The sequence below is a fragment of the Corvus moneduloides genome, chromosome 2 (genome assembly GCF_009650955.1).
Source record: "Corvus moneduloides isolate bCorMon1 chromosome 2, bCorMon1.pri, whole genome shotgun sequence".
Lineage (NCBI taxonomy): Eukaryota > Metazoa > Chordata > Aves > Passeriformes > Corvidae > Corvus > Corvus moneduloides.
The window spans coordinates 58,888,440-59,032,618 of record NC_045477.1 but is presented as its reverse complement, the minus strand read 5'-3'; the positions used below and the strand labels follow the sequence as shown (position 1 = coordinate 59,032,618).

At 40.3% G+C, this 144,179-nt stretch overlaps 1 protein-coding gene across 2 annotated transcripts; it reads right to left on the bottom strand.

Moving 5' to 3' along the window:
* Positions 1-77,942: 77,942 nt before the first annotated feature.
* LOC116439823 lies at positions 77,943-113,995 on the bottom strand. Of its 2 annotated transcripts, XR_004238290.1 has the most exons (7): positions 113,879-113,995; positions 113,667-113,775; positions 112,795-112,872; positions 110,700-110,829; positions 79,680-79,746; positions 79,448-79,577; positions 77,943-78,575 (listed from the first exon to the last, which is right to left on the bottom strand). XR_004238290.1 is itself a non-coding variant. In XM_032099859.1 (6 exons), exons 1-6 carry the CDS (start codon positions 113,299-113,301, stop codon positions 78,480-78,482), a joined length of 657 nt encoding a protein of 218 aa, XP_031955750.1. In that variant the 5' UTR covers positions 113,302-113,643; the 3' UTR covers positions 77,943-78,479. The 2 variants fall into 2 exon arrangements, 1 of the variants encoding a protein (XP_031955750.1); XM_032099859.1 differs by lacking the exons at positions 113,667-113,775; positions 113,879-113,995 and adding an exon at positions 113,146-113,643.
* Positions 113,996-144,179: the final 30,184 nt, after the last annotated feature.

The following is a 144,179-nucleotide window of genomic DNA, read 5'->3' as shown; positions in this document are numbered from 1 at the left end:
AATCCAGGTAAAAGAAGAACCAAGTGACTTCTGGGGAATCCTGGGGATACCACAACCCAGGTCCAGGACTATGCACCATACAGCTGCACCATTGCACTGACCCACCTGTCATTTGTCCCAGCCCACTTCATTGCTGCCATGAAGCAGGGAAGCTATGCAACTCATAAAAATTCATATATCTGTGATTTAATAGTCTCCATGCTGTCATTTGGTCTATAAATGTGCCAGGGTTCATTGGAAAAATGTGTGTAGCAGTGCAAAAGGGCTACAAACTACTGGTTAAAGCCACACGTGTATAAAATCCCACTGCAGAAACATCCAAGAGTTCCAAGAAATCAAAAGAAAGGGTGGATATAATTAGAAATTTATATAACATTAACAAGTGGTATTCAGTCATATTCTGCAAACTGAGAAGTATCAGTGTGAGTGACCGAGACACGGACCCAGACCGGCAGGGGATCTGAATCGTTTATTCAAAGGAATGAGCTGGTTTTATACACCTTTCCAAGGCACAGTATTTCCTTACATGGTGATCCTCACTACGTGACCTATGCCATGTTGCCACATCAGCAGCACACTTTCTCAATGTCCTTCTATGGGATGATCACTCACTGTTCGCCTGTCTATCAGCTCCCGGCAGGCTCCTCTCCGTAGGGCTCTGCCGTGTGACACCTCCTCCCCCCAGGGTCCAGTGGAGACAAGCCTCTCTGTGCCACCATGTGCTCCTTTGTGCTGCCATGTGCTCCTTTGTGGTGCCATATGCCTCTGCAGGTGCATCCCACAGCCTGCAACCCAATTCTATCTTATGTCTCCCCACATATCATGAAAAAGGAGAAATCTACTGTCCTGTCAAATCATGAACAATGTATTATTCAGGTCCCAAATACAGGAGCCTAAGATCCTTGACCACAGTGGCCACCATTAGTTAAGGAGTTTAACAGTGATGGGAAAAAGAGGAAAGGAGCAGCAATTAAAATAATAAGATTCTCTAGAAATGTAATAAGATTCCATAGGAGCTGTCCCGGAAACATCTCTCATTTAACAATGATAATCAATAATTAAATGAATTATTCCTTATTTTGAAATGGCCATTTCAGGGACATACTCATCTCTTAAATGCCACTGTATGGTTTAAAAACAATGGTAATTTTTTTTTTTTAAGGAACAGCTGGGTGATTTTCACCCATCTTACAAAGAGAAATCAGAAAGGCTGTTGCAGGAGTCCCAATGAACTACAGCTTTATGCTACTAAACAACAGAAATCCACTAGTACATAGAAAAATACTTAATCAGATGATTCTGCATTTGATCATCCCAGATATATGCCACCTCCACAGAAACAGATGTCTGCATGACAAAGTGTTGAAATAAATCAGTGTAGACCAGAGCTACAATTCCTATGGAGGATGAATTTCTCTCAGAAGTTCAAGCCATCCTCCAGCTTGCAACATTCGTTGTCCTCAATTTCTAGGAAAATATTTGGGATTGCTAGAAAGAGATGGATTTCAGTAGGATTCAGTAGAATTCAGCTAAAGCTGTTACAAACGAGATCTGGGATGCAGACTGAGCACAGGCTGTGTCGTCACTCCCAAGTTGTTAGTTTGTCCCTCCAATTGGTTTTGTAGCTTTCCAACCAAGGCTTTCCAAGGAGCCTATGAAGGGCATTAGCACTAAGCAGTGGGATGGGAAGCAGTCACTGTCAGCTGGCCTCGGGGGCCCGGCTTCCTTCCACCAGTAGTGTTGCCATATAGGCCAAGAGTCCATATTTTTGGTGAATTTTCTACATATCTCGCTTTGACTCAACCACCAAGGAAGTTGTTGAGTCACCGTCACCATCAATGATCTTGGAGGTCTATTTCAACCTAAATGATTCTATGATTCTATGTTTACCCTCTTCATTTTCAATGCCTACAAGAAACAGTGTATATTGAGCTCACTTTGCCTAGCTGTACCTGCAAAGCTGTACTGACCCTCTCTAGATCTTCTAGACACCCAAATTACATTTTCTGCACGCAAGATGCTCACATGGTTGCTCTAAGGCTGATGGGTACCTCCCCATGGACACTTCCACAAATGTCTTAGCACAGACACTTACAATGCCAGCATGCTGACTGCCAGCTTCCAAAAGATGATTCCTTACAGATTTGCCTGAGGAAAGCAGGAAACAAAGCTGTCCAGACAACCAGCAAGGCTCAGCAGAAGGGCATCTCTTGCTGTACTCCTGGGTGGCCCAGCAGTTACATTCACAGTCTACCCCCACTGCATGCTAGAGAATTGCAAAGACACATCCCAAATCTGGCAGTCAGTTCCCCACGGTGGGCAAGTTGGACCAATCTGTCAAATGACTGATATGCATCTATTAAATTGTCTTTTGTAATTCCCAGTAACACAGACTAACAAGATAACGCTTTGAATAATGCATCTCAGGATAACAAAACTATGCACCACAGATGCCTCACTGTCTTGCAGTCATATGTCATTCTTCTGTCCTACTGCCTTTGACAAATTGAGTGGTATGATAGTTATATGGGTCTTTTGTTTCCTCATCTGCCTCTTCTCAAACCCAAGACTGAAAATTAACATGGCTTTCAATCAATTTTGCAAGTTATTAAATCTCTTTGCACCTACAGCAGGCACATGCCAAAAAGCGGTGGATTCACCAAACCTAGCTCTTCTACTGAGAGACTTGGTACACCTGTGGTATGTTCCAGGATCCTTTTCAGTATAATCTTGACATCTGATCTTTGATGTAATTAGCACAATCCCAAATTTTCACAAGGGATTCTCTGTTCTTGTCAAAATCTTTACCATAACAACCTTTGAATTACAATACAGCAGTAAGTGTACTACAGCATTCAGCAGAGGAAAAGGTACAGTAGGAACAACTCTAAATGAAATTAATTAGAATGGTTAATGTTCGTGAAGCATTTTGAAGATGGAAAGAGCTATAGTAGTGCTAAATTATAATCATTAGCATGCCAGATTCTGAAGGTCTTACTCATTTATTACCCATTTGTTACACAGACTAAACTTATATTCACTTCAGCTGAAGATTTATCTGAATGAGAAATACAGATTTCAAAATTCATAAAATAATAATAGTAAATATGGATTAATAAACCTGTAAAAAGTCTGTGTTCATAGCCCCTGGTACTCAAGTCTGCTTAGGAAAGACTCACTTGGAAATGTCCTGGGGCTAAATAGATCCATTGTTCATTTAGTTTGAAAAAAATTATATAAGCAAAAATAAATATAATAAATATAACTGTTTATAATAAAACAGTGTTCTACATTGGATTAAATAGGAGCGCTGTACTGGGGAAAGGGAAAGGGAAAGGAAAAGGGAAAGGGAAAGGGAAAGGGAAAAGGAAAGGGAAAGGGAAAAATTCAAATGACCCATTGAGATGTCCAAGACGATCCAGGGAGCTAAAGACCAGTCAGCCTGGCCTCAATTCTTGTTAAGGTGATAGACCAAATAATCCCAGAAACCATTTCCAAAAAATATCAAGGTGATTTGAAGTAATCAGCATGGATTTTTGAAGGGTAATTCATGTCTGACAAACCTGGTAGCCTTGTGCAAAGAAATGGTCCATCTGGTGCCTGAGTGGAGAGCAAAAGTAGACCTTAGCAAGGCATTTAACAGACTTTCATAATATCATCATTGGCAAACTGATAATGCATAGGGAAGATAAATGGACAGGGAGGCAGACTGAAAACTGGCTGATCCTTCCCCTCTGCTCAGCATTGATGAGACACATCTGGATTTCTGGATCCAGTCCTGGGTTCCCCACAACAGAAAAGACGTGGACATACTGGAGAGAGACCAGAAAAGAGTTGCAAATGTGACTAAGGGCCTGGACCATCTCTAATATAACGAGAGACTGAGAGAGATGGGACAGTTCAACCTGGAGAAAAGAAGGCTCTGGAGGAATCTTACCAACGTCTGTAAGTACCTGAAGGGCAGATGTAGAGAAAACAAAGCCAGGCTTTTCTCAGGGGTGCCCTGTAGCAGGACCAATGGCAATGGGGACAAACTGAGATACAGGAAAATCCATCAGAACACAAGAAGACAATTTTATTTTGTGAGGATGGTCAAATACTGGTGTTCAGAGAGGTTTTGAAGTCTCCATTTTCAGAAAAGGAAGAAGAACAAGTGGGAAGGAAATGCCCTTTACAGTTAGCTGTGATATGGTATAAGAATTCAAACATTTGAGTTTAGAAAAATGAAATTCTTTGTGAAAGATTACCAACCTGACAGCCATGGAAGGTGTGAATGTACCTGCATCTCATTCCCCAAGAATAGTCATTTACTAACCCTCTTTTAATTCCCTTGTGTCTCCTTATTTTCATCAGTGCTTCAGACTATTCTGGCCAAAAGATTGTGACAGAATCAAAGATCAGCAGTAATGTACATCACATATTGTCTCCCAACACCCTCATTCAGTGGTGAAGAAAGTTCTTTTATGGGTGAGATGAGTTAATCTATGTTGATTCAGTATTTCTTTTCACTGCAAAAGTAGCATCCATACCTGGTAGTTATTTGAAAATGATTTACTTAAGAAAAAAATTTTGGTATACTTTAGTAATGCAACTTATTCCTAGTGAAGCTAACAAAATGTCTTTTTAAAGGTAATCAGGGAGACTTTAATTCACATCTTATAAACCTCATTTTTTTGCTTATGGTATGGTTTCTCCAAATAGCACATATCTCACCCAAAATTTATTTGGTGATCAGCCACCCATAGGAAGCACACATTAAGTTCTGAGTTGCAATAATGTCCAACTTTTCCAGCTCTTGCTGGAGAACTCAGCAGCTCCTCCAGTACTCCAAGAGTTTGTCAAGCAGTAAACAGAAGCAGCAGCTGTCCAGGATGCTAGGAGAAGAAAACAAATTTGAAATAAGGTACTTTTTTGTTCTTGTTTAAAGCCATGCTATTAGAGAAGATGCATGTGACAGGAATGGGGGTGCCTGTGAGAAGAAGCTACATGCAGACTTCCAACAGAGACTTTAAAGTACTGGTTAGCAGTATCAATGTATTTTGGCTGCATGCAAGTCCTTGCATACTATCATAGTGCCAGGAAAGTACACGGCACCTCTGAGTCATATAAAAGTTCTGGTTCCTGCACATAATCTGCATTTCGGCAGAAAGTAATAACTCATAGAGTGGAGAAGAGCAGATAATAGTTCCCCCTCTAGTATCACATGACAACTTGAGATGATTTTAACTCTGTTGTTGCTCTGTACATATATATAGAGCAAAAGTGTCTTGTAAGCACATTGCAATCCCAAATTCCTGTAGAATTGTATAACTTCAGCACAGCATGCTTCTTGTGAGTCCTGATAGGACAAATAAGTGCTTTGATCACATAGGTATCCACATTAAATGTGACCATTTAAATTACTCTGTCTCATATAAGTGCTTACGTGAGACTGGCGAAGTCCCTACACAGCTGAAGGAGAGACACCACCTCCTAACTTCGACTTTTGTCTCCTGCCTCCTCATTGTGCAGCAAGCTTGAGATCCTACAGTGGGATTTATCTCACATAATTTTAGCAATCCAAATCTTTAGCTTTTGGCTAAGCTAGTCTCCAAGCTCCTTCTACATTCAATGCTGAGATGGGTATTTCCAGTTAAATGTCAGTGTTCTTAGACAGATATTTTGGGGTGGGGTTGCTTGCTTTGCCTCAAGGGATCCTTAACAATACATTATAGCAGTGGCCCATGTGAGCAGCTCACAAGAGATGCCTGTAATCTATATTATAGACATAAAGTGACACAGAAGAACTTAAAAACATGGCAATCACCAAGCAGTGTGAAAATTGATTTGCAACCCTCAAAGCTGCAGCACACTTCTAACTACCTTCAGCAACAAGGAAGAATCATCAGTAATGGAATTAGATGTCTATTTTATTCTAATACACTATTAAAGCGCTCGGAGGTTTAAACCTTCTGAAAATTAAGGTAGTGTTGAGTTCAGTGGTATAATACAGATGAGGGTTCAAAGATATTTCAAAGATGATTAGCAACTTCTCTTATCTGTTTCTGACTCTCAGTACTTTATTAAATTAAGGAGGAAGTTTCATTTAAAAGAGGAAGACTAGCCCATCAGAGGGTCTGATCCATGCTAATTTACTGAGGGCAAAACTTGGCAATTTGTAACATTTGTGAAATATTATTAAAATAGTTTGTTGGGAAATGTTAAACTTTTCCAATAAGCTAAACTAGCAAAAAGGGACCAAAAATACACACACTGATATATCTTCCTTTAATAATTTAATATAAAAAGAGAATACAATGAAATGAACTGTCAAGTATAAAAATCCTTTTAGTATTCTCTTTTCATGTTCAAAATCTTTGTTGTGTTTGAGCATCCATAATTGCTTTGCGTCAAGTTCCCTAAGACATTTCCATCTGTCTTTCAGCAAACTTGAAAATGTTTTTTGTACTTTTGGCTTTAGTGAAAATCATATGCTTGTTTCAGCCAGCAAGGTTACTTCTGGTGATTGTTTATCCTCTGCCATTCTGTTGTGATCACTGGAGTCATCTTTCATTTTGCCATGATACATGTATATCACTGTTTGCACCATCATACACAGCTCATAACTTGGGATAATCCAGAAGGGCATTGCATCCATCATTCCTTCTGTTTAGTCATTGAAATAACTTTACTCAGAATCAAAAGCTGAATGAAACAGCTGAGCCCAGCAAACAGAGCAGCTAACATGGGAGTTTCTGGAGGGTTAGCTGCAAACCCTGTGCTCAGAGGTAGAGCAGTTGCAGAAGGTGAGTTGGGAGAGGATTTGCATGCATGTGTGTGTGTGTCTGCATTATCTATTCAAGTTTTGTCCTTTGGGAAAGCTGTAGGGACAGTCTCTCAATCTCCTATCAGGCCGTACTGATCAGCTTGACAGAGTTTCTGTGAGACCCATCTGGCCATGACTAGCAGGTCTTTGATCAGAATCAGTGCTTGAAATCATCAAATAGCTAATCCCTCCCAGATTACTGAGGGAATGAGACTCTGCAGCAAGAATTTATATATAAATCATTTGCCTGGCGGGCTTTGGAACCAAGCAGATGAAGGAAGAACGAAAAGAAAGACAGTGACTTCACATACGGGAGGGTTATTTGGAAAAAACACGTCTGGAAAGCATCACTGTTGAAGATTCAAGGCAGCAGGGACCCCTCACTAAGGAACAAGCTATATGACAAATCAGGGTTTATAGAACAAGAGACAAGGGTACCATTTTATATACCTGCTCAGAATACTCATGTCTGAGCCACTGACACAGCCCTCTGCAAGTGAACTTGAAGGTTTATGGATTAATTTTCTAGCCAATATAGTACAAGCTGGGGCACAAGCCACCAGCAGCTCCTACCATCATATCACATTTCAGAACAGCATCAAGAGCTCCTTAAAACCTGCCTGTCCTATATTAAGGAAAAAAGCCGAGAAGTTGACATCTTGATGTGAGTGATATATATCAGAGATCTGTCAGTACAAAAACTACCTTGGAATTTCTAAAAAAAATACTGACAATTTCATAACTCAAAAAATAGTGTCATGGAACAATAAATTTGATTTCATCTTGGCAGATAAAAGGGCACTGATCTAAGAACTAAAAACAAAGATTTTTTAGGAGCAAGTCATCATGACTTAATTACATTCATTATGTGCAGACTGCAAAAAGAGCTCAAATCAGTAATAAATATGGTTGGTGATTTAAAAGAGACAGGATCATAAAGCTGAAAACAACTATAGGCTGATAGAACTGGAAGAAGGTATGAATAATTTCAGAGAACTGATTAAATATTTTATTTGATGGTCAAAACACCATCCCACAGCTGAAAAATTAGGTGACATTAGTTATAAAAAACCTGGATTTTAGCAAAGAGAATAAAAGCAACTCCAAAAGCTAAAATATACTTATGTATAATATATATACATAATATATCTCTGTGTGTGTGCATCAGCAGGGAGGGTTGGGGTGAGGGGAGTTAAAAAAAGGGCAACATGACAGAAATGTATATAAATTTAGGAGCTAGAAAGTTTGGGAAACTGATTAAGGAAACAAGAAAGAATAAAGTAAAAAGCAAGGGATGATGCAGCTGTATGTAATAAAATATCCAAACATAAGGAATTCTGCCAGAGGTGCTGGTTTTTTCCTAAATTAATAAAGTAGGGCTGTCAGTAATAATGCAGAAAAGTGTTCAAAAATATTCTGGTTTTTATTTGGAAAAAAGACTATATATTCAGATTACATGAAGATGATGAGTACATTAACAAGAAATTTTCAGAGGTTTTCTTTATGTTCAAAGGACCATGACAAAGAACAATACAATCTTTGTTATTTTTGCTTAGAAATAAAGAGGGGTTTGAATGAGATTTAATCCAAGTTACCTGGATCTATATTTCGATCTATATTTAGAAATGTTATAAACAAGTCATTTGTTAGCCAGAGGGGTCCAGAAGAAGTGTTAGGCTGGGAGTCTACATTTTTTAAGGAAGTCACTTTAAACTCCTAAAGTAGCTTCAAACTCCTAAAGCACTGAACAGATTTACTTCTTCATCTTGAAATGCCGATGCTTTCTTCAGTAGAATGCCTGCTATTTGTTAGGCACTTCACAAAGTCTCATATAAATTCTTTCTGAGCATCTGATGAGATGTTGTGTTTCTGGCAAGACAGGATGTCAGTGCCTGCTGCTTTTGAAGGCAGATTTTTTGTGGAAGGTTGTATATAAATACATATTAAGGAAGAATGTTTTAACATAACATTTGAGACATAAATATTCATTTCCTGCTGCAAACTATAGATGAACAAGGTATAATAATTCCTTCTGATTCTTGAGCACTTATTTTTGGAATGTTTGCTACTTCTTCCATCTGTTGCTTCTTGATCCCATGTTTTCTGTACAAAGTAAAATATCTCACCATGGACTTCCTAGATTTCAGGAAGGAAGACATGCGATGGTGAAGCTGACCAGAACAGCAGCTACTGCTCTTCTGTTTCCTATATACGAATGATGCTGAGAATATGATATTTCAATGGTAGTTCCCACTACCAGCCTGAAATTCTTCCTGAATGCCTACAGTTTATAAAAGCCAACAAGCAAAGGCCATCACTGGACAAGAACCAATTCCCTTAAGGATTTATTTGTGCAGGGTGGGCAATGTAACAGGACTCTCACCTGAAGTGTTGCACGTGGATGACACTGTGGTACTGATGGTGCCAGGCAAGCCCAAGCTGAGGCCATACGATCTGACAAAAGGCTGAGCTCTATGCACAAGCACAAGTCACTGCATCCATTTGAGGTAATATCAAGGTCCCTGTTCACGGCAGCTGGCAGGAAAATGGTATTTTCTGTGGGAGTATTTTATGTCTCACATCAAACCCACATGGGTATTTTCGTTTCTCATCTAATTTAAATAATCAAAATTGAAACCTTTTCCTCCTATTTTTAGTATTTAAAACACAGACAAAAATGTGTTTTCTCACACACAAGCAGAGGAAGAAAATATTTGCCTCCAAACTTTCCATCTAAAAGAAAAACTGCAGAAGCATTTACATGTTAATAAAAGCAACTCCTTCTACTGGTTATTATCCTCCTTTCTCACTCATGCATATTACAGTGATCCAAGCAGAGAATGAGCAGGCTTTCAGACCTTCCTTAGCATGCAAATGAAGCATTGGCTTATGCATCACCCCTTGCATCTGAAAGCAACTTGTGTGTTGCTGCATAACATCGTTCAGAAATTTGGGGGATCTTCCTTTATTCCTTCAGTCCAGCCAGGCAACATTTTCCATGTCTGATGTGTAGAACTAAACCTATTCCAAACAGCAATAAAACTGAGATAGAATAGCAGGTGAAGATAAGGAAGGAAATTAAAATTGATGGGGTTTTTATGGACACGTTTCAGAAAGGAGGAATTGCAGCATTTCCCTCCAGCTGTACACTCAAAATCAGATATGAAGGACTATCTGATTACTTCCTAAAGTGTTGCCTGGGAGGATTAAGCACAGGCCATGGAGCAGATCCTCTGCATAGGCAAATCACTGTATGCTTTTACACCAGCTGAAAGACTGGTCCTTCTGCATCCCATCTGCCAAATACACAGAGATGCAGAACGAGTGACTGCAGTCCTCCAGAGCAGGTACATCCCCTTTCTACCAGTGTTTTTTTATGCACCCACTGGATTTCAGTACTCAGTTTAGCTCTTTTCCAACTTCATTTCATAGAGAACAGAAGATGGTTTTTGGCAGTGACACTTAGCTGAACTCCGCTTTGTGTGCAGTTAGATTCACTTCTAGCGCTTCTGAATGTCGTTACCCGCACTGTTGCTTTTGTCCCAAACTCTCTTTTTGTTGGTTGGTTTTGTATTGAAATCACAGCTAAGCCATTCAGCATGGTATTTTCTCTACAGAGTGAAAAGTGTGTGAAAGCAGTTGAAGGTCACATGTATTATAACAAAACAAAAGAGAGAAATAATAGGGCATCCATTCTGAAGTCCTTAGACGTCCAACATATTATTGCCCTGGTGATTTCAGTGTGGATAAGAAGAGCTGCAAAGGGAAGGAGGCATCTTAATCCAGCTGCTCCTTTCAGCGTACACAATGGGAGGGATGCAGGGGTCTTGTTCCCCAGCCTCTTCCTGCCACTCGGTGTCATGTGCCTGGAGTGGTCTCTAGAGACTACACCTCTGTGCCAGGGTACCACAGAGGAAAATGTTCAGTTTGTGGGTGTCTGCAGTAGCACCCCTGAACTCCTCAGCTCATTTGCTCCCCAGGCCGAGCTCTGGGCACTGCAGTCCCCCAGGTCCCATTTCAGTTATGCAAATATTCCTACATGGGACCTGTGACCAGATACATATTAGCTGGCTGACCAAGGAGATTTCTCTAGTAAAGGTACAGCTTGTTCCTCCATCCCAAAAAATGAGGTGTCTGGGAATATAGTATAAAACAGAAGAAAAAGAGAGTAGGGATGTATTTCATTGCAGTTCCTTCCTCTCTCCAGGTCCCCAACATCTGAGTCAGGAAGAACCAACCTGCATTATTTGAAGTGTGATTAATTTATATCTGTGCGGCTCTTGCCAGCCTGCCAGTGTACCCAAACCACTCTCTTTTAGCAGATATTAGCTCTTCTTTATTGTGTTTGTCCTTCAGTAGTATAGAACAAGGCCTAATGATTTTAAACTAAGAAAGTGTAGAATTTGGCTAGGTATAAGGAAAAAAGTTTTTACGATGCAGGTGGTGAGACACTGGAACAGGTTGACCAGAGAGGCGGTGGATGTCCCATCCCTGGAAACATTTAAAGTCAGGCTGGACAGGGCTCTGAGAGACCAGACTAGTTGAGGGATGACCCTGCTCATTAGAGCAGGGCCAGACTTGATGACCTCTAAGGAATTCCTTTCCAACCCAAACTATTCTATGATTCTATTATTCTGTTATTTGGAAACAGACATCTAACACCTTTGAAGGTGGGAGCAACACAGCTATTTAAACATTGTTTCTACACTTTTTTGTAATGATGGTGGTTTCTGTTCCACGCCAAGTCACTGGTCCTGGCATAGTCAAGCAAAGAACAGCCTGCTGAGGTCTTATTGTTCGGGCTGGTGGGTAGCCTATCCAAAGCAGCTGTGCACACTCCCTAGGCATCCCTAAAGACACTGGGGTTTCACAGCTCTAAGAGATAAGAAGTTCTCACTAAGTTCAGACACCCTGCTGCAGCATATCCCTACAGTTCCAAACAGAAGGGGAAGGGAAGGTTGAGTCCCCCTTTGCTCCAGCTGACACAGGGAGGGGGCAAAGCATTTGTCAGTCACAGTGGCTGTTTTAGGAGCAATAAGTTCCCAAAAAATCCCTTGCTTTCTGATTACTTGTCTGTTTCCATCTCTCATGGACACCGGTTTTGTCCTCTGCCTGAAGGTCTGAACACTTGGCAACAAAGCCCTAACTCAACACCCAAACAGTTGAGCACAGCCATTAGTCCCAGACTCCTTTTCCCCTAGGCCAGATGGTCCCTCAGATGAAGAATATTATTCCTTCAGAATATAAAACACAATGCAGAGCTGTGAGCTGCCTTGCAGACCAAAAGAATTAAAGCCACTTCCTCATCTATACAGCATCATATATATTACATTAGCACAGTACTATACCCAGGCTAATAAAACCAGTTCTGCATTGGAGATAATAAACCTGCTGGTTGGACTGCAGCCAGTCTCATATTGTAGCTAACCTAAAAGAAGTACCAAAGCTAACTAGTGACAGACCAGATTAAGCATTTGGGTGCTTAGCCTCTATTGAACTCTGTGCTGCAGGAGTTCCATTGCTCTCAACACCTGAGTTAGTGAGTTTAAAGCTTGCTCAGATATGTATTATCAGCTACTTGGGGGGAATATTAAGTGTGACCTGGTGCAAAGCAGGAGAGAAGATTCTCCTCCTTTTGCCTTCCAGAAGTGGAGTTATATATGAGAGCAATTGTCTAAGTATATACGGTCTTGTTGTCAGGGCTGTCTGGCAGAGTGACTTTGTTCTTCCACACAGGGCCCCAAATCATCAATCCTCGGTCCATACAACAAGGATATTTCAAACAGGGAGTGTCAATATTAATATCTCATTTCATTGTTTCTAATCAGCTGAAATTATGCAGTCAGAGCAAACTCTGCTCTCTATTATCCTGGTGCAATTCATTGATTTCCACAATGGCCAAGTGTAATTGTGTGCAGAATTTGGCTATTAATGTAATTTTAATAAAAGTTTCTTCATGTATATTTCATAAATCTATTATTTTGCAGTGAGAACTTTCTAATCAGCAAGAAGGTATCTCTAGGTACTCTTGCTCATTTGATAAGGTAGCAATAAGTAATAAATACTACTGCATTAGAAATGTAAGTGAAAGAGAAAATTGGAAGTTGCTTTAGGATGAAAGTAGATTAAATATAGTGCATTTGCTTAAGTATCTTTATAATGTAGCTTGGCTTTTCATCTTGATCTTTGGTTAAAATTACTTTCTCTGAATTTAACTTTTCGTACATGCTAGAACACCCCTGCACTATTGGAATAAACAAGACTGTTAAATTAAATGCATATTGTGCCAAAACCTTCCCTCAGCAATATATGTGCATAGAAATTTATAGCAGGATTTAAAATCAAAGCTGAAGGTCACCTCTTTTGTATCACAGGCCATTACATTTCTCCCCTGTAAGGAAATCCAGTAACTTTTACTCAAATTAGAACATTTCAGCTCCCTTGAGACCTTACTGTAATGTGCTTCAGACAGACATCAGCTGAAACAGAGCCACCACAAATGCCCACGGCCTTTGCAATGCCAGATAACAAAGAGGCACAGTGCTCTTTTATAGCAGGGAAAAAACAGTGTCCCTGATGCTCTGAGTCAGGATGAAGCCACCTTTGCTTCTGAATGTTTGAACCTGGCATAGTGGGCAAGGACCAAACCAGAGAGTTGTCTGTACCACATAGGAGCAGTGCCTAGTTCTGCCCTGGGGGAGAGTTTTCCTCATCTTGAAGACAAAAACCTATCTGCTTATTAACTCTGTCTTAGTGGAAACACCCAGCTTCTTCTACAGCCTCAGCAGAGAAGGAATGACTGGGGAATTTGTATGTGCTTTGTGGTATTTTTCTAGCTTGTTCTCCCCAAATGCTAGTAATCTGTGGAACTACTCTAGTAGTCCTGATTCCCTGTGTTTAGTCATAAATTTCCAGAATCTTATTTAAAACTCATTGCTACAAAGTAACATTTGGTATTTATGGAAGGCTTTTCTACCTTTGGCACTCAGATACAACGCTTCATTTAGTGTGGGTCAACAAATTGGAGCCCTTCTCTGTGTCTCCCACCTAGCTATTAGGACTCCTCTCCATAAAGAACTAACTAAATCCAGTGAAAAGTAAAGTCAAGTGACTGCCCCTCACCCACTTCTTCAGCAGATAGGAGAGGGTAAGTTCTGATCTTATCCCTATTAGATTTTCCACATTCTCCTGGAGATGAGGGCATCTTTTCATAGTACCTCTAACAATGCTGTACACAGAGGAATGATCACTCCACTATTTGTGCTCAGTTATCCCTTTTGCATATAGAAACCCGTCTTTTTTTACCCCACAGCAACCCCTTGCATCCAATGCTGATGACTTAGGCTCATGTACCCCTAATGTAATTTATTTTTCAGGAGTCAGTGTTTCATCTCACAGATTTTGCGTGCTTTCTGAAAGGCAGGAGTCTAAATCCAGATGTGAAAGAAGCAAGGAAAATGTCTTTGAGGACAGAAATCCTCAAAGGCTTTGAGACTGAATCTTTGACTGAAAGATTGCAATTACTTTCCTGGAGCTGCTGAGAACTGCAGGGATGACCTTGCTTAGTGTAATTTGGGATTTGAAAGAGGTTCCTTAGCTCAGAAGAGTTTGCATTCTCTTCAGCTGCTTATTGTTGCCAAAAGGCTACAAATAAGGGCTCAGGGAAAAAATTCTGTTTGAATACTCACAGTTGCAATGCTGAGACATTTAGGGCATTTGCGACCTAGGTACTTTACATCATCCATGTGATAGATATGCAGGACTCTTTTCAGGTATCATCTAGAAAAGCCTGTATTTTTGTTTCCTATGAAAATAGCAACAGTTTACCTTATCAAATTGTCATACAAATAGATCAATTAGGAAAACAGAACTTGCATGCTTAGAGAGTGAAGGATATGTGAGCATAAGAAAAACCTTGAAAAAGGGGCATTTGTACTGGATCTAGCGGCATGACTTATCACAATTAGTTCAGCAGAGTAGCATGTATCATATAAAATGCCATACTGATAGGAAAAAAATACTCAAATGTGTCATGTACCACATAAAAAGGGTGGAACCAAACTGTGAAGTGCTGTGAGATAAAATGTTCAAGGTGCAATACAAGATGAGCCAGAATAGAAAGAGATGACAGCAACCAGACAGCAGACCAAAATAAAATAAAAAAAAAAATGACACGCTGCCTTTGATCCTGTTTACAAGAGGGAAGCAGCCGCACAGTAAAGCTTTCATATTATCACAGAATCTGCAAGTGTAGGAGAGTTTGCTTCTGAGAGAGGGCTTGAACCTGGAAGTTTGCATGCAGTTCTGCCATTAACTTCAGCAAGAGCTCAGTGTGCAGGGCGCCAGGAAGATTAGAGTCAGGATAACTCCATAAGTGGCTTGAGGACAAGAAAGACATATGCAAAGAGAAATACCATTGATCAATATCACCCTGCACTGTCCTTCTTTACACTGTATTAGCTCACAAGCTTGGGAGCTAAAGTGCATTTTTAATGAAGCTTCAGTATTATATAAGGCTTTACCACCCTCCAGAAGTAGCTACATCTTTGGAAAAGGGTTTTAGGGTTGCTAGGGAGGCATCAGTCCAGGTGTCTGCAAGAGGCAGAGGAAGGGAAGCAGTAATCATGTATGTGGAAAGCAAGTTTTAGAGGGATCTGCACTCCTATTTGCTCCTTGAAAGAGAAACTCTTTTTCAAAAACTAAGTGGTATTAAACAACACATTATCTCTCAAAGTCTTTTACTAGTCAGAGGTTTTGCAGGACCTATATGGGGGCAGGGAAGGAGAAAGAAGGACAAACATTAAAATACACGTTTTCTGATATTTTGCAGCCTCTTCTGTAGCTGAGCTAGTGACCCACATTTTTGCTAGTGCTACTATAAAGGAGTAATTCTGTCCAACAAATCAAAAACAAAAAAAAGTAAGCATTGTACTGAAACCTGTGAACATTATATGTAAGAGTCATATGTAAAGGTAAACCTCATGCTCTGCTTAGTGCAAAGTAAAGAAAGTCTCAATGTAATGCCATGTCAGCCACCAGACCTTCATCGTTCAAGACAACGGCTGACTAACATGAAAGACTCCAGACAATAATGAAGACCAAAGGTCTAAAAATCACAGTCCAGCTGGAAAATGGGAAGAATTGGTTCCATTTACTCATGGGACTAAAAGGCCACCATTTTCAAACATGCAAAATTTGCTGCCAAAAAGGAAAGGGATTAATTGATCTTCCTGTTTAATATAGGCAAGACAAGAGGTTAAAAGTTTAAACTATTTCAAAGAAGCTTTAGACAAGACATTAGGAAAAACTTCTTAATGTTAAGGATTGGATGGTGTATAAGGATAATGTATAAGGATTGGATGGGGTAGTCTTACCACCAGATTTTTTAAAAGGGTTACATGAAAGGCAGAAATGTTTACTCAACAGCTATTCTGTTTTCAGACTGAGGGTGGCCAAAACGGCCTGTCTAAATCATTTGAGTCTAGATTTATGAGCCAAGCTGCTGACTCTGAAATGAATTGCAATATATTTATTTTAAAATCATACTGCAAAGTTAAGGAGAAAAACTTTAATTAAAATTGCGGGAGCAGCATGAGCAGGAAACATATTTGGAGATTTGGCGTATGTTAACTTCTCTAGTGCAGCCTTTGAGGGGCATATTAATGTTTATCAGCAGTAAATATTTCGGCCACTGTCTCTCTTCTGAATGTGGAAGACGCAGAAAATCTCTTTCTCCTTGAGGCATTTATGGGACACAGTTTCATTCCTGTTTCCTGGACAGATGGCCATGTGTTGACTCTCTAGATGAAGTAGTTCATTCTGCTGTATTCGTTGATTAGCTTTGAAAAACAGTTCTTTGGAGAGGGGGGAGAAATTGTTCTAAAGCTTTTTTTCTTTTTAGAGGGACTTACTGTTCCAAATTGCTTACAGCTTTTCTCTCCATATAATGATTATGGAGTTAAACATTACTGAGTCTGTATAAGTAGAATAATGACAACAACTAGAGCAAGGAATGAAAATGTTAAACTAACAAATAAAGTGTTCGATTACTGAAACAGATGAGAAGACAGAGGGCAAATTCTAATACCAAGACATAGCTGGCACAATGATTAGACCACAGGCAAAGCTTACTGAGTTTGGATTCAGAATGCTAAAGCATCAACAGTGGAATACACAGGACTCACAACACAGAAAAAGCACAAAAAATAACTGGAGGATATATATGAAAGCAGAAGGGAAAATGGTGCAAGTGAAAAATATTATGAGACAGAAAGTCCAAAAAGGACAAGTTTGCCTGAGGATGAGGAATTGAAATGAGAAGCAGCATTCCTGCAGTACTGTGTGGTTCTTTCTAAGGCAGGATCCCCCTCAACCCTCTCAACCAGCTCCTACTGACCCTAGTCCCTGAAGCACAAGCATGACAGCAGTGCTGTGATTCCTCAAATTGCCCAGCAAAATGAAACTCTCTGCAGCTACATTTCCTTCAGATAGGATGACAATTTGTGTGCAGCATGCATGTTGCTGATAGGGCTTTGAGACCACCCTCTGGCCTCACTTATGAGGAAGGAATCTGGGTATCCTACCCCTCTCTAAGGCATAGTCTCATACAGTCAGAGGAAAACCAGCTGCTGTTGATAATGACATGGCAAGGCTTATGCTGTGCAGGGTTGATTGATCTGAATTCAGGTGGTGATGGAGGGGAGCTTCATGGACTAAATCTTTCCATGACTATAAGTGATCGCCGCGTTGTGCTAGCAGCAATAAAGTGAAGTCCTTTCGTTTTATTTAGGTTAGAAAAAGCAAGGCAGAGAAGGACTGAAGGGCTTGAGTAGGAAGGCAAACCTTGTTAGTTTCTATTTATTTTTACCATCTAATATCTAATGCTTCATAGCTCCTGTGACATTTCAGACACACGCGACAATTGCACTAAAATCTAAGTCCACAGAAGTAGGCCAATTTACAGCAACTGAGGAGCTCATTCTTCTAGGGACTACTACTGAGACAAATCATTTTGATTTTTAGGCTTTCCTCCAGCAATCAATATTTTTATTGCTTTACTTGAGATAGAAAACAATGATATAATAACAAAAGTTGCCGGGTTTTGCTTTAGATTGTTTGTTTTACTTTTTACTGGCTTGTTTTGAGCACAGTGGGATAGCCTCTTTTCAAAGAAAATATGAAAAAGGGGTGAAAAAAAATTGTACTCTACTTTGAAGGAAAAGAAGGGAAAAGGCTTCAGTGCACTGCGAATAGGCTGAGGCTCATACTGACTGTTTATTCAGCTTTCAGAGGCTGCATTCTCATCCATGCTGCTGTTTACATGTAAGGACTTGTATTCCTGCATAGTCATATGCTGTTGCTCGGTTGTTTCATTTTGTTTTCTGTTTCTGCTCTTCATTCATCCCGTATCAGAATTTGTGTTTCAAATGGATTGCATTGAAATACCTATGTCTGTTACAGACTACGCTGCTTTCCATCACAAAATTCATATAAGCCATCCAACAGGAATAAAAAGCACAGTGGCAAGTTGACCAGAGTTAGCTACCCAAACTGCTCTGCCCATAAATATACGGCTTTGCACTTCTTATGTCACAAGTGGGTGAGGGGTAGCAGTCAGAGGATACTGTAGAATCATGATGCTCTGGCCTGGTGACCACAGCCCAATCTTAAACTTTTTTTTTGTGCTTTTTGTCACCATTTGTCATGATTTAACCTCAGCCAGCAATCAAGTCTCTCGCAGCTACTCACTCAATCCCCCACCAGCAGGATCAGAGAGAGAATGGGAAGCATAAAAGCCAAAAAACTCAATGGGTTGAGATAAAGACTATTTAATAGGGAAAGCAAGAGCTGCACACACAAGCAAAATAAAACAAGGATTTAATTCACTGCTCCCCATGGCAGGCAGGTGTTCAGCCATCTCCAGGAGAGCAGGGCCTCATCATGTGTAATGGGTACTTGGGAAGACAAACGCCATCTACTCCAAATGTTCTTCCCTTCCTTCTTCTTCTCCCCACTTTATATACTGAGCATGATTTTACATGGTCTGGAATATCCCCTTGGTCAGTTTGGGTCACCTGTCCTGGCTGTGTCGCCTCCTAGCCTCCCATGTGGTCCCAACTTCCTTGCCAGTCTGGCAGTCCAAAAGCAGAAAAGGCCTTGGCTGTGTGTAAGCCCTGCCCAGCAATAACAAAATCATCTCTGTATTATCAGCCCTGTGTTCAGCACAAATCCAAAGTACAGCCCCATACCAGCCACTGTGAAGAAAGTTAACTCTACTCCAGCTGAAACCAGCATATCAAACTAAAATTATTCTCTCCGTCAGACCTGTTCTTTGAGGAGATTTTCAACATATCCTCAAGGTGGGAAATACTTCTTTTTCTGAATAGTACTCATATTTCTAGCATCACAGGCATCAATACCTGTTTCTCAGCATTTGAGGGAAGATTTTGTTCATTTATCAATTCTACTATAGAATTCTTTGAAAGGGGACAGATCTTTGTGTTCAGAAGCATAGAAAAATCTTCCTAAGTATCGCTCCATTTGTTTTGCAATTTGTGGCAAGAAAAGACTAGCACAAAAGAATGGATTAGTTGCTGGCTGGAAGCTTCTCTGACATTTATAATGGTTAGCCAAACTAGCTTTACCTACATGTTCAACAAAACTGGTTTTTATTGTGCAGTTAAATAATTGTAAACATAATGAGTTGGATCTGTTGCTGGTGTTCTTCCTTATAATTTCACTTTACTAGTCCAATTTTTTTTAAAATGTGAAATCTGCAGACATTTCTGTAAATTTTGCAACGACTTTTAAAGTCTGGAATATGCCAACAAAGGAGTCCTAGAGTAAAGTTCCGAGGCAGAAGCATCTATACAGAATTACCAGAAAAAGAGTAAGGTAGCACAAGACAAATCACAATCAAAGAGAGTACAGAAAACCACAGTGCTGTCAATAAAATGCAGGGTTTGCCAATCTCAGTCCTGGTTCAAACTGCTTGTCTTACCCTGAGCATCTCTGTCCTCCATTTCCCTAATTATAAAATTATAAACTGCCAGGATTAGCTGTTGTGTACAGAAGGCCAGTAGTGTACTAAGTGTTTACACACTTTTCTGTTGAGAGAAAAAAAAAAAAAAAAGGAGTTCAATTGTATTTGTGAAGGACTGAAAAAAAAGAAGCATTACAAGTATTCTATTGGTTTGTACTTACTTCTTATGAAATATTTCATCTCCTAAGATATTGCTCTGACAGCCTTAGCCATTTACCAGTTTGATGCCTCTTTGCAAGGACTGTCCTATTGACACAGAATCATTTCTCCCCTCATAATAATATTTTCATGCCTCATGGCATTCCCACCTGTGGCTTTTTAGTAATTAATGATGTTACAATGCAAATTCTACTCAAGCTGCATATGTATTTTGTTCATTTGTTTCCTTATGGGAAATATTTTAATTTCCCCTGGCCTTTATGCAGCAGCTGCATGTCCTTCTGATTATTTCTTCTGTTGAAAAGCGGTCAAAATGTTGTTCAGGACAAAATTCAGTCCAGCTGTAAACATGTGAAAATCTTTTGGCCCAGAGTGTCGCAATCCACATGCTATCTAGTTTTATTAAAAGCTAGACAAATCATAGAATCCTTCAGACATAAAGTAGCAGAAAGAAAGACAGAGAAAAGATAATTTTGAGGCTACCGAAGCAGACAGCTGTAGTGGGGGTTTGGAAGATTGCATCAGCTCTAAGACATAGAAAATAAACTTTCCTGCTACACAATGCTGTCTGTTAAGAGCATACCTATAAATATCATCCCCTTCTTCTTTATGTCTACGAAGTAGATGAAAGAATTTGAAATAGAATTTTCTCATTAACATGCAATTTAATGTATTTTGAAAGGAATTTTAACATGTATATAGCAACTTGTCTATTATTTTAAACCTCTGTTTTGCTGCAGGCAAACATAAAGACAGCCGTGCAGCTGAAGCATAAGCCTGGGAGTGGGGTGGTATACTAAAATCTGTCATGGCCTTTACATTTATTTTACCTCAGTCTTATGAATCTTTCGAGAACTCATTTTAATCTTCTGTGAAATGGAAACAACAGCTCAAACACACATTGCAGGGGCTCAGGAAGGTCTATGTCTTCAAAGGTCTTTGATGATCTCTGCTACAAAACATTATAACACTCTGACTATTGCTTTTACACATACCTTCTCTTCAAGGAGATCTGAAGTTGTATGTTCATTACACCTTAATAGCCTGTATTATTTTTTCCTGTTGTAGCTGGAAGCAGTGTTTTAAATTAAGTTCAAAACACTGGGGAAAAAAGACATCGTCCTTGTTCTTCCTGAGTTGTCCACACTGCCTTTATCTGTTTTCTCAACTTCACAGTTTTCACATGTGAGGTTTCAGCTGAAGGGAAAAACACCTGAACAGTTTTTGAAAAATAGTGACCTATCATGGGCTGTCACCTGTTCTGCAGACATTTTGCATCTGAAAGATGTTTATGAAATGAAATCACTGTAGCTGGGAAACCTCAGGTATTAAATTTAACTGAATAGGGGGAGAGTAATTGGAAAATTCTTTCAAGTGGGCATTTTTTAATGAATAAACAAATATTTTGCAATATTGAAAATATATTATTTGAACCTATAGTTTTCTCCTAGAAAAAAAAATTACTGCCTTCAGATCCTGATTGTCTAATCAGTTTTAACCTTCATGCTCTGTTCTCCACTTGACTATGGTGCTACATTGTGATCACTCCTGGGCCGTGAAATAGAAATACTGTATCAAGATTCAGACCTATTCAGTTTTCACAGACAGCTAAGAGAGAGGGGCTCAACTATGGAGGTTCCAAAGGCAGTATGGGAGCTGGAATAGATTCAAAATTGAACAGGCGTATCCAAATATATAGTGCTTCATAGACTGGCAAATGCTTTGTTGCTTCTGCAGCCTAGGTTTACTAGACACACTCTGGAGACATTTACACACCTTTCCAGAAAGCTTCTGTGCTCTGTTTTCTGCTTACCCTTTGTTTTAGGGACTTGTTGCAGTCCTCCTTCCTGTATATTAAGGATCTGTAATTCTTTCCTTCTGGTGAGTAATGGCTTTTTTCTGCTTCTATATCCACTCCGAGCACCAAGATACTCCATTCTCCTTCCATGTCTGTGTTCACCTCCTCCATCTTCTCCAATTTCAGTGCCTCTATGTCTCTCTTCATTACTCTGCTTCCTTCCAGCAAACCATTGTGGCTTCTGCAATCCATATGGGGTTATTTGCCTCTAATTTCCACCTAGGTCTTAATCTCTTGTTATCCTTTTCCTCTCTATAAAGTTAGAAGAGTTTTGGTTGGGACACACCTTGCTTTAACACAAGAAGGTGCTTTTTCATAGACTTGCTTTATCATCTGGAGAGAACACCATGTTTGATAATAGTGGGTGGATTTATGCAGTAGATGCCAGGTGGAGGGTGTGCCCCTCATCATGTTTTCCAGTTGTCCGTCGTTGAAATCTATTGAGTTCTGCTCCATACAGCTTGCTCCTGAACTTTTGCAGTCAGTGGGATGCGACTCTCAAGGAATGTCATGACACCTCCAAACAGAAAAACAACGTTAGTCGGAAGGCCAGTCCTCACAAGCTCGGCCAGCTCTCCCACCTCTGTGAGTGCAGGAATAGTCGTGTTGCCCTACGGGCAGGCAATGATTAGGAGTGCCAAGCACCTCCGTAAAGTAAGTAAAGCTTGTGAAGAGCTCTGTGTGTAGCTGAGCTCTCCACAGCAATATTAATGAACACTGACCTTGCTTTGAAAAAACACAGTGTGTGTTTCTTCACTGCTTCTCTACAGTCTCTGCTGATTTCTAGAGTGTTCAGCATTCTTGGAAAATTCTGCCCTGCTGTGAGACCTAGAGGATTTAAACTTTAGTTTAGTAGCTCTAAACTCCAAAAAGTGTACTCAAACAGGCACACATGCACTTACAGACACAAAGGCTCACAATATAAAAGTTTTTATTCATTTTTCAGCAGAGGTCTGTCATCATGAATGATCACTAGCACTTTAGAGCACCACTTGCTTTGTGTATGGATACACAGGAAGAGTCTTTGGGACAGCAAGATCAATTAAATTAAAATAATACAATGACATTTTTTTCAAATTTTAACCTCTTTTTTAACTGAAATAAAACTTTAAGAAAAGCACTTCATTTCTGTGTCATCATTTCTCCCAGCTGTACAATGGGATGATAACAATGCTTTATTTCACTAGGATTCTGTGAAGAAAATTCATTATTCTTGTGAGAGCCTCTACTACTAGAGATAAAGGGTTGTGGAAAAGTCTCTCAAAAATTAGTTGTGTTTGGGCTTATCATTGGTCATGAGTAAAGTTAAATACATTCATAAGTGCTTTCTGTCTTTGGACCAAGTTCAAGATTTGTGCAATTATGCAAAAATACTGAGTTAGGAATTCTGAAATTGAAAATGTGATGTTCCAATTCAAGAAATCAATAATTTTGAGGTTAAGAAACAATGCCTACATTTTCTGAATCTTTCTGTCTCTGAGCATCAAAGTGGCATTTGCTGGCACAAAGGGAGAAAGCACATTCAAAAAACTCAGCCAATGGCATTTCCATGGTTCTGGGTAGACTTACTAGCTTATTGTAAGGAATTTTGTTAACACTAGAGTGAGGAATTCTGTTCAGTGCTCTACTGCTTCGTTTTGATACATACAGGCAAGGATACATCCTGCCCCAGGCTGCTTCAGAGATACAGAGCCCTTCAATGGATGTTGCAGTTAAAGGCTCAGCCTGACCTGCAGGGAAGTATACAGTTACTTCTTCCTCTGTTTTTTCCCCACATAAGTAGGGATGGTATCAAGGTTCTACAGCAATCTTCATCACACAGCTTTTCACAGGAAGAAGAACAAAAGGTAGAACAAAATGTACAGGTTGTCAAAGATGCTGTCACTTGGAACATAGTTCTCCTGAGCTGTATCTTAAAGGGGAGATAAAAGAAAAGAAACTAAAATATTTTATGTGTGTTTGAGATGAGCTCAACGCGATTGCTGTTTTTTCTCTGCTAAAACACATCACTGACTAAAGCAACATAAAGCTCAAAATGCTGTCTTTGAAAATAGTTAGACAAACACTACTTAGAGGCTTGGTTGTTTTGTTGTTTTTTAACTTTGCTTTAGCCTGTCAAACTCAAGAACTGTCTCTCTGCCATTTGCAGATTCTGCCTCTGCCCCCTTGCCATTTACAAGGGTTTAGACAGCTATTGCGAGTCCTTTCCCCCCTTAGTTCTTCTGCCATAAATATCAAGGTGTGAAGCAATGAACATACATAAATGCAGCTGCACCACAACGCAGTAATGCATGAGGACTGCATGGCTTACAGAAAAATAGAGCCAGACATCTTAAAAACTCATCAATACTATGTGTCTGTGCAGCTGATGGGCAAGTCAAGCCACAGTCACTGTTGCTCACTCCTGATTTCACCCAGACGGCATTTGATCTGTGGGCTGAAGTCTGACATTATAATAGATAGTCACAGTGCCTGAGAGGGGCATGGTGACCACCGCAGGAGACACTGCTGGTTACAAGCTGCTGCATCTGTGTTTTGTGTCTGCAGCTGACTCTGTGTTCTACTCCACACCAAGCTACTGCTACACAGTTAAGGATTGTATTTTTAAAACAGTAAGAGGCAAATTCACTTCAAAACATCGATTTCCTTTTTAATCACAAAGAGCAAGAGAGCAGGAATCCTCCAGGAGTTTGTACCCACACTCCACAGGCATGAAGCCATGCAGATAACAAGCAACCTGTTCACCTCCCTAACTGGAAATGTCTGGTCTGAGCTGGTTGTCTGGCATCTACCTGTAGTCAGCAAAGAATGAAAAACACTGAAGGGGCTGATTTATCCAGTGCTAAAGCAGATGTCTCAGAAAAGCAGCATGAATTGCCCTCTGGAGCTTATCTCCTCTTGCTAATTATACGGGTACCCCAGAAAACTGGCTTAGAGTAGATACTGGACTTCCAGGCAGCTTAAGTTAGATGAGCTGACTTCCAGTGCTGGTTGAAAGGAGACTACATCAGAATCCTCTCCATTCCTCCTATAGCAGGCTTTCTGCCTTCCAGAAACTTCAGGCAAAGCCCTGGCTTAATTTAAGTCCTTGGCAACTCTCTAACCAGACTAGGATTTTCCCCCTCATACCTACTTCTGATTCCTGCACTATTACAGCCTCACAAAACTACCAAGTGGGAATCGCTGCAGTAAAACCCTTGTCCAAATATTTCATTGTTTAAGGAGTCATGCATTTTTGAACAGTTCAAAAATTCTGTTTCAAAGCTTTCAGCAACCTTGCCTTTATTTTGTAAAATATTATCTTGCTTGCCATAAAATAATGCCTTGATTGTTAAAGTGGCTCTTTTTTCACTAGACAACATAAAAAATGGAGTGAGTATTCACCAAAAACCCAAAGACTATTTATAATTTTGAAACAGGCTGTGGCAGAAACGGAGCAGCTCTGGGTTAATTCTCAAATACCAAGTTTTAATCCAGTTAATCTACGGTTTACTGGAGAAATGTGTTGTGTAAGATCAACACGGAAACAGGGAAACAATGAAGAAAGGCAGCCTCAGACAAGATACCTCTCAACAAACACGTGGAAGATTTACAAATACAGGAGGGGGAGATGACTAAAGATTTCTCCATTAAAATACAACTCCTTCCGCAGAAGGGGGTAGGCTTTTCCCAGGCAGGTAATGGAGACAGAGGCTACAGCTCTAACTGCAGGCATTAGGGCTGACAATGAACAGGAAGCCTATTTAGTAGCTCTGTCAGCATTTGGCAGTGACCCAAGTAAGACAGGCAAATTGGCCTGTGTTGTTTTAAACCCCTCGTTCCTTTATCTTACCTGCCGTCTTTGCTGACTTGCTCACCCCCAGTGGGGACCAGGTTAGCCACCAGTCCTTTCCCACTCATGGCCCTTCTACACATCCTATACCTTTGCAAGTCAGTGGAAGTTGCACCAGAGCTGCAGGTGGGATGCACGTCTCCAGAGGGGCCTCCAGTGGGTACTTATCACTAGCATGCTGCAGCGCACTCCTCTGACCACCCAGATTTTGGCCAGCTCAAGGCATGAGCACAGTTTGCATTGATCCTCAATATGCTGTGCAGGGCACACCTCAGAGAAAAAGGGATGAGAGATTCAGCTGTCTACCAAGAAATTAATTGGAAATATATGGGAGTACATATAAATACATAAAATACATATTCCTGTCTATCTGGTAGTATCAGAAAATTTACCCAATATTTTATGAAGGGTAAATATCAACATTTCCTTCATTCTCAACACATACTTTGCCCACCAATTTCAACCTGCCTCTACCTTCCACCCCATTCATTATAATCAAATGCACTTCAAACAAAAATGAGTGAATGCTCAGAATAGCCTTGCCAAGGGCACAATAATATCAGTTCTATCTTGTTATGGCAGTAATGAAGTTACAAAAGGGTTGTCAGAAGCTATCAAGACAAGCTTGAGGATATCTGTGGTTTGAACCTCAGTCCATCTGTTGCCCAAGCCTATATGGCCAAAGTGCCCTTTATCCAGTAGAAAAGCCGCTACTCAGAATATGTGACCGGGACTTTGCTGAGCTTTGAGCACACACCAGTTGGAGGCATGCTTTACTGCACTATGCACAGCTAACCTGTGCATTCAAAAGTCACAAATTATCTCTACGTCAGTCTCCAAGGAATAACACTGTCCAAAAAAACCATGAAGTTTTAAGCAGTCTCATGAATGCTTGTTTCTTTTAATTAATTCTGTGTTTCTGAGACCATAGGGTGAGCTCGGGTCAAGTTGTCAAGGGTTTCTGAGGTACCGCAAGAACAATAAACCTGTTCTTTTTTTAAAATGAAATATGAGATATGCCCCCAGAATCTGGGACTTCTGGGGGGAAAAAAAAAAAACAAAAAAAAAAACCAACAAATACCGTGAGACTCCATTAAAAGCAGAAACTGACAACACTGTGACCCAGAAGTGACATGGAAAAGTCAGCACTATTTCTAGGTACAGTGAGACTCACATTGTTAACTTTTGAAATGCCTTCTAGAACAATATCAGACCAAATTAATTGCTGACATAAGTAATTTCACCAGAATAAGGTGAAAAGTCACCTGGATAAGGAATTTTACCAGGCTTGTCTAAGAAAAACTTTGCTACTGAATGTTTTTTCTCTGTACATTTGAGTGGAGCACAGACAATTTTCATATCAGCGTGGTATCTTTTCTGAAAAAAAAAGAAGGACATGACAGATTTTGGAAACAAAATTATTACTTGCAACTGTGACAGATACCATGGTGACACTTACAAGATTTTTTTCCTATTAAGCTTTAGCAAGTGCTAGTGCCACAATAAATAACCTTTCATACTTGGAGGCTTCAGAAGGAACAAATAAGGAATAGTACAAGTAATTCTAGAAGTTTAAAAAAGGATTTTATTACTTCAAACTTAAACCAATAATGCAGTAGAAAAAGAAAGTGGATGAACTATATGAAATTACTTACCAGGGTGTCCTCATTCCTAATCTATAATTTATATGCACATTTATTTTACATTTTTGTAAAAATAATTAGATGTATTTGGACTCCAAATGAAAAATATCAGATTATAGATAAGGCAGCACAGAAGCATCTAAGCTTAGATAACACTCCCAGTGAGATGCCTATGAAACTTTTTCGTACCCGGTAGTCAATAGGGGATTTTCCTCCCAATTTCCCGTTCTACTGAGGCTTCAATCCCTCTTCCCCTGAGAAATTTAGCTTCACATGGACGGAAACAAAGAATTTTGAAGGTGGAAAAACCTATGAAGTCAACTTAAATGCTTTCTGCATAGATGAAATGTGCATGAAGCTGAGTTTACAGAAGGATTTCATAATATCAAGGCTCACAGAGATCAAAAGTAATAATAAGGAGTCTCTCAGAGTCTGTGGTGGCATGAAAGAATCGTGCATTCGGGAGAAAATTTACATTTTGTTTGTTGACGTCTTGTAGAGTGAGCTATGCCAGAGGGATATAAATCAATGAAGATGCTGCTTTAGTGTTTGAGTCCATTATTAATATAGTCCAATATGTTTTTATCAGAATAAGTTTAAATAAAAGAGAGAGAAACATATTTAATTTTTTAAATTTTTTGAGACAAGTTCCATTCCCTACTGTACACATACATATATAATCTGAATGTTTTCCATTTTCAGCTGGTACTACTCAGTCACAGACATGTAAATAAGGTAAATTCTTACCAGTGAATACAAAGAAATCCTGTTAGGATGGCAACTGTATAACCAGAATCTATAATTATAACTAGAATTTCCCTACATAAAAACACAGATTCCTTGGGTATCTCCCTGGCAGTCCTTTAATCTCTCTTCTAAGAAGTCATTTCAGTCTAAGCACAGCATTCAAGATTGAGACAGAAAAACAATGAGAAACCATGTGCTTTTATGGTCCAGGAAAATATTCACTGTCTCAACAAGCTATAGCTCCACAGTGAGCTCCACAAGTTGGGATTCAAATAGAAAAGGAAGGCACAGTGAAAACATGCAAAAGGAAAAATATAAAATATTTCTGAGCTAACATGCTAGGTTGCTATATTTTTGGAGTATGCTGATATATGTACAGAAACAAATGTTTAAATCCTTTTGAAGTTAACTTTAGGATTCATGAAGCAACTACCAAAGTCAGCAGCTAAGATATCCTCAGCCTATAGTAAAGTTTACAGATAGAACAGAAGTAGAAAGAAAAAAGATAGATAAACCTGAAAATAGTGACTACTGAATGCTTGTATCCAACAGAGTAAAAAATGAGTTCATGTGATAAAGGAGTGTAAAGGTTTTCAGTTCAGAAAGGAGCACTTGGAGGATTTAAGTAAACAAGAGTTCAGTCCTAAAGGCAGAACTTTAATGGAAATCAAGAAGAACCTGACATGTATAAGGCTTACAAAAACAAGAATCTACTAGGAAAAGTTGGAAGAAAGTGTTAAAATCCACCATGTTTTCCAACTCCATTGTGATTTATATTCTCTAGACTAAGACATAAAGGAAAGAAGAAATATGGAGAATAAAACATCAAATGAAGTAAACAATTATAGGAGGTTTTTAAAAATATATTAAATCCATAAAAGATGGGAAAGTAAACTGACAAAAATATAGTCATTTAGTCTATAGCTATGTAGAACAAAAAAAAAACAGAGAAGTAATAGAGGAGGATTGATCAAAAAAAAATTTAAAATACCTTTACAAATACTTTAGGTGAGAGAAAGTGGCCCACAAATCCAGAAGGCTGAACACCACATGTAGAAATGCACAAGAACATATAGCTTTAAAAAGAAAAATAAATAATTATTAAAATGTATTCGAAGATTTCTGAGCACCACCGCATTATATGAAAGAGAGGTGGGAGTGCAGCAGGACTAAGACAATAAAAGGAAGGATCCAGACAAGGTAGCAGGGAAAAATAGGGTGATTTCCTACTCATATGTAGAAGAGGAATAGGCATGTGGAACACAAAACACTGTATTACCTGCACTCCCTCCTTTTGTTTAAAAGACATGGCTCTGTTAAATGTCAACAGAACTGTAGCAGTTTACAACAACAGAATTTTTCTCACTGTGTAGCAGTATGTTTGAAGGGTTCCCTTATGTTAAAGGAAAACACATTTTTCCCTCCTAGTCCATTGAAGAAACATTTCCAGCATAACCCATCTTTATAAAAATACCTCCATGGAAAGTGGAGTAACTTAGTCACCGCTGATGAAAAGAGATTCTCCCTTCAGGGGAATACCTGTTCATGCACGTGAAGGTGTTTCTCTTCTGCATCTCTTTTTAGGATTTTTAGGGTCAGACATAAGTGTATCACAGGTAGGCCACATCCTCAAGCCCTGTGCAGTAGCTTAGCTAACTCCAGAAGACCCTGTGAAGCACAAACTGTGCCAGATACATAAAGCAACGATCAGTTACAAAAAGATAGGGGACCATGGCTCTGATCAATATTTTTTTCCCTGGATTTTGCTTGGCAGAGACAAACTTGTATTTACCTGCTGGGTAAATAAGAGAAAAAATGTCCCATGAAAGTGGCATAAAACTTCCACAAAAATAACTCACTGGGTAAAAGTATTCCAAAATCGAATCTAATAACGCTGCATAGAAAAATCTATTCCACCAGTCTCAAATTCAAAGTATCATAAAGCTAGGGAACTGTGCAAGCAACATTAAACAAGACAAACAAAATGTAATCCAGAGCACTTGTAACAAAAGCACAGAATAAGGAATGGGAGAATAAAAGTGAGAAGGCAGCCTAATGCTTCCACAATTAATAGACTCTACTTAAAAAAAAAAAAAATCAATTCAGTGCAAAGTTAGAAAGATGTCAGAAAGGAGCAATTATTCATGGCTAATTACTTTTTAGGGGATGATGACAATGGGTTAGTTTTCTCTGGTATTGATGAAGAAAAACCTCTGGGGAAATCATTTGCAAACGTTACCAAGGATATGAATTATTCTCTGGTATGTATGAAGTACAAGAATATGAAAGAATGAGTAAAATACTAGTGTAGTGAAGGTCATCAAGACAACTCAGCTAATAGCATAAATTACCACTTTAGAGATTCAAACATGCCATCAATATGTCTAATAATGAATGATCTCCTGGAAGGGATGATTTGTTATGAACTGTTCAGATACTTACTAGAAAGAAGACTTTAGAAAAATTCGCTTCAAGAGAATATAGCAAAGGACAAAATTACAGAATTCAGCCTGTAGTTGTCCCTGTCAGTGAATTAATAAAAAACCAAAACCCCTTAACAGAGGACTGTATTGTACTGAGGTCCATTCTCTTCCTGCAATGTGGGGTGATGTAGCACATCCCCTTGTCTTACAGCCACTTCCCCATTCCTCTACAGAATATCTACCATAGTCTTCTTCATTTTATCTTCTCTCTCTTACTTGTGGGTTCATTATCAGCTTTCTCTTCAGCATATCTATTCACAGCCATCTTGCCTATGCTAGTCTCTCAGACAGACAGCAACAGCTTTATCTCCTGGAAAATTAGCTTGTCTCACAGTCCCTCTATCCCAGTGGGGTCTCCATCCTAATTTGCTCACAGTTGTTCACATCTCTGCTCCAAGGGCCCTATAACATTTGAAAATCTGATTACAGAGTCCATAGCACTCATTATAAACTCTCCTTCTCATCCCTCTCTCCTGCCTTTAAGCTGCCACATCACCACCCCTGCCATTTAGCCTGTCCATTACACTGCTTTTCACCCATTTCTGTGGAGCTGTCCCTTCATGTTCCCATTTGCTCCCATCTTGACTTTAGTAAGTAGGATAGACACACACACTGCTGGCACATTTACATGCAACCTTTGTAACAGCTGAGGGGCTTGACAGTAGCTGTGTTAGCTACCAGTTCCTCTTTAACTGCTTGCCTGATTGTGCAATTAGGCAGCAGTTCTTGGACTCCCAGTAGTGAACGTACATGAAACCTGCATGTGTTACGAGATATTACCAAATTGCCAGCTCTTCTACTAGAAGACAACAAGAAATTGGGTTCTTTCAACTTCAGCATGGAATTATTTAAAAACCACTAGGCTTTATAGCAATTGTGTAGATTTCTGCTATAAGACAGTGCCATTTTCATGTGTTTTGGTGTTCAGTGCTACTTAGCTCGCAGTAAGCAACTCCTTCAGACATGACTTGAATATGTCACCCACTGTTTTCAAAACTTCTTTGTTACAAGGGAGGTCTCATCCCTCCCATGTACGCAGAAAAGGAAGAATAGTTTGTGAGCAAAAACAGGCCATCAATAAAGCCAGAAAAAGTCTGAGCTACCTTTGAGATCTACCACTATGGCGAAGTCTGAGAGCAAGGAGGCTGCAACTGCCTGCCAGGCAGTGCAGGAAAAGGAAAGTGTTTCCCAAAGAGGTCACCTGCCTTAGCAGCTAATAAAATCTGTATAGCTAAACTGACATAAAAGTAGCATGGGGGGAACCAGACCTTTATACTAGAAATAGAATTGTGTTCAATCGTATACATTTCTTTTCACCTTAAATCATAGCCTCCTTAGGGCTAGGATGGGTGCAAAGGGCAGGAAAGTTTTAATGTAAATAATTCTGGTACAAACAATCAGATTCAAACACAGATGAGTGAAAAGGTTGATATTCAAGCATAATTTCAAAGGTGAAACCTGCTTTTCTGCAAGCAGGGATACAATACTGCATTTTCCTGTCTCTTGAATCTGGTCTGATCACTGGGCAAACAACTCTGCATGCCCAAAATGATGCAAAGAGGAACCAGGCTTGGAGAGCAGTCATTATCTGAATGCTTTTGAAGACATCTAGCATATATGATTGTAAATACACTGAGAACTAGTAGGAAGATAAATAATAAATCAGGCAGGAAGTACAGAACTGATCCTTTTTTTATGCAATTACAATTTTAAATAATCTCATTTGTACTTTTTTTTTCATTTCCTCTGAGCCATGGAACCATTAATCTCTAAAAATATTGTTTGTTCTCTTTTGATTAGCAGTCATTTAAAAGAAAGAAAAGAAGGAACGGAAGAGAGAGGAAGAGGAAGAGGAAGAGGAAGAGGGAGAGGGAGAGGGAGAGGAAGAGGAAGAGGAAGAGGAAGAGGAAGAGGAAGAGGAAGAGGAAGAGGAAGAAAGAGAAAAAGAGAAAGAAAGAAAGAAAGAGAAAGAGAAAGAAAGAGAAAGAGAAAGAGAAAGAGAAAGAGAAAGAGAAAGAGAAAGAGAAAGAGAGAAAGAGAAAGAGAAAGAGAGAAAGAAAGAGGAGGGAGAGAGACAAAAAGAAGGAAAAGAGAAAATCCTCCTTGTCTGCAGGGGCATGTGTTTGCAGAGATATTTGGACTTTATTAGGCATGTTCATTAGGTTCATTAGGTGAAAGTGTCACACTCCTAAAAAGAAAATGAATAGATTTTAGCATATCCAAACCATGTATTAAAATGGTATCACAAGTTATAAATTCTAAAGCATAATGTTTGACAGGAAGCTGTCATGGAAGCAATAGATTCATTATAAAAATTCCAGAAGTGCATACATCTCGTTGACTGTTTATCATTAACTGCATGGCATGCTGATAGGAAATGTCTAGCTATAATTTATATTTCTGATGACTCTCAAATCTATTACTCACCTCTCTCTAGTTTTATAGCTCCTCTGGACAGAATAGAAATTGAACAGGCAGAGTAAGTTTGGGAGGGGAATTTTCTGCTCTTGCTGTCCTCTATTTTCTCATCCCTCCAGCCTGATCTGTCCCTGACATGTGATCAGACCCATACTGCCCAAGTGTTTCTCAGAAAATGAGGTTTGAAAATAAAAAATAAAAGGGAAAGAGAGATATTTAACTACACCTCCATTTTAAGTCTTGCAGCAATCATACTCTAAAAAACACATTATGGGTAAAATCTTAAAGGTGCAGTCGGGTGTGGCATGAAGAAAAACTCTGTTAAGGATAACATGAGTTTGAAGACTATAAAGACCTGAAAAAGAGTCTCCAGGAAAACAAAGAAAATAAATTTGGGAAATGTTCAATAAACCAAATATTCATTTGTGCCAAGGTATGGGTCCAAGAAATCTGATTTTGTAAAGAAATCCTTATGTGTGCAGAAACACCTAACAGAATCAAAGCTAAGACTTGTAATTGAATCCATTTCAATTATCAACTAGAGTTAAAAATTCATATAATTTCGTACTGAGAATTATCTTTGTTTTTTAAAGTCCTGTAGCTGTTAGATCAATTACCTACCCATTAATTGCAAAATACTTCATTGAACTTACAAAAGGAAGCGTTTATTCTGTTCTCTTTAGAGCTAGTATACATGTTTGTACCGATGAGCTCTAGAATGCTATGCAGTTTCTCACTGCAGACTTTATTTCTTTTTTATTGACTACACCTATTGCATTTCTTCCTTTTACACCACAAACTTTAGAAGAGGACAGGCAGTAATAGCAGAGCTTAGAGGCATATTTTTCACGTGAATACCAAGTTCTCATGTAGCAAAACTTTGCTAGAGAAATCTGCATTCTCTGTTTCTTTCCCAGAGGGAGAAGGGGAAACAATTCTTCTTGCTTCAGACCCCCACATAATCTAATCTGACAATTAATCCCTGAAAGAAAACACAGAATTCTTGTTACAGGATCAACATTCAATAATGCATTTTTATTCAAGCAGAGGTTCATAATAGTCCATGTAAAAGCAAAGTACGATGAAAGCAGATCTCTACTGTAAAATGTGCCCCTTTTCTGTGAAGGTCTGTGTGAGTGCAGTTCTGCTTCTGTACAAGATTTTGAATATTTCTTTTAAGAAATGATGATTTATATAAATATCTCGTGGCAAGTCTAATCCAGATTTTACCTTGGAGACAATCAAACAAGTCTAGAACGGAAGCTCAAGCTCCTACACTCATTCATAGAAAATCTATCTATGAAAAAGATTGTCCCTTCTCTCTGCAATAAAATGATGTTTTCAAATCTAGCAAAAGATCTGATGTAGTCAAGGAAATTTTTTTTACAGAGTCACTAAGATCAGTCGCTTTTTTATACCTAATATTGTTATCCAAAGATTTTTTTTTTTTTTTGTAAGATAGCAAGTTATACTGAAAAACCTCTACCCATAACTAGAATTATAAGTTAAATTTTCACTGATACAGGTATCTTTACTGTAACCTGATGGATGGGAAGGAGGGTTCAGGTTTTTAAGCAAGACATGTTATACAACTGAAATGCCCAAATAATGAAGATGTAAACGTTAAATTACCATCTAACTGTCTACATCAAAGCTATTTTCTTTACAATATAAGAAGGGTTTAAGTGAATGTCAAATGTGAAAATAGATAGGCAATAAAATTATTATTCAAAAATTGTGTGATGGCAGCCTAAATCACATACCAAAGTTAAAAAGAAATTAATTATCAGGAGATGGTGTCCAGGTTGCCAGCACCACTATTAAAGGTTTGAAAGATGTGTTACACCTGGAGCTGAGACATATAAAAGTGATATGAGTATTTCCCTGTCTCCTGTAACTTATGGACATTTGAAAACAGCCTTATTATTTGTAGTCCCAGAATATGTTGACTATAAAATTTCTGCTGTTGTTTCCATCTCAGCTTACTTGAATACCAAAAAAGCCCACAGTTTAAGGCCCGCACACAGAAGATTATCATAAAGTCGTGTCATAAAATCATAGAATGGTTTGGGTTGGAAGGGACCTTGAAGATCATCTAGTTCCAATCCCCCTTCCATGAGCAAGGTCACCTTCACTAGACCAGGTTGCCCAGGGCCTCTTCCAACCTGGCATTGAACACTTTCAGGGATGAGGCATCCGCAGCTTCACTGAGCAACCTGTTCCAGTGCCTCACAGTGGAGAATTTCTTCGTAATACTTCATCTAAACCTACCTTGTCCTATGACTACATGTCCATGTAAAAAGTCCATTTCCAGCTCTTTTTCATCCCCCTTTAGGTACTGGAAGATGCTGTAAGGTCTCCCTGGAGCCTGTTCTTCTCCAGGCTGACCTCAACTCTCTCAGCCTGTCTTCATAGGAGAGGTATTCCAGTCCTCAGATCACCTTCGTGGTCTCCTCTGGGCTCACTCTAGTAGGTCCATGTCCTCCTTATGTTGGGGGCCCCAGAGATGGAAGCAACACTCCAGGTGGGGTCTCATGAACAAGAACAATCCCCTCCCTTGACCTGCTGGCCACGGTTCTTTCAATGTAGCCCAGGGTGTGTCTGCCTTTCTGGGCTGCCAGCACACATGGCTGGGTCATGTTGAATTTCTTATCCACCAATACCCCAAAGTCCCTCTCCTTGGGGCTGCTCTCAAGCCGTTCTCCACCCAGCCTGTACTTACCCCTGGGATTGCCCTGATCTAGGGGCAGGAACTTCCACTTGGCCTTGTAGAACTTCATAAAGTTCACAATGAATCCTGTCAAGGGGAATCCTTTCCTTCCAGTGTGTTGACTGCACCACACAGTGGTGTCATTGGTAAACTTGCTGAGGACACACTCAATCTCACTGTCCATGTCACCAACAAAGACGTTAAACATATATAAGAATGTAAAAGTAAAATGCAAAAGACTGTGCAAGAAATTGCAGCAGAACTTTACAGCATGAAACACAAATGCCTAATATGCACAAACATTTTATGCAGAAATCTAAAAGAGGACACTGGCCATGAAAAGAGAGAGTCTTTTTCCCATTAGAAAAAGACTTTAAATAAATTGAAGTGAGGAAGGATGAAAATGGAAAAGGTGCAGGAGAAACCCATCCAGGATGGGATGAAGAGGTCCATCCAGATGCATAAGGGACTTGTCATACCTGATAGGAAAAATGAATTGTCTTGTGTCATTAAGCGGGACCGAAACACATGGAATGAAAAAGATGCAGAGGAAAATGAAGATACTGCAATGTCCAGCATGGTGAGGAGTTTTGCTGCTGGCTGGAGCCGCACCTGCAGAGCTTCAGGTACAGAAAGAGATAGCAGTGCTTCAACCCAGCAGGTCTGATGGTCTAAGAACTTCTCTAGGTGTGGGTAGGATTGGGCAGAAGTTTTTTAAGTGAGGCACCTTTACCTTTATGGTTATTGCATCAGTCTGTCAATACCATACCCTAACCTCCAAGGGGTATCCCAGTCAGGTGAGACACTACCAGAAGCATTAACGTCCTTTTCAACACCCTCACTTGGTCCAAGAAAACTGGTGACTCAGATTTACTTTTGCTTCTCTCTGCCTTACTTATATACGTGTCTTGCCTATTTATTTCATACCACTTCAGAGGATAAGGGATTGGTCTTTCTCATAAAATATGTTTAAAAGTCTGATTTTTATTTTGATACAAAAAGAAAACAAGTTTTTTTCTCAACACTGACATTTTTCACAAAACAGTACGCAGGGAATTTTTGTCAGCCTGGAACCTCTGTGCTGAAGAGAAAAGTTCTGTTTATCAGTGCTGCTGGGAAAAAGAGAAGATGGCTTCAGGTGCAAGACAGAATTGGGTGTCATTCCTGGAGGCCTGGCTTGAGTTTCATCTTGGGTAATTGGACATTTTCTGAGGAGGTATTTTCTTCTTTTCATCAAAACAGATCCTATTACAATGATAGCCAGGCAAAAAAAAAAAAAAAAAAAGAAGAAGAAAAGAAAAAGAAAATCTGTCCTGGTGACTGCATTTTGCAGGACTAACCATTACAAATCACCACCATCCCTGTATCCGGGCTGCATATGAATACATGCCACCGAGCCCAGTGCAATGCCATTGTAAATTCACCCCCTCTGCAAAACATAGTTTTCCTCTCTAACCTTCAGGGAAATAGCAGAATTGCCAGACAATCAAAATACATGTTTTTGAAAAGGTCAAAGGATTCCAGCAAAATATTATATTTCATGTAGTGTACAAACCATGAAAATGTTGATATTTCATTACAGAGAAAAAAAATTGTAGCAAAAACAGAATCTGACTTTTTTTATATATATATTTGGGACAAAGAAGGTGGCAAAAATAGATATGGGCAGATGGCTACCATCATCTGAATATAGATTTTTGGTTTATAGTCATTTTGTCTTATGTAAAAGCCTTTCAACCACCTGAATCTTTAGTTATCTAGCAGAACTTACTCTGTTTCATGTCAGGGCTACCTCATAAAGCCAATACTCTAGGAAAAAATGCAGCTTGCTGTCTCTGACCCCATTCAAGCACAAATGAACCCAATTAACTTTTTTTTTCCCTTTTTTTTAAATCATCTCCTTCATATTGCTGGGGCACCAAGGCTACCAAGCTTCTTTATTCCCATATATATAGTTCTCACCATAGCAGTAATGCACTCTACAAGGCATAAAGCCTGTTAATCAGGAAAGCTTTCAGAGCCTCCTTAGTTCCAACAATTTTATTGCAGATAAGTAAGCAGCTGAAACTGCATAAGTTCAGGAGCTGCAGTAACTCAAATAGCCAGTCTGGAATAGAAGAAAATTGAATGCACTGTTCTCGGCAGCTTTGTCTCAATTGGGAGAATGGAATTATTCTTCAAGTATTACCCTGTGCCAGAAGAAAGCATTACTTAGAACTGACTATCGACTGTCTAATTGCAGCACTGAACCGAATAATTTGAAATGATAGCTATCTAAAGCCAAATTGTAAAGTGAATAGTGAACAAAGCAATAAATAATAGAATTACACATACTATATGTGATTGCTCATTGAATCAGATTGCCGGTCATAATAAAAGTCAAAAGTAACAATCAGCCTCATTACTTCACAAAAGAAGAAATGCCACTAACTATTTCTAACTCCTGTCATCAACATATACTGTGAAAACAACCTGGTAAATCTTTTTTGATCATACTGGACCTAACCTTAACCTTACTCCTTTCTTATTCCTAAGGGTGGGCTGTCTCATACTTTTGGGATGGTCTCATTACTATATGTAAACTGTGCATGTAATTCTTTGGTGTCTCACAATACAGGCTGTTTTCACTCAGAAAATGAGCTGCAAAGCACATCCAAAAGGAAGGAGTGAAGGTACTGGGAAAGAGGAGCATCACTGAGGATGGTCAGGGAAGGTGCTCTCAATTTGTTCGGGTAGATGAGACTGCATGTCTCCAGTGAGATTCTCCCCGGGGATTTGGGTGAGCTACAGATATTGGGCTGATATTTGTAATACATATATGTCTCTATATATATATATGTGTGTGTGTGTGTGTGTATACACATAAGGAACCCAAATACTGTCTCAGTTTGAGGGTCATCCTTCATTTGCATTAGGTTTGAAAATGCCCAATTCAAATGCAACACAAATAAACTAGAGATACAGTTCCCACTTTGCAGCATGTGCAAATGGAATGCAAGTTTATTTAAGTCTTTCCAGTACAGCAGCAGGGTTGTAAGAGGATAATTTTGCATTTTGCTGTCTGAGAGCTTTTTCTGTATAATTGTTAGTATGTGTGGCAACTGACATTCCAGGCACTGCAAGTCTATTCCTTTCCAGTGTTACAAGCAATGTCAGAGGAGCTTCATATGTACCTTTTTCTGTTCTCACTGCATTATTTATCAAATGAATATGAAATCAAAATGTTGATGCACAGAACAATATGTTAAATACTCCAATGTGCAATGCCAACTTAACCTTGTCGACCTTCCACCATGAGTCAAAGGTCAGTTTCCTACTGTTTTAACTAGTATTTACCAGTCTTCCTTGCCCTATTATAGCCTCCTTTTTTAAACTTTCCCATTTTTTTTCCTACACTTCATGTTCAGGCAAGAAAAAAAAGGAATATCCACATAAGCCCTTAGTGGTACATTTTATTTTATAGCAGATGACAACCCTACCCAAGAGATTTCAGAACATACACCCTTGCTCCCAATAAACCTAGAGGCAGGTTGAATCTATAATTTACTTGTAACCTTGCCTGAATACTGAGTTTTTAATGAAGTGCTTTCTCTAACTCCCTAATATTTACCTATTTATTTCTTGACATCTCATATCTACTGCTGATTAGGTTTCACATCCAGGTTACTTTCTGAGCAGGTCAGCACCAATTACCTGTCAGGACTTGGATATGCAGATTACAAAAACTTAATGGACAGCTTAACTAAATAAATCACATTCTCACTACACTAAGCATATCCTACAACCAGGTAGGATAAACCTATATGGTATAGGTTTAAAAATCCCAATCTTGAAGCACAAGTCCAGCAACACGGATTTCTCTAGTGGTTGTTGCTCAATTCCTCTTTCTCATCAGACCTTGCTTTACTGATTCCTTGTACCATCAGTATGGAAATTCATGAGGACTCACTTTTACAGCTCTTGGGGGGGGGAAATAGAAAAAGCAATCACTGACCCAAAGACCACATTGCAGATGGCACCTGCATTCAAAGCCCCACAAGAGGACAAGGAAAACATGGGAGAGAATTGATTGTCATTGTAGGCAATGATTTCAGATGATTTACCTTAACAATATTTGGTAGGTTGACTTGACTGGACACCAGGTGCCCGCCAAGCCACTCTATCACTGCCCCTTCCCTGCTGGACAGGGGAGAGAAAATAAGCTGGAAAACAACTCATAGGTCGAGATAAGGCAGTTTACTGAAGCAAAAGCAGAAGTTTGTGCATGCACAAGCAAAGAGAAAAACCAACAATTTAATTCTCTACTTCCCATCAGCAAGTGTTGTTCAGCCATTTCCCGGGAAGCAGAGCTTCAGTGCGTGTGGTGGTTGGCTGGGGAAGGCAAACACTGTAAATAACAAATGCCTCCATTCCTACTCCTTTTCTTAGCTTTTGTATCTGAGCTGATGTCATATGGTATGGAATATACCTGTGGTTAATTTGGGGCAGCTGGCCTAGATATGTCCCCTCACAGCATCTTGCTCAACTCCAGACTACTGATGGGGGAGAATGTTGGGGAAACAGCACTGATGCTGTGCCAGCCCTGCTCAGCAGGAGCCAAAGGTGTGTTATCAACACCTTTCCAGCTACCAATGCAAGGCACAGCACTGTGAGGGCTGCTACGGGAAAATGAACTCCTTCTCAGCCAGACACAATACAAAATGTCATGTGGTTTTGGGGGCTTCAAAGCAAATTAAGGATAAACAGGATAAAAAAATGCCCACTATATATTTCTCTGCAAAGTACCCAGTCCCCACTACATCTGTTAGTTTTAGTCCAAAGTTACTTCCTCCACATAAGTCGTACAAGCACTTGTGTATAGACTTTCCCAAATTCCAGGGTTTGTTATTGGTTGGGGTTTTTTTTGTTCTACTCCAATAGAGAATGAGTGAGTTGCCACCGTCATTTTACCTTCAGCTTGCACAGCTAAATTTGGGTTATCTGGTTTTGGCTGATTTTAAGGTAATGTAAATAAGCTTCTATTTTCTCCATAATGTTTGGACACCAAAGACTACCTGATAACATGCCATTGGCACTCACATAATACTGAAAAATTCAGATAATACTACTGTTATCTTCACTATGTGAACCTATTTCTCTTTAAATCCTGGGCCTCAGTGATGTCTAATTATTACTGGCATTAATTTTGTGTATGAAATCCCAAGATGCATGTCATTGAAAATTGCCAGAGCCACAAAAAGGCACTGACAAAAAGGAAATTAGGATAAACCAATTACAATTGAATGCTACATTGCAAAATATTTGGGAGAAGGAACAAAGAAAGCTTTGATCATTTACTGCTTTGATAGGGACCTAAGGAGGATACAGGCTCAGCTTGGACATATTAGCACTATGCCTGTGACTTTCATGGAGTTATGTTCTCTGACAGCAGCTAAGGAGCTGATACTACATACTTCCTAACCAAAATTTTGGGTAGATTTGCATTTTAGATGCTTTTAAATGTGCTGCTTCCTGTGTATGCTAAAGGCAGTCCTTTCATCATCCAACTACAGATAAAAGCAAACAAATGCAGGAAAATATAGCTACATACAAATGGCCTTAGAAAACGTGGATTGAAAAAAACCCAAGGGGAATTCATTGCACTAGCCAGGTTTCAAAATAATTCATTAAACAGCTACCACTTGTCCTGTCACTGTCTATCAGTCTGGAAATGGATAATGTTCTAAATGTGTCTGCTTTCATCACATATTCTCCCACTATCACAGTTGGTAACATTAGCTATGTTCAGGAAGCACTTTGCAGTCTCCATTGCTTTCTTATCAATACTACCACAAAACGAAGGAAATACATGTGGGAAAAAATAATCATAACAGTCTATGGTTATAGTTGAAAGCATAATGCTTCTGTCTAGCAGACAAAAAAAAAAGCTTGCCCTATAATCCTACATGACTGTGGAAAACAGAACTTTAATAATCAGGTTGAGACTTGCCATTTAAGTTTACAGCAGCAAGTCTGTCATATTTGTTGTTAACATTCTGAATAATCCTTAAAAATAGTAATCTGCTTATCATTTATCTTTTAATATAGCATTATTATTTCAGGAAAGCGTGCAACAATGTTGAAATGGCCTTATTCCAACAACAACAACAACAAAATCAATCCCTTTCTACAAATTTGATATAGGCAGGCTGTGTACTATTTGAAAAAGTTCAGTGAACCATGAAGACTGGCATATGCACCATAAAATTCAAGCTTTATTTGATGAAATTATTGAGCATTGCATTTATCTCAACTAAGGCTTAAAGCAATCATCCATATTTTTACTGTCATCTCAAGTAGGAAGCTTTGAATACGAAGCAAATCAGATTGCTACTTCTGGGAGTTTCAAAGGCATCTGAGGAGGGGCACACAAAAGATCCTTGGTGTTTAATGCAAAATATCTGTTCAGTTTAATTATGATACCAGAGGCTCAGCACAGTGCAAAAAAAAGGGGGGATGAAAAAAGATAAAAAAAGACATAGTGCAATAATAACATGAAAGAATTTTGTTCTCTATCTTTCTGATTAAAAGTGTATTTTCATGTCAACTTTAGGAGGAATTATGTTCAAAGCCTGTTTGCAACAGAGTCTGTTTTAATTTGTCAAAGGTTTACACTGTATAACTCGATCACATTAATTGCAAAGATTGTCTTCTCTATTGTTTCACTGCACTCTTATAGACAAACAAGAGGAATCCAGCTCCTGTGGTATCACCAGGTGTGACAAGCTATTTTCTTTAGACCAGTGCTTGGTCATCCCAACTTAGGGGTAACTAGTCTAACTGGGAGCTTGCTAGAGTCCAATATTTTATTATTGTTAATGTCAGTCAAAAATATCAGCGGCATCAGTTTAGGGATCAAATTCAAAAGCTCAGGAGATATGTCTTCCTCATGTGACCACTTGACATTGACACCAACATAAGTAGAGAGAGCAGGTAAATGTTTTAGAGATTATATTCTCCTGGATCAAACACAATGTCATATAAAAGACTCATCTCTCAGATGGTTACAAATAAGCTTATATTAATTGAGTCTTGCATTGGTTTAGATTCAACACTACAACAGGGCACAACAAGGTCAATGTGCCTTCCAACACACTGCTCAATAGCAAATTAAGCTTATTTAGAGGGTACATGCCTAACACTCTCTGACAGCCCAGAACAAACATCATTAGTTCTGTGGCAAACTTTTCTTCAATAATCTGGTCATTTTAGCAATAGCACAAAAGCCTAGCTTTAATCGGCTGCTCTGCCAGAGGAGATTCTGAGTCACCTCCTCCTTCTACCTTCTACAAGAGTGTCCAAACCACCAAGTGATACAACAGGCTGAAAAGAGCTGGGACCGCTTGCCTTTAACCTCGCCCATGACAGTGTCATAAAGTTGAGGACTACAGAGATCTAAATGGAGTAAAACACAGGAGACTATAACTCTCTCAGTATAGAGGCTAGAGACATGTAATAGGTAGAAACTGCTTGTGTCCACTTCCTCTAATGTGTCATACTAAATAAAATGTTGAGTTTTTCAGCAGAGCCCAGAACTCAGGACTTCCTCACTGCATTCAAAGCAGTGAAGTAGGTATTTGAGTGCTAGCAAGATCTCAGTATTCCAGTTAATAACTGGGCCTCATTGTGCAGCAGTGCATGTTACTTTTAAGGGTGATAGAAGCTTTGAAGTGATTTTTATGAACAGAGAAGGAACAGGTGAGGATTTTGGCAATGCAGTAGCCCCTAAGGCTCAGACTTCACTAGAAGCCATTGTAGTTCTAAAACAATTTTCATAGACAATATGTTTCTGTGGTAGAGACCCCAGCAGGCAGACAGAAACATCACTCTTACTCAGAGGCTTTGTCTACTCTACTGAGAAAAAGAGGATTGAGCCTGAGTGCTCACCTCATTGTCCACATGACTCAACTGTCAGTCCTTAGTGTCACACCACAGCAACTAACTCCAAGAATTTTCTGGAAAGAAGGTTGTTCTAAGTAATGTTGACAGCAGCTGGTCAGTGACACTTGTGTTCTGGTCCAGAAGTCAGTCCTTGGCCCTCATCTGTGCCTGTTGGTGCACTCGGGAAATGCCCATCAGTGATTGTGAGAGCAGGGTTCTGTGTCCCTTGAATAGTGCAGCAATGGGAACTTCCCAGGTGAGTGAGGGAGTGTGTATGAGCAGACTCCAGAAAACTAACAAGAATGAATTAGGTGGCAGAAGAACGTTCGATACAAAAATCAGTAAGTAAATAAATGGAGCTGCCTGGAAACAAAGCTGTATATCTGATGGCCTATATTGTAAAGCATCAAACCTGTATTGAAACCTCCCCTGGATCCTAAACACTGAATAAAGTGTTCCTTCTAGCTCAAATCACCAATTTATCAGCTAACAGAAGCAAGCAAAGGCACACACAGCTCATGACCATATGTACTTTGAGACTGAGCTAATTTTCTATACTGAAGGATTGCAGAATATGGCAATGTCCTCAAAAACAAAAAACAGGTTTATTTCCTGACTGCAGCCTGTTGGAGAAACAGTTCTTTGATGTTGCTGTCCCACCATGAATTTAAAGGATATGGATAATTTACAGCCTTGATTAACAATCTCAGAGGTGCAATAGCTCATCCTCTGCACATCCCATCCTTTTTATTGAATGTGCTTAAGTATTCATGAACACATGATGGTAATCTTGTTAACACTATGAAAAGCAATGACATCCTCATTATAAACTGCTTGAAAATGCTCATGATCCTTTCACCAGAATGAGCTTTGTACAATTAGAAGCCTGAAAAAGTCACAGGTGCTCAACACAGGGTGATAAAATTGTAATTGTAAGATACAATGGCATTGTAATGTCCAGGACAGTAGATTTTGCAGATACAGACAGAGGGCAGGAAAACCGTTGCTCCTTGTAATACTAATTTCTCTTTGGTGCTGTGCAATTTTGCCCTGGTTGTATATTCAGGCTGAGAAAATCCCGTAGATTTCAGGGGGCAGGTAGGTAATTCCATCCAAATCCAATGAAAGGGAGCTATTTAGGACTCCCTGTCTTTCTCATCATGGTGAAAATAAGTTCGTTTTCTGGGATCAAAACTGACCTTAGGATGTTTGATCAATGACTCTCTTTGTTTCTCTAGAGACATAATATACCATTTGTGATCTTTTTATCTTTTCTAATAGATTAGCCATTGTTGCAGCGGGGATTACTGCAACAAGCATATTTCAAACCAGGAGTCCCGTGGAAACAAAGTATATATGGACAGATTCGTGGTAGATGTTTCAGAGATGTTTATTTCTCCAGCCGCATGGCCGGGGCTCTCCTCAGGAACTCCCCAGTCACGGGACCCGAGGGTCCTTGGCCACACCGGGGAACACAAACCAACCAATGGGGAATGAGGCTGACCAGGGGCAGGGAAACCCCGTGTCTCCCCCGCAGGGCCCATCTCCCAGGGCTCCATGGGAGGGGAGGAGACCCCAACAAGCCATTTGCTGTGGAAATGGGCGTGGAGGAGTTTTAGTTATGGAAATGGCTTTTGGGCAACTGTCAACAGGAGGTTCAAGTTGGAGTTGACATCCTGTCAGACCTGCATCTCTCTTGTATAGTTTGTTCTGGAATTTCAAAATATATTCCTTTCCTTTTCATTCCTTTCATTTTCTTATCTTTGTGCATCAGATCTCTGAATTCCCAGATATTGGCAAGTAGAAGGGGCCAAAGACGCATATTAAAATCTTCTATGTACCCTGTACCTACGACTCAAGACAAGCAGAGGCTGTCCTTAAAAACACAAAGGTGACTGTCACATGCACCTCCACAGGTGCAGAGGAAGATAGAGACAGCAGGCATGTATTAGAATTTAAGAAACATTGAACCTATGCAGTAGTTGGTTTGACAATTTGTGATGCAAGTGAGGCTCTGAGATCTGAATCCCATTTATCATTTTGCCCTTTCAAGAACTGATAGGAAAAGAAAGAATTTCAGCTGCAGTATAGCATTTCCACTTAGTCAGTTAATCAAGCCAGTGTTAAGTGGGATAAGTGGCAATGAAGGAAGAAAAGGTACAGCAGATGTGTCACACACTCAGTCTGGAAGAGTCATATTTGACTTAAATACCTTCACTGTCCTGGACAGTTAGCAAAAGATTTCATTTACCTCACTGGAGACTTTCTGTTTAACAATCTCTGCAGGCAAATCAAATGAGACAGAGTGATATAAAATACCACAGAATCACAGAATATGCTGAGTTGAAAGGGACCCAAAAGCATCATGGACAGGACATCCCCAAGAGTCACACCAGGTGCCTGAGAGTATTGTCCAAATGCTTTAACTATGTCAGGCTTGGTGCTGTGACCACTTCCCTGGGGAGCCTGTTCCAGTGCCCAACCACCCTCTGGATGAAGAACCTTTTCCTGATATCCAACCTAAACCTCCCCTGACACAACTTCAGGTCATTCCCTCGGGTCCTGTCAGTGGTCACCAGAAAGAAGAGATCAGTGTCTGCCCCTCATCCTCCCCTCATGAGGAAGTTATAGACTGGAATGGGGTCTCCCCTTCAGGCTGAACAGATCAAGTGACCTCAGCTGCTCCTCATATGGCTTCCCCTCAAGGCCCTTCATCACCCTTGTGGCTCTCCTTTGGACACTCTCTAATAGTTTAATGTCTTATATTGTGGCACCCAAAACTGCACACAGGTCTCAAGGTGAGTCTGCCCCAGTGCAGAACAGAGCAGGACAATCTGCTCCCTTGACTGCTGACTCATATTCAATGTGGTTTTTTAGAAAACTGGACCTGCTTCTCTGCTGTCAAAGAAACCTACATAAGCATAAACACTTCTGGAAATAGGTGGAGATGTAGCAAATACTTCTGCAAAAGTGTTGCATATTGCATTTTTTTGGCACTTAGCCTGCTGGATGTACATGAGCACATAAAGCAGCACAGAATTCAGCCCTGCACTTCCAGTAAAGAGAGTATACTTTGCATTCAGGAAAGCTTTTAAGCACATTTTTAAGGTTAAGTGTGGTATTCATCACTCTTCTTCATCCTGGAAGTCATTTCTAGCAACATTTGGGTGCATTCCTGCCAATATAATCCGCCAGAGCTGGGCACATTTTTCTTCCTGTGAATGAACTATTCATATCCCCAAAAAGCAATTTCATCCATTCCAAAACAATTTTATGAATTCAACATTAATTTGACAAATAGTTTCAGCTGGGAAGGGTTTCTAAAACTTAGACTGGCATAAAAAAATACCTGAAAGAACCACTTCATTCCTCCAGTTGTCACCAACCCAGACACAGGAGCTCTTCTTAAAATGGACTCAAACCCCTATCTTCTGCCTCTAAGGAAAGGTTCCTGCACAGCACAGGGTACATTATCTAAAGTTATCAGCTCAATATCTCTCCTTCATACTGTTCAGCTTTGCATAAACTGCTTGTGGAATTCACTGGAACAGGGGCTGGAAGCCAGGTGTCAGATCTGTTTGCTAGCTCAAAGATCCTGCCAAGTGGTCTTCTGCAAACCAACATCCAAGGAAGGAAATTAAAAAAGAAGAATGAATGCTTCAATGAACCACCACCCTTGTTCCTAAAATTGGCCCTCCTAAATACGTAGATGTTTTATGCCTTCTGTCAGGACCATCTCCAAATAGCATAATTGAATTCTATTTTCTCCTTTGTTTCTCACATCTGATTTATTATTATTATTTATTTATTTATTTATATTCATTTTATCCAAGCTGGTAAGCTTGGATCCTAAAGCAAATTCTGATGTCACTGACATCATGAGATGAGAGGAGGATCTATTTGATCAAGCAGAACTAAACAGAGATAATTTTGTGAAGTTGTCATTAGCCATTAAATGGCTGCCTACTTCCCTCCTGAGGTACTTGTCTTAACAGTCACTAATATAGTGACATACCTGAGGTCTTTACTGGAGGAACACCTGGATTTGTTTTCCTCAGTGGTTAAATACTGATACAGAGTGATTGCATTAGGAAACCGTTTTGAGTGTGGAGCTGGAATGCAATGTGTAATACTTACAGCTAATCAGTCACAAGGAAGAGAATTTGTATTTAAAGTATCTACTGAAAAAGAAAATATTAATGTATTTGAGTAACTATTTTAAAAGGAAACCTTTCATGGGGATTGTTTTGTTGGTTGGTTTTGAGGTTTGGGGTTGTTTGGGGGATTTTATTCACAAATTTTAACTTAACCTGAAAGAATTGAGAAAAATGGGTTTTCCAGAGAAAAATGGGTTGAAGACATAAAAATGTCTCTCTGACATGTAGAAGAGAGAGGGAAATATTTCTTCTTAGCTAATTCAGGGTTGCATTATGCCAAGCACTCACAACAGCTGCTGTGGAGAATAAACCCTGTTAACGTGGCGTGCTGTGTCCAGAGCAGAACCTCCTCTGATCATTTTTTTAGCATTGGCCCTAAAATCTTCTGAAGCAACCACACCTCATCTTAGACTGAAAGTCAGACTTCATAGGATGATTCATTCCTGGAAGCGCTGTTAAAAGAAAGTGTTATAAATATGTGTGTCCACTAACTCTTGTCTTTTCCTTTTTAAATCAAGCGCCTTATTCTACGCAAATTTGGAGTCAAAGGCAAGATGCATTACAGATGTAATAAAGCCAGCAGGCCCATGATCAAGAAGTTTCTCAGGTGAAGAAACCAAATCTGCTTATACAAAGAAAAAAAGTCTCATCCTGCAGTGCCAGAGTAATATGTTCTTCAAGTCCTGACCATTATGCATTCCATTTATACCACTTCTTTAATCAAAGCTGAACTCAGTGAATTGCAAATAGGAATGAAAACATTAAATGTGAAAGGCCAACTTGCTCATCTATATTTTTTGACAAAGTGACAGTTTTAAAATTACATAGGTAAAATACTTCACTAAATAGGGTTATAAATGTGCAATTCATCATGGCAGAACATTTTTATGTGGTTTTAAACTACTCTTTTATTTTAAGAAGTGAGGACGCAAAATGGTAGGCTTATTCTTCATCTTTTCCTTTTGCAGTTTATTTTTGACATAGCAAAGATGCAGCATGGTTGGAAAAGCTCTTGGAATGGTATTTGTACCCTTCTCTTTCTAAGCTGTTGCTTACCAGTGAGCATATTTCAAAGGTGAGCCTGGTTAGTATGTGTGCATACGTAGCACAAGCCTGTTACTGGATAAGACCATCTTTGCTTCACAAAGCCCTTGTTCTGGTAAAATAGGGACACCATTCTCCACACCAGCCCCTCTGCCCACTCCCACCACGCCCCACACACACACCACACTCCCCACACCCCCCTTACCTCCTTCCCCAATCCTCTAGTAAGGTACCGTGTTGCTGAAACAAGAGAATCAGATTTGTTATCCCACTCTTAATGGGAATTCCTGAGTAATCATTCTGCAGCATAAAGCTGGGTATATGGGTCCCCAGTGGCAATGGATTTGTTACTCTTTTAAACATGTATCACTGGGAAAACTTAGGGGAAAAGGTAAGAATTAAAGCTGAAGAAATAAGGCAAATGCTTTACTGGAAACTCTCATTTTTTTGCTGTAATTTACCTGGAATCCTTGTTTTTCATTGCAAGTGTGAATTCGCATGCTGAGGTTGCAACAAAGGATTAAGATAAAACTCCTGGTTCTGAGTTGGGGAAGAAAAACATCATTGCAAGGTCATATAGAGAAGAACATCACTGCATCCAGGTAGTCTGCTGCATGTGATGTTTTTGAGAGGCTGGCAAGTACAGAGCTTGAGGCAGGTTGAGGAACTGTCACAGAGAGGAAGAAAGAAGAAAGGAAAATGTGATCTGACTCCTGTTACATCCTGGGAGATTGTCTCCAAATGCCACACCAGTACTAGGTCAACCACAAAGACAATGACCCAGAATAATATAGCTCAGGTCTGACATTAACCCCAGTGCCTCGTGTGTTGAGGTTCAGAGCATTTCACCCGTGTGATTGTGAACATCTGTCAAGGAACTAATTTCTTCCTCCCATTAAGTTCCCTGGGTGTGAGATTGAGGCCACCATGGAGACCTGAGCAATAAAGTCAACCAACAGCTGCCCTTTGATTTCGAGAGCTTTCAGATGCACACTCATTCCCTATATGGCCCCAGTCCCAGAGGGCATTCACCAAAAAAATCCCTGGTATAAGAAGACTGTGAATCTCTGAGCACTTTGACGTGCATTTAGGGGCAGATGATCTCAGTGCTGCTGCTTTGAACCCTCTGCACAAAGGTGTGATGCCCAGGTCCTTGAGAAACATGCTGCCATTCCCGAGTCACCCAATAGTTTGCTGCTGACCGTGCACCTTGCCTCAGTTTCCCTTTAGTTAAGATTTAATCACAGGAGTCTTTCCCATTTCCCTGTGGCTGGACAGGCAACCTCAGGTGGACAAGATTTTCACTGTAGGTAGCATGAACTTTCAAAGTAAATGGGTTGACATCGCATGTTTTATTATGAAAGGAAAACAAAAATATTTTTTGTGTTTTCTGATGCTTTTTTACTTACCTCTGGTAAAAAGCAAAACAAGCTGTGATGAGGGAGTTGCATAAACCCATAATTTGGCAGCCAATTAGTCTTTGATTTAGACAGTTGCTTTTTGAAAATACTTTTTTTTTTTAATGTGATTCCTTGCAGCTGAGAAATTTACATTTTAAAAAGTGCTTAATGCCAAGGCAGTAATGGAATCCCACTTTTGTCAAAGAAGTAAACTGAGACAAAATCCAGCCCTTGTTAACATCCTAGTCTGGGACTGCTCTAACAGCAAATGAAAGAGAGGACAGGGAGAAATTTTCCTCTGCTGGTACGGGGCCTGTGGGGACAAGCAGGGGAGCCAGATTCCTTGTTGCCTCTTCACCCCAACTAGGATGCAGCATAAGCAGATGTGCACAGCAGACAGAAATACCTCCCACATAGCTTAGAGATATTGAACAAATTTGTCACCAGAGGTAGAGATTGGACAGTCTAAAGCAGAATAGAAAGGAGGACACTGTGACTGTGACCTCCTCCTGGTGACTGTCCAGAGAGGCTGCAGACACAGGTGTGACACTTGAGCAAAAAACCAAGGCAGCCTCTAAATTTAAACAATTCCAGTTCAGGCATCTCGTTTGCAGCCAGCTCTTTAGGCTGTGTATAGATCTAGTAGCAAGAACAAACTGCAGCTTCTGTCATAAATGCAGATGCTAGGGTTTGCTTCATTTTAAACTCAGTCATGTCAAAACCACACTTCTTTGTACTGAATACAAAAGGAAAGAAAAAATACTCCGTTCACTCTAATGAGACCCACTGTTGGAAGAAACACTAGCCTTGCTGAAACAGGAGAAACACCATGAGCATCGAACCCTGCTAGAAATAACTGTTTCTGAGTATACAAAGCTAGCCAAACAAAGATATGGCAACTTCCATATGGGTGTACATTTTGGTGAAGAATGTAGTTAGGAGTCAGCTGAGTTATAGTGGATGTGGATCAAGTATTGATATCCCTTGAAAATCTCTCAAGACACATTTCTATCTTCTTTTTCAGTTTTCTAACTGGATGCCTGACACTAGAACACTCACAAAGCTTAGTCTTGATCAAGGCCAAAGTCTTGGCTCCTTACAACTGGGCCACACAGCACAGAGAGAGCACCTGATCCTGTTTCTCATGCTTGAAAATTTTAGGGAGAAAAACCCTAAGTCTAACAGACCTAGAGATACTTCCCTTAATAATTAGCCTGTCAGCTGCTGCTCTTGCACTAGTCCTCCGGGAGACCAAGGGGAGGGAGACCTGTGGTCCTTACAGCATCCTGGATGGGGTTAGTGGGAATCCAGCTCCTGTTGCTGTGTGAGAAATAGATATCTTGCAGGCTGGGTGTGGGAACCACTGGCGCCTGCTCTGGTACAGCAAGTTCAGCAAAGGCTGCCATGATGGTTGGGGCTGGAGTACTTGCCCTGTGTGGAGAGGCCAAGGGAGTGGGGCTTGCTCAGCCTGGAGAAGAGAGAGCATCAGAGGGACTATGCAGCAAACCCCAGTATCTGTGAGGAGATCATCAAGAAGATGGAGACAGGCTGTTCACAACAGTACATGGTAGGAGAGAAGGAATTTCTGAGCAGGTATCAGGAATGCTTTTCTCGTTCTCAGGCAAGTCAACCAATGGAACAGGTTGCCCAGAGAAGGTTTTCTAGACCCAGCTAGATAAAGCCCTGTGCAACCTAATATGACCCCACAGCTGGCCTTGACTTGGCACTATGTTTGAGTGGAGACCTTCTGAGGTCCATCCCAATCTGAAAGATTTTATAACCTACCCAGCAAATTCCAGAAGGATTTGCTCTTGTGGTGATTTAGGAAGCAGAGGGTAGCACCTCAGAAGTGCCTATAACCCTGGAGTAGGGATAACAGCTAGGGGATTCTTTTTGTTTTCACATTTCTTTGCAGAGACAGTATGGGACTCACCTCAGCTAGCAGACAGACCCTCAAAGTTAAATTTCCTGTCTCAGCCAGGAGAATAACCAAGGGGAATAAATGGAAATTCATGTTGTCATAAGAGAGGGTCTGAAATGAGAAACTGGACAGGCACCATCACTTTGGAGGTGAAAATGTCACTTGTCTAGAGAGATGATGCTCAGGTGAATAGCTTGAGCATGTATCTTTTGCACAACAAAACCTGAAAGAAATGAGTCCTGTCCTAAAACTGAGGGAGATGCTGGCTAATCTCACACTTGTGTTTGATCAGGGTACTGAGTTGGCTCTGACAGGAATTGTGGGAGCTCAGAGACACTCAGGGACAGGGACATCATTTGCTAGAAGTCTGAAAAGCAGAACATGTGAGGGCATAACTCCTGCTATGATCCTCTCCAGCAACTCTGTGCAGAGTGATGCTCTGGTTAAGCCCCCAGAATTAGGCATGGGAATGTCTACACAACAAGTGCAGGGAGAGCAGGAAAATGCAATTTCAGTGAATTGGCTGGGATGGGATTTGCCAGATTAGCTCAGCACGTATAACTAATTGTGTTTATCCTGCCCAAGCAGCAGGCATCAGTGTAATATGCCTGGAGTTGTTATGCACTGTGTGTTTCTCATCCAGGTTTCCCTAATCCGTCCTACACACACATCCCTTAGGGAATCTGCCTGCTCTAGGTGTAATACACTGGTCTAATCTCTGCTATCCTTCTGCCAGACCATGCAACTCAAGCCCCACTGGAGTGTCCTGTGTCTTTATGAGCTTCCAGGTGTGTAGGAGAGAAAGAATTATGTCTGCTCCATTCTGGTTAGTCATATACGTCAGTTTCTTCCAAGTTCTTATGCTGACTATTTAGGACCAATCCAAAAGAGCTGTTGGGTGTCTGCAAGAATCAGCATGTGGGCTGTAGGATGCAAAGACAAAACCTTTCCTTAGTTTCTCCTGTATTCTCCTAGTTACAAAAGCACCCACATACTTTTTACATCAAACTTCCCTCGGTGCCTAAAGATCTTCTGGGTGTGCACAGATAAACCTTCAGTTCTGACAGCACCGATGAGCTCCATCTCACGCCCAAGCCCAATTAACATTCAGAAACCCACTCTAACTCCCTCTCAGTTTCATGTTTTTCACCTAACACACCTACACAATTAGGGTCTTTATCAAACACTGTGGTTTCCACAGCTTGCTTTGAAAAGGCACCCAGAAGAGGAGGTTTCTGTTCCTGCCTATGCACAGTAGTTACAGCAGGTCTAGATCACAGGGGGGACCTGCATTCAATCTCCACCTTTACCTGATAGGGTTAAGCCTACCACAACATCCCAAAGGAGAGTCTGAGAAACACAGGCTCTTACATTCAGGCAGCTGGCTTCTCTTAGTTCTCAGCCCCTTTCTGAAGGTTTTCCACTACATAGGAAACAGTTAACTTCATAGGTGCTGGAAGCAGAAGGAAAGAGTGTTATCCACCCACTTAACAGAGCACCAGAACCCACATCCCTCAGAGAATGCACTCGTGTTCCTGCTCTGACACCAATGATGTTTTTAATGTGCACTATCCATAGAACAAGTGAAAAAGACCTTCCACACTCCAGCACCCCGCAGTCAGGTGTTCACAGTACCTCCAAGGAGCAGGGAGACATGGATTGCGGCCTCCCCAAGGAAATGTGGGAGCTGAGCGTGGGCTGTTGCTTCTTGGGTGACTGCACTGGGCTGTTACATAAGAAGGTGACACAGCTTCAGCAGCATATCTGGATCTGAAAAAAATAAAACTTAAAAAAGAGTGTGAGACCTCTATACCACTTTGGAAATAAAGGTAAAAATACTCTGAGAGTAAAATAACAAGTTGTGGAGTCCAAGTAGATGAAGGCATTTGCTGACATAGTAGTGTATTAGAGGGGACAAGACCGATTCCTGTGCTCAGATCAGCTCCGTTGGCTGGTTTGCAGTGCACTGATTGCAGAGGTAATAGCTCAGGTCTTGGGAGCAACTTCACCACCCAAGCCTTTGAAAGCTAATTTACATGGGCAAAGCAGCACAAGAACTGTGACCATTCTCCTATTGCCCCAGAGCTAACCCAGCTCTCTCTAGCTGGAACTTCACCCGCACCAGGTAGACACACTGCTTCCTGCCACATAAGTTCTGGGTGTGATTGTTAGGATCCTCAAGACAGCTAGGCTGAAAAATGTTGCTCCATGAAAAACACTTTTCATTGATTTCAGGGAAGCCAAGCCTACTTTCCTGATTTCTTGCTCTAGAGAGAGAACAAGCATCCAAAAATTGAATTGATGTTATGAGGCAAAAATTTTCTTTGCATGCCTTTTTACTCACCTCTGTAAATATATTTAAAAGGGTTCACAGAGACAAGAAAAATGACAGGTTTATGATCTTTGGCTGAAAGTATCACAGAATTGAAAAGTATACTTGTCATATATTTTTAAATCAAAGCACATTTCTCTATTTTTGCCTTTTAAATATTCTTATATGTTTGAACATTTTTTTTATTGCCACTACTTGGAAATAGTTTTTAGAAGTGTGCTCTTACACATTTATATTTTGCTTCCCTTTTTATTAATGGTTTTAATAGACTCCTACTTTCCTGTATATTTCTGCTTGTAATTTAAAAAGATGAAACAAATGCTTTAAACAAAAGTCCTTTTTTCAGCCAGCAATTTTTATTTTTGTATAATATTTTACATATAGAAGGCTTAAGAAAAAATAAATGAAAATGCTTTTGCAAGAAGCAGCACAGAGCATTAAAGCCTTTGTTTTTTTCCATAAATAGCCCAAATCTGCCATCTACTGATAAAACGTAGAATTTAATGGAACCAGCCACTTCGATTTTTCTCTGGAAAAAGTTTGCTTACTTTTCAGCCGTGCAAAAACAGTGCCATCTAGTGGCTAGTCCCAAGACTACGCAGGCAAAAAGGAAAAAAAAAATATATATATATATATTTATCAAAATATCTATTGCTGCCGGCTGCACAAGCTACTTAGCCATTTTGGAATGGATTCAATAGGCTTAGTGTCCTGTGACTCCATATAAATCTTTGCAGCTATCCTCTGAGGTGACATATAAAGCTCTACACTTATTTGTAGTTTATTTTAACAGCAGCAAAAAAAAAGACACTGTGCAAATTGCTTTTCAGGTTAAATGCACCCTTTATTCTTGCTTATTTTGTACTTTTGGTTTGTTGATACTTTTATATTCCCCTTATTGGATCATCTAAACTTTCAGGGATTTTGGAAGGATAAAAAATATTGATTGTTTTTAAGCTTGCTTTAAAAGGAGAGAGATCTAGCTCTTTTGTAACAAAAGCAAATATAATTTTGAAGTCAAATGATCTATACTTTGTAGTATGCCACAATAATAAACAAAAGACAAAAAAAATACCTACAGTTTTGCTGAGTTTCATATTTCTTCCACCATTTGCTGAGTAGTGCTTCCAAATCACAAATGCTTCCTGTCGAGCTCAGTAAACATGAAGAGAGTAATTTTTATTTGTACACTTACCACGTGCCAGGCTTTCAGATACATTGTTAAAAACAGGCAAAAGGGGCATTGCCAAAGACAAGGACTGCCCCTGGGACTAAGTACCTGAAGAATCAGGCAGTCAATCGCTGGGATTTTCAGATACTTACCTTCAAAATTACTTTTAACATTTAGGCCATCTTGCTTAAGGGCGAACAAATTCAGATTCAGGTCTGATGATACAGATCTTTTAAATGTACTTTGGTAACGATTCCTCCTGGAATCCAATGTGCAGGCAGCCTTCTATGCATGTGTTGACTTAGAGGCAGATGAAGATTTCACATTGTTCCCTAGTGTGCCTCTGATCAGAAGGAGAGTCTCACTGCTCACAAAAGAGTCCTGTGAGCTCCATTCTATATTTGAGACAAGAAACGACCTTTCTTCTCTGGGTTAACTTTCCTTAGCTTCAGGTTTGCAAAGATTACCAGATGCTCACATCTCGTCCAACTGCCTGAGGCTTCTTCTAATAGTTAAGAAAATAAATGGGTGACTTTGACACATTTTTCTTCTAGAATTTAGATACCTTCTACTTCCTGTCGAAGTGAATTGAGCCACAAAGGCACTTTCTACCTCTCCTCAACTACAAAAGAGTGTAGAAGTAGTACTCAGAGGTAAACAGCTCCAGACAGTCACAACTGATTAGGTGAAACTCTGTTTCTGGATTGAACTGGGCTTAGACCTAATTCTTGTCAGGAAATAGTGATATTAGTTTTGCTCTTAACAAGTTCTCATCATTAGCCTGGGCTAGTTCCCCCAAAGTTTCCCAAAATCTTTCAGTGTTGTACATGAGGGACAGTCCAGTTAGATGCTAGACAGATAAGCTGGAGCGTTTATTTTAGTAATCCGTTTACCTGGATACAGAAAGTTAAAAACAGATAGGTCCTTTGGTAGGAACCACCCAACATGTTGAATGTCCCTGAGATCTCAGTGGGAAAGTCAGAGGCATATAAAAAAACTAAAAAGGCATTTTATCTTAACATTAAAAATAACCTTCATGAAATATAAAGCAAAAATGCATCTTTAATTCCAGCATCAAAAAGACTTTGCAAGCTCACAGGAATTGATAAAACTGTGTCATTTAAACAAGCGTGACACATCAGTAATACAGATGGAGGTATGTGGAGCAAGAGATTATGTGGCCATGGGCCTTCACTCCCATGGAAAGCCCATCAGCATTTGCAGAATCCAAGAAAACAATTCTGCACTGAGCACACCAGGAAGGCAAACTAATACAGCTGCAGTATGGGGGTGAGGGGTCTTTTCATCCATCTCATGGTCCTCATCCTAGGAAATACTTTCACTCTCAGCAGTAGACACTCACTAAGAATTTGTCGTGCATTTGTTGGCACTGGTGACAATAGCATCAAAGCCATTTAAAATGTGGTCTCTCAAAGGCACAGCCTGTTCAGAATGAACTTGTGGAACATGCTGGTCAAGAAATAGTAGAGGTGAGCTCCATCAGCAATCAGTTGTTCGAGGTGCAGGGATGTTTTTAAATGTAATAGCAATACCAAAAGTGGGAGGGAAAAAGACCATTGATGGTTACACTCAAGAGTACTCACACAATGTTCCATCAGAAGATCGTTGTACAGAACACACACCACTAAGACACTGGCGTGAGTTATGGCTGTGTCCAATATCAAGTGCTTAGCCCTGGAATATAAAAAAAATCTGACCAGAGCTCCAGCCCTTCCAAATTACTTGCCTGCTGCTGTGGACAGTGCAGCAAGTCACCCACCTGATAGACCCTTTCAGGTAGCCAAGACCATGCAGCTAGGTTCCAGCCTCTCTTCAGTGACCCTCAGGGACTGACAATTTGTTTTAATCCAATGTGCCAACAGAAGCACAAGTTCGGAGGGAAAACAGCCTCAGCCTGGGAGATCTTAAACCCTACAGCCTTAGAGGGCATTCCAAGCACTGTGGACTGCCCAGCAGTGAGCACAAAGGGCTGGCCTCCCTCACCGTTGACATTGCACCACTGGATGGGTAAGAATGCAAGTCTTTGGACCAGAAGGAGAACAAGAAATGAAGACTCTGAGCCTCATCCGAGAGGAGGCATAATCTGAGTAAAACAGTGCTTTTCATCCCTTACTTCCTTTTTCATCAGCCACCACCATCATCCTATCCTGTCTAATGCTCAGTCTCAGAGCCAACTTTGCTGCATTTTCAAGTACCTGCCATCACACTCTCACCTGTGCCTCCCCCATGACTGTGAAATGACTCCTATAAACTTTAGGAAGAGACCTCTTTGCAGTTTATTTTCAAGATTCCCTCAGTCTTATCTTATTGTCCCTTTGTACTTCCCACTTGTCTTTAACCACCTCTTCTTTTTATACAGAATAGTATTTGGGAAAGGGCTGCCTTTCTGTTCTGTGCTTGTATTGCAGGCAGCATGTGTGAATTTATGTTTCTGAGCAGAGCTCCCAGGAGTATTTGATGAATCTGTAGATATAAAATTATCATTCTGGACATTATGGAAGCATCAAGTTAGTCCATATCTGTTGGAGACTCTGAGATGAAAATAAAGTTAGTCCAGAACCAAAGATGTAGATAGTCTTCTTTCAAAAACTGATGTTATCTCCTCTCTTGTCTTCAGAGTACTTTTGCATGCGAGAAAGAGGAACGGCAACAGACTCCACACAATTTTGCTTGGGGCCAGCTTACAAAATAAAAAGCTGAAGCAGTACAAAGCTGAGCAAGTCAGAGTAAAGACAAATCATTCCTGTGGTGAGTAGCTCCTTGCAGAATCAAAATTCATTTGGAAGCATCTTAGCATTGAGTTTTCAGGGCCCTGTATTGACAAATGAGACTACCACCAGCAGATCCAGGGCAGGAGTTTTATAAATGTTCACTGTTCCTCCTGTTTATTGAAGCTTTGCTCATGCATCTAAATGACAGAACTAGAACCTGCTTGCCATTTTAGGACATTGCTCCTGTATTTCAAAAAATACTTATACAGTGACCTTGATCAATCTGTTTGCCCCAACTCAGTGCTTTTGTCTAATGATAAGTATCACAGAGAAAATATAATGGTACTGAATCAGTGACAAAACTACCACTTCCTTGCAGTGCCTTTGGATTTTTTCACACACATCTGCTAAAATCACAAGGAAAAGCAGTATTGGCAAACAAAAGGGACTGTGATTAATCTTTTGTTTTCCAGTATCAACATGTTGCACTGTTGCTACTTTGCCTGTGTTAATTGTAATTAAAATCCCTTCCTTTTTCAGCTTTCTTACTTGAAAAACATGTTAGTACATAAGGGAATACTTGGACGATGCATGTACAAAACGTGTTAAATGTATAGTAAATGCAATTGGGTGTTTTGAAAGAAATTTGGCATGTCAAATATTTTTAACTGATTATTTTTTCTCCTGTGTAAAGAGTTAGGTGTTGTACCATACATCACTTTCCATGATTCACTGAGTTTATATAATATCCATTTGCCTAGCACTGCTTATTTGAATACCAGTTCCACCCCTGCAGCAAAAACTGCAACCTTCAAAAATATCTGTTCCCACATTCATTTTTCACCAAATTCACCTGATGTAAGTAGGACTGCATGAAGACCATGGCAGCCTAATAAAAATATTTGTAAGAACTAGTGATCACAAAATAATAGTTTAAGGCATGTTGAATTTTAATTTTGCCAAATCTTACAGTAGGCAAAGATATACAGTGAGCCTACTTCAAAACTTTTAGTTCCAGACACATTTTGCACGAAAAGAGAAGCACGAAAATTTATTTCTTCTGCTTTCCCTGCCAAAAAAAACCCACAACACTGAAAGTCTTTTTCAAACCTATCTTGATTAAAATAGTGTCTTAAACATTTTCAGTTAAATCATAGCATAGTCAAAGTGTGATTCCTTTAAATTTGGATTATAATATACGGTTCATAAACCAAAAAAAAAAAAAGGAATCCCTGTTCTATTTTTAAATCTCAGTGCAAAAGTAATAGTGAAGATACTGAAGAATCTCTGCTATACCAGAAGTTGAGATGACGGACTTGGACATGCTTTTTTTAGACATCTTCATTCAGGTTCTGTGTCATCTTCAGAAGATGCAACTGCTATTGTGCAATTGCCTTCTCGCATCCCTCTGGTGCAGGTGTGGTGCAGTGAGCAAGTGGTGGAGGCCCCAAACAGAAAGTCAATGCTTTCGCTGCCTCTGCCTGACTTCTGCTGATTGATATGGTACATGCAACTGAAAGCCCATATAGACCATCAGCCCTGAGAGTGATGTATTGTTTCTGAGTCTTGAGCCTGCATCTCTCTCCAGCACTGATTCCCAATCTTCAGGTACCCAAGGCCATTTGAAGTTATCCTGGAGATTTCTACTTCTGATCATTTTTGTATATTCCTAATCCAGTGCTAAAACTGGTGAGAGAACTGGGAAAGTCCCATGAAGAATCTGGACAATTCTGTCTATATCAAGAAATTGCTAGGGACACTCTGTAGGACCGTACAGAGTTCAAACTCTGTTCCCTGGCAGGGAGCCCCTGCACACCACTTTACCAGGTGTAATGAACAGGCCGTTCCTACCAGTGCCTATAAGAAATCCTTGCTCTGGAAGAATTTGGTAAGAACTCTAAACTGTGTCTGTAATAACCAACTAAAAAGGAACAGGAAGCACTCCTGACCCCAAGATCAAGGATGAAGTTCGCAATGCTTCTGATTACCCTCTTACAGATCAGTCCTTCAGAGAACTGACTGAAGCACTCTCAGGCAGAGCCAGGCAGGAAGCTAATAAATGTGGATAATCAAGGTTCACTTCCTTAATTAGTTTTCAGGCACTCTTTTTTGTGCCACCCCTACAAGTTGTCCTTTTATCAAGGAAAAGTGGAAAAAGAATAAGCATCTTACCCAAATTAATATGAGGGTCAAGTTGCATTCCCACTCATTGGATTAGAAAAAGCATGCCAGAAGTACATGTGTTTGTTCACATGTAGGACTATGTTCAGAAGTGGTTTGAAGCAGCCACAAGATCAGGGCTAAGCCTCACGTGTGATATTAGCAGAATCTGCCTCCTTGCCAAGTTTATGGCATGTAGTATGTGCCGAGACATACAGAGCTGTCAAGACTTGAGCACTTCCACAAATGCTCACCAGCAAAAATTTACACAACACCAGATTTCGGCAGAGGAAGAAAAGATCTAAACTACAGATTTGAGTGCATGCATCTCCTCTGTGAATCTGTCCCTCTGCTTTCAGATTGCAAGTACAGTAACCTTCCTCCCTCTCTGCCTGTTAAGATCCCCAATTACATTAAGGCCTATCATCACTTATTCATGAAAGCATCTCTTTAGCACATCCAAAGTGACTGATCCCCAAGGTTAGAGTTACAATGACAGAGAGGAACGTGTGTATTTTCACAGAAGCACTCTTTTCTTTTCTAACTTTTTCAGTGAGCAAGGTCAGTTCTGCCGGTTTTGTTCAGCCGGAACTCTTTAACAGTAGAAAATTAGATTGTGTAATGTATATACTTTGCCACCTGATCTCCAACCTGAGTATGGTACCTAGCTCCAGTGATTTTCTTTAATGAGGTGGAAATGTATATAACAGTTTTAAATATGCAGGCTAACATTTTCCTCCACCTACAATTATGCAAATCATTATATAGTTGTCTCTGCGTGACAGAAGTAATAACTCTCATATAGAGACCCTGTTAAAATTCACTGAAATCACCTACACAGATGGATATGATTTTAGAGCAAATACAACACAGACTCATTAATTAGTTACAAACCACCACCACCATCTCCTAGGAAGCTAGGTGACGTGGACTGAGGCGTGTACTGTGTAATGATATAACTTTCTGTTTGCAGTAGATGACTGAAACATTCTCAAACAGTTAATAAGACCAAAAGTAACAAGAAAAGTTACAAGCTGTTATTTTTCAAAACTTAGAGGAAATACCATATTTTTTTCACATACACTTGATTCTAAGACAAGCAGGACCATAACCATCCTTTAGCATTTTATGGGATGTTTTCTTTTAAATTCCACTTCATTTAACTTTAATTGTGACATTTTAGAAGGAATTTAATTGATATAAACATTTTTATAAACACTGGCATTCAAAAAATAACATTCAGAATTTTTAAATAGGTTCCATGAGTTCCATTTAGAGCTCACAAAGGTGTGAATCAGTGTTTCACACCTCCTCTTCTAGCTCTTGCTTCATTTTTCTCTATGTGACAACTCACAGTCCTACACAGGCTTTAGAAAAGTCCTAAAGCAAAGTCCCCTGATGTCAATGTGAAGGAAGAAGATACCTGCAATGGCTCTTTCCCAGCAATGAAAGAAACAGCACCTTACAAGAAGCGGGGACTCTCGCTGATGGCAGAAAAACTAGCCACACAAGAACCCCTTTTCACCATGCCCTCAGTAATTATGTTTTCTACTTTACCCTTTTTGGACATGTTGGTCACCTCTTCCCATTAAGGGAGGATATACTCACAAGGGTTTCTGGAGGGAAGAGTAGCTGGCCTATGATTTATACTTACTGTGGCTCCATGTCTTATCTGTGTGCTCTGCCACCTGGGCAGGCCATAAAGAGGAGCCATAGCTTCTTCTTCACCTGGGCCTTCAACTCATTTCTGTTATGAAAAGATAAATTCACAGATTTGCTCACCCTACCCCTTGGCCCCTTGACTCCCTGACTCCCTTGCCCTTCATAAAGTTCACAAGCTTTATTCATTACCATACAAACGTACATGTTTTAGAGACCCGATCCTTCTCTTTTCCCTATTTTCCCTGACCTGCTTCTAGCCAGGACAGGGTTAATTTTTGCAGTAGCTGGAAGGGGGCATGGCTAAGACAGGGAGCTTGTTGTATACCACCTCATGTCATTGCCGGGGCCAGGGAGAAGGGACTCTTGTTTCCCAGGAGAAAGAGTTCCTTGCGGCTGAGCAAGTGGGGCAGAAGGACTGATTGGGGTGGGATGGCTCCAGCTGTGGTCTTGTCAGGTTGGTCTTGATGAGTGTTTTGCATGTGAATCACTCTCTTTTTCATACACTTTTGTTGTTAATATTGTGGCTGCTACTGTTCATTTTTCTCATCTCTTTGGTGTTTCCAGTAAATTGTTCTTATCTCAACCAGTGACCTTTGCTTTTGTGCCTCCAGTTGGAAGGGTGGGGGGAAGCGGCACATGATTTTGCAGGAGTATTAAACTGGAGAATACCATTCCTAAACCACAACATTCCCATTTCAGGTTCTCTTATTCCTGCACACACCTCCTCTAGCCTACCCCTAGCGAGTCTGGTGAACTTTAAGGGCCATTAATTTCACAGCCACCTTCAACAGAAGTGCTATTTGAATGAACATGACATGCCTATCCATGCGACAAACATTCGCACAAGCACAAATACACATCAAGCATGTAAATGCCCTCAAAATGCATGCAAATAATTTCTACATTGGCTAAATTTTATCTGCACAGTTTTCGGGGCCATTCAGCAAGCTCCAGGCTGTGAGGAAATATGCACGCTTGGAAGGAGGGACGTGCTCCTTGTACACCCACCAATTCAACAGGAAACATGAGCAGAGGGAGGAGGTAGGACACTAATATCTGGGGACAGGCTGTTTCTGAGGATGAGATGCAAGAAAACACAGGAAACTGAGAGAGTCTGCACATGGGGCACTTACCCTGTTCCTCATACCACATAAAAGAGCCCAAATATTCAATGGATGAGTCTTGAACCTGAGTCATCTTGATCCCTAAATTAACAGGGCAACTGAATCCATTTCTCTGGTTTACTAAAAAAAAAAAAATCTGACTATTTTTAAAATTTTTAGGAGCCTTTTCCCTGGGGAAACAAGAAAGAGAAATGCCTATGTCACAGACCTATATTAAAAAAAAAAAGCACAGATTCTTATCTGCAAATTACATAATATCTCATAGTCCAATAACACAGTTGGGATGTGAAAATCACACATTTATAAAAAAAAAGAAAATCACTGTGGAAAGAAAAGAGAATTCTGTTTGGATTTTAAGGCACAAAATTTCATGGGACAGGAAAATCGCTTCTCACAAAGATGTATTAATGCTGCCCTTTGTGGAGAAAAGAAAAATCCCAGAGGTCAAGTAGAAGAGAATATGCCTCTAGCTTCAAGAGAAAGAACACTAACTAAATGGAGATCTATTGGAGGATGCTGGAGTCTGCTTCAGAGAGACAAAAGCTACAAAGAAAGAGCAGTCTTTATAATGAGAAACCTCTGCTCATTCTCCGAGTGTCAGGGACTTTGCCATTGACGTGCGACTGCTCTTCCTTCTGCTCATTCAGGTCAGGTCCATTGTGCTACTGTTCACAGCTTTATTAGCTATCTGCTCTGGACCTCATTAAAAGTGCTGTGGCTTGAGGCAGTAATAAGTCTCATGTCTGTTTATTAATGACAGTAATGCACAAACAAATAAGTTGCATTTTGCTTGGAGACTTGCTGTGTCTTAAAAACATATCTGAGGATCATTTCTGCTTTAAGTTTCTGATTGTGACTAGTCCCATTAAGTCACAGGAAAATATAACTTGATCATTGCAGTGGTTATTCAGTGGTTAATGGGTCCCCTACTGTTCATGAAAAGTCTCTGTATAAGTGCCCTCTACACTGTAAAACTTACATAGCTCCAAAGCTACAGATGCAGCCAGCTGGAGTAACAGGCTTCTCAAAAGTGACAGATTTAAAGGAAGAAATAGTAACGGCTTGCTAGAGGCAAGCTATTTTATGTAATGCAGCAATGACAGCTCTCTACGTTTAATCATTAAGCTCCTGATTTTCTCCTCAGCACTTGAATTTCACACGAGTTAGGGATTTGGGTAGATGCTATTTAACATTCCCCCTCCTGGCTGTTGAGTGTACCTGCCAGGTTCATGTTGGGAGCTCTGTTTATAACTTTCCCAGCTATTTTAAACAAAACCCTAAATAATTGCATGCATGAGAGACAGGTCTCAGAAGAGTAACTGATACAGTTTTTCCAGGACATTTGTCTGTTCTGGCATTTTCAGCATGGTTGAGACACACTGATTGCACATTCTCATCATTTCCTGCCCCAAAAAGAATTTTAACTCTTTTAAATATTTCTGTGGTGCCTCTCAAATATAAGCACAGCTATTTATTTAACTAAGAGCCCCTATGGTCAAAGAGACAGGAGTCCGGGGCTTTGGTCCTTGAGTTTCACAGATTTATACAACCAATCACTGGACTTCACCATGATTTGTTTTGCCAAGCAGACTACAAGAATACCTTGGCTTGCACACCAGAGTATGTATGTTTGGGAATCTCTGCACATAGGGCACGCATGTAAGGTCATGAAAAATTGTTTACTTCCCCGACATTTGAGTGGCTACTCAGAAAGAAAACAACCTGTATTAAAAAAATAAATCATTGTAGCTTCCTCCTCCTGCAGCTCTTAGAAACAATTTTTGATAAGTGATAGTATGTTTGAGATGTAGCACTTCTAGACAAATCAGGAAGCACTCCTTTCTCAGCAAGCCAGCCTCTGGACTTCTATGTGTGTGTTCTACCAGACTCTCTGGTTTCAAGGGAGCCAGTCCTTTGTTTCCGTAGCCATTCAGAATTCTCTTTAACTAATTACTTTCCTCAGAAGCATCATCACATCTCTATTGATTCTTCCTCTCAACTCCTTCATAAAAACCGAATTAGACTCATTGTTCCAGGTGTCTTCCCTCTACACCCAATGCAAAAAGAGAAAAACAAATGGACTAGAAGTCCTACAAGTTACAAAGGTAGAGTCTATACTGCCTTTCCTTTGATTTCTGCAATACAGACCTGTTCATCTGAGCCTGTCACTCTGGGCTTTCTTATTAAACTATTCCAAGAAAACTTTGTTTGCAGAGCAAGATTCATCTGACTCATTTTTTTCTGCCAGATTTAAGACAAGATGCAGTTTGTATTTCTCCCCATTTTTTTGAAATGCTGCAGATGCTGACTAGCTCCATTATCCACATGTACTTTGTAGAAGGCAACAGCTGGTTAGACAAATCCTAAACTGGATGATCAGAATATCCAGGGTCAAATATGGGGCTTCAAGCTGGAGTACAACACTGGCAACACAATGAATTCACTGGCAGGGAGACAGGAGAGAATAGAGGGGTTGAACAAAGTTTGCCTGGGCATATGATTCCCAGTAGACAGAGTATGAGGCAGAGGATATAAGGACAGAATCAGCGTGACTGGGAGAGGTGAATGTGAGCATGAGATAGTAAGCGAACTCGAGCTGGAAGTTGGACACTGACCTTTGTCCAGAAATTTAGAAGACTGGATGATATTCTGAGCATTAAAAATAAATCACAAGTCAATACAATAATATAATAGAATGCAGCAAAACACAATAAGAGTACAATGGAAGGCTTTTATCTTTACAAATTCTTGTGGCTTTTGAAGTCTGACTTGCAAATTACTCTTTATAATTTTTTGAGGCTGATAATACCACAGCTCTATTACTGCAACCCTAGGGTATTTTACCATATCCTGCAGCCATAGGGAGGAGGAGAGAAGATCTAGCAGGCAGGAATTGTGCAGCAAGATTGATTTATTTAATTATTTTACAAACTCTTTTATAGACATTTTTCTTCATAGTCTAATTGGACAAAGGATCAGCCACCCCTTGGGGTGATTGGCTAAAATCCTAAAACATCCATTGTCAAAATATTTTTCTACTGTACCATAAACAAGACTTTTCAAGGCTGCAGGTGTTTGGTTGCTTACAGAACTCAGCTACCTCTTCTGTGAGAGAGAAAAGTCTCTCACGGGCTCAGAAAATAGCAAGAAAATCCTTGCTAGCAGAATTTTTGTATCTACACAGCTCTAAAAGCAAACTCAGTTTAAATCAAACAATATGTTATTGGCAGTTGTTGAGAAATGGGAGGGGAAAATTACACTAACGGCAAACACAGAAAAAAAGAAAAAATGAAAAGAAAATCCACATGCTGAGAAGGAAGCTATGCAAAACATTGCTTGGCTGTCACTGAGCTCAGATTGCAAAATATCAATGAGAAAGGTCTAAGCTCTCTCTGCTTCTGGCCCTCTGTGTTCCATCACATAACAGAGAAAGCTGTCCATATCTCGGCAGGGGACTCAGCAAATTTGACACAAGATCATGTAAGCCTGTAAGTTTCTATCTTCACTTCCATCTCAGATGAGATATTGCTTTGCACTGGTGCCCTTAAAAATGGAGAAAGCACACAGATTACCATTTCCAGTCACCATGGTCTTTTTTCATCACATTTCAGGCTTGTATATCTGGTGCTAAATCCATTTTAAGGAATACAATAGGAGGGAGACTGTAGACTGCAATTGTAAGACATTGATTTGTCTCTCGTCTCCTCTTGTTCTAAAACCTGACAACAAGGAAAAAAACGTTCTTTCATTCAGTCCTGCATTCCAACATCCTAAGGTGCCTGGCTACTCTTTGTCTTGCTCCTGTATGAGAATAATGGCAATTAAATTTGTATATCCTGGGTTAGTATCTAGTCATCATGTGAACCTAGTCCTCAAATTAATACCCAGCAGAACAGCAGCCTCCAAAATGTTTATATACTGTAAACAATAAATAGATGTTAATGTATCAGACTCTAAATAATCAACCTTAAAGTCAATAATTCTTTTTTATTTATTACTTAATCTGATTCCTTTCCAACCAAACAGGTTGACACAGAAAGCATCCATTCCTTTATGTTACTGGAGGTTAATATCACACATGGGACTCACTTCACCTGACTTGTCTGTCTAAAAGTTAGGCAGCCAGTCTCAGATAGCTGCCTAAGTTTCATCATTTGAGAATCTGGAATATTCATCTGATCTGTGTTCACTATTTATGTACTGCTTTATTGAAGAATCTCTACTCCTTTGAGAAGGAACATGAGTGACTAGATAAAATTAAGGTAATCATAAGGCGGCTAATGTTACCTGAGATTAATCCCTCTATACTTATGACAATTTGCCCAATACCAATCAAATTCTTTCATATCCAGTTTCTCCCTTCAAACGTAGTGCACCATTGGACATTTCAGTCTCACCAACCACAGGATGTTGAACTAGAGTTGTCCAGAGATGTCTGCAAAGCTGAATTATGCTGTGATCCTGTGCTTTCCTGACACTGGCAGATTCTGATCTCTTGACCTAAGACTGAAGTCATCACCACATTTTAGAAAATCCTGTGTCCTTGACACCTCTCCCTTATTGGTTCTATGCTTAGCAGTCGAATGAATGCTTTAAAATTCATCTATTTGTCGATAGAGAGACATTCAGAATTACTAAACCTTGCAAAAATCAAACTATGTCATTAAAAATCTCTTTCATGACCACGACCAACTGTTTCTGTTCATTGTACTGCTGCCCAATGTGCAACCAGAAGACTCCCTCACCAAATGAAGAGTTGTGAGAGGTAATAATACATTTGAAGTCTCCACATGCTTCCAAGACAAAGTTATTTAGCATAGATGCCTCTGTAATTTTGATGCATTAGGAAAAGTCATTGTTCGGTAGAGCTCAGACTTTTGCCTTCACCTGTGGAGAAAGGTGGCCAGCTGCCAATTTCCATCTGCTGCTTCTTGAATGGTACAGAAAGACTGGCTGACTCACAATCTCTTTTTTTTTTTTTTTTACCTTGCCTTTTCTTCTTTATTTAGCTAAATGCTTTCTTTAATTGTTCCTTTCACTTGAAAATAAAGATAAAAAGGAAGCTAACAAAGGTTCTCTACATGGCTAACTTTGTAAGAAAGTGCTGGGGCACATTCGTCAATTGCTTTAAATAAATTCATACAGTCTGGCTGTGCTTTTAACTCATGGCATGGATTAATGCTTTTTTATTCACATGCTGTAGTGTCTCCCTGGACTTCTGAAACATTATTTAAATGTATATTGCTAAGTAGATGAGGTTTGTAAGTTTTCAGCAAAAGCTGTGTAATACACATTAATTATGCAATTACTGTCTGGGGTCTGAATTTGTATAAGCAATCAATTTACTTAATTCTTTCTGCACCATTATTGACCAATATGCAGGTATACATTACACATGCATGCAAAATAGTATTATAGATAAATTAAAGGCAGATCTTGCAGAATTTCCCATTCTGCTTGCACAAAACTTTCAAACATTAAAACTTACTTCACTCAACCTGGAATTTTTTGTTTAAAATTTTATCTATTGTCTTAGCATCAAATATTCCAGAAAATCTGACCAAAAAAAGATTCAGCTTAGAATAAAAATAGTGAAAAAGGGGGGGTGGGGGAGGGGGGGGTTTCATTGTAGTCCCAGGACAGAATTTGTCTTCTAACAACCATCACTAGGATGCTATTTTAATCCTAGTTTATATCCAAGATATTGAAATTTCTTTTGATGCCTTAGGTTTTAACTTTCATATTTTTCCAATCCTGTCATGCCTAGTTTGTAACTCTTGAAGTTTCTTGTAGCCTGTTAGCTGCTGCTCTCTCATGCTAGGTAGACATAACAAAGCCTCTCCAAGCCTGCTCTCCAAGGACACCCAGGTTGTCCTAGGCCCAAAATGTGTAAATCAGCATCGTGGGAAGGGGGGTAAACTTGCGTAAATTACATCATTAACTGAAGCTTTATTTGGAGAATTAACCCTGATATGCAAATGAACCAAACTTATAAAAGTGTGAAGAACTCTTGACTCAGGATCTATCTTGGGTGTAGCCTTTGGCCTGCCCAGGGTGTACCTTTGAAGGCCCTTCAAATAAATACCTACCTTTATTCTCTTATTCTTGTCTAGTCTCTGGTTTTAGGTGGCCACTTCAGGCATCACTGTGACTTTTTTCTCAAGCCATAACCCTTTAAATGCGGACAATTTCAATGCTACGACAAAAGTACATAAAGACCTCAGTAACAACCAGTGCTCCCCAGTGCGTTACAAAGCCCAAGTCTCTGCCTTGTGAAGAGGCAGAGTGGAATTTCTCACTCCTGCTTTGTTCTGCATGAACACACTGGGACACGTCCTCCCTCATGTAACCCTACGCATAAGTCATGCCCCATACATGCCTCTTATTCCAAACAAAAATCTGATCAACTCACTCCCGAGACCACTAACTCTGAGGCTAGACCTTATCTGTCTTATCCCCTTTTGTTCATCAGTGAATGCTCACCCTTTAATGATTACTAAATGCTTAAATTTTGGGGGGCTTACTTGAATTAGAAGCATCTTACTGGGTGGTGGGACATGTGGCTTCAATTTCTTCCTAGCAGAGGAGCCACTGAACTCACAGGTAGCCAATGCTCATCCTATGCTTTCAGCTAAATCTGTATGTTAGGCATCTCAGGAACAACATAGGATTAAGCTGTGGCCAGAAGCAAAAGGCATGATGACAAAAACTCATCAGCCCTACCAAGACTGCAATAGTCACAAGAAGTACCACCTTATGCAACTGAAGTGGCATAACAGAGTCTAACAGAGTACCTAACCTACCTGAAGTAGCATTACAGACCAATGTTCAGGCAACTGGATCAACCCATGTGTCCTCTACCTGGTACTCTACCAGCCTGGTAGGTGCATAAGCTTCTGTTAAATATCCATCTAGAAGACCTATTGCCATAAAGCCAAATGGCAGTGATCAGTATAGTCAAGAGGTCCTGTTAACCAAGAGAAGACCATTTCTCAATGGTGCTGCTTTGAATGGGAAGGGCCTGCATGCCTACAGCACTATGATCTACTTCCTTCAGACCTACAGTCTGCTTTTTCCCCACTTTGGTGCCTTCTCCTTTTCAGAGATGCGGGCATATCAACAGGAACCAGCAGACTTCTGAAAAACTTGTTATAGAAAATGTGGGAGCCAAGCTCATTCTAAAGGGTGGAGAAAGGGCGCGGTGGTACGGATAGAAGAGCATTTTTGCGCAGATATGGTGTCAGAGACTGAAATATTATAGTTTATGACAAATATTTTCATGAAGGGCTTTTAAAACTGTATTACAAAAGCTGCAGAGAAGATTACCGCACCCTGAATGGGGCCCTGACTAAGGCCTTACACTGCTCGCTGATGAAGATAAGATAAAGTAACAAACTCGGGGCTGGGGACATTCACTGAGCACAGGCTTAACACCTCCAAGGTAGAGACCACAGCCCCAGGGCTATCAGCTGCCAGGCTCGAACAGACCCCCTGCACCAAAGGGTGGGGGGACAAGAGGCTTTAGGTATCTTGGAAAAGCCTCTGGTCAGAGGTGCAGTGACCGCCCATCCTCCACTGTGCAGAGGAGCCCAGGAGAACTGTGAGGGGTCCTCAGCAGGGGGGGGGAAGCTTATCCACAACAGAAGGGGTGACATGGCCCATCACAGGGGCCCCCATAAAGGGGGCCCCAGACCCTGCACCAGAGCACCAGAGATGATGCAACAGACTCTCAATGTTGCAAGGGACGGTGTCAAGCCAGCCCCTGCAAAAGGAGACACATGGGCATTCCCACCTGGCCCAAAGTGTGTATTAATCCACGGGATTCTGCACTCTTTGGCGTGTGGTAGCGTGTAGCGGCGTGTGGTGCCATGGCCACGGCGGCAACGGGGGACCCTCACCACCAGCAGACCGGATGGAGGGGAGCAACGAGACGTCATTGGGACCCTCGGATGGGTGATCTGCTTCCACCTAACCCCTGTCATGTCTCCCTGTGCCCCCAACCCCCAAGCACACTTCTTTCTCTATTTCTTTCTTTATCTTCCCTTCTCTTTGCCTCTTTTACTATTAAATAAAATACACCAATTTTTTGGCATTATCATTTAACCTCATTTGCTTTTAGTCTCATTTCTCAGAATACTTTGAACCTTCTAAGTTCTTTCCAGTTTATGCACAGAGACTTAGCTTGCTTTGCTTTCCTGGGTTTAAACCGGATCGTAACACATGGGTACTGGGATTGAATTTCATGTAAATAAAACATGACCTACAGATGAGCTGGTTTAGGACTGGAGCCCTGGAGGGTTTTTCATCTACAGAAAAACTCTGACAGAGGAATGAATTCAAGGCTTGACACCAACCCAAGTTTTCCCAGAGGGCCAGAGTCATGGAATCATAGAATTAAAGAATATCTCATGTTAGAAGAGACCCATAAGGATAGAGTCCAACTACTTGCTCCTCACACGACTATCTAAAGATAATCACATGACTAAGAGCATCGTCTAGATGCTCCATTAACTCTGACAGGGTTTGTGCCACGATTCCTAGCTCTGGCTTTAAATTTTAACTGAGCAAAAGTACCTGGGGGCAAGGATTGGGGCATGGGAGCATTGACTAAGTCTTTTTAAGAAACTTTTCGGAGTTCAGTAATGAGTTAAGCTGCCAACACAGATATAGCCCTGAGAGAAGGGCAGAGAAACAGAGAGAAAGAGAAGGAATATATTTGCAAATAAAATTCATGTTTTAGCCATTCCATTGTGGCCAATTTTTTTCTCTTTTTTGATGAAAGTAGAAAGAGAGAGAACAGGTAGGGATATCTGAGAACTAACAACTTCCAGTGTGAATGGAATGCTGATATAGTTGGCTTTATATTAGGATAATGTTCAGGATCTGAATATCTAAGAATCATTTAAAAAATTCTCTGCTAGAGAAGATCTTTGCCTCCTATCCAGCACACAGTGTAACAAGGCCCTTGCTCACAGAGTCACACTTCCTAAAACTAGATTACTTGTAAAATCTATTGCTCCCTCGGGTAAGGAAAATTTTAAAGCTTTTCAAGTGGCAGAATTAGCAAGGCTACTTGGTAGTGTTTCTCCTCCTAGGAGACTTCTCAGCTGTTGCTTCAGCCTGGCAGCCCACATGAAAGAACAGATGAGGAGAGAACAGATGAGGAGAGAACAGATGAGGGACTCTACAGGCAGGGGTAAAAGGATCATTTTCACATCATTCAAAGGAATTGCATCTCTCCACTGCACAGGGAGCTAAAATTAGCCTAGTCTACAGGCCTTCAACTTTTCAAGCATTTCTAACGACTCACAGACTCGAATCATGCTTTACAGAGATGCAAGAACCACCCTTACTGAAATTCTACTTGCATTGCTAAAGAAAGAAGTAGAAGGGTGTTAGGATGTTAGCTCTTCCTCTGCTTTTTTCTTTTTCCCACTAGCTCCTTGCAAAAGTTCCCTCACAGCAAGGTAAAGCTTTGATTTTTTTTTTCCTCCCTCCCTGCTTTTTATTGTTCTGGTTCTCTGTCTCCCTCTCCAAGTGAGATATCAAAAAATCATGAAAATTTATTGGTGTAAGTTGTGATCAAACAATCACATTTCAGATCACAGGAAAGATGAACTGAAAGCCCTATTCAAAAAGACATTTGACCAGTTTTAAAAGAACCTTAATGAGAAATTTTATTAATCAACAATTAATGAACATTATCATAAATATTTTTGACAAAATGGCATGCATGAAAGTTCATTTGTTCTAGCAGCAGAAGCAAAATCAGATTAAAATCTTAATTAAAATATGAAGAAGAGGCTTGTCATGATCTTCAACACACTGAAAGATTCCTTTTTTTGAAAATCAGGCTCTCTCTTGCTGTCACATTACACTATGTTGCTAATGAGCCCCTTCGTTTCTCTGTGCACAGCAATACATTTAATCTTAGCTGCATATTTTAAATGATTGATGTTCCCCTAATTACATTTTATGATATATTGTGCTGTGTCACCTCTAATGAGTAGCAAACATGACATTACCTCACTAGTACTGAACCACAGAAATCAATAACTGACATTTATTCAATGAACTGCAGATTATGATTCACTAGCTTCTCTTTGTGTTGAGTAAATTTGAAGTGTAATTAATTTTCATGCATATTACAAACAGAAAATGCCTGTATGGGCTAACTTTAAAAGTGATTTGCTCCTTCCTTGGCTAATTACGGCACAGGAAAAACTCTCAAGCCATCATTCAAAAGGCTGAGAAAAATCAATGGCTAGACAGAAGTCATCTCCTTAGATGGGTAGAGAGCACAGTCATGGTTTACACTTCTGAGAACACTTCAGAGCCATTTTCTAAGACATCTTATTGAGTGAAGGTGATATCATTCACAAACAATCTTGCCTACATATATTTTTTTGTGTACAAGAATGAGAAAGAAACCCCTTGTTGGTTTTCCTAACAGGGAACAAACATCCAACAGTAAGAAATATATAAGTGCTTTTTTCAAAGGAAAAACATTGTCAGGTGTCATACAGAACTTGTAAGAGAGCTGACTCACCGCAATTCACAGGTGGTGGGTTTTCCTGTAAGCAAAATCAAAGTTTAAAAAACTAGTTCTTGTTTCACCTTTCAAAACTTCTTGCTGTGTCTTTAGTTAGCTTGTGATTTCTTTACTGAAAATGTCCACTCAAATCAGGGGAGAGTAACAGGAGACTTTATAGCTAATGCCCTGTTTGCACACCAGTTCAAGAGCAGAGGTGTAGAAATCAATCAAGTTTTAAAGCTAAAGGCTCTGAAATTCATAGCAAAAGTCTGTGGGTCGCTTTAGGATCAGTGCTGTCCTTTGCACTAAAGCAGAGACCTTTTTATTTGGGCATATAATGATAGGACAAGGGGGACTAAACTTGATTTAGAGTGAAATAGGATAGAATTAGATTGGATATTAAGAAGAAATTCTTCACTGAAAGAGTGGTGAGGCACTGGCACAGGTTGCCCAGAGAAGCTGTGGATGCCTCATCCCTGAAAGTGTTCAAGGCCAGGGTGGGTGGAGCTTGGAGCAACCTGGTCTAGTGGAAGATGTCCCTGCCCATGGCAGAGGTGGAGCTAGGCAGTGTTTAAAGCCCATTTCAACCCAAACCATTTTATGAATTTATGATCTATGATCTGTCAATTTATTTTTCAATTAACCCTATGAACAAACTTCATTTATATAATGAAGTAGCCACTGCTCATTCCTCAGATTTGCATCAAGTTCAGGGATTTAGAGGAGTGATTTAGCTTCATCCTCAGGTCTACATCTGCTAATAAACCAGAATTTTCTTCCTCAGCCCATACGGCACAGGGCTACTCTTACCTTCAAGAAAGATACTCCTGGTCCTCTTGGCTTCCTTTGGGAGGAAAGGAATCAAGACAGATGGGTGAAGTAGAGTTATGACCATGATTTTAAACTAACTGATTGAAGTTTCTTTTGAACCTTACCTCCATTTTTATCTTCTTTTATAAGTGTCTCAAAGACACAGGGTTGGCTCCAGAGTAATTGCCAGAACTCAACTTTACATTTGAGAAATGTCAGAATAACAGTCATTATAACACACATTTCCAGACTGTCATTGGACCTTCCACCAATATTTAAGGACAAAAGAGCAAAACTACCAAACCTGCAATCCTGACTTCTTTTAGAGAAAAATCTACCTTGATGCCAGTTTTGACACACTAATTAAGCCACAATAAAACCCCTTCTTGGCTTCTAAAACCTGGTTGAGCTGTGATAGAAGAAAATTACAGAAATGTATTTCCAAAGATCCTTCAGCTTCTGTTAAAGATAAAAATAATGTGAATGTATGGAGTTGATTTAACCTACCCTGGGCAAATGCAATCTCTATCAGTCTTGAATGGTTAATCCATAGACAAGCCTGCTAATGAGTCTGCTATTCTGCTGAGGTTAATGAGCCCTTGAGCAGCTGGTGAAAGCACAGACACTTAGCAATTACTGTCTTTTATTCAAACCAGTTCCCAGGCTAGACAGCAGCTGATTCTCCCATTTTTACTATATTGCTACCATAGTACCTTGCATGCCAGCTCTGAGCCTGCATGTGCTGGTTGTGTTGGTTAAGAATGGATTCCTTCACCTGCATGCTGAGCTCAGTGAGAAGGCCTTATGGACTGGACTTGAACCACAATGTGTTCTTTCAGGGCTTTGTGGCTTATTAATGTACGCATGCATGTATGCATGGTCCACAAATCTCAGAAATCAGTTCTTCCTCAAGCAAGATCAATTCAGTTCAATCATCAAAGGTTGAACAGGGCAGTCAATGTAGCAATAGAATAGGCTGTAGAAAACTATTTTCTATTCCCCATTAGCAATACCAAGATAGCCAAAGACAGGCATACTAGAGCAGTATTCCTTCCTAGCATTCACTGCTTGCAGGGTATGTTTGCTCCTAGAACACAAAGTACATACGGGAAATGCAGGATTTAAAATTGCCTTTGTGCCACTGGAGGAAGCTGTACCTGAAAAATAATTAGTATATAATGAAAGAGTAGGGGGAGAGGAAAAAGAAAAGTAAAAAAATACTTTTGCTCCTCCTTAATGGCTGATGAAAATGAAGTTCAGAAGGAAGCACATCATCCATTTTCAGCTACTTTAGCATCTAACTTGCATGCTCTGAATTGCCCCCTGGAGGATCCTACTTCTTGTCATTGGCTGTATGTGGAAATTACCTGCCTTACTTATTACCTTTAGACTCTAAATTGTAGCTAAGATAAATCACTACAGCAGCCTAAAATAAATGTTATATACATACACTTCAAACAAGTCAAGGATTCTGTTCCAGATTGACAGCTGCTTCCCCTGGGACAATTCTAGGGACTCTTAATCCTAGTTACTCATCCCACCCTTCTCTCAACGTATAGATGCCTCAGCTGGGACATTGCAACTGCAAATGAGGCAGCAACTATGCTGTCATACTTCACAGACTTATTCAGGTAAATAGGCTTCCCTTAATAAACTAGGCTGGCACCTATGACAATCAAGTCTTATTTAATAATGATATTGTGGTAGAACACATGTATCAACCAAACCACATTATCCTTGCCTTGGTTTCTGTTGTACCATACAGGCTGCTGGCATTCACATAGCCTATCTAGGACAGTTCATATACTCACACTTGGAAAAAGACGGAAAACACTAAAAAAAATTATCACATTTAACAGCAGTCTAATTTTCAATGTAACTTAGACAAATATGTTTAGTGGAGCACACGGATCAAACTTCTAACCCTAGACTAAGATTCAGGTATGTATCACATATCTAAGCACATCTGAAGTTAAGAACCATCATTTAACTCTTTTTAATTCAAGAATCACCTCAGTTTTCAAAAAAGCATATATTAAGTTCCTAAGTAAGTACACAATGTAACTAAAAGCTAAAAAAAGAGCATCATTTAGAAGAATATGCAGCAAAAAAGTAGCTATGACCTGGCATGATTTAAGCTATACAAGTGGTGTGTAAAGAGTGTCCTAACTCATCCAATAAAATCGCTTACTGGTCCCAGATCATCGATCATTTATATTCTACTTCAGATATTTTTTGCTTTTTTTTGATATTGTGAAGTGCTTGAGTTATGTCTTTCTGCAGGGAAAATCAACTCCTTATAAAATGATCCAGGAAACTACCAGGATAATGTGCGCATTTCCAAATAGGAAATCTTTGCTCTATTCCTTCTTTATTTAGCTTGAGTGTAGAGGTCCCCAAGCCTGTCCTCAAATTGTCTTCATCTGGGTCAGTTGGCCTAATAACAGCAGTTGTTATTCACTACCCAATTTTAATTTATCTTCTTTAACTAAAATCACTATTAAACTGCTCTAAAATATTGTTTTTCATTGAAAATTGAGTTAGCCTTATCTAAAATGACCAGAAACAGGTGGTAAATTAGCTCTTCAGCATTTTCTGAGAGCAAACATTTTGAGATGGAACTGATACGGTATGAAATATAGCTTTGGGAATTCCCTTTGGAAAGTTCCTGTCCTGGCTGTGTCTACTCCCAAATTCTTGCAGACCACTGTCTTAATCACTTTGGGGACAGAGTGAAAAAATAGAAATCTTTAAGGATGTGCACACATTGTTCACTAATAGACAAAGCATTGCTGTATTATCAACAGTAATAAATTACTGATTTATCCACAAATCCAAAACATGGAACCATAAGGGCTGCTACAAAGAATGTTAACTCCATCCCAGCCAGATCCCTTACAATCATGAAAAGAAATACTGAAAGATTTATACATATATATACAGAAAGATGTATTTAATTATGTCTGTGTGTGATAGTTTCCTAAATAACCTACATTCCTCATCCCTCAAGCACAGCTATTTTTATGATTTTCTTAGTGATCTAATGCTTTTGCTCATACAGTAGCATAGAACTCACCCAGCCATGTGGGCATAAAAATCTACCTGCACTGTTACAGATGCAGACCTAAGGCCAGTTTGATGTTATTTTTAAATAGCAAAATATATAAATAGGCCATCTGATATATCACACAGTAAGTACTTCAGGATGTGTTTAACTGTAGATGTACACTTAGTTCTTTTTATTTTTTTATATAATCATTTCAGAATAAAGACATGGCTCGGTTTCATTTACTTTTTAATTCCTAGCAGCAGTAATTGCAGGATTTTGCATAGTTTTAACTTAGATTCATTGACAAAATATAGAAGATGATTTTAAGAAGATTATTTATCTAGACACTGATTGATTTTGCCATAACTTAAAGTAACATTTGATCCTGCTGGGATTTTATTTACACATCTCAGTTGGTAACAGTTTCTCATAAACATGGACAAAAGTACCCAAAACGTTTTTATGATAGTCTGTGTTATCTTTCCATTGCTCTTTCAGAATGATGTCCCTATTTCAGAGGTACTTATGGGTAAAGTGTTCTGTGAAGGCTGATTTAATCCTCTGTGCTGTCTTGACAGGCCAGTACCTGGGCTGTTCTGACTATCATTTAGAAGAAATCTTTCAGATATACTCTGCAGTCTTTAGGGTTTGGGAATATGCCCTTGATAGTAACATTTTTTCCGCTTTGGCTACTGGGGATGAAAACTAGAGTTTCCACACTGCAGTATGTCCCAATAAATTGGCATTGTAGAATATGTCATCATTTTCATAATGCAGAGGAAGTGTTTTCCTTGTTTTCAGCTGTTAGGAATAAGAACCTTTCTGTCCTCATAAGTGTTTTCCTTTGAAGGGGATACAGTACCTGGAAAGGAAGAAATATTTTTAAGTCCTTCAAATTAATACAAGATATTTTTCTAGAATTCAACAATCTAATATGTTTTACTAAATCACAATTTATTATCACAGCAAAGGCTGACTTTTAGCAATCTTATCCTTGGGACAACAATATCACATTTACAATAGGAAAATCTTAGGTGTTTCTATTCTATCAAAACAAAGCCATTTATTATATTTACAGATAAGTATACCTACATTTCTTTGTGATGATTTTGAAGGAGATATCTCTTAAATTATGCTAGGGTACTAGATAGTGTGCTAGGATCCTAGAAGCACCTGTGTGCAGTGAGCTGTAATAAACATACACCTCTGTAATACATGTGTTTCAACACTCAGCAGTTCAATTGTTCATATATCTCATTCTTTTTTTTATAGTGTACATACATATGACAAGCACTTTGCAACACACACGGACAGACATGGACCAAACGTTTCAGGCGTACCTGGTGATTTTAGTATCTGCATTTTCTGCTGCTCAGGTTCAAGAAGCATTTATGCTCCTCACTTACTCACTCTCAAGCCTCTCTGCAGTCTACCAAACTGAGCACCCAAAAAAAAGCACTCAGAGGCCAGTCATATTGGGGTTTGACAGTGTCATGGCACTGAGCCTCATGAGTACTTACATCATGTGGCTGTGTGTAACATCACTGAGGTGTTTCACTGGTGAGTCAGGGACACTGGTGACTAGGGGTCAGATACCTCTACTTTTCAATCTGTCCCTGCCTTTCTTTATCCAGGACCTTTGTAAAGGAGAATTATAAGGTTTGTTTCAGTTCATTGCCTCCACCTATGTCTTGCACTCCAAAACTGAGATGTTAAATTTTTTTACTTTCCAACCTGATTTTCCATCATCCCTGAAGGTGTCTTCTTTAGCCTTCTTCCGCTGAAAACAGAATGACTGTCATTAAATTCACTGTCTCCTCTCCTGCTGTCCTTCATGGTCAATTGATCTGGATCTGAATGGGCACTAAAAACAAAGGGAAATTATTAAAACTTTCTTTTCCAGGCACCACAAAAAAATGAAGTACAGTAGTTCCAACTGTTAATTTGGCAAAATACACAAATTTACCTTGAATTGGAAGTAAAATTTTCTTCCTGCTGAAGGGCAGAAGGATGAAAAGAAGAACTTGACTCTCCTAAAGTAAAAAATATCTTTGCTTATTTCTTTACATAGATTTAAATATCAATGTGGCACAAATATTTCAGATTAAAAACAACTGAAGTGCAAGAACTAAAGAAAAGTTCAATAGTAATATAAGTACAGCACAAACTTCTGCATAATACTTAGATGTAGTATAACCTGCATATTTACAGAATATTTATTATGCATATTTACAGTTTTCTCTCTTTAAGATAAAGAAGTTGAAGGACATGGGAATCAGTCATTTGGGTATCCCATCTCTAGGGGTCTTCTCAGAGCTGGAAATATTCAAGTCAAGCAGCAGGGAGAGGAGCAACATATCTTCCATGGAAAAAGCGCAAAAAAAACTGCAGAGAAGCTTTAGCCTACTCTAAATCAGAGAGGACTTTCCTGCTTGTACACAAATGGCCAATGAGACTGAAGAGATTGGTTACAGCTAGAAAGTGACAGAAACTTAGTTTCATGAAGTGATGCCAAATGGAGATGTGTAGCCCCTCTGTACTTGTCTGGCTATTTCTGAGTTCATGTCATTTTATGCAGTAGTGCACTCAGTGGGAAGCAGTTACTCCGCTATACTTATTGGCCTCTGGTCCTAGCAACAGTGGCAAAATTATCTTTGAACAAGATCTTTTTATAGGAATCATGAATATTTCTTTATCCTATAAGCTCTATACAGAAAAATCTCCCATCTGTGAATGATTTGATTTTCCAATACGTCTTTTTTACTTGATAAAGGCAGGAGGTTTCTTTTAGCCCACCAGAGCTGACAACTACTGTAGCATTTCAAGATATGCATTTGACAACGATGTTTTAGCAATTAGGGGGCAACAGTGCGTGACTTATCTCTTGGTCTTACTTTTTCATAATCAAGCCTGAGGTGGCAAAGTTTTCTGTTAGCTCTTCTGGGACTTGATTCTCTCCAGGATCACACTTGCTCTGGGCTTCATGCCCCTGCAGGCTGACTGCCATGGGTGCATGGTCATCCTGTTATTTTCTTGCGTGTGCTGTGACCAACCATTTCCAAACAAAGCAGTGTGTGCTAATGAAGGACATCTGCAGTTTATAAAAAGACATTTTGTGAGGCAAGATCAACGCTACACCCCTGAAGTGACAGGCAGGTTAGAGCAGACACTGTAGATGTGTCCCCTGGGGCATCAAGCATTGACCTGATGTGGGTCACACACTCTACAGCTTAATCATAGCATCATAGAGCAGTATGGATCAGAAGGGACCTTTAAATTTCATCTAGTGACATCCCCCACAATGATAAGGGACATCTTCCACTAAATCAGGTTGCCCAGAACCCCATCCAACCTGACATTGAATGTTTCCATGAATGGGGCATTCACCACCTCTTTGGGCTACCTGTGCCAGCGTTTCACCACCCTAATTGTAAAAAAAAGTCTTCCTTATATCTAATCTGAATCAACACTCTTTTAGTTTAAAACCCTTTCCCCTTTTCCTATCACTTATCCCTTGTAAAATGTCCCTCTCTGACTCTCTTGCTGCCCTCTTCAGGTACTGGGAAGCTGCTCTAAGTTCTCCCCAGAACCTTCTCCTCTGCAGGCTGAACAACTTCAACTCTCTCAGCCTGCCTTAACAGGGGAGTAGCTCCAGCCTTCTCGTCATCTTCGTGGCCTTCCTGTGGGTTTGCCCCAACAGGTCCATGTCTTTCCTGTGCTGAGTATTCGGCAGGCCTGCTTTGGTCCCCGGGGCAGTCCTGCCCATCAGAGTGATCAGAGTCCCGGAGAAGACGGACCTGGTGCCTCCCCACGCCAGGTGGGATGGGGAGCTCCCCAGACACCCACACCCCCGTCCCCCCATTCCCAGGCTATTGCCCCGCTTGCCACACGCACGCACAGACAAAGGACTCCGTTTTTTTAGGACGAATCAGCTGCTGGAGGTACCTAGAATTCCCCACTTGAACTACAGAGGGAGCCCGGGGCTCTGCTTTGGAGCGCAGGAGGCCCGGCGGCGGCGGGGGCTCGGTGCCCGTCCCCGCCGCGGGGCCGCGCGGCCGCCCGCGCTCAGAACCGCGACCCAGGTGCGACCTAAGCGAGCTTCCCTCTCCTCCCTGGGAAAACAGGACAGGGCAACACCCCCGGGCAGACCCTGCCACGGGGCAGAGACAGCTGTGAATATGCAGGGTGGTACACGCGGATTTAGTTGCCCTCTCGAGTCTGCTCCCGGTCTCATCGTGCACGTTGCACATTCGCCAGCTCTAATCATTAAACTGTCATTAGCATGTTTTGAGAACAAATGAAACCGCGGGGGTGCTGCTTCCAGCACCCTGAACGTAACGCGGTGAGATGGCTGGTCTAAATGGAAGCATAAACTTCTGCTATACCTTGGAAACTTCTGCTCTTTTTCTCCTTTGTTTTCCCTGTGAGGTAAATTATTTCTGTCTGATTTTATCCCTGGTGCAGATTCCTGTAAAACCTGAATTCAATTTGCATTGCTCATCTGTCTGCACATTTTGTAGCTTTTATGGCTGTATGCTATCATGTGCAAAAGCTTCAAGATTTAAACACCAGGAATGGAAACAATAAGAAGAAAGAGATATGTGTGAGAAATTAATCTGAAGCATAGAGTTTGTGGAGTTTTGTTTTAATTTTATGAGCATTCCTTGAAACTGAACCAGGGTTAATAATCTAAACCAAAAGCATACAAATTAGGTATTTCTCGATGTCATATTATCTCATATTCCTATTAAAATCTTCGATATTACATTCTTTTGTGGCTAGGACCAGAGGGTTCAGCCTGCTAAAAAAGAAAGATATCAGTAAAAATACTCATCTCCTTAACAAAGTGCATTCGAAGAAGATAATTCAGGTTCACACAGAGCTAAATATGCCTTATATTCAGTACCGTCGTGGCAGGTTAAAATATAGTTGAGATTTCTAAAGCGCAGCAGAGTAGGAACAAATCGACTTTATCAAATCAAAGCCATCTTTTCTTTAACTTGGTGGAAATTAAGGAAGAATCAGAATTAATTGGTATCTGGACCAGATGCAGATGACAATTTCTTGAATTACATCACCTCCATCTTATCTCTAATCTTTTAAGCCTTTTTTTACCCAAAGGGCCTTTTCAGACATGCTAAACTGGCAGCATTATAAGGCTGCAGCAGGACAATATTGCTATTCTAATGATTTATAACCAAATACTTTACTTATTAGCAAAGGCTAATACTGGATCCATCAGTCCAGACTCAAGTAAATTAGCCATTAACTTTCTGACATCTAGCATAAAACAACCAGTTAAGTCTGGCCATCCAAGCAATTAATTTGAGTTCTCTTTGTGGACACTGTGGGGATTTTAAAGTGGGCTGAAACTACTTGTGTATCTCTGTTGACTAATTTATATTAAATGCCCATTATTTAGACTGTTGAAGCTAGGAGAAAATTAACTCCTGTATCTTAGCTCTAGTAGGAGCCACTTCCACACAGGTACTTAAGTGTCTGCTCCTTCTGGTTCCAACGGGAGATACTTCAAGGTCTATGCTCCTACACTTTTCACCTTTAGATTATAAATTATTTCACAGAGGAAAACATCAACTTTGTTTCCAATTTTTATATGGGGAAACTAAGGCACAAAGGAAAATTAATTCTGTAAAATCCCATGAAGATTGGATCGACGATTCCTGTGAAGGGAAATTAATTAATCACTCTCTTTTCCAAGACTAAGAGCATCCAGGGGAACTGGTATACAAGAGATCCAAAATGGGAGTGGGAGCTGCACCCTGGCAAGTGGAACACTGCCAGGGGGCAGCCAGGACTGCTTCACAGCAGGAGGGGAGCTGAAAGTGGAGAGTAACAGCAAGCCAGGAAGAGGCAGTGTCCTCACTGGCAGGGCGACAGTCCCTTCCCTTGGTACCCAAGCAGAGCCGCTCTGGGGAAGCCAGGGTCACCTCAGAGTGCAGAGACTACCAGACAGGTGTGCAGAGGTGAAGCAAATCTGAGGATATTCAAGGCAGCAAGACAGGGCCAGTGAAGAAGTTCTGATGATCCACTGACAAATATTCCTTTGCACCATACATAAGTAAACTGAGGGCTTGTCCCTATCACTTGATAGTACAGATGCTGAAAGTTTAGCAAGCTTAAAAAACTGACAGGAAAAATTCATGGGGTTAAAAAAACCTAACCAGAGCTGTTACATACAGCTGTCCTATCTTCAGTGGAGGAAGTCTTGGCACATTGACTTATTGGAGCCTAAGTGGATTCATTCAGGAATATCAGTGATACATTTATTCCAATCCTATAATCTTCCCTAGGCTCCTGCCATCAGAACACCACTGAAGGCAGGTAGAGCTGTGGCACAGCACAGCCGGGTGTATGCCCTTGGCACAGCTCAGTGGTGGCTACCAACACCTCCTCACCTGGCCCACAGGTTGTGATCCATTGTACTCAACTCCTTCATTGTCTTAAGGAGAGATGCTTCAGAAATACCTACTCTACAACTGGGCTTCATATTCTGTGTTTGGAGGATTTAATCTATTCTAACCACTGGGGTTTTTTTCTTGTGTCTGAGCCTGTTTTGTCTGCCTGGGGTGATGACAATTGCACAGCCAAACTGAAATGTTGATATATCTACATAAAGAAAGTGTATGCATCTCTTTTTTTAACCGATTAGACCAATTCTTTTTATAGTTGTGATCCCACAATATTACCTGTCTATGAAAATGAATGTAAGCTTATCATGATTTTAGTTTTTGTTTATTTGGTCTATACTTTTTTTTTTGTTTTTTGAGGGGGGACACAGTAGTGTTCTTTTGTCCCCTCCCAATTCCTTCCAAATCCATTCACCAGATAAAACTACATCTGAAAGTCAAGAAGTCCAAAAACATTGCATTTTTACAATAAATAGGGACTGAAAAGACAGTTTGAAAACAGGGGAAAGGCTGCAGTGGCAATTGCTTCACTGCTTTTCTGGTGGCTCCATATTCTTCTGGATTTTTGCCATCTAGAAAAAGTGATCAGGTTGGATTTTTTTCATACCTTGGCTGATCAAAGAAGATTATGTATTTGTAAAGAGAGATTATAGAAATTGTAAATGGATATTCTGCTCCATTTTCCACCCAACTAATTTTTAAAAAGGTCAAAACTGTCTTCATCAAGAGAGGCATCATTTACAGAAATATCACAGATTTAAGTGTTTTATGTATGGTTTCTTTCTGAAATCAGAGGAAGAGATCTTAAAAGATACTCTATATACTCTCATCTATTTTGCTGCCAAGGCAAGTTTACTTCTACCACATATTTGCTAGTGCAGTGGTACTCAAATCACGGTGCTTGGAGCTGCTTCTGTCACAAACGTGAATCATCACTCACTCTTTCAGCAGTGACACCTTCTGCTCCCTATAGCCTAGAACAAGATTCTTCGAGGATTCCTACTAGATAGTTCAACCAAGTAAATTCAGAACAACAAGTATTTCTCTGCAATCCACACAGCTGCTTCTTGTCTTTTTTTGTTGTTTTTTTCTTTCTCTTTTGGTATAGCTCCAGCCAGGACCAAAACTGGGGATTACCACAAATTGTGTAGGACCAGACGCCAGGAGGTCCTCAAAGACTGTATCTAAGAGTACTGCAGGCCACAGGAGAAAAAGTGATGCTAATAAAATCCTTCACCTGGAAAGAGATCAAATACAACATGGATCACCGAACTACTTCAGTGCTATCCCAAAATTACTTTTGCATGTAGCATGAACTTTTAGGAAAAAAACCTGGAGGACATGCATGTTTCACCAATGAACTTATTAAGTTAGTCATTTTCATACTCATAGGAAACTGGTATTGATTCCCTGTGTGTCTTTGAGTGCTTGTTGGTTTATTTAAAAATGTTTGTGAGTCTTGAACTTAACATTATTCTTGTTTCTCATTATCAGTTAATTGTCATCATTAATCATTGTTTTCTTGATTAAAAAGTAACAGTCAGTTCAATACCATGTGATATGGATGACTAATCACAACTCAGGAGAAACAAAGAGTTGAAATAAGTGTTCATGAACAAGTTGTCATCTGTAATTTGTCCTCATAAACTAGTTGGCAAATACTTATGTGCAATGAATACTTCCATACAAATTAAGATGAGCTTGAATATGATTCATAAACAGGGAAAAATAGTTGAATTCATTTCATATTCATTTGCAATAAATAATTTGGACAAATACAGTTATCAGAGGGGGGAGCAGAAGGCCTTTATGGAAAGTATCTACAATGCAAATTAGTTGAAAATCACTTTTGTTATTGCCTTATGCTATCAACTTTTTTAAGTGCCAGGTGCCAATGTAATTTAGCAAGACTGTTCCATAACCCTAATAGCACTCCATCTTCAGAAAGTTTTGTCAGATTTTTTTCTCTCTGAATTATTTCATTGCTCCTTTTGCCACTTGATCTTCTCTTGTAGTCATAGGGTGGTAGATGGACTCCTTCATGCAGGCTGTCCCGCCTCTTGCTTCAGTGCACTTGGTCCCACCAGTATTAAATACTTTTTGAGCAGGATTCAGTTATCTGTATTAATGGATATTAATATGTGGCAATCTGAGATCTTTAGATGGGTAAAGAAAATGAGACAGAGCCTGTGGAGAGCCCATTGCCTACTGGAGAGGAGCTGAAGACCAACCACAATACCTTAAGCTTCTCAAGTAGTAGTAGAAACTTGCACAGGGGCAGTTGATGAGAAGAAGAAACCTTCATTGCCTGTAATGAATCTCAGGAAACCTCACCTGCATGTGGAAGGCATACTTACAAACCTGATCTTAAATGGCCTAATCTGGATCAGTACTCAGCCCCCAGAGAGACTCCTACTTCCATGCCATAGCATTTTTACATGCCACCTAAAAAAGCATTCTATCTTTGTATTTTCAAATTGATGTGATTTTTTTGCATTCATTCACACCTAAGTTAGGCATCTAAATTCATTGATTACATGGGGTTTTTGCTTTTCCCCAAATGCATCACTCTTTATTCCATTTTATCTTTTTCTTTACTATATTGACAGCATTTTTCCTCTATCCACTTGCAGCCTGGACACATTTCCCTTCCTATCATGGCATAGCAAGGTATTGTGGAAACAAGCTATGTGGTCTCTTAAAAAATTAATTAAGCTATTAGATAAGAGCATGGGTAGTGATGTACCAGATAATACATCATACACATCTCTGAATTAGAAAAGGACTCCTCCAAAAGCTTCCACAATTTAATTGGGCAAAAGGAAGTACTTTTGCTTGTATGGATCCTTACAATAGCCAAGTCAAGAACTCACCTGAGTATTTTGGTTTTAGAAAAGAGTGTGATCTAATCCACCTAACTTGGATACCTTACTTGTACCCCCATTTAAATTGCCAGGTGAAGCAGTTTTTCTATAAGAAGTTTCTGTATTCTCTAGAGAGAGGTAGATGCATGTTAAGACCTCTTGAGGAAGAAAACTGCTTTCCCAGGAGCAGGCGACTTGGTTTGCTGGAACTGTTCTGCCCCTGAAACCTTCAGGGTCATCTACTTCTGCCCTGTGAGTATCCAGCACTCTTCAGAAACCTACTGAAGCATGAATGGGATAATCACCCAAAGAGTCCGTGTCAATCAGCGCCTGAAACAAGCAAGTTGTGTCTCACCTTTCAGATGTGTTCAAAAATGCTTGTTCTTATATAGAGGCGGCTGTTACCATCTAGGTAGCTAGTGATAAATTTCTCTTAAGACACTAGTTCCATTTTTTTCACTGTGGAAGCAGCAGTTAGATTCTGACAGCATCAGTTACCAATTTGTGATATTTTTTTCCTTTTGAGCACAAGCACATTTGCTTTGTACATTTACCATTGCAAAAGTGCAAAAGTGATGTGATATCTAGACATTTTTTTAAAAAATCCTTGCTCTGATATGTTCTGTTCTATAAAGTTGAAATTATTATCACAAAAAAATTGATTTTCTAGTGTGAGCTTTAAGAGAAGAAAAGTATGTGAGTGAATGTGGGCACAAGTGAGAACCTCTGAGTGTGTATGTGTAATTTTTCTAGTTAGAGATATCCTGTTCAAAGCTACCTCCAGCACAGTGATTAGTAATACTATCCAAAGTGTAAATCAAGAGATACAAATAGAAAGAAAACATCTTGCCCACTTTGAATAGCTGCTACAGCAGATTTTTTTGTTGGCCTACAAATTACTCTAGTGTTTCTGCGGGAGTGAAATACATCATCTTTTACTATTAGCTATTATTGTTAAATGCCTGAAGGGACAGAGTTGTGTGTTTCTATTTCAATTACTCAAGCTACTTTACTGGATATGGATTGAGCTGATTTTACCCTATAAGAACAAATGCTGTTATTACAGTTAATGATTAAAATCCTGCTTGTACTCAGCTAAAATATAAATTAGCAGTTTGGAAGAACAGGCTTCAAGCTAAATAAAATTGCTTTGGGAGGCCAAATAATTCAGGGAATTACCAGTGGGCTATTCAGGCTTTCACCTCTATAGCAGGTCACTAATTGGATTTAGACCAGTTTCATAGTGGTAATGTGAATTTGGAAGTAAAATTATTATGTCTGCTGTGCAGCCTTCAGTGCCTAGTGGTCTCCATCAAATTCCTGGAAAGTTACTGTATCAGGATGGGCATGACAGAAAATTACTGACCCAGCCACGGTAGGTAGCATAGTCTGAGATGTGTCATATTTTGGAGCTGCCAGCTTCTCTCCATTAAATAGAAGTATCTAGATTACTAGCTCAGAGCTAGACTTTTTGGTTTTAGATATCTGAAATTATAGAAAGGTACAGAGTAGCTGGTTGATGAGAGAAATTTTGTCATATGCAGAAGTTGGATAAATGCTTTTTTCTTGAGTTTCTAGAGCTCAAAATTCAGAAGTTCTTTTCATAATATGAAAAAACAACAAAAGAAGTGCATACATAAAACAAGAGTAATACTGATATCTTCCTTGTCTCACCATGAAATACTGGATACTAGTAGGATGCTAATAATTTCAGACATAGCCTTTGTTTTCATTTTACTTTCAGGCTAAATTTCAAAAATCCACAGTGATTCAGGATGGAGGGCAGAATATAACCCTTCAATATATGGAACACATTTACAGCAGAAGGCGGGTTGGTCCATAATACTAAGAATTTATTACTTCTTTATCTGTTCTATCAGCTGATATGTCCTACTTTCCTCCTTCAATTTAGTACAGACTCATGAGTCAGGAAGGGCCCTGCAGGACTATTTTATCCCAGGGGAATGCCAGGACTTCATATCATATCTCTTCAAGCTCCTTTTGATTATAATTGCTTTGTGATTTCGTGCAAAACTTCAGCTCTAGTCTGTATTGTTCATGATATGAAGCTTTACTGGAACTAACCAAGCGGTTTGCTGTGGGGTTTGGTGGGTTTGGTTCAGCTAGTGGTAGCTTTGCTTGAAAGCTTACATCTTGGACACACTTTGGTACTGTGGCAAAGGGGCTCACTGGGTAGTCTGAGCTGTCAAGGTGTGAATGGGGAAAACATCCACTGAATGATACTTAAGTGGGAAACATTTGGTCAGTTCTCATTTCCTCTCCACCATCCGAGTCTGCTACTTTTCCCTGCCATATGGTGTGTGAGAATTATTTCTGAGCTTCTAGACAGGGACAAAGCATTTGAACTGTTCTGAGGCCACATCTTTTCTCCAAAACACTTCTAAACAAGGCTTTCAGAAATCTCTGTTGTAAAGGTTGAAGTGGGAATCTCTTAGAATTCAGTTTGCTCCACATTAGCAGAGGCGTTTTTCAGTTCTTTCCAAGCAAAGCAGTTTAAAGGAGCAAAACCAAAAAATACCTTGCACAGTACAAGCAAGAGCACATGAACATACTCAGAACTTGGTACCTGCATGGTAGGTAGACATTCACTGCTGATTGAAGAGGTCCAGCTATAGGCAGCAGCCTATTCTAAATAAAAACAGCATGACAATGCAGCTCTGTACAAACATGCCAAACATTCCTCAGGACTTCTGACAGCAGGCAGCCAATTACTTTGAAAAGAATGGGTTCTGTCTTATGACTGCAGCAGCAACACAAATGCATCTCCCTTGATCCCAACATCAAGGTAGAGCTTTGCATTTCCAATATTTTAATTCAATACAAAGCAAAGGTTTCAATGTTTTTGTGGGTTTTTTTTATGGTGAGTGGCAGCTTGTTGGATTTTTCTGCAATCAGATGTAACAGCGGCAGGGTTAAAAGAGGTATATAAATAATAGATGGCTTCTCTCACCTAAAGAGAGAGCTGCCAATTCTTGCCCTCCTTTTAATTTTGGGAAGGGAATATAATTTGAAAGATGACATATTTTTTCCCATCAAGTCAGAGAAGAAGGAAGCCTCCAGAAGAACAATGGTTGATGCCATAGCATGACTATCTGACAGGCTTGAAAAGCGACTGTAAAGTTGCCAACACAACAAGCCTTTTATCTTTGATGGTAGTATTTGAAGCATGTGGATTTCATCCAAGGAATAGGAGGAGATATATGATGTCCTCCCACCACCCCTTTTCTTACTGTTTTAATTATCATTATTTTTAAAAAATATATAAATACTCACAAAATAGACATCCCTGAGTTTTTTAATTCCTCTAAATGAGTTACAGGAGTATCATCACTACACTGCTGAACTTGGCTTTATTCCTAACATAAAAATACATTACTCTTTTCAAATGTCTTTGCCTTTCTACCTATTTTCTGAGTAAATGGATAGCCCTACATGCATTTAAATTTCTTTGGAAGTTTACTCACAGACCCATTCAATTAATGGGAAAGCTTGCCCCACATACTAATACAGCTAAGGTCTTCTTTCTATGTGAGTTCCAATCACCGGGCTTTGCTGAGCAGGCTGTAGCTTTCAGCACTCAAAGAGACACACCCAAGACCCAATTACAGCCTGGATTTGTGTGTTAAAGTAAGTGGAATGTGGTTAATTAAAAGTTTCCCCCTGCTCCTGTGTGAGCACGGAGCCCGTGTTGGCAGCCCGCATCTGCGCACATTCCGCTCTGGCGGTGTCACGGGCGAGGCGAGGCTGCGACATTCTCCGGGGTGCCTCGCTCCATTCAGATGCAGCAGGGCTTCCCTCTGAGTACAGCCAGGTGATTTGGTTCTTACACTACAGCCTGCCAGGACAAAGGGGACGGTGCACCTGAAACATGGTGCCCTGCTAAGACCAGAGCACTCTGACAGCTGCCAGTGTGCAATTCGGAGACAGAAACCTGATCCTGGCTTAAGCTTTGGATTTCCCTTGAGGAGAAGGCCTCCACAACAGCTCTCTTCTGCTCAACATCTTACCCAGGAAATGGTAAAGCTGAATTCAGTGTCTTTCTCAGGCTAACAAGGTTTGAATTTATACCTCCCAGAAGTACTGGAGGGTACATGAATCTGCAGGCTCACCTGGGTAGAAAGATGCCTTCACATCTGTTCAAGCTGAATTTTTGTGCAGCTAGGCATGCAGAATTCATGGCATTCAAAGGAAGAACAGCAGAAGAGCCCAATTCTGTACCTGGGAATAAAAACAACTGTGTATCCAGATGTGTTAACAGGGTGCTCTGTTCACATTCTACCCTACATTGGCACTGAAGGGAAAAAGTCATCCAGCAAAAAGAAAGAGGCTTTTTCTTCCCCTGGTGAGGCACCTAATACCTAAGGTGGATATCTGCTCTGTCTCACCTCTTCTGTCTCTGTAAATTTTTCACACCTGCTTTAGAGAGGAAGGATGTAGGGGATCTTCTTAAGATTATTTCTGACTTATAGCAAGGATGTCCTTCTCAACTGTACAATCCCTTATCTTAATCTGAACAATGTGAACCTTAATTTAAATCCTTGGTCTTCTACTTCCTGACCAAATGCCCCACATTTGGTGGAGTCAATCATCATTTGTAGATTAAATTCCACAAGTTCTTAGCTGAGGTCAGTGTCATCCAAACAACTTAATCTTGGAGCCAGCAAACTTAGTAATTAGATCTTATGAGAGAGGATATAGATGCTTCCATAAGTGGTCTAAGCCAATATAAAGTCTTATTGCTCTCAAAAGACTGATTTCAGCCTGTGCTCCTCATGCCTGCTTCTCAGCAAGCAGGTGGCCGTATGGTTGTCATCTTGGTGATCTAGCTGACCACATACAGCCACAGAAGTGCCTGTGCTCACACCAACATTTCATGGCTCCATGTGCCCATGATAGGAGGGACAACAAGCAGGAATGGGCTTCCTTTTGTGGCACACAGACTGGCTTAAACTGCCTGTGTCCCATCATTTAATATAAACCAGCAATTATAACTACTGGACCTCCATCATAAGAAGCACACACCAAGAGAGTTTGCTCCAAAATGTCAGTGACATTCTGGGACATAAGCAGGAGCTTTTCAATCAAGTCCAAGCAGCTTAGAAGGAGTTTTCTGTGATCACTGCCTCTATTTGGCCTTCCTACATGATACTTTAAGTGCCTGGAGGTGTTATCTTGAATTTGAATCCTCTATGGAATAAGGAGAGTTAAAATGGGATTATTGGCACACTTCATGCATGGCAGCAGTATGCTGACCTATCCAGGCAGCAGGAAAAATATGTGAAATATTCCCTTTACAGCTTTAAAAGTAAAAGTTCTCAGGATAATCTGTGATTTCTTTTACAAGAACTTAAAGAGTGCATCACTGAGACCAAAGGCATGTTTAACCCAGTTCTTGTTTTTGACAGCAACCAATAGCAGAGGCATCAAGAAGACATTAGGAAAGAAAGAAAAAGCACATCAATAGCAAACCTTCCCTGTTTCCCTCTGTCAACAGCTTAGGGTCTTCTTCAGCCACAGGTTATAACAGGTGCTCATGTTTGACGTTCATGTTTGACATATTACAAGGCAGCAAGAAATATTTCCACCCCAAATCTGCCCTCTGCCCATTAGTGTTTGGCTCTGGGATCTCCCAGTATCCCTATTGATGAGTTTCATTGTTTAATGATGTGAAAATACAGAATTTGTTTGTTATAAGTTTCCCAGGCAACTTCAGTGGATGTTACACTAATTATTGTCACTTCTCTTTTTCTACAGATTTCACTTTTTTTCTATACCCTTTTCCCCTGTAGGTCCTTCCCCAGACTTCAGTCTACAGACTTCTACAGCTGGGCCAGATTTTCAGCTACCATTGATAGTGCCTGGGAATATTTTCTACCTCTTTGTTTTGTCCGGGTGTGATGATGAACATTATGTATGAGAAGGAACTGTAAATTATCTGTAACCGAATCCTCACAACCAAGAGCCCTACCGACTCAGCTGCAAATTCAGGCACTCTTTCTTCTCTCACTTCTAGTCCTGTAGCTGTTAGACACAAGTGTTATAAATGCCAAAAGATTTACCTCTTCACTTCTCTCCAATGCCCCATCTGTTTACTTAGTTTTGCCTGGGATCCTCCTTTGGAGTGAAACAACTTACTTGCTGCTAAATTTGTTTCTTCCGGCTCTTACCCTCCTCATTAAGGTCTCAGCAATGGCACAGGTGCAACTGCATCCAGTTCAGTCCTTCTCTGGTGTTTTAGACAGCAACAGCTATCTCCAGATTATTTCAGATGCTTGAAATACTAGAGCTACAACGAGCCCAGAAGAGCCTGAAGGCCAGCACAGAGAGGCTTAGCACTGAACAATATGATTGCAGGACATTGACTTTGGCTTTGACTGCAGGCACTCCTGTATGTGGATGCTGCTGTGATCTCAGAGCAGGAGCAGAAAGAGCCCTCCAGGAGTGTCTGCTACTGCTTTTTTTCTGTGAGGCAACCTTGATGTGAGTCTCTGAAACAGAAGACTGAATCCAAGCCTATTGATTCCCGGATCAGTGCTCCAGTCTCGAGGTTATTTCTACCTCTCTGAGCTCTGTATTTTGTGCAAAGTCCATCCTGCCAGCTAGGTGGCTCAGATCATGTCTGACAGACCTGGCACGAGGATGCAACTGCCTTTACAAGTAGTAGATAGACTCAGACCCGCAGCCTCTAGGCATCTGTGCAAGCAGAATTTAAACCACAGAGGAAAAGGGGTTCTTGCAACTGCTAAGAGAGGTAAAAAAACTCAGAAACTGAATCCCTCAGTTAAGAGCTCAGTGTTTAAAATACAAGTGGCAAGTGGTGTCAAACTACCATTTATTTTTTTTATAAAAACTCTCATCAATTTAGGATCGTACGTATATAAAGGGGAGGGAGGTGATCTGTCTATATATGTGTACCCAATTTCTGTGCACATAAATCTATTACATATACATTTTATATTTGTGTACATGCAATACATATACATGTGTAAGTATATATGTATGCATATACACGTGTGGGCTTATGTGCATATATACATTAATGTATACGTACATTAACAGAATAGACTTTCTCACTTGGCTATTTAAGGCAAGATTTCTGAAAGAAAATTAGTGCCAAAACCCCATTAAATTTTCTGACTTACTCTCTCTGACTTCTCTTAAAACTCAAGATTCAGCCAACAAATATGGTCACAAAACCTTCTACATTCCATTCACAGAACATCCAGCCTCATCTTCCTGAAGTCTTCATCTGAGCCTTTTAATTTTTCTTTTATTTTATTTCTTTTTCCCACTTTTTCTTCAATTTCTCTTCAGATATTTTAATCAGTTATTATTAGATATCATTTTTTATCTAGGCTATTCTTCATGTGTTTTCCATAATATTTGCATTTGTAGTTCTGATTTCCATCCATCAATGGCAATTTGGGTATAAACTCTGCAGAAGTGACAGGAGATACTACATCATCTCTGGATGTCTCATTCCAGTTTTCTAAGCTGTGGACTTCATCTCCTTATGTCCTGGAGTCAATGGAAAGTATTAAACCCCTTCCCAAGGGAACAGGGGACATTAGTTCTGGAAGTGCCTACCTGTTTTCCATACGCACAGTACCTGCAGAGCTGTGTCATTTCACTTAGACCCCTACAGTGGGATGCATAAAGCAGAGCATGACAATTTTTAGCTGTCTTGATGACAGTAACTTTTATTCTGAACTGAAATCTTAGACTGAAAACAGGTTTAATTAAAACAGTGAGAGCTTGTGTGTAAACCAGCCCTTAGGCACCTTCACAGAGTCATATAAATCAGAGCCAAACAAGACACGTTATGTTTCTGAATGCATCTGCCTGTCAGAGGCAGCCCACCCGTGCAGGATATCTTGTAGCATTTTATTCAGCCTAGTTTTAAAAGCCCAAATCATTCCGCCATTTATTCCAACTTGCACAATACACTCAGAGCAAATGCCCTGACTGCTTAAGGTCATTTAAAAACCCTGCAACACTGTACATAAAAATTGCTACCAGCAGTATCCTACTCAATTTACAGACAAGATATTGCAACACTAAATAAATTCTTTTTACAGTTTCAGCTTGTTGCGGTGCTTTTATTTATTATGACTGCTACGATTTTATAATAACACTTTTATTGTAGTTGTGTCTGTTTATCACAGAAGTCTAAATACATTGCATAGGGAAGTAGGTAATATCGTTCCTTTGTAAAGGACTGGGGCACTGCTGCCATGGCAGTGCAGAGCTAGAACTGAATACCAAGTCAGCAGCACAGTTAGGATCATATTTGCTCTACTTGAACTTCAAGATTCAGCTGTGTTATAATGGACATTTTGAAGTAGCAACCATGTTCTACTACTGCCATGAATAAACTTCAATGTTCCCACAGAAAAACTAATAACATGGAACAGATGAGAGAGGACAGACATGATTTATTTCTTTAAAATAGTTTGGGGGAACACATCGGAAATGACCTCCCCATCCCTGAAGAACCAGTACAATCCACTCTCTGCCATCACAGACCTAACAGCCATTTGGCTTCCAGGAGATCTGGCAGAGACTGGAGTCATGCCTCAGGTGGGTTTAGGTTCCTCTGCAGCTTTGTGGCATCCCTTACCTTTCAAAGACACTCAGACACAGAAAGGGGAAAAAAAATACAGAAACTAAGAAAGGTAAAAATGACATAAGATACCTCATCAGGTGCAAGGTCTGCAGGAAAGAAAGAATCTCTGCCTAGGAACTGGTGTAAACTCATGCAACTCACACCATAAGTCTGCTGGGTGGACCCCAAACACTTCTCTACATCCCATTTTCTGGCACAGACTGTAAACTTAGAGATTTTACTGGTGGACACGTTTGTAGCTGTATATCAAAACAGATCTACAGGGCCAAACTACACCATAACACATTACTTCTCTCACAAGATTGCCACAAGTTTTAACTCATTTCCTCTTGTAAAGGAAAATTTTGGAAAAGCAGCAGTAAAAAAATAAAAAAGCCATTGATACAACTAGAAAAGAAAAAGAGTGCTCTGAAAACACATGGATGTGAAAAGAGCTGTTTCCAGCAATCATGCAGTGCCTCTGCCATTTATCCACTTCTCTGTCTTCCTCTCTTTCAAGAAGCAGGTGCCCAGATAGATTTGCTCATGCATTCAGATTCCATGTTTCTTTTCAAAACTCTCATCATCAGGCACCAAAAAAAAAAAAAAAAAAGAAAAAGGAGAAAAGAAACCACACCTAGACTTCACAAGGCACTGATGAAAGGCTTTTCCTTGATAGTCAGAGAGGTATAATGAAGGGGGTAATTAAAAAAAAAAGAGGTAGGATGTACTTCACAGTAGGGCTCCAAATAAAAATGGAGTCTGCAAAACCCGAAAGGGATGAGAGGTTGCCATTTTAGTGCATCCTGCAGCACTGAATGAGCACAGAAGCTGTTTATCCTTGCAAATGCTCAGAGAGGAAATTATTCTTGCAAATAAACAGTCTCCGAGCCATGGCTTAAGACAGCGTGTAAGGGTGCATATGTTTGAGTGCAGTCATTCCAGATTTTGCATTACTTGCGTTGTAGCATATTGTGACCTACATTAAATGGTTTCCATACACTGGCCACAGAACAAGCAGGCTCCAGTGACAGAGCCCAGCATGCAGACAGCTCCATTTCATTAAGAAAGCAGTACAGAATGCTACAGCTTTGCTGTTTGCCATTTAAAACAGCAATGTACATCTGCTGCAGTACAGACATCACTGGGGAATATCAGCTGGGTACTGCAGCACCATGAGAGGGGTTAGAGGAGTCTGTGCTCCTGCCTAAGGTCCCCATCTCAGCTGACTTCCATCCCAAGATGACAGTGCACCTCATAGTGCCATGTGGCAGATCAGATGCTAGTGCCCTGCTGATGTATCTGCAGTGTTTCCGTTTTCCACGGAAGCTCGCCAGTGGAGGTCAAATACCAAAGGCCACAAGGACCCTCCATGTATTTATAGTCACACATTCACAATACCATACAAGAGGCAATAAACCTCTGCACCTAAGCTGGCTTACATGGTTCCAGCTCAAAAATGTATGGGCAAAAAACCTACTAACCCCTTAAAGAGATAACAGGGAGTACATGGCAATAGTAACAACGTCCACGTGCTAGTCCACAGACCTTGTCCATGGGAGGGACTGCGAAGAATTCTAAATCCAAGTTTTACAGAAAAGAAACTGAGATGGCTAAAGCTAATTGATTTTCCTGCACTGTAGCACAGATATACTAAAAATGAAATATAGTCCTTCCTATGTTTCTTTATATTGGAAAGAAATAAAAAATAAGTGGATGTGGACATGAATATATACAGAATAAAGTGCATATATATCTCTCAGACATACACAAACAAATGAGTAGAAAATAAGCCTGTATAAGAAGAAATAACTGTGTAAATTTAGAAAATGCCAGCTCTAAAATTCCTCCTGTGACCTTCTATCACTTTAAAGATGCAGCCTTCCATTGCCACAGAAAATGCTAGATTTTTCTCAGGTGTCAATAACGGCTGTAACTAGGAGTAAATATGGCTATAAATGCCATTTATATGCAAAGGGTCAGAAGTGATATTGCATGAGTAAGTTTAATAATAACTCTATTTATTCCTAAATACTGACCTTGCAATCTTATTGTTCATTAAATGTGTATGTTAAATGCAAAAAGGGTCACTTTCTGTATTTACACAAATGTACTTACCACTTTAATGGAATAAGTACCTTTTGGACAGACTGGAAATACAAGGTCACCATCAGCTATGTGTTATACAGCTGTTCAGCTGTGTTATTTATCTGTGTATAGATCCAAAGCCTCCTAAGTGTGGTCTGTGGGATAGTTTGAGTCACTTTCTTTGTCCAAATGGTCCATCTGACATGTCCCTCATCACACAGGGTACCGTATGCTGGGCTATGCTCTGAGGATTTGGATCAGATGTTATCAAGCCCTCACATTCAGTTTGCTTCTGCAAAGTGAAAACAAACACCAGCATATCCATTTGGACTCAGCTGTGGTATTTCTATTTACCACATCAACTCCAGGCAGCCATCATAATTAGCAACCTCGTGAAGCTTATGCAGCATTTGGCTTCCTCCTGCCTGTTTGAGCAAATGGAAGGACATTTGGTGTGAGTGGAGCAGGCGGGGAGCAGCTGGGGAGGTGTCTGCGTTCCCACCTTCATGCAGGGGTTCAGAGCTGCCTTTCTCCACCCCACCAGCTCAGTGCCTCTGATGACCCTGGACCAGGCACAGGGCATCTCTGTGAATACGACAGTCATAACCCGCTCCTCTCTCCAGTATCCAGACTCCTACACTACCATGCTTTGGACACTGTCTGCAATGCCAGACATTTGATTTTACAGTTTTGTCATTTCTGACCCTCAAAAAAAAAAGATTGGTCTGAGCTCACTTTAACCCAGGGAAAATTCCCTTTTCTCTGCTGACGCTTTTTGTTAGCCATCGTAGACGGACAGCAGAGATCTGTGATGTGCACAGTGTTGTCCTTCAGGCTAGGAAGGTGTGAAAGGTGCCAGGATGCACTACACAATCAAAACCTTTGGAAGCAGATTGTCCTGTTCCAGTGGTCCAGTCTTTCTGCTGCTCCTTATAGTGATTGACTGTACTCCTTGTTCACCAAGGAGACCGTAAAAAGAAAGACTTTTAATTTTCAGCAAAGACTATTTAATTTTGCTTTTAAGAAGGCATTGCAAATGGAAGAGAAGTTGCACGTCAGAGTTTGCTGCGAGGAGCAGTTGTGAAATCTAGGATTCATAATGGCTGAGCAATGGAGGGTTTGTAATTGTTGCACAGACAACACTGTCACCGAAGGTTGAGGTACACCTGATACTGCCTTATTGCAGATAGTGGCAATAAGCAATTTTTGAGGACCTTTGCAGTCAAACATTTCTAACATTTTGTCATCTTCCTGTCTGTAAGCTTTGTTTAGCTGATCCTGACGAATTTAGCAGAAAGTTTCATCCATGACACCACCCGCCCCTTGTTCCACAGTACACTTGAAAACAGAATGCCACCCAATTCAAACTCATCACTAAAATAATGCATCTATCTCCTACGCAATGTCAGTGTGAGGAGGAGAAATTCCTAATGAATGTCTCCAGATCCTCAAAGGATGTCAGAAACAACACTAGCCCATTTTTCTTCCAAGCCCACATAAAACTGAGAGGCTATGGTTCTGCAGGGAAGTGGGATGGATATATATCTGTTTAACAAGGACAAGCAGACAGTAGAAGGTAAAAAGTAGGGAACAAAATAACCTTTCAGCAGTGCAATTTCTGAGAAGTCTGTTCTGTCAGGAACTTGAAGAACAACATACGGGGACAGTTTCTCCATGGTGCTCTGAGAATGGAGTGTTAATCAGAAGACTACTTGCAGCTTGTCAGCTAGTCACTGAGCATTGCATGTATGAGAGTTTGGGACAGTTTTTGTGATTACAAAATCCACTGTTAGCTTTCACCACATAATTTTACAGCAGCATCCCAAATACCACACAGAGCAAGTCCAGCATGGCCATACGAAAATATTTTGTTGCATATAAAACCTTCATCACCTTCATAAATTTCGTTCCATCACCACCCACACCCTGCAACTCCTGATTCTAGAGGGATATAGAAGAAATTGCAATCAACTGACTGTGGGCATGCTTGGTCTTGTTTGGCACAACATACTCAAGGGTGAGCATTCTTGCTAGGATGCTGACCTTGAACTACAGAAAAAAAATCGTATTTTAGTATTTACGTAGACAGATCCTTGCTGGATAAGGTGAGCAGAACACTGAGACTATATGCCTCCTGTCTCTAGCAGTAACATGAGAATATGGATAATCCTGCAACATGTCTTCAAAGTACAGTGGAGTTAAAATTTAATAGCTGTACATCACTCTTTACATAAATCACAGGAGTAAATAAACCAGATCTTTCTCCCTTTCTATCTCAAAAGCCAAACAACTATCCTATCACATATACCTACCCCTTCTTTGCAAATCCCATATGCCTTCTCTCCGCCCAGAGTGCGTTTCCTCAGGAATGTCTCTTTTCCCATATTTCTTCAACATTGCCCCAAAGTAGAATAATTATTTTTCCTCAAAACAGATAAAGATATAATGATGGCTTTACTATACACAGAAGTGATGCTGCAATTTCTCTATCATTTTCAGGATGTTAATAATAAAAATACATGCTTCTACTGCAACCATTATGCCACTGCCTCTTGCCTGTGCTGTGATGACAGGCTGATTTAGACACTATTCCCAGGAAGATGAAAGAGTGAGGGGAAGTTGTAAAATGCAGGTATGAAATCTGAAATTTCAGAAATTCTTATGGTGACAGTGAGTCCTTGCAGTCTTAGGAAGAGTGAGGTTTCTAGCAGCTGGGATTGCCAGGCAAAGGTGGGTTGGGTGCAGGAATCAACTGCACCATGGGTTTGTTGGTCACTGCACATCAAGCCCATCACATTGAAGCCAAGGTCAAACCAGGACTTCAAGCCAGAAAAGCAAGGTCAGCGTCAGCAAACTTAGGGACTGCAATTTAGCTAAGGCAAGGATACAGGACAAGGACTGAGCTTAAATCACAGGATCACGGGATAATTCTGTTTGGGAGCAACCTCAGGAGGTTGTTAGTCCTACCTCCTGCTCCACGCAGGGTCAGCTATGGTGTCAGAGAAAGTTGCTTGGGATTTTATCCAGCCAGATCTTGAAAATTTACAGGGATGAAAACTGTAGGGTCTTCCAGGAAACCTCTTCCACTGCTGGACTGTCTTTATTGATTCTCCTCACATGCACTCTGAACCTGTCATTTTTCACCAAAAGCCTGTTTTCTCTCATCCTATCTCACACACTACTACTACTGGCTCTGTCTTATCAGTGCTTCTCATAGGTGCTGGGGCCTTCTGTAAGGTCCCCCCACATCCACCTCATCTCCAAGCTGAACAAGTCCAGCTCCCCCAGCCTCTCCTCACAGGGCACGTGCTTCAACCCCTGACGATCGTAGTGGCCCTGCTAAACTTGCTCCAGTTTTTCAATTTACTTTCCTGTACTGGGATCACAAAACGGGTTGCTGTACCTAGATGTGGTCTATTGAGTGCAGAGTAGGGGAGAAGGTCACTTCCCTCAGTTTACTGACTGTGCTCCTGTTCATACAGTCAAGGAGGCTTTTTCCCTCTGTGCTGCAGGGCTCATGTGCAGCCTGCTGTCTGTCAGGTCCTCATTTCATAAGGCTCCTGTCAGCCCATTCCACCAGCCTGTCTTGGTGCATCCCTCTGGCTCTGCCCTTGAGTATATTGACAGGTGCCTCCCGGTCAGGCTTGATGAGGTCATTGATAAACATGTTACACAGGTCAGGTCTCAGGACAGAGAACTGATAAACCTCCCTGAAGATGTGGTGGTACAAAGGAAAAACACATAGCTCAAGGAACTCCAAGCATCCCCTGCAGATGATCCACATCTTGGAAAATTGAGGAATTGCCTGACAACAAAATGACAAGCAAAACAGAAAAACAGGGAAAAAGTAAGATGGAAGAAGGAAAAAGGAAAAATAAGAGAGGCAACAACAGCCAAACTTCTGAGTGAAGAGGTCTGAAATAAAGAAGCAGAATGTGTGGTTGAAGAGATAGTCAAACCAAACAAATAGAAACCTACCACCATGCCCAGGGGGTTTTGTACCACACCTGATTCAGGTAGCATTAACTCAGTGCATATTCTGGCTGTCACCATGGCTTAAGTATAGATGTGATTGCCAAGCAGACTTTATCACATTTTCCTGAAAACACTGATGACTTTCATTTGAAGGTCACTTTTTGAATATTTAAAAAGTAGCATGACAGTAAAAGGCTTATGAACATAAAAATAATGGTCTTGTATATACAACTTCATGTATTCACATTCATGACAGAACATTTAATCTTGATGAACAGGAGGAAATCCTCCACTGGTCTCAGATACATATAAGATATTTTTATTTCATTGACTTTATAAATGTCTGAGTTCGGGTGAGCTCATGATTTGAGACTCCTTTTATAGTCAGTAGACAGAAATGAGCACATCCAGAGAGTGATTTATTAGAGCAGTCTTAAATGCAAATCTCCTCTGGAGACTTCAATTTCTCTCTTCAATTTCAGTGAAGGGAAGGTCGTGTGACTAGCTCAGACTTGGTTACCTGACTTAGAGCAGAAAGTAAGGATCCTTCCCCCTGTAATTACACAGACCATTGGGAATCCCACCTGAGCCTTCCTGAGAACAGTTGATTCTTGTGGGAGCAAGATTTTTATTGCATAAGACTATAACAGGATCTAAATCCTCCTGTCTGCTTTTTTTCATTACCTTTGGTTTACAGACACTGCTCTAAGATATTAAGTCTTAGAGATAGTGGGGAAAAACTTGAGGAAAGATGTTGTGCAAGCAGCACATTTCAAAAATTAATACCAGAGATTTCACTAAAGCAAAAAAAAATATCCCTGGCTCTTCATACCATAGCACCAACTTGCATCCCATGGTTGTAGAGCAGCAAAAGGAAGGCAAAAGCATTAAAATCACTCATGAACAACTTCAACATGATTTTCACTTATTTTTGATTCTGTGTCAGAATACACCTGTCCAGACACATGTAGACATCCTGTAGATGCTCCAGAGAAACGACGATTGTACTGCCACCTTGGAAAAAGTAGGAATCCCGAGTGTCTTTGAGATGCATGTGCCCAGAAAAACAGAAATGGAATTCACTTGATCACAGCTAGAGATCTACCACAGATGTCTCAACATCTGAACTAGGCTTGTTTTGTACTCAGTGGAGAAAAAGAGATATTTTCTGGGGAACTTCTGAGCTCGCAAAAAAGCAGACATCTAATGCTCAAGTCTGTTGCACATATGCAGGTATCTAGTGCCATTTCAGGTGTCCTAGAGGGACTGCAGTATCCAATGGGGTTGTCACATATGACAAAGGACCTATGTCCTCCTGGAATAGGAGCTAGTAGCCAAGTGGGAGTATCTTAAACTGCAGCAGGTGCCACAATAATGTAGGCACATTGAACTGGACTTTTACATAGCGGGGATGGAATTCAGGTCCAGAATGTAGAAGCATGTTAGACACTTGAAATCAGCTGGTCACCTGTAGGTATTACTTTTAGACTGAGACTATTAGCTCTCAAGACTCTACTGTATTGACAAGATCTTCATCCATTGTAATGGAGGCTTAGACACCTCACTTGCATGCAAACACATGCCTCAATGTGCATCCACTCTTAGAGTGACATCGAGTTGTCTAAATGCCATAAAAGATGCCATAGGACTTCCAGCTGCTCCAGGAGAACTTGCAACTTTCATTGTCTTTTGTAAGTCAGACCCATATGGGTGTCTGAGATTCCTTCAGGCACCTCAGATTGAATTAAGCACCTGTATTTTAATGACTGAATTGAACTTGCAAGTTAATGTGACCGTTTCCAAGCCCAGGGTTCACAGCAGGGGAATACCAACACATCCCTCAGCAGGTGATGTACCTGTACTACAAAAACAGTCTGGCACCTCCTCTATGCATGCACACAGGTGAGACATTAATGATGAGCTGCAACAGCAGCAATGGTTGGACAGCAGCAAGAGAACCTTAGGTACTCCTCACCCTTCCACATGCAAGGTAACCTGGAAGAGGAAGGATTTGTCCCATCCCATTTCAGAAAACACCAGTATCAATTTGATACAGATGTGAACGGGGCACTGGAGAGAAATGGATGCTATTAGGGCGGAGTTCACCCAACATTTTCTTTGGCATAGCGTCCTTTTTGCTCCGCAAGTGCCAGCTTCCCTTCCCTGACTTCCAATGCAGACTACATGACCTGTTCACATGTAGATATCTGTACTGTGAATATCAAGATCTGGTCACATCCCACACTGGAGGACACAAGAATCTCTGCAGCAAGGTTGCCTCATGCTTTGTCCGTCTCCTAGGAAAATGGATAAACTGGCTCAAAGAAACTGTTTGGAAAGTCTCCAATAGATAATATTACCTACACTTCTCCCAGTGCTGGACTGCCCCATGAAGCAGATCTGCTTCTGCCTCTCACTGAAGTGCTTTTACTTCAATTTTTTCAAGAAATGTTATAGAGGATGACAGCTTTTGAGGAAGGACTTTGAGAGACAGAAATACATACATATAATCTCTGTGCGTATATGTATATGCTTTTTCCCCACCACTCCACAATTCTACCCAATTGTTTTTAATGGTCCAAAGTTACAGGAGTTTCATCATTTCCATAGGAAAGCTATTCTAACATTTATTACTTTACAAGTTCACTCGATAGTTACTCTGTGCTTAGCCTATATTTTATTTCTGTGAGAACTGAAAATGTATCAAAAGCCAACAGTAAAATAGAAGGAGAGAAAAAAGGAAAAAATGTGTAGAGGCATACAAGAAAGAGCTTGTGGCATATGCATGAGTGTAAAACTTCAAGAAAAAAGTTAAATTAATGAAGGTAGTTCACAGTTTAAAATTAATTTTTTTCGCATTTCCTTTTCTCAAAGGTTCCTCTTCTGTATTCCAAATATAAATGGTGGTGGGATTATTTAGAAACCAAGTACATTATAACTAAGGCCTATAGCAACCTCACTGAGCAGTGAAATTTGTTGTCTCCCTCTGATCCTCAGATTATGGAGATGAGGGGAAGAATGTACATCAGTAAGATTCCCTACCGAGATAGCTTTTCACTCTTTTCAGTAAGAAAAAGATCAAAGGGAAAATAGCTAATTAACATACCAAAGGAGACAAAACCCCTAGAGCTTTATCGTTGTTGCAATCCAATAATAAACAGCCAAGTACAAAAAAGATTATTTGATAGTGACACACAGAATTGAAAGCCTTTGAAATGTCAGCTTCTCAAAAAAATATTTTTGGAAGGAAAAAAATATCCATAATTATACAGAATAATGCTTAAGCATTGGGGAGTAGCTCTTCACTCCTATGAGAGCTTGCTTGTAAAACTACTGTGCTTAAGAACAACAGCTTGGGTTGCCTTTATTTAAAGTAAAATAAATTTTAAAAAATACCACACAAAAGGCTTCAAATTCCTTCCTAAGCAAACACTCAATTCTTTCATAAATTAAAAATTAAGTACAGTTGTACTTGTTCTATTAAAAAATAGCATCAATCTCCATTCCCAGACAATCTTCCTGCTTTTACAGGCTTGAGGGCAGTGGGACACCAAGATTTCAAATGATGGCTGTATAGGCTGGTGAACTCCTATTCCATGCTGTAAGTTCTAGGTAGTTTTAGAAAGCCAGAGGCAAAAAAGACAAATTCATGTAGCTGTAAATCATGTGAAACTCTTCTCTGGGGAAAGCAACTGCTCAGACTACATGGATGCATCAATACCAATAAAAGAAAAAGGACTGGGGCATGGGCCCAAGCATATTAATTTGCAGGTGGTTTCTGTGGCACACTTCTGGCTCAGAGCAGCTTTCTTTTCACAGCACTATTAAAAAATTAACACCATTCTGAGGCCATTCACAACAGATACTTGGGCACAAACAGCCTGAGTTTGGGGATAATTTTAGCTGCATGGACAGGAACAGTTATAGAATCACAGAATGATTTAGGTTGTAAAAGACCTCCAACATCGAGTCCAACCTTTGACTGATCACTGACTCATCAGCTAGACCAGAGCACTGATGGGATGTGCCTACAAGTGTTGAGGCATCTGGCTAATGTCATTACTTTCAATTACCTTTAAATTATCATGGCAATAGGTACAGGTACCCGAGGAAGGAAGGAAAGTGCACATCATTCCTGTCTTCAAAAAGGGCAAGAGGGGTTATCCAGGGAACTATAGGCCAGTCACATTGATCTCTGGGAAGGTGATGGAGCCACTAATCCTGGAAACTACATACGGGCACAATAAGGACAAGAAAACCATCAGGAATAGGCAGCATGGATCCATCAAAAGGAAGTCATGCTTGACCAACCTGATAGGCTTCTATGATGAAATAACTGTTCCAGTAGATGAGGGAAGAGCAGCAGATGTTGTCTACCTGGATCTCAGTAAGACTTTTAATGGTGTCTCCCTTAAGATCCTCCTAGAGAAGCTGATGAAGTATAGGCTGGATGAGCAGACTGTGAGGTGGGTTGAAAACTGGTCGCATAGCTGGGCCCAGAGGTGGTGGTCAGTGGCGCAAAGTCTAGTCAGTCCAGACATTAATTGGCACTGTACCCCATCTTGTCACTCTGGGCTACAGGCTCCAATCCTGTTCAGCATCTTCATCAATGATCAGGATGATGGGACAAGGTGTGCTCTCAGCATATTTCCCAATAACACAAAACCAGGAGTGGCTGATACACCAGAGGGTTGTGCTGCCACACAGAAACTTCAACAAGCTGGAGAAATGGGTTAACAGGAACCTCATGAAGTTCAACAAGAAATGCAAAATCTTGCATCTGGGGAGGAACAACCCCAGTCAGGAGCACATCCTGGAGGTCCACTCAGCTGGAAAGCAAATTTGAATGTGGACACCAGGTTGAGTATGAGCCAAGTGAGACCTGGTTTCAAAGAAGGCTAATGGCATCCTAGGCTGCATTACACGAAATACCATTATCGGATGGAGAGAGCTGATCCTTACCCTCTATCCACCACTGATGAGTCCACACTTGGAGTACTGTATCCAGCTCTGGGCTCCTCAGTATGAGAGAGACATGGGCATACTGGTGAGGAGAGTCCAACAAAGGGCTGTGGGGATGACTGAGGAACAAGAGCACCTCATGTACAAGGAGAGGGTGACAGAGATAGGACTCTTTAGCCTGGAGAAGAGAAGCCTCAGGGGGATCTTATCAAGGGATATGAATAACTGAAGGGAAGGTGCAAAGAAGATGGAGCCAGATTCTTCTCAGTGATGTCCAGTGACAGAACAAGAAGTAATGTGCACAAACCAAAATACAGGAAGGTGCTCCTAAACATAAGGAAACACTTTTTCACTGTGAGGGTGACTGAGCACCAGAGCAGGTTGCCCATGGAGGTTGCAGAGTCTCCTTCCATGGAGGTATTCAAAGCCATCTGGACATTGTCCTGAGAAGCTGCCTTTAAGTGATCCTTCTTGAGCTGGGGATTAGACCCAATAACCTCTTTCAAACTCAGTTGCTCTGGGGTTCTGCAATATTATCTCACATCAAAGGTATTCTCCCTTTATTAGGGCTGCTATTGCAGGAGAAAAATTAATTTCCTTTGCTTTTACTCCTCCTACTCTCTGAATAAAGGTAAGTTTCAGTTTCTAGTGGAACCAGTCATTACAATAAAAAAATTTCTTCATTTCACACTGCAATTCCTTAATTTATTCAGCATATTTGTGACTCAATACTGAAGTGCCAATCTATAGTCCTCATTGACAGCAAAACAACATTTCTTGAACCCTTTTTATGCAAGGCAGGGATGCACAGGAGATGCAAGGAAACACTCAGAACTTGCTGCCTGACTCAGCCATTGAAAGCAGAATCCTTACTAGTTAATATACAGTAAATACTGTGTTTTACCTTTTAGGTCCTAAAACAGGCACCTCCATACCACTGGCACTAGAGGATCAAGAAGCAAGAGTGAATGGAGGACCCTAGCTTTTCAATAGGGCCTGGCTCAGTCTGGGCTATTTCAAAACTCAATCTGCTAGAGAGGAGCTAGCCCTCATGTGAACACAAGCCACATTGTGCTACACAAATCTTGGACCATGGACTGACCTCTGGCTGTCTTTCTACAGCAAAGTGGCAAATTGGTCACAGTCATAAATTACGTCCTTGGGCGAAAAAGCTGCATCTGTATTCCCAGTTAAAACATGACAGTCACCAACTTGATGCAGAGAATATTCTAAATTAAACCATTTGGATCCAAAACTGAAAAAAAAAGCCTCTTTCAGAGGGCCAGTCTTCCACTTCGGTCGTGCCAAGCTTAACGAGTCAGCTATTATATATAGAGAGAAAAAGCTTCCCATTGAAAAGACACAATTATCATAAATAAATCCCTGAAAGATGCCCAGGATATGACATTTGAGAGGCTAAACATGACTACATTGTGTTTTAGCAATGCTCATTGGTTCCTAAGTGCAGTGCAGGTTGGTCTGAAGAACCCAAAATAACCACCTGTAGCTGCAGCTGACAGGATTGTCACTGTCACTGTCACTGACAGTGACACAGGTCAAAAGAATCCAAAGTCCACACCTCTGAGTCTGCCCTGATAGTCCAGCAGCAAAGCCTGCCTTTCACCTTGCTAGTGGTACACCCAAGCTCACAACATAATTTGGCCTGAAATCCCAGAATAACTGAGAACTCATTCTACTCTTCAACGAAGAAAACATCCTCATGTAGCCAGCATAAGTGCTAAACCCAAACTGATCTGGAACTGTACAAACTGGGTTTCAACAAATCCCCTCTAGTTGTGACTGAGTTACACCCCCTATTAAAAAAGTCAGTCTAGAAAGAAATGAGGAGAAACTTAGCAGTCAGCTAATAAACAAAATACTTCTATGGGTTCTTTGTATGGATGCTTTGGGCAGGCTGTGAGTGCACCTCTGCTCTTCCAGAGTTAGTCATTTCAGTGTGAGATGATAAAAGTACCCAGTTTTAACCTCTATTGTTTTTCCACTTCAAAAAGACTCCAAAGACTCTCAGAACTTCTGCAGGACTGCAAAAATTCTTAATGATATTTGCTTGTGTGTCTCAACTCACCTAAATATCACATTTAGAAGTGCTTTTGCTAAAGCAGAAACAAATGTATATTACAGACTAGGAGAGATATTATGCCATAATGACTCTTTGGCAAGCTACCAAAGTATAAAAGGCTTCTGACAAATCAATATAAGAAGTGTTTTCTACAACATAATAATTGCTTTAGCTATCTACAAGACACAATTTTTATGTGTCCATTATCTTTTCACTATAAAAGCGTTAGAGAATTTAGAAACATCATGTGTGTATTTTCATGTCTGCCTAGTCTCATGTGCTTTACTAAAAATAGTCCTTTCATCAGTCATTAGTCATTAGTACTAGGCAAATGCGGCCCTCTTCCCAAGTAAGAATCACACATATTCTTGTAGATGGCAAAATTAATTCATTTCAGTCCCTATTGTGCTCACTTTCTCCCATTGTTTTAGGGAAATGTTTTCAGGGGAAGGGGGAGAACTGTTAAGAAGGGCAACTATCTATGAATATCAGAAAACAATCAGAGAACTTAACTTACAACAGAATATAACCAAATATTTTTACTACAAACCCAGTTCAGTGTGTTGTGACACATTGTAACACAACACATTACTTAAAAGATCAGTCAAAACTATCCACATTCTGAATAAAAAACACACACAAAGAGTCACTTATGAAATGGAGAATTATTTCCATAAATTAATTGGGAACAGATTTCCTCACATCTATTCCCACCCAGAAGCAGCTTGTTCCACAGACAGGTTTTTCTTGCTTCAGTATGAGTAACCAGGAAAGTATTTGACCCTTAACAAACGATTTTGAATAACGAACACGTTTTTAAAATATTCCAATCTGCTCATGGGCAAATTCATCAGCAGAACAGCAGGCAAAATATTCTACCTTCGTTACTTTTTATTATTTAGCCATCTATTCTAATGTCTCTTCAAAACCTCACCCTTTATAATGCCCCTGCCCCCTCCCTCTTTAACTCCAACTGTAGCAGTAGAGGCTTTTGTAAAAACCTCCTGTTGATAGCATTCATTGCGTGTTAGTCTGCAAAGTGATGAGGTGGAGAATGCTTGGAATTAAAATAGGAAAATGATTACTACAGAGGAAATGCAATGGCAATAATCATCAAGTATACTAAGTTTTCACTGTTTGATTGCGAATCTCAACCAGCTGCCATAATTTCATATTCAGAGACGATTGGGGTGGAGGAAAAAGGAGTATGTTTTTTAAGGCTTTGTGAGGCTCCCTCACTTCCTCTTTATGTCAGGCTTATCTACACAAAAATATACACTAAATTAATATTGCTCAGATTGTAAAGTCAAGCATTCCAGTGCTAGTAAATGCCAAAATTAAGATTTCCTGAAAACATTAATTCAGTCCCTTATACATACGCATTGTGCCACACTCTTTAATTGCTTGATGACATACTGTTTTTTCCACATAGTCCTTGCCTCGTTCTGTACTCATGCTTGATGGTGCTCACTTAATGAGTAAGCTATTCAACCTTTTCTTTTATCCTTCGTCTTCAGTGTGGCCCCAATGCTTTATTTACAGCACACTATTTAAACCCTCCTATGAAGATGGAATTTATTTTCTCATGGGTTTTTCCATGGCTGTCATCACTATCATATCTTAAATATTCATTAGGCCAGAGATAGAGGGAGAGATATGCTGTAGTTTGGCGGTTGGAAATCTCACCTGGGAGAGACCTCCAACACAGTCTCTGCTCCAATGAATACTTAAATAGCCTGTGTCAAACAGAATAGCTCCAAAAGGAGACACTAACCTGGTACTTGCAAACTCCTGGTTATAGCAGTCATCAGAAGGGTGGGAAACTTGGGTTGGAGACCTTCCTAACCAGGTAAAAACTGCCCCTAAGCTTTTGGAGGGGTAAATATGACATACCAGACTGGTGCTTGCTTTTCCAACAGAAGATTACTGTGGATAACACACTTAACTACAGGAGATGGCTTACCACTATGTGAAGAAATTAAAAGTCGGCTTTCTTCTAGATGAAGGCAACTCTCCATGACCTCAGGAATCTTCTTACCAAACTTTCTGTCTTCTTCAGACTCTTCTTGAACATCCAGTTCTCTCCATGTCCCCTACAAGTGCCCAGCATATAAGACTGTAAGCCTTCAACTGTAGGGTAAGTCTAAAGTACCAGTGAAAGGACCTAAGCCTAGCCTAGTCCATAAGGACCCTAAAACTGGGCAATCGTTCTTTAGCCCCACGTTTCCTAACATTTGGTGCACGTGGTGTTACACCACTGCATAAGGTGCAAAGGTATCTGCCCCAAGCAGCTCAGCACCCACAGCTCAGCACTCACCTCTTTCTCCGTGAGGTTTTTAACAAACACTGGGTGTGTTAAACAGCCTCAGAGTGTGGACAGAAGCTTGAGGCTGACATACACAACTCTTTTCTTTAGGCAAAGAACCAAACTAGGTCCCAGCATCTCAGTGCTTCTTTCCTCCTATGCTTAATCATAAACCTGCCAAGTCAGTAGCAGTTCCAGAAGGAGGAAACAATACCACCACTCCAAAACATTTAGTCTCTTGACTAAGGTGACTTCCTGCTAGGCATAGTACTGGGTCACATAAGCAGCTTTTTAGCTGGAAGATAGATTAGCAGCTCGTTAGACTGGCTGTAGATGAATGCAGCTGTCTTTGCCTTTTAAATTTGCTCTCAACTATGACAGTGGTAAACACCAGTTTTGCAAAGTGAGAGTCAACCTCCACCCACTTTAACTTCTTTCTAATTCAAATAAAATTTATTTGTGTAATGCCTCCTTTACACTTTCTTACCCATTTGAGGGCTTGGTTTCTTAGTTGCTGAGGATTGAAATACGTCAAGTGATTTTCTTTTGCTGACAAAGATTTCTTATCAGCAGGTTTCAGCTAGTTGTCTGTTCTTTTTTTCAACCTTCCATGTCTGCCTATGCTCCATATAAAACATCTTTGTAGATTTCAGACTTTTTTCCATGGGATTTTCCCCCTTTCCCTTAAAATCATCCATTTTGGAATTTCATCTTCTCTTTTAATTGTCAAAACATACATTTAATTTGTCATAGAAACACGAGCTTTCCCACATCTAACACATCCTAATTTAAATTTAAATGAACACTGATGGAGACAAAAATAATCTAAAATTTCATCTTCCTGCTGGGGATCTACTGGAAAGGTGACAGGAATATGAAAATCTTTTCTGCAGAATTAGTCATAAACACAAAAGCAATCCCTGACTCATTTCACCTAGGTCTCCCAGGTAGTCATCAGGTGATAGTAATGCCTAATCACCTTCAACAAGGGTCAGATTTTAACTGGTGACCTTAACTCTCAACATTTTATCTGAAAATTACCAATTCTTTGAACTGTCCAGATGGTTTAATAGGTTCTTTTATTCACTCACATTTAATTACTTGTCTCCTCTAAATATTTGGTTAGATTTATTAGAACACTGTGTGCCCAGGAAGCACCAGTCAATTCATAAAACCTTTATTGAAGGTTACAGTTTAAACAACGTATTGCCACCTTGCCCTATTTATCATTCATGGGTCCAGATTCCCTCAGCAGGCCATGGGCCAGCATCATTGAAGGGTAAAGTCTTAGACTACGCAGACTTAAAAGTCCAGTTACTGTAACTCTGTCACCAAAGGGCATCTGAGAATTGGTACTGTTTAGCAGCTAGACAGTAGCCTAATGAGCAGCACGTCTGAGTTTCATCTCAGGGCTCCACAAAACATATGTGGCACTATATAAATAGTGCATAGGGACCAGAAAGCAACCAAAAATAGAGCTTCAAGAGATATAATTTGAAATGAACATGTGGTGCTGGTAATGATTGGCATTTGACTGCACACTGAGCACAGGGTTAAAGGAACAAACAGATTACACTGTAGTGGCATGGAAAAGTATCATAAGGAGAACACATGACACAACATATAATGAAGTAATTATTTATATGGCAAGGTGAGCCATGCCTGACTCTTTGGATGTGCTCTGTGGGCCTCTTCACCAAGAGGAGACAGACCTATACTTTCTAGGTGGCCTAAAAAAAGGAACTTGTCTTACCCTTCCAGTGCTAAGCCAAGCTGTGCCAGAGGCCTCATGGTGTCCACAGGAAATACCAAGCTTGGAGCAGGTTTTTCTCTGAAAAAAAAAAAAAAAGGCAGATGATAGCAGAAGCAGCCCAGGAAATAGTAAGTAGCTCTAATTGATCTTTCTTTCTCCCCATCTGTGGCCATACCAAGAACCTTGAGTTTGTTCTAAGTCACTCATATTAATCCTCCCCCACTCCATTCCTACTTACTGGAAAATCAGAAAATATTTTATATTGGGCTGGGTAAAAATAATTTCTTAAGGACATACAGGTTATCTACATGAAAACTGTAATCAAAATAATAAGCAAAATTGTCCATTTACCTGTGTCAAGGGCTTGGAGTTAGGTGACAACTGCATCCAGCTCCTGGGGACCATCACTCTTTTCCATGGCTTCATTTTATCACTAGCAGCCACAGCAGTTCCCTGCCCAGCCCCAGAGGTCCTTGTCACCTCCTGCAGCCCTGCTGCCATCACCATGAGGCAGCCAGGTCTGCACTCACCAACACTGACTAACAGGCAAGCCTGTGGACAGGGAGGGGAAAGACAAAGGCCTTCTCTTGCTACTTGGGCAGCCACAACAGAAGCAACTGCAACTGAGGATTTGTCTCCCCTTCTTCTCCGAGGCTGGTAACCGGCTCACACCGCCCTCGTATCTCTAATGCGACACACACTTAATGGGATGGAGAGTAAGGAGAGGGTTGACTCCTGAAGCACATTCCAGCTGTCTTCTCCACGATGCTCTGGTGTTATCCTTAGTACCTGAGTGGGCATTTCTTCCAAATAGCTTGGGGACAACATCCTCTGGGAATTTCATACAGGCAAAGAATTCAGTATAGACTTACTCGTTAATGTCAAGGCTACATCTCCTTCCATCCTTAAAATGTCCAAGCTCCAGAACACATACTTGTCAGAATGATGGGTAAGTATCCCAGGGAGTAGAACCTCTTCACCCTGCAGCATTCAGAAAGAAATGAAACCTTTATGGAAGGTCGAGGAGAGGAAGAGGGAAGAAAGTGAGATATGAACTTAGTAAGCCGGCTGGTAGGTAGCTCACCTCTGTTCAGACTGTGCTCTGGGCTCTCAGGACTAGTCCTTCTTCATTTACACCCAGGATGTGTTTAAATGGTGTTTATTCCCTGTCTGTGGATTCACAAACATTACTGGAGGCAATTATCACAACCGGCAGCTCAGGTTACACTCTTCAGAATGATGGAAGGTGTGAGTAGGATTCTGTTGTGGTAAGGAGAACCCTGAAAAAAAACCTTTTCTCCAAAGTGAGTGCTTCAACGACTACATTATTACACAGAAAACTGGCAGAGATACTGCCTCTTTTGACTGTGGGATTGTGGTTTTTTTCCTCCCAACACAAGAATAACGTTTTTACAGCTGCAGGGATTCCAGCTCAGTGCACTGCAAAGGGGGCACAGGGTAATCCCCTGAAATCTGCAGAGCTGCTGCAGGAGCATGGGGAAGGGCAGGGGTTCATTCATCCCTCTTTGCTCAGTGTTCCCCCACTCAGTCAGTCCATGGGTGGGTTTGGATTCCAGCCCAAGGCATTTTGTCTCCCTCACACATAGAAGAGGGAGCATGTGTGTCTGCTTGGGGATTGTGTAGTACATAAAGAGAACCAAACACTTCATTTCTAATAACATCTGGCTCCTCCTGTTTAAGCCATAGTCTTTCAGTCCCTGATACTAACATATCATCCAGTCTTTCTGAATACTGTATCATTTTGGGATCGTGATTAGTAATGTTACTATTTTTATTTCTTTTCTGCTATACATCTAGATCTTTCACAAAGATCCCTTATTTGTCATTTATCTGACTAGCTCCTTTGTTAATTTATATGTGTCTATGAACCTCTCTATTTCTCATTCATTTTGAAAATATCTAAAATATATTGATGCTTTCTTTTTCTATCTGGCAGAACATCTTGATTTTAGGGGGAGGAGGGGAACACCTACAGAAGCATTCATTAAAAACTTGCAATTCTCAGATATATATTCTTATTTTTAAATGTTTTCTCTCACTACTTCATTTGTAGTTATTTTTATCTTTGGTAAACTGGCATTCTTAGGGACCAAGCTCTATTTAATGATGTTCGTGTTTTGTTCAGAAAAACAAGATCTACCATGCTACAGAGCTGCTACAAGTCTCAGGTCCCTGAATGCACAAGTGGCCCTGAGATGCACTGAGCAGATTGGCTTCATCTCAGACCCGCCATGTCACTGAGCACCTGTCCAGAAGCCACTGGGCTCTTGGACAATCATCAGCCCCTGTCCCCACTCTGCTGGCCTCACTGGAGCACCACAACTTCAAGGGGAGGACACTGTCCCTGCTTGCCTCGACACCAGCTGTGCTCCCTTCTCCTGTCAAGAAGCCCTGTCTGTGCACTGACACCAAGAATTTTATCAAGCCTTTGTGCTCTGGCATGTTATTTTATATAATAATTCGATCCTCTGAACTATTTTCTCTTAGTATATTTTAGCATGGGTCCAAGTGACAAGAGTGCACCAAAAACATGAAGAAATGTTTCATGAAGGAAGTGCAGCAACACCACTGACCTTAGGCATGGTGTGGTTTTCACAGCAGTTGTATGTCCTGGGATGCCCATGACTTTCTCTATTGGGACTGCTCATCTATGTCTCTGCACTGCTCGGAGTTGGGGCAGCCCACACAAAACAGAGTGAATAATTGATTTCTCAGGTCTGCCAGCAAAGGGAAAAAAAAAACCCCAAGCATCACTTCAGACCCTTTGGAATTTCTTTCATCTCTTTATCTCCAGAAGAATAAAAAAAATTTAAATTATAATTATTTTTTCAGTGCATATCATTATATTCTACTGTTAAAATCAACAAAGAATGAGAGTGTTTTGGACACCAAAAATGAGCAAACACCCATTCCCCTGAAGAGAGACAGACAAATTCACAAAACTTACTGGTGACATTATTTCCCCTCCAACTTGTTAGCAGAATAGGGGCCAGGATTCTGCAGTCCTGGATTTAAAAGTCTGCCCTTCTTCATATGGCCTTTGAACCCATATTTCACAGACCCACAGTGTGGGCCAGCCTGGGGCTGAGAGCACCCCTGACAGCCTTTCTCCATATGTTCTAAGCAGGACCATCCTTAATGTCTGCTTCATAAGGTGGAACAGCTCTGGGAAGGACACTCAACAGCACATGCCTCCCCAAAACCTGCTGCTCAGGGCTATCTAATCAACAGGACACACAAGCTCAAGGTCACCTTCTGACCAGTTTCTCACAGGCAAAAGATCCAAGGTTGCATGTCTTCACTGAACAACCCACTCACCATGTGTTGGAGTCTCCTGCATGGCTTCCTCTCAAGGTGCTAGAGGAATCATCCTGTGTCCTAAAATTTGCAGCACTTGAATTCTTGGGTGATGATATGAAAATGAGGCATTTGTTGAGCTAGCCCTGGATAGCTCAACAGGAGGGGCCTTCCCTGGACAGATCAGGAGAAATGAAAATTGTTTCACTACAGCTGAAGATGTCAGTTCCAAACCACCCAGAAACTGAGCAAATGCTGCACCACCCTACACTGCTGAGTAAAAGTTGTTTCCTGAATTAAACCTCTCACATTATTCTGTCTCCCACATTATTCTGCCAGATTTACACTGTTAACCCAAATTTATGACTAGCTTTAGGAAAACTAAGATCATATTTTCCAAAGATTTCAACTAGTCACAAAAATAAATACCAGTTATCACCTAGGTTTTCTATTTGTTCTACTTAAATAAGTATGGAAAATCATACCATGTAAAACAGATTACAGAGATTCTTTGAAACCAGTCCACCACCCAAAATCACTTGCACAAGCTCAAAACTTGTGCCAAATGTTAATAATTTAACTTAACAGAATTTTGCAGCCAATTTATATTGGCAATATGTATTGTAAGAGAGAAAGGCTTCAGACTTATTTATGTCTGTAAAACTAACTGGATGAGAAAGTACTCACTGCCCTCTTCTCTTTTTCTTGTCATCTCTCTCAGTCACCATCCTAATCATAAGCCATCTCTTCAGATTTCCCTCATGTAATGATCGCTACGTCTATCTGTCATCCAGCCTTGAGTGAAGTGGCTCTTTCACTCATCTGACAGAAGAAGAGTTGGTTTGCCAAATTTCCATCACTATCACTGCATGGCACAACTCTGGGATATTAATAAATAGTTTGTTACCTAGGGCCACCCAACATGGATTACTTTGGAAGCATCTCTATCTTAGTGCAACAATTATAGCATTTAATAGGTTAAGGGATATAGTGTATGTAGGATTTCAGGAAATCCTTTCGCAATGTTTTCATTCCTTAGTTGAGATGCAGGGCGCAACTGTATAAGGATTAGCTCTTCCTTCTCCCAACACATGCTTCTTTGATGATACCACATCCTTCTATCTTCCTCTGTGGAACAGAAACGGAGAATAGTCATGCTGGGGGAATTATTAGTCTCAGCCTCCTTTATACCTTTAAGGCAATTACATTCCAAGACAAGAGTATCTAATGTGCAGCACTTTCAGCATGTGTAACTTAGGCAGTTTTACAAAGTCATGAAAACCTCCAGATATATTCCTCTTTTAAAGACTGTCATATGCTATAAACCTTAGCCAGGTTTAACGCAAGCGTTGAGGTTTTTTTATGTTTTGAAGGTGGAATATGTTTTCAAATAAAATATATGGGTATTTTTCACTCTGGAAAAAACTCCATGAACGCTTTTTTCTAAAAGGAGTGTTGGGGTCTCCTCCCCCTGCCGTGTAGCCCTGGGAGAGGGGCCCTGAGGGGAGGCACTGGGTTTCCCTGCCCCTGGTCAGCCTCGTTCCCCATTGGTTGGTTTGTGCTCCCCTGTGTGGGAAGGACCCTCGGGTCCCGTGACTGGAACAGTTCCTCAGCAGAGCTCCGGCCATGCGGCTGGAGAAATAAACATCTCTGAAACATCTACCACGAATCTGTCCATATATATTTCCTTTCCACGGGACTCCTGGTTTGAAATATGTGTGTTACAGTAATCCCCGCTGTAGCAAAGGAGAACTAAAGGTAGAATTTTATAATAACCAAGGATAATTAATTTGTTTGTTTGCATGTTTTAATTTGACACTCACCATCATGGTATCTGAATGGAATATTGCTGCAATGAAGGAGCATACAACTTTCAGCCCAGTACTGTAAAGAATGAATACTTATATACAGGCATCTTTTGCACAGTACCCTGGACTGGGCAGATAATATGTGTGTGATTTGTGCCAGAGATGTCCCAGGAAAAGCCACTCCAAATGTATCAGTCTTAGTCAAGATGTATGGAAGAAACCAGTTCACATATTTCTGAGCAGACATCTCTGGCATCTCTGCCTAAAGTGATAGAAGACTGGGCATAATAACAAGCACAGAAGGTGCCAATATTCCTCTGTGTTAATCAGGCAGAGCTACTTGAAAATTTCCCATCAGCAGGATTTTCTGAAGGAAAAGCTTGTTAGATAGTAATAAACAAAAGAACACCTATCTGTATGTATTTTCCTGCCTGAACAATCCTGATCGTTGGCTGTTCATCTGCTCAGAACTGCTCTTCTCTCTCATAGGCAGAGTTTCTCAGAATCACACCTCCACTGCCACAGTCAAACTTCTTCTTTCTTGACACCTTTGTTATGAAGTATTTCTCCCCACTCCCTGTACCCATTCACAGGCTTTCTTTTTGTCTGTCAGTCCTTCTGACTTCAACTTTGTTGAGAAATTTCCCCCTAAATTTCACCAGGTTAAGTCCACTTTTTACCTAGTAATCCACCACTTGGTTACCCCTCCTTGAAGTGCAGAACTGAAAAATTGCTTTGTCCAATGACACTCAGCCTTTGCTGGCAGTCATTCAAGGGTGCTAGAGTTCGGTTGTTATTCATACACTAGATGCAATAATTTTTCCTATTCCAAACCATGGATTTCATTCTAATAGATGAAAAAAAGCATAGAAGAGAACAAAACCATATCCCCAAAATGTATTTTTTAGCTGAACACTTGCATACGTGGCAAATTCCCATTATCAGCCTTTGTACACAGGTAGGATGTCTCCACTGGACAAAAACTGTCTCTATGGGAAAACATCTGTCTTACACACAAACAAACAAACAAACCCACAGTTTCCATCAGGAAAACAAAACCAAAACCCTTAATTTTCCTCCTCACAAATAAACATGTTCTCAGCTACAACTTTCTGTTCCATCAGGACTTTTCACAACAAAAAGACTTGTTTCTCTAACTGTTGTATCCAAGGGGCTTGCAAAGCCATAGCTGACTGAGTTTCACCTGGCAGCAAACTGGAAGAGATATTAGAATGCAGGGAGAGCAATATTGCAATGGTGTTTAGTGACCAGCCCGCTTCTATTTCTAGCAGATATTTATAAATCCTTTTAAAGCAGAACATGTTGCAGAAATCTTGCTTGTAATGACAAAGACATGAGTAAATGTGACAAGATCCTTGTCAAAGAAAAAAAATGTTTCAGTCCTCTGTCCAAATAGATTTCAAAAGACACAATAAGATACCAGTTTTGTCTGGAAACGGACACAGAGTGACGGGTCAAGTATGGCTTTTAACTGATGACCACATAGTAAATAGGAAGAAAATTACTCCAACAGACAATTTAGACACCAACATTATCCATCTTTCCTGATTCTTCCATAACCTTTTCTATCTTGCCTAATCCGTCCATCCTAGTCAGCTAGTGTCAGGAAACATGAAATTCTACAACAAAATAAAAAACCAAAGCAGCACTTCCATTAGCAGTGCTGCCATCCCTGATGGCTCACAGCCTAATGTGGTGGACCAGCTAAGTCTCTGAAGGGAATGAAACACATCTGACCTTCCAGAGTCTAAGAAGGAGAATATTCCCTTCGAAGAGGAGCAAGTGACCCAGATAAAACACCTGTACACACAGACACATGTACCTACGCAGTCTGCATTGGCAGATGGTCGTGTTCCTCCAGCCACCCTGGCTCTGCCTGGGTTGTGAGCAGGGTGCACATCTTACCCAGCCTGTGTGGAAGCTGTACCCAGCAGGGCAGCACTGTCCTTATTCTCCACGAGACATTGAGGGCACCTCTGCAGCTGCCACTCCAACACCACGCAAGTCTACAAATCCAGCAGCATATCTCTTATACCTTTGCAGGTGTCAGAGGTGCATTCATGTATCTAATACAGAAAAAAAACATGTTTCAGGCACCTGTATCACTCCCTTGGCATAATACTCAGTCTAAGACATCTAAATTTAGGAGCAGTATTCAGCTGACTAAACAAAGCCATTCAATATCTAGGACAGTCGGGTGGAGCATCCTGAGGCGCCTCTAGTGGCAGGAGACCCTATCATTTAGGTAGCTCAGATGTTTACCTGTGACCTGTATAATTCCCACCCATTATTGTCAATGCAGATCCTGACTCAAGCCAGTTGCACACACATACGCTTGGAGTTACATTTAAGATGTCCTGTAATGTGGAAGACAGTCATGTGAGGAGGATGGATATGACAGGAGGCCTACAACAAGCAATAACTTTCCATAGCAGCAAGTGAAAACCAGGGAGGGTATCTCAAGGAATCTAAAACATCAAGGAGTCCACGTGTAGGCATCTGAATTCAGTTGCCAGTCAGCACATTCAGCAGGGCCTAGAAAGTGACTCAGAAAATGCTGAAAACCTGCAACAGGGCTTTGGTAAGATTATAGTAAATACCTTCATTTAGACACCTACATTTAGGCAACTCTATCTGGAGCTGAATCCCATCTTACTGATCAGACAGATGCTGCCAGAGCAGACACAGGATCAAGCTTGTCAACCATTTAACACCAAGTCTGCAAGCCTTGGTTCAGAATGGCAGGAGAAAATCTGGGTCGCTACATCACTCAGAACATTTGGACAGCTGTAAAATCATCGTAAAAATGAAATAATAGGATGATAGTTCTTCCAAGACTACATCTGTCAAAGTGGTGTGGATACAGACACTGAAGTCCCACTCACTGAAATAGCTCTATACAGAGCTAGTAATTAAAATGATCCTAGCAATTACATTGTTCTTACCACCTATGTGGTGGCCACATCACTTACCTCAGCTGACCACACAGTTGAGAGTAACTAATAAATCAAATTATTCCATAGTTTCTGGGGGTAAAAGTAACTGGTTCACTATCATTTCCATCTCTACTGTTTAAAAAAGATTCAGTTTATCACCAAACTACCAGGAGAACATAGTTTCCTTTCCTGTTCTCATTTTACTATTAAACTGCATAAATTGGAAGTCACTAAATGGGTAATGAATGCCCCCATTCTATAATAGTCCCCACCATGACCTGCAGGTGTGCTTTTAATCTTGGAGAGATGGAACAGACTAATCAGAGAAGATACTAGGTCTGCTTACTTTCCATAGATTCTGCTGAGATTCAGGTCAAATCAAAATATGTCAAATATTTAGGCTGACCTCTACAAGAGGGGGAACCAGACAATTCCACCTGATACTTTTTTGTCAAGAAGAGAGAAGTTCTTCCATTATGGCAGTGAATATAGTGAATATCAGCAGGGGCAAGAGAGCACTACTACAGCTGCACTAGAGTTTTTACATGACTAACAAACTGCCCATGGTCAGGTATATATAGGGAAACATCACCATTCATAGCATCAAACCAACAGTAACACTCCAGTTATTTTTAAGTTTTGTGTTGTTCTTCCTTGTGACCTAAATTTACAAGAAGTCTGAGGTTAATTTTCATCTTGCTGGAGTTCACTGCTTTTGGGAACATTAAATGTTTCATTGCTTTGTGGAACTCTGGCTTCTGCAGACTCTACTGTCATTCTGTCACTGTTGCCTCTATGCATCCCCTTTAGGTGATGTTAGATCTATAATCTATTACATTCTGCAAATAAACTGCCAGTATGCTGGCACTCGCTAGTCTACTTTAGAAACCTTTCTTTCAACAGTAGCTGACAAGGACTGGGCAACTAGTCAAAGCCATTCCCCTTTGGGGACCAGGAAGGCTATGCCTAGGAGATGTGAAAGGAAAAGCCAAATTGTGTTAAACTCTAGTATTAAGAGGGCCAGGAAAGGAAGGAAAGCAAAAAAGAAGAAATAGTTGGAATTAGTGCAGTAATTGTGTTGTTGTTGTTATTATTTATAACTAATGTTTATTCCCAAAATCATAAGCATGAAGAATAAACGTGCATCTATCCAGATTAGACCAATTCTTTTAAAGTAGCTAAGCTGTGCATATTACTATAAAGGAACTAAAAAAATTAAACTTTACTTGCACTGAATATTCTGAAAAACCAGAAACAGACATTGCTGTGTCAGTAAACTTTTTTCACTCTTTGTTCATTATTAAATGAGTATATTTATTATTTACAAGAAGACATTATCTGCCTTACTGTCTTGGAACTTTAGGACCTTCAGAGTTAGCTTAACATCTTTCAGGACTAACCTTGATAAAAGACACTGGGGTTTTTCCCACAAAAGCCTGTGAGTTTGCCAGCACTGAGAAAGGCCATCACAAATGTACAGATAAACACAGGTTAACTGATGGGGCACTGCATGTTAAAATCCAAGGTAGACAAGGATTGTCTTGCATCCACTCGCAGCTCAGCAGCGATTAGCCGGCACACACCTAAGCACTGCATTGTTGCCAGCTGAAGCAAACAGTGAGCATTGTGTTACATAGCGAGAAAGAAATTAAATTATATTCGAGCAAAAGGCCTGCCAAAGGGACTTGTGACGGTGCTACCCCTCCTGTGAGCTGCCAGCCCCAAGAGGCTCAGTGGCAGCGGCAGCAAGGCAGGAAGCAGCCTCGGAAAGGCAGCCGGTGCCCCGCTGTTTGACAGAGAGTTGCGAGCAGCCAGTAGATGGTAGCAGCTGTCGGTCACTACTAACCTGAGCTGGATTCCTGCCACAGCCAGCATGCAGAAACACTCCGCCTTCCACTGTCAACCGCATGAGCCTCTCAGTCTCACAGCAAATAGCCTTTGCTGTAGTTGATAGGGGAAAACGTTTGCAGAAATAATGCTGACCTATATGTGGGCTTCTTAAGCTGCACTGTTCACTTATGTCAATATTCAAGGGGAAAGGAACACTGGGGCAGAACTGCGTTGTCAGAGTGCGTGAAAATGTTCTGAACAGATGGAAAGACAAGAAGAAAAAGACTGTCTTGTCTATCCATGGCTTTGAAAGAAGGAAAGTTAATAGAATAAGAACAAAAGGGTTATTACATATGTGCAGAACTTTCAAAAATCTGTATCCCCATGTTTTCGAAAACCTGTCAAGTGTCTTAAACATTAATTATCTTTATGAGGAAAATATAAAAAATGCAATCATCACGCTATGGGGAATACATGAAAGGAGAGAATATCTCACTGTTGGAGAAAATAATGCCAAGATTTCTTTTACAGGAATACTCTCTGGTCCATGATGACTGTTACTGATTGAAAATTATTAGCTTGAAACTACAGGATGTGTCTTATAAAAAGAATTTGTAAATTTAATAACATAATTTCTGCATAAATTAAAATATTTTAATATAATCTACTTGCTAAATAGTTGAATAAATGCTAATTGAAGGAAACATCTGCTCTGAACAAGAGCATTTACCACAGGCAAAGTACTTGTCTGCAGTGGCAGTTTGCATGAGGAATAACAGGATGCAAAGCCTCAAACTGTATTTTTACTCTGACAGGGAGTTTAGGGATATAGCATGTCGGGTTTAACACACATTGTGTCCCGGATTTCCATACCATACTTGCTTAGTTTTCACAGGAAAAACTGAAGGAGGTGGGAGGAAGTGGGAAGGAGATGTTGCAAATGATAAGAGATGACACTCAAAAGCTTAAACTGGGCTGCTTAAGTCAAACTAGTTTTCTGGCTCTCCATTTTCTTTATTATCTCCACTAATAAAGGATATTAGGCACATCTGTACATCCTCAGAAACACCTATGTCATGCTCACCTGCTGACTGTGAAGCAGGTACAACTTTTAGAGGTCCTGCAAACAGCTTTCTATCAAAAAAGAGGGCACATGATGCAAATGCAACCTAAAGAGCCTCTGTCAGCCTTCCCAGTTTTTCAGAGCTGCCAAGTTACATGGCTTTGGAATCTTTTTTTTTTTTCCTTGCTTTTAGAAAAGCAGCATCTCTGTCCCTGAATAGACCCAGAGAGCAGAGCTGCTGAGTAAGAGGACTGGGCGCTGGTGTAGATAATAGCAAAGCTCTGCCTGCCATTTTCACATCCCTGCTAAGCTGTCTTTAATGAGCATTACAATTAGCTTCTGATAGCTGCTCGGAGGCCTGCACTGAGCAGGCTGCCTGGCTGAGTGTGGGTCTTATTAGTGAGTTGCCTCTTCACAAAACTGCCTTCACAAGTGACACCCTTCTCAGCAGCCTCCGTGGAAGCGAAGGACTGAACCCATTCAGAGACTGAACAGCCTGCAAAGCCCGTACCCTAAAGAACACAATAACAAGAAAATAATGTAAAGGAGAATGAAGGAGCAAGGACAGGATTGCATAGGAGAAGCTGTGATGATGCCAAACAGAACATGATTGTCATAAGGGTGTTTTTTTGACCTCTAAACTATCAACCTGATCATTTTCTCTTGGGCTAAATATGCTTACAGCTAGTTTCAGCGACAAGCAATTCTTGTGCCAACATCTGTATCTTTTAGATATGAAAAAAAAATAGCCTCCTTTTAAAACATTGATTTATTCCCCACAATAAAATGAAATTATGGTGTAGCTGAAAATAACAGCAGCCCACAGCTCTCAAATACCTGGTAAAAACAATTTGGCTGGCTGACCTCTCGCCTGTGTTTCCTGATTATGCTGTCACTAAAATCTAGTTATAATGATATTTTCTTTATTAAATTATGTGCTCCTGGCAGGTATGCTTGCTTTTGTAAAGGACAAAGAGTATAATGCATGATCTCAATGCAGTTAAACATCTAAGTCCTCTTTAAAATACACTTTGTGTAGAACAAAAACAATGCCAAAATGAAAAATGTACATGCATTGAATGAAATAAGTTTAAAGCAGGGGTTGGGGTTTTTGTTTTATCATTATTATGTTATGCTGTATGTAATGTTATTCCAGACATCATCAAGGACTTCTCACAAAATTCTGCATTTATGGAATCATTTTTTTTCTAACCTCCAGCTGAGAAAATGTCTTTTAGTTTCATTTAAATTTGATCATTATTTTCCTTCCCCTTCTGCATACATACTCCCTGACACAAAAACTCTCAACAGAAAAGTGAATATACAGGTAATTGCAGTATTTTGTTTGAACACTTACAGCACATAATTCAAGATTTAATTCTAGTAAAAGGCAAAACTGACCGATTTCCAATCTTTGTGTGAAAAGTCAAACTTGTTCTCCAGAGTGGTCTCTATCACAGAAGCATCAAAGTGAATATAAAGCAGAATTTTTCCTACCAATGTCGTGTATTCTATAATACTTCTCTGTTGGATCTATGTATACAGGCATGAACGTGCATATAGCCAGATTCATACCTACTAGAAATGCTTTCAGCAAATTTAGGAGGGTTACATCAACTAAGATCTTGACCAAGAGTTTTGTGTAATGCAAATTCAATATTCTGAAATTGCAATGATGCAGGCACTTCTAATAGGAATAACTTTGTTGGCAAGCCCTCCCTGAATGGTAATGTAATAATAGTCTCATTCTGAAATCTGTAAGAACAGTTCTCAGGGGAAGATCAAGGATTCATAGCAGCACAGACAAAGTCAAATTTTACTGTCCCAGGAATGAGGACAAATTCTTGCAGTCTCAGTACTGGATAGGGAAATGCAGTGTCACAGTAGCTCCGAGCTCCACCCTGCTGCAGCCAGTTGCTGAGGATGCAAAGGAGCTGGCTCAGTGGAGGGTTGATAGTAGGGGTGGCCATGCAGCAGTGGGATCATGGCTAGCTGCTGATGGGGACATGGAGGTCCACCAGTCATGGCATTCTGAGTTGCTCGGGAAGGACTATACCAACAGGAGAAATCTGCCCTGCCTCAGGTGAGCCAGTATAAGCTGAGTTCAGCAGTGCAATAGCCATTATGATACCAAGAACATCCTTCTCATTCTTTCCCTTGCTTTCCTGGCATGATTTTTTGGCTGCCATGCCAGTCCTGGACATGTCTGATCATGCTGAAAAGTGCCCCAGAGCAGTTGTGTAGAACAGCTCTCTGGCATATCAAAGGATCTTGATCAAGACTACAGTAAGCTCCACTTCAGATGAGAGCAAAATGTGTAAGCATGAGGCTTTAGCAGCCAAGCAAGACAATCAGACAATGCCATCTGACAGAAGTGACCAAAACCAAAGCACACACTAACCCTGGAGGAATTTATTTCTACACTGAATCATCTCACTTGCTTATCTCCAACAATGACATAAACCAGAGCCATGAAAACAAGCTTTCTTAGGCCTTCTGAAATGTTTGAATCTCAGGGTTTCGGCTCAGTCTGACCCTTGGTGAAATCTTGACATCTGCAAATACAGGCCTTTTACATGCAAATAGAAGGATGTAAATAGGGAGCACAAGCATTTTGGAAATGCTTTGACATACTGGGCCCTTAGACCAACTTTTTCTGTGGTCACTTTTTTCTCAGAAGTTAAGAAATGTTAAGACATATGCCATGCAACATTGTCAGGGATTCTTCCCCTCACTACCCATGTGCTTAATGATTTAGATGGAAACATATTCAAAAGGGTCATTCACCAATCTCCCTGCAGGCTTAAATATTTCAACTCAGTGTCAAAGGGTACTAGAATGGGAGTGATACTCTGTCCAGTCCTTTTCACAATACAAATCATCCAAGCCGTACAAACAGAGAGTGTGTGAAAAAACACAGACAAGCCTGATGTTATTGTAAGGTTTCAGTGTTAGCACCCTTGTGCTGGGAAAGGGCTCTGCTCAAGTTCTCCTGTGGTGATGAGATTTGCCTGTGCATGCAGCACGTTTCCAGACCCTGTAAAGGCAGCTGCATGCCTTCACCAGATAACTAAGATTTTCCCTGCACAGAATCCTCTGCTGCAGCACTCCCACCCCACTCTCTCTTCAGGTGATAAATCTGAGTGTTAGTACAACCCCCAGTGCTTTGTATGCTACTTTAATTTTTATTATTTTAAATATGAAATTGTCAAAGAGCAGGTTCTTTTAGAGTCTTGCTAAAATCTCATGAGCAATTACGATTTTTCCAAATAACCTTGGCCCTCCCTTTGGGATACTTGGGCTTAAGTTACTTTCCATCTCATTCCAGCTGATTTCCTTGGTCAGCACACAGACCTTGTTATTGAATAACTCCTACTATCTAGTTAATTTAATATTATTGAAATTCTGGGATTAGCCCAGAAAACATAGATAGAGTCTGATTTTTACCTAGATTCTAATTTCCTCTTTCATGGAACTCACAGCACTTACAGTTTCACCAGTTGAAGAGCCTTTAGTGAGTCAGTTTATTTCTATGCTCTTGATATCAGATTTATAGTCAGGTCACTAAGGACTTAAATGACTAGAAGATCTTCTCCAGGGAAAGTCTTTCAGTAAGAAAGATTTCTTGGAAGAGTTTTAACCTTTCTTAACCACAAAAGCGTTGTAAAATTCCATCTTAAGGCAATATGTGACTGACAGTTTTTTCCATTTTATTGCAATAATCTTGCAATCCTGCTTTACAATACATCTTAATCTTCCACTTTCTTCTGCACTATTGGATTGAGATCACCAACATCAATAAAGAAGCAGAAACAGCATCTACTTATATTTATCAGGAGGAAAGAATTTCTATTGACAGTGATGAAGAAAGATTAAATTCTTGTTCACTTTCAGCCTGTTCCTGGGGATTTTCTGATGTATTTTAATCTGATGGATTTTCGCAGGACCTATAAACAAACTAAACTAAAAATCAAAACAAAAAAGCCCTACAAGATCCTCCTTAGCAAAGTTTTTCTTCCATTCAGTGTGAAAATCTTTCTCATACACTTTTCCTTACTTTCTCATTTCCAGATTAGAAATCAGTGCCTGCATTCCAGACACAAATGTTCTTAAATAGCACAGTAAAATATGGAGGCATCCAAGACACTTATTACATGTATGTAGTGATAAGTGACAGAGTTGTTTTTGCTGTTATAGCATATCTATGTAAAGGGGATCGTTTTGGGTTTGATTTAGGAGGGGATGGAAGGAAGGAGGGAGGGAAGAGAAGAGAAGGGAAGGGAAGGGAAGGGAAGGGAAGGGAAGGGAAGGGAAGGGAAGGGAAGGGAAGGGAAGGGAAGGGAAGGGAAGGGAAGGGAAGGGAAGGGAAGGGAAGGGAAGGGAAGGGAAGGGAAGGGAAGGGAAGGGAAGGGAAGGGAAGGGAAGGGAAGGGAAGGGAAGGGAAGGGAAAGCATATCTATGTAAAGGGGATCGTTTTGGGTTTGATTTAGGAGGGGATGGAAGGAAGGAGGGAGGGAAGGGAAGGGAAGGGAAGGGAAGGGAAGGGAAGGGAAGGGAAGGGAAGGGAAGGGAAGGGAAGGGAAGGGAAGGGAAGGGAAGGGAAGGGAAGGGAAGGGAAGGGAAGGGAAGGGAAGGAATTTGAAAATATGCTCACATGTCCCCAAAAGGTTTAAATTTGGCTTGTTCTTCCCATGCCAACAGGTCATAAGTCTGAAGAACTAGACAGCATTAGCTTCAGGTCTTTATGAACAAACCATTTATTGGATGCAGCAAGGACAAGTACATTTAGGAATGTCTACTCCAGTTTCAGCTTGGCATGATCTGACCCTTTATTCTTCCTGCCAGCTCTGCTGTGACTTTGTAGAGCTGGTCAAAACATAGCACCCAATTTTATAGCGCCCAAGTTCAGAAAACAGCATGAAAATTTCTTAAAAGTACTTTCTTGCTTTGCTTTTCTTTTCTTCTTTCCTTCTCCATTTGACCACATTTTCATTTTCTGTGGAAAGCTTCTGCACTTCAAGTTGGTTTTCCTCTCGGCAGACTAATGTAATCAGGCCTTTTGTCAAAATCTCAATGTATTTCCAGGAAGAGGTTATGTATTTCCCCTGGTGTGCATGATCCCACAAGGATGGACTGGCCCAATAATTTTATGTTCTTATGTTACAGAGCGCTTACCACTGAGGTAAAGGGGCAAAGTAGAGGGGAAATGTAATTTTACTGTTTCAATCTTGCAGAAGGGGAATTTAGGCCAGTATCAAATATCATCTTAGAATATCATACTCTGTTTTAGCAGCGTGAAGAAAAGTGCAGTACTTGGCTTCACAGTCAAGCCTTAAGACAGCAATGCTTCTGTTGGTTTCACTGGTGCAATGAGCAGTAGATACAGCTGAATTCAGGAGTTAACAAAGTCAGAGAAAACTCAGTCTGGAGATTCAGTGGAAAAAAAATGTGAGCTTGGCTCACTGCAACTTGCTACCTCGTGTAATCATTGTCATTTCTACAGGACACTGTGTAAATAGGAACATGTGGCAATGGAATGTTCTGACCCAGAAACATTTTGTACTCACATTATGTAAATGTCAGACAGAAGAGACCGTGGCTCCTGCATGGCCAAAGTTTGTGTTCAGGTCCAGAGGACCTCTCCAAGGGCTTTAGCAAGCCTTTTGGACCACTAGAAGTGGATCTACAGGCCTCAGGGGTTGGTACAGAGGGGTTCTGGCACCCCAATAAGCATATTTCTGAGTGCTTCACTTGCAAACAGTTCTAGTCTGGTTATATGGACTAAGTGCCTGTCTGCAGCTCATGTATAATATCCTCAGTCATCACTTCCATTTCAGTTCCAGCCTAAAAGAATCATGAATTGATCATGAATGCTGAGATCACTTCATGATAGAAATCAAAGCACAGCATGTGATGGAGAGTTAGCTTTTAAGGTTATGGAGAATTGTTGGAGGTTCATAAGCAGTAGAAACACATTCAACTTACTAATTCCAATAATGCACTTATAGTAGGTAGTGCCTATCACACCGATGACTCCTTCAGTTGTATTAATTGCAATTTGTTATGCATGCATTCATTAGGCCCATTCCTCCAGATCTGGCTGTGCTCTGCTTGATTCAGCACCTGGGTGCAGCATAATTTTCCTTGCACTTTCCAGTGCCTGTGCTCATCATTTCAGCCCCTGGCATAATTAGATTCCCTGTTGGGAATTACTGATTCAGTCAGAGATTGCTCAAAGCAGCAATGATCCACCAGTGCTCTTTCCTTTAGGAAAATTTATCTTGGGGTAAGCTTGGTTCTGCACCAGCCAGGGATTACTCCCAGCTTGGGCAACCTCACAGCAGCATGAGGAGGACAGGATCAGTTCGATAGCATATTTCCAGATTATCATACATAATATGTAGCTTGCTGTTGTTCTGATATGTTAATCACTGTATATCAGCAGCAGGTATTAGGCTTGTGTTCATCATTCCAGATTAAATCTAGCAACACTCAAAGTTTAGTTTCCACTTTTTCCCTACAGCTTGATAAATGTCACAACCCTGTGTGAAATTCTCCCCTCCTAGATTTATTAATTTTTTTAGATATGTCTCTATTCTGTGCATAGGACAATTTCTGTAGGAATGTAAAGATGCAGCTCCAACAGAAAAATTGCCTAGGAAGCTCAGAGTTTCTGAAATCAGAAGATGAGAAAAGAAACCATTCTGCAGACTTAATTAAGGCTTTTGCTAGCAGCAAAAACTATAATGCAACATGACAGTTATTTGAATGATTTTTCTTAAGTTGACTATTGCTTTTCATTATCTAATTTGACATTAAGGTTGGTGCTGTGCATCTAGCCTGCAAAACAAAAATAAAAGTTAATAAAACACATGCTAGAAATAGAATACAAATTCAGAGGGAATGCTCTGGGGGTTAGGCCTTTCTCATGCTTTGGGGAGAAATATACTACCATACCCTTGTCCTAATTTTTTCAGTGTAGTTTAGAAAAGGCCTTATGGCGAATATGTCACATCTAATATAATTTGCTATTTCTGCCTTGCATATTATTGAACCTTACTTTTTCATATTATAACTGCTCTGCTAGAAGGGTTATAGATAAAGTTGTGTCAGCATTTCATTATTAACACTGGCTTTTCAGTGCTTTTCAAGTCAGACATTAACATAATTCTCATCCCTGGCTTTAGACTGGTAGATATTTAAAGCTTAGGTGAGAATCATTTGGAATCATTTTTAAAGAAACATTCTGGCCTACTTTTTATTTGAAGATCCATTTTTTCTTCTGAACAGGGAAACAAAGCAGGATTTCTACTGAGTGCTGGAGCTGAAACCACAGCAAAGGTGATTTCTCACCGAACATGGCAGTTTAACTTTCCAGGATCTTTTCTTCCCAGTTCTCCTCCAAAGTATGCCAAAAGTCTAGTGAATGATAAAGTCTGACCATTGCAGGTGCTGAGTGCACCTTACACAAACTGAGGATCTAGTGGATCACTCAGACTCAAGACTGTGCTTTCGTAGGACAGGGAGTTGTCTCTGCAGCATCAGTAGATCCACATGGTTGCCGCACTGTTCAGTTGCAGGCTTGAAATCAGAGATTAAATGCAATGTTGTCTTAATGACAATATTTTTAAATAAAAGTACATTGCTTGTGAAGGTTTCACTGCATAGGAATAAATGACCAGATCTTCTGGGACTTTTACTTAAAACGCAGCAAGAAATAAATAAATAAACACAGTAATTCTGCCTTGAATTATTGAACAATTGAATTGGTTAATACCCTCAATGCCAGCTGAACAAAGAAAATAAATGAAGAAGTATTTTTCATGAAAAGAAAAGCTTTTGTCTCAACTGTGTGCCCGTCTCTCGAGCAGCGTAGATGCCGAACTGGAATATTGATTGATAGGTAATTAACAAAACATATCTAATTTAGATGATGATTAAAGATCTAAGTATCTCTTTCAAGTGGATTAAAAGAAATTCAAATATAAGTATTTCATTTGCGAAACTGTATTGCTTAAGTAATTCTGTATTAATTGCTTGCAAATGAGGTATTTTTGTTTCCTATGCTTTAAACCTCAACAAACACCCTTAATGAATTAACTGATAATGAGTGTCTTTTTAAAGCAGATCAGATACTAATTTGAAGTAGCTTAATAGGATCTTAAGGCTGATATTGTCATTACCTACTGCAAACATCAGCAAAATAAAATGTTTTCCTTTTTGTACTGTCTTCTTTTACTATTCTCTACTAACGCATGAATGTTAACCCTACAGTAAAGATTTCCGTAGTTTGTCTTCAGTATGGTATTTTGCAGGATAATAGCAGGAGGCCTTTGTGCACTTAATGCCAATGAAAAGAATTTGTGCCCCTTACTGATGGACAAATTAAAGAAAAAAACCCATGTTTCTATAACTGAAGTTGGGGAAAATGGTACAAAATACTAGAGCAGCTGAAGTTGGAAGGCACCTCTGAAATAATCTCATGTGACACCCTGATGAAGCCAGGGTTGACCTAGCTCAGGGCTTGAGATTTTCTCAGGGCTTGAGATCTGAACACCTCCAAAAACAGAGAATCCTCAAGTTCCCATGTAGCATTGCAAGAATTTCACCCTCTCTGCCTTTCTCTGTGTATTCTCTCGGTCTTCCTTTGATGGCTTTCACTAGCCATCCTGCACCTTCTGAGGCAGACCCAGAGCATTCAAGTGCCCAGACTCTTCAAATGTTCCATTCACCAGCACTTCCAGCTCACCTTTCTCTCATCACAGTATTCCCCCTCCAAATTTCACTGTTCATTTCTTGCTTTCTGTATCACTTATAAGTAGATAGTATTACAATTTCCTTAACTAGAAGTAATGGTTTTCCAACATCTTTCACACCCTTTAGACCAAGATCAGCATACTTCTATTCTGTATTCAGATGTTATTGGAGTCCTCTTCTGTTGTTAAAGTACCACATATTTATATCAGCCTTTCTTAATCTCAAAAGTTACATTCTAATTTGCAATTAGATGTTGATTTAAAATTCCTATGATGTTATGAAAAAAAAAAAGAAAACAAACACAAGAAACCCCAAACCTTCTGGCTAAAGAAACAAACCCTGAATACTGTTAACCAAAAAATGTAAATATTTTGGTGAAACTGAGTGATGCTGGCACTTGGAATTTAAAACCCCAATGTCTTGTGCTCCAGTTCACAGCCATACTCTACTTCTCCTTACATAAACATGTACTTTGAGACAGCTATTTAGCCAACCCTGATAGTTAATAGAAAGGTATAATTGCTCCAGAGAGCTATCCAGCCGTTTTACCATGATGCCTGTCCCAAGGTACTATTACTGCATAAGCTTTTCTCTCCTTGTCTCAACCCATGGGGATCTCCACCCTTTTCAAGATGCTACTGTCTGTCCCTGTACTTTGAGTTTAATAGTCATTGACTTCCAAAGATGTTGAGAGGGTATTTCTAACAAGAAATATTTTGTATCATCAATTCCCTTGGACCGTGCTGTTGGCTATAGTTCCTAGACACAGCAAATGCAATCTGTGAAACTGGTTTGGTGGAGCAAATATCTGTGAATGACGACTGAAAATTCATTATGCCCAGTCACTGAAACATAGAGAAGACAGAATCAAGGCCAAGACAGGAGAGATAGGAAAGGTGAAAATGCTGAAGGCAAAAGAGAAGTATAGTTGATACAAGAAAAGCAGAATGATCTGAGCAAAGAAAAACATGGCAACAAACAAGTCTGAAGTGTGCAGAGCGGCTTTAGATAGAAAGAATAAAACAAAACTCATCCATCAACAGATGACATGACAACTACACATGGAGAGAAGGATGCACAGCCAGAACAATGAAAAAATTAAGCTGAATATGTCTAGCAATTATTGCTAATTATCAGTATATCACTCCTAAGAGCACCAGAGTGATTGCACACAAAAATGTGTTAAATTGTTTTGCACAAAGGGAAAGAGATGAAGCAAAACTATTCATAACTGATCCTGTAAATATAAATTCAGCATGTCTCAGTCTGTGTCCACTGACAGACTCAGCCAGAAGATGCATTCAGAGCAGACAATCTCCAAGTGCCATCAGACAGGCGAGATACACTGGTTGGAGGTAAAATGGGACCACCTGCCCAAGACCACTGCCTGGTACAATGTGCATCCACCCACTTTCCACACGAAAGTGAATATAAATCTGCTGGCAATAGACTGCTTCTCACCTTTCATGCATTCCTTCACAGGCAGGATACAAACCTCTGAGATCTGGGACACAAAGCTATTGATTAAACACCTTTATTAGGTAGCTCACAGGCACCCCCTGGAGAGCAGCACTAAATTGCATGGTGCAAGGGAAAGAGGACAGAACAGGCTAACAAATAATTTTGGGAAGTTTGTCTCTTGCGCCCCATTCACTCCAGTGTGATTCACAAAGGCACCTCCCCACTGCCGTGGAGTTCCTACTCTGAAGGACAGGACTGTACCCTGCATCCTTTTATATGGAAAACTGGACTGCACTGAAAGAACAGAGTAAAAGGGAAAGAAAGTATTCCATTTGCCCCTCATTTAATACAGTTTAACACACATGCTGTCTCTCTTTTTTTTACTATCTGTATCTTCTCCTGCAGGAGAAGATTCACTTCCAGAAAACTACTTAGCTAAAAATATGATACTTTTGAAGGGGAGATATTAACTGCACTTCTGATAGGAACATATATAAAAACCCCTTTTAGACTGATCTTCCTGATTTCACTGACGCCTTGAGTGTTTTATTTGAAATGTTAGACATTCCTCAGAACTATGAGGTTTGGCTTTTAGCAAGACAATCAAGGTTTATTCTTTTAATCACCATCTGTTGTTCAATAAATGTCAAATTGTTCCTAATGCTATCTTCTAGCATACGGTGTTTTAATTTGATTTTGTATTCTGTGTTCATTACTGCAACTCAGAGCTTGTAATGTAAGATTTTCATTCCTTACACTGTCTTGATTCCAGTAGGAAATAAATATACACATGCATTCATACGTAGACAGACACACCTACAAAAGATGGGCATGCTTTTCAAAGCAGAAAGCATGCAAAATTGTTCTTGCAGTGGTCACTGTGACTGAGAACCCCACAAAGAATATTAAAAGAACTAGATAACAACAAATCCCTGTAACACTTTTGAGAAACAGAATTGCTGGACTGCATTTTTCAATCAGAAAGATAAAAAAGACAATTTAAATGAATATACTCTGTATGTTACAGTGAGGTTCAGGGTGCAGCCAGAGGACTGTGTCCGAACCACTTACAGAAAATAAATCTCAGAAGGTGGTTTGGAAGTCACAGTGAAAAGTCAATACACCCTGAAACACCGTGCAAATCCAGACTGGTTGGGCTGTGATATTCAATATGAGAAGGTTTTAATCTCATCACAGCAGAGAAAGCAGAAATGAACTGCCTTTGATGAGCTTCTTCAAATGTCAACAGAGAAAGCAGAAATTCTGTGCTGCTCCCTGATGTGGGATATCAGGTCGTCTGACAGTGACTGGTTAAATAATAGGAACACACTGTTTTCCTAAAGAGTTTTACAAATATTTCAGGACTCCCTTTCTGGAGAATTTTCTTTGCAGTCATCAAGGAGAGGTGAAATACCTTTCACCTGTCAATGTGCTGTTAACAATTTGAGCTCTACATGACACACCTGATTGCTTAGGTCAATTTTGAAATACCCTAAAAAGCCTTGGGAAACTGCATCTAAAGCCAGTTGGGATGGATTCAAGGATAGAAATACAGAACACCAAGGTAGGTCACTGTAAAAAGCATCATAACTATTCAGGCTACTACTGTTTAGATCCTTGAGAGGTATAAACTGATGAAAAAAGCAAACCAAGATGTCTTGTGAGCATATGTAACACAGTAAGTTGCAATTAGCAAAATTCAGGAACGAAGATGGAGCTCAGTGTTAAATCTAATTCTGGAACTGATGTAAGTCAGAAAAAGGAAAAACTTTTTGCTGAGCTACAGGACATAAGATGGACTCACAAACAGGACAAGAACAGGACCCCTGGCATGACAAGAGGCTGTTCAGACTAGAACCAGCAGGACAGCACAACCAACCAAGTTTGTGTTATTCTTCACAATATTTGTCCAGCCTTAAAGACGCTTTTATCCCCAGTCATTCTCTTAGGTGTTTGTCTGTCCTTCCAGTTAGAAAATCTTTCTAAATCTTGATCCTACTGTTCACTTGCTGTAACTGGAGGCTGCGGCTTCTTGTCCTATGTCCTGCTGACATGTAAAACAGCTCATTCCTTTCCTTGGCAGAGCCCTTTGCCTATTTATTTCTCTTCTCAGCACCATCACCAGAAAGAAAAGCACTGATAGAATAGGGGGGTTTCACGCATTTTCACAGTTAAGTCATTCTGAAGCTGGCCAGGTGGGCCATGATAAACAGCGCTTCTGCGTGGTGAAGTGGAAACAAGCACCAAGCATAGAGCTAAGAAAATAATAGCAAAGCAGTTTCTCAAAGATAGCCAAACACCCCAGATATTTTTTTCTTTCCAAACATACAACTGATCATCAGTTTAAAAGGAAAGAGATTTGATATGCCACAAACCACAGCCAGGTGACAACAGCCTTTGCACATGGCAACAGCAGCAATAAGGTGACAAGTATATTGTACACACAATAAAAAGCACCATAGAAACAGATAACACCACCGGATAAGATTTCATTCTTTTCCCTGCCTTTGTAGATGAAGTGCAACCACAAACTAGACCAGACTCCTTTTGTACTGCTGCAGGAGCCTGCTCCAAGGACCTGGCTAATGTATTCAGGATGTAGGAACGTCCACGTTGCCTCACTTCTCTGCAGCCACAAACTGTTGCTGATTCCGACTCAGGTCAGTTGGTGGGCAGAAGCCAAGTCCTACAGCATTCCAGAAATGCTGCTAATTCGATGTGCACAGCTGCAGACTGGGACCATGGCTAAGGTTTTCCTGAAAATGTGACCCAAAATTCCAATCCAGCGCCTATTTTACACTAAATTTTCAGAAATCATCCTGAGGTGTCTAAGCACAATGATGGTTTGTGAAATGAGAGGTGACTAGGGCATGGGTGGGAAATAATTAGTGTCAGGGAGGAGGGGAAAGGACCACTATTACTTTACAGAAAGAAGCAGAAAGATTTTAAAATGACCTGTATATTGGGATTTGGAGAAAGGATCCAGGTGAGAAAAGTCTGATGCCCAGTGGCAGAGGAAGGGAAGAGGGCTTTAGGGGTGGCACTAAGAGCTCCATTTTGTCTGCATTAAGCTTACACTGATGGCTTCAAATGCATAATTGCTTCTAAAATAGTCAAATAATGCATTATGAATACATTATCTCATGCATTTTGATCGCTTTTTCTGCTGACAAATACTTCACAAAACAATCCAGATTTCTGCAAATATACCCACTCGAAGCTTAGCAAGTGGTCTAAAAACAGACCTTTACAGCACAGGGAGAAACCCCTCAGCCATCTATCAGATGGATAGATCTTCCATTAGACAGTCATTCTCTCTCTCACACATACATGCACGCAAGTCAGGACATACTATCCAGCTTCTATATTATGGCAGCCTCCTAAACGTTTCTCAGCTTACAAGAGCAATTGCCATGGAAATGTTGTGACAATCCCCTCAAGGCAAGTGAGTGGTCTACACAACAGCATTTCTGAGCTCAAGAGGTCCCTTTTCAAGGCTGTGTTGAATTGAGTAAGTCACACCATTACTGAGGCAGTCTCAAGACTGGCAGTGCAAAACTATGCAGTGATCTGCCAGCCTTAATCGCTTTTCAGCTCTATGCAGCAGCTCTCTGGAAGTCCTGAGACATGCTTTTCCAACACTTCCACACTATAACTGAAGCATCCATTGTTAAGGAGCTGTTTTCAATTTTTCTTAGCAGTCCCTTTTGTGGCAGGGTCAGCGCTTTTTAAGGACGGCTAGCACTCCTTTAGTGTCAAAAGGACCCCATTTTCCAAGAAAAAGATCCCACAAATTAAAAAGAATTAAACAGATTATTTAAATAACCTAATACTGTATTATCACAGCTCAGATTATTTCTGTCCTCATTCTTCAGCCCAGCTAACCTCCTATATCATTTCATATAGCTTTCAGGTATGAGCCTTTTAGGGGTTTAGGATTTGCTTTATTCTTTCCATTCTTTACCTCTTTACATCTTTTCTTCACTCAAGGTTTCTCTCTCCTGTCATTTGTGATACATAGGTGTTAAAAATTAGTGCATATCATGACCTGCTGTGCACCATCATCTTCCCACTGCCCTAGAGCTGTGGTAACCTACCCCAGATCAGAATATTTTCTTATGTCTTTTATAGAAGAGAGACTTCAGTTTTCAGTTGTTGCTTCTAACTGATACTTCTTCCAGATCAAAGGTCAGGAGCACTTGAACTGAGGAAGGGGAGCTTGCCAGATATATAGACCCAATTGCAAGCTCTAAGGTCCTGTTTGCTTATGCTCCTATCTGGGGAGTTCAGTGCCATCTCTCTCTGTAAGGGGAGTAACTGCTCACTAGAATTGCAAGAATGACAATCTGGGGATTTAGGAGGCTTGCTCAGGGACAGAAATGACGTAGCATAAGTAAGAACAGGACAAGGACTTTAGTTTATAGTGTGTGTCAACACTGAGTTTGAGGGAACATACCCATAGGAGTAATAGACATTCGCTCTTCCCTGATGTGTTTGCTGATGAGCCCAACAGTGCAAAGCATTACAGGGACAATGCTGATGTGGAGATAACCTTTCTTCTAAGAGCCAGGCTGAAAAATAATTCATTTCCCATAAGCTGCCAAATGGCCTTTTCCACAGTCACAGCCCATGGTATGTAGATGGAGGCTTCTGTATTCAATCTGCCCTTACAGACATCCTGCTCAGCCCTGTTAGAAATACATACTCTCTTAATGAGAGGAATAATGATGATGACAACAAATGTGAGTAACCTGCCCACAAGGAATTGGTTCTCATAATTCACTCCTTGAACCTGCCTCCTGCACTGTCACCAGATCAGTCCCTCCTCACCAAAGGGCAATGACTTTCAACGTCACCGCCCAAGCAGAAGCTGCCTCCCTCTTCACACTCAACAGAGTTATGCTCACCCCTCCAGTGTCTACAAAGCTTGTGTTTACCCACCTCGAGATGGGCAGACCTGATCACAAGCTCCGTGATCCGTGTGCCCTCCACCCCCACACACAGAGATGGTCTCAGCTCAGCATGTCCACCAGCACCCAAATCCAAGCATCCCTTATTTCTCCAAGCTGTCATATGCCTGGTCCCACTGTAGCCATACTCATGAGGAAGGTGCGGGCCCATCTTAAAGTCAGGAGCCTGCTCAGCTGTGCCTTCCCAGAGAAATGTATAGCTCTGCTTCCTAATTATAAATAACAGGCATGGAAAGGGAAGTGGAAACTTTTGTGACCAAACTTGGACCTGTTTCAAATTTGCCTTGCCTGCCCAAATGCAGTACTGTTTTTCTTGAAAGACTCATTGCTAATATTATAATTCACACTGGCAAATAAATGTACACATCTCATTGATTCTAGAATGAGTGAAATGAAATTACTTCCTCACGTCTTTCTGTCGTCTTTCTTATCTCTGCACATGTAATTTTCCACTCTATTGTACTTGCTCTGAACTCTGCTTTGAAGAGTTTTTCCGTTTACTGAAATACTAAACAGTCACAACAATTTATTTGCACTTCTATTGTGCCTGCCTCCCCTCAGAGAATATCAACACAAATTACAAACATCAGTGATTTTAGCCTCCATCCAGCAATATAATCCCCAGCCTACAGATGAGGAAACTAAAGCGTAACTTGTCCAAAGTCATATAGGAAACTCACTCCAGAAATCCGTGGTGTCTTAAGGATGCTGGAGGCCATGGGTACTGTGAGCATGTGCATCAGAGACACTCTCTGTACGTGCAGTGAGACCAGCTCCCTGAGCAGGAGGTGTGGATTCCCTCCATCTGAGTCTCCAGTCTTGCAGTGCTACTCCCCAGATAATCTGACCTTTTTGGGAGTCAGGCTGCTTTTGAAGGAGAGACACAAAATCTGAGCCTTATGGTGTCATAATTTAAGAAATCACTGCTAAAAATAAGAACCTAATTCCTGCACAGGTCCCTGCCTGCTGAAGTTTTAGGTCACACTTAAGAAAGTGATGTGCACATCAGCAGAAACGTCATTCCAGTTTCTTTTCCTCCTGTAGGTGTCTATAGTCCTTCTATCCCTAACCCTCACCAGTGGTCTGGAAATAATGTCATTCGACAATTAGAACAGAATCCAGCTCAATGATCTTGGCTCCTGTGTTGAGCTTTATGAGGCTTATGATGAGGCAGATCTCCTAACTTAATTGTTTCAGTCCCTAAATAGCAAATATGGAAAAGTGAAGACTTCAATAGAGAAGTTTTGTTCCCAAATCAAGTGACCAAATATAGATGGACTACACAACTTTTTAGAGTTTTTCAAAAACATTTATCATTCCCAAACATCTACGTAGAAGACAGTCTTATAAATACTACAGCAGTTTAAAATATAATCTAAAGTTAAATACATAAAGTAGGAAAACTAGACCTTATCTTCATCTTGTATGAGAAGTTCAGTTTGTTTTTGTTTCCAATTCAAGCAAAAACACAGACAAAAATTATTTCCTTAGAAGTCAAAATTATTTCCTTAGAAATCAAAATTATTTTCCATTCATAATCTATTCAGTAAAAATCATTATATAGCCAACCTTTTTAACACAAATACCATGGGAGTTGAATTTTCAGTCATTCTTTTACAGCATAGAGAGTCACAGGGAATAAGTTGTCATCTTCCTCTTACAAGTGAATTCACACTGTGCTAGTTTTTAAGTTGCCTGCTCACACATCAGACATGAATCTATCCTGAAAATACAGGTGAATAATAGATTTGATAAAATATGTTGTTTTCACATGATAGAAACTGTGTAAATTTGATTTGCATTTATTTGACATTTCATTTGAAAAAAACAGGAATCAAACTTTCAAAATGGCACATTTCATTTCAACACTTTCAAAAGAAATCTTTTGCATTTTTTATTTCAAAATGGCTTTTTCGTATCAAAATTGACCTCATTTAAAAATAAGAGGATTCAACTATATAGGAAGTTGGTGGTTTTAGTTAGCTACACATTTTCGTTATGCCACTATGAAGCAAATCATACTGGTTTTGGGTCCTGCATCTCCCCCCCAAAAAAGGAGACATGCTCCAGTTTCATGTGAGTTGAGCTAGCTTTTTTTTTCTCACAGTTTTTTGTCTCAACCTTGGGTCATATTCATCTCATTCAACTTAATTTCCCCCAAATGCAAGAGTGGAATGCAGATATTTACGTGTAGGTGTCCAGGGTGCAGGTCTCTGCATATGAGATGAGTTTCATCCAGGAGCTAAGGAGAGTAGAACCAACAGAAACTATGAAGGTACTGAGCACAACCCAGAGTAAACATGGCTAGGAAGGAAATCTCCAACTTCATTGACCATGACAGCTGAGGGACATTTGTTCAGGTGTTCAGTTGCCCCACCCTGTAAGAACCTACGGTAGTTTGAGGTGCCCTGAAAGAGGCATCTGTGACAGGGCCTATGGGAAATGCATCTCACTAGGCCAGATAGAGGCAAGGCAATATACCCTAGGGCACTTCAAACAGCCCTAAAATAACAGGGTGGGACACAGAATTAAACCCCACATGTTCAATCTAACCCACCTAACATGGAAAAACACTCCAGAGTGTTATCTGGCCTACCTATTTTGGCTATTTCATGTTTTCCTCAAGGAGAAGGTCAATCAGTTGGGCAGTGTCTAACTCTTTCTATGGATAGGGCCTATTCAACTAGCTTAGAGCAATACATGTTTTAGATTGATAAAGGTGTATAAAATAAATTTCATTCCATTCGATTCATGTGGCTTTGCAGTACAATAACAAGTGTGAACTTTGAATATTCACAGCAAACTCATCACACTGAGAGGACCATGAATGTTGCTCTACTGGTCACAACAAGCACTTCATGAACTATTCATTAATATTTTGCAAAGAGGAAAAGTGGGTTCGGTTTTATAATTAAAGCATCCATGCCAAACCATTTGCTGTATTGTAAGAAAACTACTCATTATAGAGTCATAACAGCACTTAGTTTCATTTGTGGAAGCCTAGGCACTGTTCTAAGTGGCACTTGGGGGATTCATATTGCCAGCTTTAGGCATCCCAGTGAAGCACCTAAATTAGAAGGCCAGTTTCCCTGGGCTCCTTGCATAATCCACAGAGAAAAAACAAATGGAACCAATCTCCCTGTAGGACCTCAGTCTCAAACACCAATCCATTCTGCAGGCTTTAGAGCCCTCCTAGCCCTATAGATGATTAAAATCATTAATAAATTAGTTTGTGGTTGCTCTCACGTGAGTATTTAGGACCTTGCAACATACCCTGGGGTGTCATGGCTCTCAGATAGGAAGCACAGACCCCTCTGGAATGGCTGTGGGGGCCAGGCACAGCACCTCAGACAGCTCTAGACCTAAACTACATTAAAGTCTAAGTGACTTCCCACTTCACCTCAAAATTCCAAGTTTATCCTTAATTACCCATGCACACTAAAAAGGAACTCTGTTATGAGACTAAGTATTTATTGACTGCCTAAAGTTCTATTGCAGTCCAGGATTAGGCAGACAGGTGACGTCCAGACTAAGTCTCTTGGAAAAGCTCAGTGTATTCTGGTCTGGCAGAAATTCTATGGGAAGCCAAATGTCCCTCTTGCTGAAAAGGCTCTTTGGTGGCAGATGAAAAAGTAAATGTAATGATTTAACGGTAATATTTGAAATTCACTTCACTGTGTTTAGACTTGTTCCCTCCACAATTGCCTCCCCCTTGTCTGGGCTGAACAATCCCCGTGATGTAACTATGGAGGTCCTTGAGATGTGCACCATATTTGGGACAAAACAATGCTATTATCATACAAATGATGCTGAGGAGCTGCCTCTTGTGCAGGCTACACTTAAAAATGAATGAAAAAAAGATTAGATTCTGTGAGATCCTTCCTTGCAGGAACAATGTATTGTAAAGCAGATCTGCTTCATTTCCTTCAAAATCCCTCCGATAATGCAGGACAGGGCTTTTCAATGGTTCCCACTATAAGCACTGCGTGTCTGAGTAAATGAGAACATGGTACACTTCAGAAATCATTGTAAAGAATTACTGTTTATCTGGATAAGGAAGGGTAGTCTTAAGACCTGATTATGCCTACTGATCCAAATGCATTGAAAACTGTTCTCATTTTCACATTCCTCAAGTAGCAAAACTTGACATCTGTGCAAAAACTGTCCCGCCAAACAAAAAATATGGCTGCTAGTGCAGCTAAAAGGGCTAGAGTTTGTTGCTAATGAAACTTTCACCACATTTCTATTTGTCCTTCAGAGGAGTTTGTGGTTATTGTTTTTTTAAAGTTCCCACAGGAAATCTCTGCGGTTTTATCTGCACTTTGAGGGTCATGTAAAAGGTTGGGGCATGTTTGAATGCTGAAGAAATTATTTAGAATGCAGATTTGTAAACGAGGGTGGTTATTTACTCAGAACAATTGAGCCTGGGCATAAAAGCCAGGAAGCACATATACAGTGAGAGGGCTAGATGCCAGCTCTATGTGCTCACTGTGGTTCTGAGCAGCACTGAGTATCTCTCAGTCAGTGACACTAATAAGGGATGAGGATTTTCAGCATCTCACAGGCTCTGACTGCTCCAGGGCTGTTTGCATGGACCATTCCAGGGTTTGCATGCCTGCTACAGTTCATGGAAATATGGCAGTGGGGATGTATCAGCTTGCACCTGGACTTCTGCTCTAGCTTTAAACACATGGCACTGGTTCTGAATGCTGGTATTTGTTCATCTCTTTAACACTAGAACTTCCACAGTCACAGTTATCCTCTGTAACTTGATAGTATCCTGGCAACAGTTTTAATTAAAGTACATCACCAAATATTCCTAAACAGTCTTTCCATCCTGTAAAACACAGCTGATATATCCCTGAAAGATTTGTATCTGTTTCATGGAGAGAAATGCTGAAGTCAATCATTTGATCATTTGTGTAGTGAAATCATTTGTCTACTGTAGTAGGGAAGTAGGCTGCAAACGGTGCTGATTTCATTATGCACAAAGAGCAGGTATTGAAATGATGCAGCATTCAGGCTCTCCCTCCTAAAGATTGCCCACCACACAAAGCAGAGTAATATAATTGTTAAGAACGGAGGGGTACATTCCAGAGTGCTTTGCTCAGCAGTTTATTCTCCTGACTCTGATGAAAATTAATGGGAGTCATGCAGCTGAAACCCCATGGATTGCTCATGGTTTGATGACACAATACAGTTGCAAACGAAGGCAGGATTG

Bases quoted from the DNA above. Each gene is read 5' to 3' on its own strand.
- LOC116439823 (XM_032099859.1), bottom strand. From the start codon at position 113,301: ATGGTGATGGCAGCAGGGCTGCAGGAGGTGACAAGGACCTCTGGGGCT. The intron at 110,830-112,794 runs GTAAGACAAGTT...GGGCACTTGTAG, and splicing joins CTTGGCTTAGCACTGGAAGG to GGGACATGGAGAGAACTGGA. The intron at 79,747-110,699 runs GTAAGCCATCTC...TTTTTACTTTAG, and splicing joins TTTAATTTCTTCACATAGTG to GAGAGTCAAGTTCTTCTTTT.